The 144,179-nt window shown below is 41.5% G+C and overlaps 8 protein-coding genes across 17 annotated transcripts in view; 4 read left to right on the top strand and 4 right to left on the bottom strand.

Annotated features, from left to right (window-relative positions):
• Positions 1-48,696: 48,696 nt before the first annotated feature.
• On the bottom strand, positions 48,697-53,761 carry cdca8 (cell division cycle associated 8). Its single transcript, XM_049603067.1, has 11 exons — positions 53,643-53,761; positions 53,259-53,351; positions 51,854-51,982; positions 51,608-51,648; positions 51,372-51,447; positions 51,098-51,165; positions 50,861-50,943; positions 50,685-50,783; positions 50,003-50,132; positions 49,650-49,736; positions 48,697-49,402 (listed from the first exon to the last, which is right to left on the bottom strand). Exons 2-11 carry the CDS (start codon positions 53,347-53,349, stop codon positions 49,367-49,369), a joined length of 840 nt encoding a protein of 279 aa, XP_049459024.1. The 5' UTR covers positions 53,350-53,351; positions 53,643-53,761; the 3' UTR covers positions 48,697-49,366.
• A 57-nt stretch (positions 53,762-53,818) lies between these two features.
• c19h1orf109 (c19h1orf109 homolog (H. sapiens)) lies at positions 53,819-57,262 on the top strand. The gene is made up of 4 exons (XM_049603069.1): positions 53,819-54,301; positions 55,322-55,501; positions 55,578-55,696; positions 56,244-57,262. Exons 1-4 carry the CDS (start codon positions 54,030-54,032, stop codon positions 56,282-56,284), a joined length of 612 nt encoding a protein of 203 aa, XP_049459026.1. The 5' UTR covers positions 53,819-54,029; the 3' UTR covers positions 56,285-57,262.
• Positions 57,263-57,886: 624 nt separating this feature from the next.
• Positions 57,887-58,600, bottom strand: cldn35 (claudin 35). The gene has a single exon (XM_049603068.1). It carries the CDS (start codon positions 58,574-58,576, stop codon positions 57,887-57,889), a length of 690 nt encoding a protein of 229 aa, XP_049459025.1. The 5' UTR covers positions 58,577-58,600.
• A 7,000-nt stretch (positions 58,601-65,600) lies between these two features.
• ago4 (argonaute RISC component 4) lies at positions 65,601-93,532 on the bottom strand. 7 transcript variants are annotated; one of them, XM_049601940.1, is made up of 19 exons: positions 93,323-93,532; positions 83,686-83,857; positions 82,712-82,832; positions 81,195-81,376; positions 80,511-80,647; positions 79,071-79,205; positions 78,205-78,292; positions 77,888-78,035; positions 77,263-77,382; positions 76,863-77,024; positions 73,427-73,575; positions 72,072-72,256; positions 71,772-71,931; positions 71,290-71,461; positions 70,960-71,127; positions 69,680-69,814; positions 69,492-69,593; positions 68,483-68,682; positions 65,601-68,130 (listed from the first exon to the last, which is right to left on the bottom strand). In XM_049601940.1, the coding sequence occupies exons 1-19, from the start codon at positions 93,339-93,341 to the stop codon at positions 68,022-68,024; spliced, it is 2,664 nt and encodes an 887-aa protein (XP_049457897.1). In that variant the 5' UTR covers positions 93,342-93,532; the 3' UTR covers positions 65,601-68,021. The 7 variants fall into 7 exon arrangements, with proteins under 7 accessions (XP_049457897.1, XP_049457899.1, XP_049457898.1 ...); XM_049601942.1 differs by having other exon boundaries at positions 70,960-71,103; XM_049601941.1 differs by having other exon boundaries at positions 73,427-73,560.
• A 2,031-nt stretch (positions 93,533-95,563) lies between these two features.
• Positions 95,564-111,435, top strand: LOC125905277 (claspin). 2 transcript variants are annotated; one of them, XM_049603184.1, is made up of 24 exons: positions 95,564-95,815; positions 96,890-97,007; positions 97,407-97,846; positions 98,233-98,385; positions 98,576-98,638; positions 98,730-98,802; positions 98,988-99,090; positions 99,218-99,813; positions 99,912-100,100; positions 100,313-100,476; positions 100,587-100,783; positions 101,024-101,076; positions 101,198-101,391; positions 101,812-102,349; positions 102,713-102,746; positions 102,988-103,084; positions 103,198-103,355; positions 103,470-103,631; positions 103,808-103,929; positions 105,293-105,423; positions 105,610-105,730; positions 106,410-106,489; positions 108,858-109,019; positions 110,829-111,435. In XM_049603184.1, exons 1-24 carry the CDS (start codon positions 95,789-95,791, stop codon positions 110,952-110,954), a joined length of 4,101 nt encoding a protein of 1,366 aa, XP_049459141.1. In that variant the 5' UTR covers positions 95,564-95,788; the 3' UTR covers positions 110,955-111,435. The 2 variants fall into 2 exon arrangements, with proteins under 2 accessions (XP_049459141.1, XP_049459140.1); XM_049603183.1 differs by having other exon boundaries at positions 106,407-106,489.
• An 8,254-nt stretch (positions 111,436-119,689) lies between these two features.
• Positions 119,690-123,313, top strand: LOC125905290 (uncharacterized). 3 transcript variants are annotated; one of them, XM_049603200.1, is made up of 2 exons: positions 119,690-119,811; positions 121,691-123,312. In XM_049603200.1, exon 2 carries the CDS (start codon positions 121,713-121,715, stop codon positions 122,802-122,804), a length of 1,092 nt encoding a protein of 363 aa, XP_049459157.1. In that variant the 5' UTR covers positions 119,690-119,811; positions 121,691-121,712; the 3' UTR covers positions 122,805-123,312. The 3 variants fall into 3 exon arrangements, with proteins under 3 accessions (XP_049459157.1, XP_049459156.1, XP_049459155.1); XM_049603199.1 differs by lacking the exon at positions 119,690-119,811 and adding an exon at positions 119,822-119,951; XM_049603198.1 differs by lacking the exon at positions 119,690-119,811 and adding an exon at positions 120,018-120,230 and having other exon boundaries at positions 121,691-123,313.
• Positions 123,314-141,737: 18,424 nt separating this feature from the next.
• On the bottom strand, positions 141,738-143,421 carry cdca5 (cell division cycle associated 5). Its single transcript, XM_049603016.1, has one exon. It carries the CDS (start codon positions 143,291-143,293, stop codon positions 142,508-142,510), a length of 786 nt encoding a protein of 261 aa, XP_049458973.1. The 5' UTR covers positions 143,294-143,421; the 3' UTR covers positions 141,738-142,507.
• A 27-nt stretch (positions 143,422-143,448) lies between these two features.
• psmb2 (proteasome 20S subunit beta 2) overlaps positions 143,449-144,179 on the top strand; it is a 16,636-nt gene continuing 15,905 nt past the window's right edge. The window contains exon 1 of the mRNA XM_049603017.1: positions 143,449-143,659. Coding sequence (XP_049458974.1) covers positions 143,569-143,659 — 91 coding nt within the window. The 5' untranslated portion in view covers positions 143,449-143,568. The remainder of the gene's footprint in view (positions 143,660-144,179) is intronic.

The following is a 144,179-nucleotide window of genomic DNA, read 5'->3' as shown; positions in this document are numbered from 1 at the left end:
CCATCTGCCAGTTTGTCCTTTCAGTTAGTTAGCTAGCTAACTTATTTGGGTCTTCCTTTTTCTCTCTGCCTTAGCTTAGTGTGTTTTTTGGATTTTCTTTTTTGTTTAATTTTTTTATTGGGGCAAGGACTTGCTTTCCATCTGACACTTTACTCTCTTACATTTGTTTTTTTTTTATATAAACACAAAAAAACAAACAATCAACTGAAAAATATATTTACACACATACATACCCACATTAGAGCTTAGATTCTCTGCCTGAGCCCAAACCCAACCCGGACCTGTAATTTCCCGCCACTATCCTTGGGCTAGGACTCCTCATAATAGACCTCAGCCTATGGAACCAACTACTTATCACTCCCTTGATGGCGCCACTGGCTGCGCACATGTGAGCTCCTCCCTTTGCACGCATCACATTTGACCTGCTGCACATAGGCCTAATGAGTAAAATGGAGCCTTAGGGTCTCAAGAAAAAAATAGCCTCAAGGGAGTTTAAATTGGCCCGATCTCAAGGGAAGTCCGAGGTTTGGGACTGCTTTAAATTAGCTGTCGACGGTGACAACGTGTGTGTCGGCTTCATCGAGTGTACCAAGTGCAGCACGATGCTGGTATATGACAGCAAAAAAACGTGGACCTTTGTAATGGCCAAAAAACGGCCGGGCTCAGACAGAACATGCACGGGCTCGGGTGAGGTCAGGCTGGATTTTTTGGGCCCAATCTAAGCTCTAACCATTCATACTACATTCATATAGTAAAGGGTACTATACTATACTTCAATCCTTTACATCCACATGGGCATATCCTTACTTATTTGTTCTTTTGTGTATTCACAGATCCATGTCTACACTTACTCCTTATTCCTCTGTCTACCCCTCTTCCATCGGTCATTTTAGATAGAATAGCAAATAAAGAAAATGAAACAAAGAAAAAAAGATAAGTAAAAATAAGCTCATATAACTACAAAAACAGTTGCAAACAACTCTCACTTGTTCTCTTCTTTACCATCTTCCGGCCACAGCACACCACAGGAAAGAAAGACATGCTGCAAAAGTCCACCGGGTAATATGTAGTTTCGGGATGTTTTGAAAGTTCGCACAGTCCACTAGCACTGCTCTCTAACAGGTCTGCACGCTGGGAAGCTCACCACTTTTAGTGAAGAAGTCGAAAAGTCCCTTTGAGAAACAAAAAACATAAAATAAAATCACAGTGCTGGCCGATGCAGTGGCGGTGCTGAGAGCTGAGGCAAAAGTGGCCAGTGTTGGTGGACGGTGCACTTCCAAAAAGACCCATGACTCCATTTCTAACTGCGGACCTTGACAACATGTCTGTGCTTCCTTTGGTGTACTGTGGCCCGTGTGCGGTGTTGTGGCTCCTTGGTGCAGCAGTAGCCACTAAAACAACTCACAGTTGCAGCAGGAAAGGACGGTAAAATAGAGAGCGAAAGAGAGAGTCGGTGTGGTGTGCGAACTGTTGTCTCATTTGTGGTGTGATAAACAGTAAATTTATCTAATTAGGTGTCATATCGCTGTTTTGCAAGCTATTGTAGCTGCAGTTTAGTTGCTATGGTAATGGATTACATCTGACTTTCAACCACAACCCATTCTCTGTCTAAGACGAAACATTAAGCATAAAACAGGAAGCAACACTGCTGGAGGGGGGCTTTAAAGAGTGTGGAGGGTGGTGTCTTATTTCCACCTTACCAAAACCAGAAACACAGCAGCAAAAGTATAAGGGATGGATTAAACACAACACGTTTGCTTGTAAGAGTCTGATAAATGAGAAATAAACCTACTGTGGTATCACAAATCTAGTTTGAAATATTTCTGGAATTGAAGTGTGACCTTGGGTGACCCAGGTGGAAAACTGTCACCTGCCTCCCTCCCTCAGTGCCACTCATGAGCAGCCACAATCAATTTACGACTAGGCCCTCAGCACTTCTGCTCGCTGTTCCTGTGATACAAGAGGTATGTGAGGAGCGCTGGCAACCTGTCGCTTTTCTCTTCATCCCTTTCTCCCTCTTGACTTCTTCCTCATCAACCCTGATTCATACGAAATTGCTCATACCAGGGTAACCTATTGAAGCCTGTGATTATCAAGCTATTAGGCCTCCGGTCAGACAGAGAAAACAAGACAAGGGCAAAGAAAGAGTGAGACGAAAACACTATGGAGAATGCTGTTACATGCCTGCCTATAGCGCTCTTTGGTCAGTTTCTATAGAATGACCCTCTTGTAGCCGTATGGGGCCAAGACATCTGAGATGTAGCATTGCTTGCTACAAGGCGACTTCACAGCCAGATCTAAAAGGACACTGCAGGGCGACAATAAAACAGAACAGGAGAGAGAGAGAGAGAGAGAACTGTGCTGGAAAAGAGAGCGTACAAAATGAAAAACAACAGCGAGGCCCTCAAAAGACAGGGACAAAAGAGCTTTCCCCCCGCTGCCTGCTCCTCGGACATGACTAATAAATCACCTTCACACCATCAATCACCAGGCATCAAGTGCAAGACTCACGCGATCGATCCAGATGCCTTCACACCTGAAGAAAAACAGGGAGTAGATACAGAGACGGGGCTGTGTCATGTATGCAGGGGAGCACACTGGGGCAACCCATGGGAGCACATACAGAGCCTGCGTAGATACTCACATACTATAGGTACCTGTACGAAGAGCACATATCTGCCATTATTGTGTCCTGCAGCAGTGGTTCCCAACTGACGACCCCTGACATATTTAATGGATATTTTATATTACTAGTCCATACCCACTGAGTGCACAGTTGCCCACGTACAGTTTCACATGGTGTGTGTTTGGGATACAGGTCATAGGAAATTGCAGATTAAATAGTCAGCTGAACCCATTAAGAAGAGCAATGTATTCAGACAGAGTTTTTGAAAAACGTGGGACAGACAGAATGACACACTGACAGTTTCCATGATTATGTACAGCATACCATACCATGACTTAGTCATGCCAAAAAAAAACAAAAAAAAAAACATTCGGCCACAGGGGGAGCCACAGCAATCGGTCACATTTTAGCCATCTTTAAGCATTTTTCTGTTGTTATAGCGCCACCCAGTTGCCGATTAGAGTTAAATTTCTCCAGTCACCTTGAGGCGTCCTGTTTTCCAAAAATTCAAAATGGCGGAAAATCTATATAACCGGAAGTTATGGGTTCTTGAGGCAAATATGTTCCTCGTGAGGAGAGGCATCTCTGTGCAAAGTTTCATGTCTCTACGACATACGGGCCGTGAGATATGCCCATTCAAAGTTTGCAATTTCAATCGGTTGCTATAGTGCCCCCCTTTGGCTAATTGATGTAATATTGCTTCATTCGCATCCTCCCATGACCCTCTACCACTGTACCAAATTTCACATGGATTGACCAAGTCAGTGAGGAGAAAAACGTGGAACAGACACACAGACACACCCACAGAGAGAGTTTTCATCATTATATAGTAAGATAGTTAATAAGGAAACGTTAAAAATTGGTGCCTTTATTCTTCAGGTCAGTGTTCAATTTGTTCAATACAAGAATGCTGGAAATAATTTGTTTTCATTTTTTAATTCAACAAGCAACATGTTGTATTTTAGCAGTATACTGGAGACAGCAGAAAGGCAGAACTGAGTACACTTTAATATCTGCATATCTATCCCAAGTATTATTGGGAAATTCTACAATAGTGTCACAATATCGTATATTTTCCTCATACCGTGCAGCCCTACATCATAGCCCTCTTTCTCTCCACATTTCCTGTCTGGTTCTAAAGTTTAATGTGCACATAAATGCAGCACATAAGACGCAAAGTTGATCAGGGAGGTGATCTGCAACAGCAGTGACAGGGCTTTCCAGGGGGATACTTTGTGTTGTTTACCTGCAGTAAAACTCAAGGATAAGTGTTTGGGATTATTTCTGTACAATTTAAGACTTTTGGGAAGCAGTGGAAGGTTCAGGGTTCTTGCCTATAATGGAAGGAAACTGTGTTTGCCAAATCTCTGTAATAGAAATCTATTACAAAAATGAACTGTGTAACTTCCCAGATCCAAAAGTGACATCTTCAAATGGTACACACAGCTGAGATGCAGACGCTGACAGACACTTGTATACCAACAGGAACACCAGAACAACCCACATACACTCACCATGACCTCACACACACACACCAGGGGGACAAAAAAAACAAAAAATATATCACAGAAGAAGTAAAATGTCTCTCCCCTTGGAGGCGGGTTGCTGTTCGATATGATCAAAAGCCCTTTCCTCAGGACTGTACATCCTCGCTTCAAAACTTCCCACTGAAAAAGTGTGGACTTTTTGACCTCTGACCTCCTGTTTCTCTAAGGAAACCATCCAGAACATTCTCTGTGAAATGAAGTTTCTCTTTAGTGCCATTCTCCCCGCAGCAAGAGGAGAAGAGAGGGGTGAGCAGAAGGAGAGGACAGCACAGCACTTTGTTGGACCCCATGGATGTCGCCTTCAAACGCCTTATACCCATCGAGGCAAAAGTGCTGAGAAACATGAGAGACTTTTATTTTTAACACAGCCTTCCCTAATCTAATTACCTCAGCAATTAGACTGTGCTGTCATGAAAATGAACTTGCAGAAGGCAGTGCATGAGTTGTGACATGCTCTGTTTGCCTTGGCCAGCCCGAAGATGGAAAAAGCACTTCTGAGAGTTGGCATAAAATTTCATCAGTTTTTCTGCCTTTGGCAAGTGTGTGGCCAGTGCCTGTGTCCTTGCCAGTGTGTGTGTGTTAAGAAAGGATACTGTGCATATACATAAATCTGTGTCTCTGTATGTGTATGTGTACGTCTTCTCTCTGGCTGTGTATCTCAGTCAGGCAAAATCTCCATTAGGAGATCATGTGATCTGAAACAAGGCTTTCAGGAACACATCCATACCACCTTGGTGGTGTGAGTCACGTGTTTGGACGCCAGCCTGAGCTTGTTGGCAAAAGGTAGAGTCACACACAGACGGCGAGATGAGAGGCAGCACACGGCTTGGTTTAAGTACAGACGGGCATGGACAAACAAGGCAGAGCAGGGTGAGGAGACAGAAGAGGGAAGAGAGAAAAGAGAGAGGTGTGAAGACAAGGGTATATAGTCGGCTGACAGGTGCCAATGAGAGGGAGAGGAAATAATTCATACTTTACATCACTTGTCTGTATTTAGAACTCTGTTTGTGTGCATGTGTGTGTGTGTGTGTGTGTGTGTGTGTGTGTGTGTGTGTGTGTGTGTGTGTGTGTGTGTGTGCATCAGCTCATCTCTTTACTGCCCAGTCTCCCAGAACACTCCGTCTCACTACAAAGTCAAACCAAACCTGATTTATTATGTATTTCCCTTGACGGGACATTATGACTGCTGATTAGCATGCACTGGTGGGTGGAGGTCTAGATCACACACATTTATACTACACACACACACTCAGATACACAAAGGCATACACACGAGACAGCATGACCAATTTGTTGTTTGGTTGATAATATCTTTTGCCAGCACATTGCTCGGTGTACTCCTTGACAAAGCATTTGTTTATGTTATGCCTTCACACACAAACGGCATCAGAACTACAACACATGTAATAATAATACACAACAATACGCACACATTATGTATTGAAACAAAACATGAGAAATGCACACAATAGGCAAAGACATCACTATTGTCAGTTGCATCTGCGCCAGTTCTTGTACATCTGTTGTTCCTGGTGAATAAAGTGTTCCTGATTCTTATGACTCTCATCACTCACGAATACGCAGGCACGTCTCCGACATCTAAACCCACTGCCACCGACCACACGCGCACACACACGCACACACATACACACACACGTACGCACACACAAAAGTCTGTTTTCTGTCTCCAGTGGTAATTTTCAAGCTGTCAGTCAGAGCAGAGGAACCTTGAGATTAATGGAGACAGAGGAAAAACTGTGTGTGTGTGTGTGTGTGTGTGTGTGTGTGTGTGTGTGTGTGTGTGTGTGTGTGTGTGTGTGTGTGTTCGGCCATGGCAGCTTCTAAATTGTAGTTGATTGATCGACTGACTGTAATTGATAAACGTCTGACAGCACATTTGATTGAATGCAATTTCATAGTGATATTATTGACGTTACAAAACGTGAAGTACAACATGCAGTTTCTAGACACTATATCTAGATATACTAGATTTGAAACGCTAATGATGCTGCCATAAAAATAAATTAAGAGTAGACCAGGCATTGCCATTCAAATCAACATAGCAGGATGGTCAGAGTGGCGGCCATTTTCATGTGTACCGTTGCCATTTCAACCACTGTAGCAGACTAACTTCCACACAAACTTCCATATAAAAAAACAACTTGTGACAAGTCTTGGACCAATTTGCCATTAAAAACCATAGAAGCAGTGGAGTAACAACATTATGTTTTCAAATAAGCAGTCTTCTACCACTAAAACTTTGCTGTAACTGTTATTTCCCTGATTCTTTTGTTGCCATGAAATTCATATTTCTCGAAACATTATGTACTGTAGCTACATCCGAAGAAGAATGAGAGCTGCTGCGCAATGGACAGCTGAGAGCCAGAGAAACCGCAGGGATAAGCAGTATTTAGAGCCAGTACTTTTACACCTAACTCTGTGAGTTAAGGGTTTATTTGGACCAAACCAGAGATGGTGAGTGCTGGAACAGCAGACTAACTAACTAGATGACTAGCAAGAGACAGTATTGGTGAGTGGACTTTGTTTCTGTCAAGTTTGAATGAGGTGTGTTTTATCGTGACTTTACAAGGTAGTTAAGCTAACTTAAGTCTTGGTTTGGTGAAAGAGACAAACTTGGCTTGGTGTACGGTTGTATTTTTCTGTTTAAGGAAAATAAGGGACTAGGCCAAAACCGCGTTATGGAACTAGTCAGTGTGTCAAGACTGGTCTCACTCCGAAGTCATCAAAATCCGGTGCTTGGGCACTTCCGGCGTCAGAAACCAATGAAAAAAGGCGTCCTTTAACGTTGGCATGACACGTGGCCGGTTGCCGTTATAGTTTAAAGGAACTATATCTAAGAAATCTAAAGCAAATAGTCGTAAAATCATCCTAATATGTCACAGAGGCTATGGAATAATGTTCATATAACATACTGATCTCACCGACAACAATAGTACAGCCAGAATATCCGCGTTTAAAAAATATTTTACAGTCCGCAAATCATGTTTATGTTTTGAATTTGTGTTTTGGCCTGTTGCGCCACCCACCGCCGTCTACCAGTCACGCAGTCAGTAGAGTCTCAGCATCAGTTACAGTTACAACTGAGCTACAATGGCTCTGTCTCAGCTGCGGCACTCCGGAGCCCTCCGCAACAGATATGCAGGACTTCTATTTTTGCCAGACGCCGGAGCACAACGCAGCAATTCAGCACAGAGCAGCAACCTCGAATCTGTAGGGGAGGGGGGGGCAGACACAACTCGCGGCAGTATTTTGAATTTGAGTGCAGTAACCGTTTTGGCCACACTGTTACATACAGCGCCTTTAACAGTGCCCAGCAGTGCCAGGGGGACGGAGAGGGATGAAAGTTAAGGCGGCAAATGTCAATGGGGCGGGTGGGAAAGTTGGTAGATGGGTCCAAAGAAACACCGTTTTTCACCTGAGAGAGCGGTGCTCGTGTCCAGTAAGATTCTAAAGCCAAACCCTGTTCTTTTTACTAAACCCAACCATGTGTGTTTGTTGCTGAAGGAAAAAACGTCAATTTTCAGTGTTGAACCGACAGTGCGTTTATTTTGAAAGAGACGTTATGGAAAAGTAAAATTTCCTGTAAAAATGGTAGTGTATCGTGAAAGAAGACAATCCATGTAACATGCAGAACTTGACACAGCATCCCAGAACGTCAAACACCAACGCACTCAGGGTACCTTTCACGTCGTATGTAGACGTGGAAAGTCCATGACCAAGCATGTCAATATGTGACTAGGTCGGAGTAAGAATGTGTTGGTGTGACACACTTTAAAGGCCCACTGATTTGTGTTAGCACTCTAAAAACTTACAATAGTCGCCATTTTCTTTTGTACTTGTCAAATGACCACAGCAAATGGTTCAGTGTCCTTTCTACTCATTTCATTTCTATGGATGCCAAAAAGACATTATTGTAAATAAGAGAAGCAAAGCACACCACTGTTGCAAACTGCATGCAGACACATGAAGAATGTATCCATAAGTTATCTTTCTCTGACACTGGCAGAGTAAAATTCTCCAAAATCTGAACAGTCTCTTTCATTCTAGCAGCTGTCCAATCTCGTTCTAATGTTGGGGTAATTTTTTCATCAGCACTGAAGTCAATACATCCGGCCTGACTGTGCAGCAGTAAAAGGATGTTAAACTTGGATTCTCCTTTGGTCTCCATCATCAAACATGAGCAGACAAAAGATTAGACAACAAAACTTACATCAGGGCAATGAATCAATGGGGAAACTCCTTTTCCTGCCCTCTCTTAGCCTGAGGAACAAAAGTCCTCTGAAAACAACACTGTTGGCCTTGAATGCATTGTGATTTCTCTCGACATGTTGCTGCACCACAGCCCTGCGTGTAGTGGCTGTTTCATATTCAATGAGTCTGTTGTCAGCGGTGTATGACATGAGAAATAGAGGCATAGCACAGAGACTTTTCTGAAATGTATTCCTTCACCTCATTCACTGCTTCCTCCATCTCTTAATTAAATCAATTCCACCCTCCCTCTCTTTACCTCTGTCTTTCTTCTCCTCTTTCCCGCTCATTCTTTCCATCTCGCGCTCTCTCTCTCTCTCTCTCTCTCACACCCTCAATCTCTCTTGCCCGCTCTCTGCCCTGTGTGACTCCCCTGCTGCAGTTGATTGATGATGAGAGAAATCTCCCAAGGACAGGCGCCTTGTTAAAGACAGGCCAGTATGTTCTGTCGGTGGGAGCAAACGGGAATGGAGGGGGTGATTTGGGGGGATTACAAAGAAAGGAGCACCCTGATATTCCCCTGCTCCACTTCTGCTATTTTATCTGTTTTTTTTCTCCCTCCTTATTTCGTCTTCCCTTGCTCTTCTTGTCTCCTTATACTCCTGCTTCCTACTTTGCTTACCCTTTTCTCTTTTGTATTTCGTTCACCCTTTCTTCCTGTTTTCCTGCTCCCCAGCCTCACTACCGGGCCCTTTTTTAGCATCTCCGCCGAGGGAGAGCCTCGTCACCAGAGGGACTACAGGAAGGGGGTGATAGCTGTCAGGTGGCGGAGGGTAGAAGAGGAGGGAGATAAGAGGGAGCTCTGCGGTCTCTGCTGAGCCCCCTACAAGGCCCCTCCAGGGGGGGCTGGGGTGTTTTGGACAGGGGGCCATCCTAGAGAGAGACAAGCTGCAGTCTGATTAATGACAGGGAAGCCATCGTATTCATCACTGCCCCACATCAGCCTGGAGAGAAACGCTGTTTGTTGCCAAGACTGGTGGTTTTTCTGCCTCTGGATATGTTTTGTTTTTTTTTCCTCTTTGTTTCCCAGCAATTCATTTAGAATAATGACTGATGAGGCAAGCAGAGTCAGAATACATTAAGGTAAATATTAGATAAATTAAGAATGAGAACAAGGTAGATTCAGGAGGAATATTTTGTAGTGGCTGGGTATAAAAGAATTTGCTGCTTTTCTTTGTCTCTTGTGATAGAAAACTGAAAATCATTGTGTTGGTTGACACATTGGTTTTCCAACAATTTATCCAGAAATTAATTTGCAGATTGATCGATAATGAAGATAGTCACAATAGTTGCAGCCCTAGATGAGAGAATAAGCGTGGAAAGGATTACATTTGAAGCATGGGAGCAGGCAACGAGATGTTATTTCTGTCAAGACTTTGTTGGATTCCCAAAAAATATTCCACGATTTGCAAGCAGGTCTTCGTCCAAACACATTTCGAGGATTCTCCAAATATGTTACACTCGCAGGAAGAATAAAAACGACCACTCAGTACCAGGCTCTGAAGACCTGAACAAATTGTGATAAATTGATGCCCTCCATGGTTAAATCAGACAGCTTGTTGTGAAATCCATGAGCTGCTAGGAATTGTAAATGAATGTAAATAGCATTGTTTTAATTTACAAGCAGAACTTATTGAGCCTCTGAGTGCCTGATTAAACCTACAGCATGCAGTATACATGGCCATGCAAGGCAGATCATTACTTTGATGTCCTTTTTCACAACCATACACACACACACACACACACACACACAAACTCTCACATGTACACACAGAGTGAGCAAGGTTCCTTAATCTCAAACGCTCATTACAGCACTCCGAAGCTGATCAAAACGAAAATCCCTTTGATTCAGGAGGAGACACACTGTGACTCTCTCTCATCTCTGAGATGTTGCTAAACATTTCATTAATTTCTGAACTGGGGCCAAGATCACATCTTTTAATCCCAAAACAACACACACCACTGAAGTTACGGTATAGCAAACTCATGTACGCACATAAAAACTGCCTTATTAAAGATATTAAAGGAACACTGCATTCAGTCAAGCGTACTTCCTGGCCTTGAATCGGTCCAACAGAGTCTCTTCCCTTCTACTGCAGCCACCACTGACTAGTCACTCTTGTTCCCTCTCGCTCCCTCTTCCTTTCCTTCTCTTTCCTTCTCCTATGCTGTCCTCCTTTTCTCTACCTCCTCTCCTCCTCTCCCCAGGCCCTCCGCAGACTCATACAACATTTATGACTGTCTGGAACATACGCTTGCAGCAGGAAACTGAAGGGCATATCTTCGTATCCTAAAACCAGTACTAACAGTGTCTAACAGCTCATCTGATATCTGACAGGGAGAATCCCTGGTTTGTTTCTTTTGTACACTGGACACCACTACAGCAATTCTCTTGTGGCATTGCCCTCCTTAAAACTTCTGCTGGAGCACGCAGTCTGGAGTCTGAGATGAACTCCCCCACAGGGGCATCAAACTAATCTAGTCCATCTTAGCTCCCATGTGAATGTAAAACACAATACGCCTTGTCTGCTGTGTATCACAGATGCAGCACAGAGTCCGTGATGGAGGTTGGAGCAACAGTGCAGCAGCAGCAGCAGTGCGATAAGCTTGTAAAAAGTGGGACCTCTGGGACAGCTTCATCTGTACAGATAAATACACTTCACTTTTTATTTGTTTTCTCCATTGGCTTTTGCCTTGTGTGAGGCTTCCCAGCGTCACATTCACAAACTTTTACACCTGAGATCTGTCTAATATAATCACAGCGGTCCACGGAGCAGCTTCACCGCTTTGCTCAAGGGCACCCTGATGGTAGCTGCTGAGTCATTTCAGATTGAGATTTGCACCAGCAACTTTCCCGTCACAAGCCATTTCTCTGTTCTTTTTCTGCTCCACTTGCACCTCTCTCATTAGCAGCATGTTGCCTTGCTCTATGGCAACATTTCTACACCGATCAACCAAAATATTAAAACCACTGACAGGTAAAGTGAATAACATTGATCATCTCATTATAATGCAATGTTCTGCTTGGAAACCTTGGATGTGGATGCCACTTGACACACACCGCTCTCCCAAACACCACTGCAGACCAAGTACACCCCCTCATGTTAAGCAGTGGTCCTCCCAGCAGGACAATGCACCATGTCACACCACAAAAACTGCTCAGGAATGATCCGAGGAACGTGACAAAGAGCTCAAGGCGTCAACCTCACCTCCAAGCATCCCTGGGACTTGCCGGTACACCACCTTGCAAACCACAGTACTAAAAGGATTTGTTACCAATACCCTGGTGCCAGACGCCACAAGACATTCCCAGAGGTCCTGTGTCCATGCCTCGACAGGTCAGAGCCAAGTCTGATCCAAGCAGGCCCCGTCGTGGATCAGGTATATTGGCACATCCCATGAATGCTCAACAGGACTGGGATATAGGGAATTTGGAGGCCAGGTGGATGCCTTGAGGCTCTCTGTCACGTTCTGAACAGTTTTTGCAGTGTGGCACAGAGCGCTGCAGGAGAACCACTACCATTGGGGAGTGCTGTTGCCATGAGGGGGTGTACTCGGTCTGAAACAGTGTGTGGGTGGGTGATGTCAAGTGGGATCCACATGAATGCCAGAACCCAAGCTTTCCAGGCAATACACTGCATTGTACTGAGATGATCAGTGATATTCATTTCACCTGTTAGAGATTTTCACATTTTGGCTGATCAGTGTGTATCCGATCAGTGAGTGTAAATGTTACTTTGTAAGGTGTAGCACTGAGGGGTTATTTTAATCTAATGAATATTTTGCTTTAGGTTGAAAAAGATTAAGAGCAAACTTTTAGTAAAGAGCTTTGGATTTTGGTGGTTAGAGGATATAACTGAGAATTCATAGGGTTTCGAGGTACTGTGGAACTACTTATTTCAATATAAGCTACGGTAAGTGTCTGTAGATTTTAGGTGAACAAAGGACGGCCTGTGGGCTAAAAGCAGAAAATGGTAACTTTAAAAGTTATAGGCCTAATCCTAAAATTTCCATTCTGGTTGGTCTTGTAACACCTATGGTTACTTGTGACCTTCACCAGCAACTCTGTCAGTTATGAAACACAAGAAGAGCAATATTCAGTATCAGTTTACAGCACAGTTAAACAAGCCATAGTCTGAGAGGATACATTGCGTCATCTTGTTTTAATAAAAGAAGACTGAGACAGCCAACAACAACTTTCTTTTCCAAATGCCCAGTACCGGTTTTTGCCATTTGCATCACATCCAGAACATGCATGTATTGCTCTCTGTCAATTCTAAATCTAAATCCCACACGGGAAAGGCAGACTATGTTTGTGACAAGGAAAACTACTGCACAGAGAGGCAATTATAGAATGCAAATACATTGAATGGCTGCTCCTAAGTGTCGTCTACAGTACCAAAAATGGGGTTTGCAAGAATAAAAATCATAAGAAATATCACTGCAAAGAACACAGAGCTACTGTACCTTTGAGGGACCATAATGAGCAATAATGACCCAAAATAATCACCTCACGAGCATCAGGTTGTGCAAGAGGACGTACGGTGCTGTTTCAGAGCTCAGTGCAGCAGCGTGGAAAGATTGAAGCGAGTCACTACAATGGGCGATTTTTACAACGGCCATTTTATTGGACCTCACACTCTTTTTATGTGGTGCAGAGCAATAATAGACCGTCATTGAAGTCCTAAGCGGGCCCACTTTAAGGAGATTCCACCAGTTCATATTTCAGAGGTTCTTTGATTTCACGCCTTTACCCATTACTTTCAATCATCTGCCTTAATAATAAAATAGGTGGTTTTCTTTTGTTGCTAATCTATCTTATTTGCTATTCAGCCACTTAAGGCCATTTCACTAGAACTCATATTAGAATACTGGGCCCAGTGGGCATTAATATTGAATGAAGTGTGAATATAATAATGTGAGTTCCCCTAACTGGAGGCAAACCACTCTCAGTGCCTTTCTTTCTGGCTCTGCAGCAATATATATGGTGGAATATTAATTACTGTCGAGGCATTATGGTTATTATCATGATTTCACATTATGCAGCTTCAAGGGGCAATCGGTGGTGGGATGCTAAATAGATAGGAGCCACTTAAGATGATGAGGAGAAGGGGAAGAGGGTAAAATAAGGAGTGAAGCTTTCAAGAACCAGTAAAACATCTTTTTAAAAAATAAAGTTGGATTTAAGTTTGATATTTCTTGGTTGTATTTCTTTCTGTTTTCTCCTCCCATCCATTTGCTCCACTTGCTCTCCTCCATCTCTTTTTTTGCTCTCTATCCTGCTTTTTGGTAACTTTCCTCATTCCTTCTCAACCTCTGCCTACCTCCCACTCTCTGTCTACCACTCTCCCCCTCCCTCTCTCCCTCCCTCCCACAGGCACAGTGGATCAGAGGGTTTTAGGTGATAAATACCCTGGACCAAGGGCTCACCAGCCACCGATTCCTGCCACTTTACTGTGTCACATTGTGGCCGAGGCCTCATTAAAAAGGCATTAGCCTCCTCTTGGTCCCATGATGGAGGCCGTGTGTGGCTCAGTCACTGCCGCAGGGATCTATTTAAAAGTGGCGGCAGGAATGGATAAGGAAGAGAGAGATAGGGGAAACAGAGAGAGACACGGACAGAAAGAGATGGCCATGTAATGGAAGGGAAGATTTGGCTGGAGAGAGAGAGAGAGAGAGAGAGAGAGAGAGAGAGAGCAAGAGAGCGAGAGGCATCAATTCCATGTCTGAGGATGAACCGAGGTCCTGGAGTCCAAGGAGGCGCAGGAGGAGGAAGCAGAGATAACTAGCTGGAGCGAAGACCACTTACTTGTCCCCCGTGAGTCCATGCGCTCTCGGAATTTAATTGATACCGGCCAATTAAAGCCACTCAGGTTCCACCTTGAGGGGGTCAGGAGAGGTGGAGTCAGGGGTTGGGAACAGGATGAGGGGGCTGCTGGGGGATGAGGAAATGAAGCAAGGTGAAGAGGGGAGGTGGAGAGTGCAGCGTGAAAACACGAGAGTAAGCATTTGCAGCACATCATTAGTAAATAAGTAGTCTAGAGGTGATGAGTAAAAAGTGGGGGAAGGAAGGAGGAAGGAGAGAGGAGGAGGAAGGGCTTGACAGATAACAGGAATGTTTGGAGGCTGGGATAAAGGATGTAGAAAGAGTACTGTTACAGCAACATTTGACATCTTATAAAACAAATGATTCGTAGAGTGTGTGGGTTGAATCTGGAAGACTTTCTAAATCCGAACAAAAGACTGCTACAGGAAAGATATTATCGAGGAACAGATCAATATTGGGCAATTTGTCAGTGCTCTTTAGTGTCAAAGAAAATTGACTGTGCATCAAAAAATAGATACACAGAGCAATATTCTAATGTTCCAACTAAAGGTCAATAAACCACCAGAGGCACTGTGTTACATGGTGTATACGACATTTCAAGAAAACTGTGGACCTACTTTGTTCACCATGACTAGCAGGCCATAACTACAACAATGGCCAAACCCATAGACTGTATAAAGAGAATGGATATCGCCCCCTTAACATCACCCATTGGTTTATAGACTCCCGTTTTTGACTGTTTCAGACATTTGGAGCCAGAAGTGACCATATTATGATGAGAGGGTCGAGCTGGGGACAAGCGAGGGGTGGCTCTGACTGAAAACCCGAGGACACGTAACACACATAACTTTAAGCGTTGATAAAATTTAATTGGGTTAGTTATATAAAAATTCACCCACCGTACAGTGGTCATGAACTTTGAAATTAGCTATAGAGACCAAAACCATTTTTTGGACCAACTTTTTCACACTTTTGCCCTGGATTAATTTTTCAGTCTCGGCAGTTGTCACTTGCCCCAACCTCAACTTTAAACCTGCAATAACTGTTTTTTTCTTATTTTTTTTATTTTTTTGGCCACTTGGAGGCAGCAGAAACAAAGCGCGAACATAGCATCGACATATCATCACTTTTTATTTGCAAGACTTCTTAGCAAACAGTTGTGGCTTTATGTCCAACTGGACAAACAATATCAGTTACTACAAATTTAAGGAGGCTGTAAGCATGACACTACAAACTGGAGTTTACATCTAATCTCTTACTAGTAGTCATAATGTTTTTTCACCATGAAAAATGTTTTTTTCTTGCCAGGAACAAGTAGTTTGACTTGCCTAAACCATAGGTTTCAGAAGTGTTTCACTGCTGAAAAGAATGTTGTTTAGTAAAACTTGGTTCTCTATGTAGTTAAAAAGATGCAAATACTTTTGAAATTGGTGCTACATGACCAGAGAGATCTGAGAAAAAGGGCTGTGGCATTTGCTTTTACTCAAGAGGTAAAAAACCTACAACTAGCAGAATGCGCTGTGTCGCACCAAATCAACAAATACTCCCAAACAATACAGTAAAGCGTCCAGCTGGTTACAAATTATCTTGCATGACAGGTAAACTGTAACAGACTCTTGGTTCATATTTGATCAGCACTGCTTTCTGAAAATGCACCAGATGATACGAGCAGGTGGATCTTGGTACTGGTAGGATGGTGGGAAGTAGAGATGGGCATTTTAAGTAGCTTCACTATTTGAGTACTTGTATCAAATTATTCTGGAGTATTTGCAAAAGAAAAATCTAAGAATAAAAACGTATGTTGGTCATCGAGGGGAGACAAGTGCAATCTGAAATTCATTTATTGAACAACCAGGCATCAATAAGCCTGTCAAACCACATAGTATAGAGGTTTTTCTTTTTTCCAGACAAAGAGATTAGGAGATGTTGCTTTAGCAAAACATCTCCTAATTTTAGCCAAAGTTGGTTAAAACTGGCAAAGTATCTCCTTCACCTCACAAAGGTACAAAGACAAACTACTGATGTAAAAGCAGCATCTAACAGTTTACATACAGAAATAGAGACAAAGGAAAGACAGAGCTGTATAAATGCTGTGTCTGAGAGATGAACTGATAAAGTCAAGAAAAGCATGAAATATCTTGACAGGCAGATAAGTAGATACATATGTCCTCAGGTGGGCTCTGAGAGAGACAGAAAGACAAGCTGACAAGCTGCCTCCTTATTTATCAACACTGCAGATTCCAATGCAGCTGCCCTCTACCCTCTTTACTGTGATGGAAGGATGAAGAATAAACGAGCAGGTAGCTGTCACCTCCACCGCCTGTGTGTTCGTCCATCCTCTGACAGGCTGAAGAAGTGAGATGGCGAGAGTGTAGGCAGCTCAATGAAAGTGAACGGGGGTCAAGCAGGCAAGTGTTACACAGGTGCAGAGGAATGTATTAGCTAATAAGGATACCTGGGTAAAAGAGCCGCAGACAGACGGGAGGTTTTTCAGTGGTAAGTCAAGGCGCTGGAGAGAAGTTTGTCTAGTAGCCAGACAAACAGACAGAGCTCAGGGAGAGAAGACCAACACTGCTGAGGAAGGGGGAAGCTCTTGCACCGATGCTGATCAAAAGGCCGAGGTCAGACAGGCAGGCAGGACTCAGGTGGAAGGAAGTGGATTAGCTCTAGTGATTTTTTTTTTTAGTACAGTTCTCTTTTTTGGTACAGTAACAGACAGACAGCCGGCTGTCAGAGGTTATTTCACAGGAAATAAAGTCTTTGTTCAGGTGAAGACAGTGAGAATCTGAAGCGAGACGGGCTGTGCAGACTGCAGTTCGACCGGTGAGCGGTATGCTGTGAATGATTTAGAGGACAGACAGGCAGCAAAGTGAAAGGAATGATGCAACGCTGCAGTCAGACAGACAGACAGACAGGGAGCTGGTTTGCAATGATGCAAATCAATACAATGAGGAGACAAAACTTTATCTTTTCGTTTTTTTTCCCCTCTAAGGTCTTTCTGCTCTGTTAGGCAGTTTGTTTAGCTTGTTCCTATTGTAGTATGTATTATCTTGTTTTGTTTTTGGGGCACATTAATGAGACTTCAAACATTTGGTGTCTATTGTTTTTCCTGATATGGTCATAAAAGAGGCAAAATAAAAGATGCGACAGTTTATTCTTCTGTATCTGTGAACAGGGGAAACCCCTTGAGAAGACTACTTTCAACAAATCACATCTGTTGTTTACAGAGCCACATTAGTATAATGAAGTGAAAGTTCTATTATTGTAAAACAAAAATGTAACTATAGCTTTGAATCTTCACACTTTAGCTGCAAATTTCCACACAACGCCCACAATTTGCCATGGCTTCTGAAAGCAACTCATCCTCCCTGCACTTTACGCTTATATATTGTGTCTCTAACTGACTCATACTTTTGTTTCTGACTCACAGTTTGATCTAACAATATCATGTTTTTCTTTGGGCTGACGATGTTTATCAAGCCTGTTAATGCCAAGCAGTGCAACTGAACTCTGGGAGAATGCTGTTTACAAAATAGAAGATTTAGACTCATGTGCAAAATTATAACATGAAAAGAGGGGTGAAACAGCTGTGAGCCTGTCGCATTTAAAGCTTGGGTACCAGAAACACTTGTGCTTTTTATGATCATTTCACCGTGGGTCACTAAAAGATTCTGTGCCATTAAGCGTCAGTCCTTACCATAGTGGCCAGGTGGGATTCAATATATATTGCCCAGCCTTACTTGAAATCCACATATCTTTAGCAAGTATAATGTTATACAAAATATCAATTTATCAATATCTGAGATGGTGTCTTTACTCATTTTCTGCAGTACTGATATCAGCTGCACTTTCTCACTCTCCCTTATTGTTAATGTTTACTACAGCCATTCTGCTGTTGTGATCTTTGAATAAAATATATATATTCTTATATAATATAGCAATTCCAGTATTGTGACAACACTAAGCAAGATATCAAAACCCAAACTGCTCACAAGGAACTACAAAGAGACACAATATGACAACAAAGCGACACAAAACAACCAAAAAAAGACAAAAATTTATCTCTAACAGACACAGAATTACCTCTAAGAAGCCCAAATGATCACAAAGAGACACAAAACAACCACAAAGAGACACAAAATGACCACAAAATCACAAAAAGATGTGTAACCACAGACAATGAAGAGACACAAAACCACCACAAAGTCTTTGCATCTTGCCCCCATGTGGGCCCTTTTGCATTTCTGTGCCCAAGGGCCCATTGTCCCATAATCTCCCCATGGCCAGTTACATTCCACTGCTGTTTGCAGAGGTGTTGATTCAGCTTTACAATAATTATGAAAGCTGCATTTTGTGGTGCAACTGAATAGTGTTGTGCATTTTTTATGATTGCTCTATATGTTGACCGCCACATTTATTAAACTATACAGCAGAAGGCTTATTAAGGTTATCACAAGACACCAGTGTATGTTTTAATCAGCCAGGCCCCTCAGGAACTTTGAATGTAAATTGGCTAAAAAAAAAAGTCAAGAAAGATCTTCAAAACTTTCATATAACTTTTCTTGTTTAGGTGAAACATCCTTTTTACCTCCGCCAGTAAACTTCGGACAGTAGAAGAACAGGACAGAAACTTCCAGCATCTGGAGGAAGTTGCTGAAATAGCTGGACGGTAATGAGACGACAGGAATGCGGACATTTTGCTGATGCCTGTAAAATTCTGCAATCCAATTAATAATAAAATTCCCCCACATCCCTCCATATATCCACTCTCCTCCTTCCTATAGTGAAACTGCATTTAATTCATGCTCGGAGGGCGTTGAGTTCCCATGAGGATGCCTTTAAAACAACCCGCCCAAAAGAAAAGGTCACAGAAAGTTGAAAGGCCATCACTCCCCAACCTTATTCACTCACAGATGATTTACTCCCTGTGTGTGTGTGTGTGTGTGTGTAGGCACCACTCCAGGGATGTTTGTGAGGTGAACTGGGACGGGGGAAAGGATCATGACAGCTGGGTCAGGTTGGTTGTTTTTTAAAATAATAGATGGCCTGGGTCTGAGAGGGACCCTCATATTGTCGTATTGGGGTTAATGATATGATGCACTTGACTTGACTCTCTGTGTGGTTTTCATTTTAAGGAAATTTGAGATTACATATTTGTAACATTTTGTGTAATATTACCAATCTTATACATATATATATATATATATATATATATATATATATATAAACAAGATGTCTGCAGGGTGCAAAAAAAACAGTAGAACTTCCATCTGTCTTCATTCATGTATGCCACTTATCCATTTGTATAATTACAAAGCTACATTACAAAGTTATAGCTTTGTAATGTAGCTTACTAATTTAAATACTTCATAAAGGATTTGTAGGTTGTCACTAGTGGCTGTATTAATTGTTAGACATGATTTATTTAAGCTGTATACATCAGTCAGCCGTTGATAAGAATAACTTTTGGGTTGCCAGGTTTCAAGGTTGGGAAGTAACGAAGTACAAGTAAGAGCATTAGCTATGTGTCTTATTTAAAATATAAAATATGAGTAACTGTGGACTGTTACAATTACAGTTTAATTGGTGGTATTCTAACAGTAACTGTCTTTAAATTGAAGGGATTACTTAATTTGTTTTTGTTTTACTAGCTCTAAAATTGTTTATTTTTTGTGAACAATTTATTAAAAATCAAAGGCATTTTCCATAAATTGCATTTTTTCCATTTTTTGCATCAATTCCATTTTTTTTTAATGTGCAACAATTTGTGCACATACAGTGCACCTGCCACACGACAATGGCAGAGGAGATGCACAGCCAGGACCTCTGCCAAAATGTGTTTTGGACATGGAAATATAAGATCCAGACAAATGAGCTCAGCAAGATTTCAGTATTCCAAGAGTAATCCAAAGTAAATTAGTAATCTAATGGAATACACAACATATAACAAATACTTTGTCAGTGGACCTACTCGACAAAATCTGATGCACCTGGTACCCTCATGCATCAGTTTTGGTCATTCAGGTACTGCGTGTCAAATTACGCTTGCTACTTGCATGGCGTCTTTTCAAAGTTAATTTACATTTTCACAGGAAATGTACAGTTTCTGCTCATTACGTTCAAACTTACTATGTACAAAAAACACTTTTCTTTCCTTTTATAGTTTATTTCCTTACATTTAGGCAACAAAAGCCCGCCAATTCACGTGGTTAGGTTTGGAAAAAAGCATCATGGTATGGCTTAAAAAAGCTCTAATGTGGTTTCTAATGTCATGTAACATCACGTGAAAAACATCACTACTGTTGCATGCTACACATACTAGCACACTACGTTGTTATTAAAATAACTATTGACTTTTGGTGTCACAATGGAAACAATGGGTTTCTAGGTGAAAGTCCAGAGTTTGTTTGACCTATCCATCTCCCCTCTCACTCTCCCTATATGGATTTTCTCATTCTTTATACTACGGTAGTTGCCAGCAGCGTTAGAAACTGCCGCCACCTGGTACTTATCATACCACCACAAAAGGTGTTGCTGTGTGTTGGTGCCTGTCAACAAGATCACTGACAAAACATTTGACAATTTGGGAGTGAGAGTGGGCTGGAACATGTTACAAATTACATTTTATGGCATGTATTTAGTTTTCTGTAGTGGAATACATTTTCAAAAGTAATGCTCCTAACACTGCCAAGCTGTTAAAGGTTCTGTATGCAAAATTAATATAGCAACAAACCACTATTTGCTACGTAAAGATATAGTGGAGGAATGGCATCTTGAGCAAAGAATGAAGTCTGTGTGTGTGTGTTGTAATTTGAGCTTCTCTGTGGTTTGTTGTGGTAAACCAGTCCGGCTGCGCATGCATCTTATCACATGTGTGTATCCCGCTTATACAGTGGTTACTACTGATATCTGAACAGCATTGTCAATGAAGCGTAGCACCAACACTCCAACTCTCCCCTGGCTGGTTAACACTGTTAGCTCTGTCAGCACTGTTGCCCTTGTTTAGCACTGTTTATGGAGTTAGCGCAGTTAGCCGCCATCTCAGCCACCTCCATGCTGAAAACCGTGTCCAGACAACTCATACGCTCTGAATTTCACATAGAGCCCCTTTAAATATCCATTCAGTTGATGCATGTACTCCTCCACCAAAGACATATTAAAAGAGCTATATGATGCAGAAAAGTGAGGACATTTCATTGTGTTAATGTTCTGTGGTTGTTTAATTCACACGATGCCTCCAAAGGACAGTTAAGAGCACCTAGCTTTTGGCAAACAGCAGCAGGCCAAAATCCATTTTTAAAAACGTATTGTTAAATTATTTATAAAGATGTTTGTCGCAACTTTTCAGCTGTACTAGAAAATTTGCTCTTATCCTATACGGTCTCAACAGCTGAAACTGGCATAAAAGGTGCACCAGAAAGTCTTTATATGCAGATTAGAAGGCAGCTTAAAAATACAAAGTGTGTATCTTCCTCTTTGTTTGAACATCTTACTTTGCCAGCAATTTGTACTACACTATTTGTTATTACTAATGCTACAGACTGTCTGTAATATGTTAACTCACCATCAGTGCCACACTTTGTGGGAAGAATAAGCAGTGTGTGAGTGTGTATGCACAGTATGTGTGTGTGTAAAGGGTTTAGTGTGCAGGCATTTAAGGGCAGATAGAAATTGCTGAGGGGGTTGTAACATCAGGAGGTGAGGAAAGGTTACACAGCGAAGTGAGCAGTAGTTTTGAGTAATGGACAGTGAACTGGGTTAGGTCAAAGGTTACGAGCTGTAGGCAGAGTAACCTCTAACCTGTTCTCTGGCAGATTTGTGGGTTTGCAGAGCAGTAAAAGGCTCACCCCGACAAACCTTTAACACCTTCTGCCTCAAAGAATCAGACGCATGATGGATTGGGACAGCGTTGTGGTGGTGGCTGCCATCTGGGAGAGTGTGATACAGAGGCGAGTGATTGACTGGGATTTAGTGGAAACGGGTCTGACTGTGTGGCCTGACAGGGACTGATAGCCTCACCATCATCATTCTGGGTCACAGCAGGGGCGGTCTGCACGCTGTCTAGGGGGTCAAGAGGGAAGGACGGCAGCATACATCCAAAGGTATCGACAGCTATACTGAGTGCATATAGGACTTTTTATGAACTGTGTTTTATCAGTTTGCTCATATTGAGAGAGGGAAAGCAAATAAACTCACAGTTACAGCTGAAATCACAGCTCAGTTTAATTTGATTGATGAAAGAGATTACATTCTATCCCTTCCTTAAGTGACTGTACAAATGGTGTTAATATTAAGAACAACTCTTTACATGAAACTGTCACATGAAGCTGTTAAATCTTACATATCTTTTACTTCAGTCATAAAATGTAAAACTGAAGGAGAGAGTTTTAATAAAGGAAAAATTCCCTGTGTGGTAATAGAGCTGGCGGGTGTAGTTCAGTAGAAAGTTCGCACATGAAACTGCTCACAACAAGGTCTGTGGATCATCTTAAATAACCGGGTCATGATTTCTGGAAAGAGACATTGCTGTTGAGTTTTTCAAATGTATTTGTGGCACTTTCAGCACCACAAGCTGAGTGCCATCTTATTCCATTATATTCTACAGAACGCAGACATCTCTACAGGTGGCATCTCCAACACTCTGCAACTCACACCAAATCTATCTAGATTGATTAATTGCAGGTAAGAGGGAAAATGTAGATTTTTTTTTTATTTTGGGGTGAGCTGTACCTTTAAGGCAGCTATGAAAGCAAAAGGTGGTCAAACCTGATGCTATCAAGGTGTACCATGTAAATTCACGCAACAGTTCAACCAGTTTAAAAGTGTCAGGGTGCCCCCTGGCCTTCACTTGCCACTCAAATTAACACATACCAACCAGGAAGAGACTCAAAATGACCACAAAGAGATGCAAAGGAACTGCAAAGAGACACAAAATATCTACAAAAATGGGCAAAATAACTATAAAGAGACACAAAACAACAACAACCAAAACCAATCAAAATGACCTCAGACACTAAACAACCACAAGAAGACATAAAATGACCACAAAGAGACACAAAAAGATAGGTAACAACTACAAAGAGAAGCAAAACCACCACTAAGTCTCTGTGTCTTGCTCCTGTGTAGGAAAGGAGACAAGGCCCTTTGCATATCTTTACCCAGGGGCCCACTGTCTCATATTCCCCCCCATGCCTGTTAGCAGACATAAAAATAACCTCTCTCCCAAAAAACCAACTTGAAATGCAAAAGGTAACAGCCCTTCTCATTAACTCCTTATCACTGACCATGCACATCACGTCTAAATGAACAACACAGACAGATAATGTTATTCATTATAACCCCATTAGTGCATTTATCCTGATGTGCAATTAAAACTGCAACTGTTGTTGTAGTATAATAAAACTAATCAACCCACCATCACCAATTAAACTTTGTGAATATGATGCCCATATGGCGTTTCACCCACAGCAACATTAATTTACAGTTATGCCTTTTCCTTCAGTCTAAGATGTTGATCCATTTGTTATAAAGCTCGTCATCAGCAACACAATAATGTATGAGTGTTTGCTGTAGCCTCTGCCAGCGTGGGGATAAAGACTTTTAATTATTACTTCGACACTATGCATCTCTGTCTCTGTGTTTAATTTTACTCTACCCTTTTTATTTTTCATCGCCATCTTTCTCTTGTAGTCTTTTCCCACTTCTTCTGCCTCCATTCCTACTCACACTCCTTCACTTTCTCTCTCTCCACCTCTCGTACACCCCCACTCCGTAAAGCCTATAAATCACATGGTGATAGATTGGCCCCATTGGGAATGTCTCAACCCGAGGCTCGGAGCAAGGGTAGCTCACCAGATATGGCTCCTCTTTGTTCTGAAACCACGTCACGGGGGGATATTTACATGAAGGGCGCAGATCCCAGTCATCCTGGCTTGAAAGAGGGGAAGAAAGGGCTATATTCACAGAAACAGTCCAAGGACAATAAGAGGCTACAATAACAGATATTTTCAAGGGACCAAATTGCAGGTTATATTCGGACCTCTGCTGGGACTGAATACTACGATCCTCTCTATTTATATTGCAGCTTTGTGACTTCAAAGAGAATGGGCCAGCAAGGTAAAGTGTGTGTTTGAGTTCAAGAGGCGTAACCCAGAAAGTGAAGCATGTTGCAGCTGTGTGGAAGGCACGCTGCATGGATGAACATCAGCCTGGGGTGCTGTTCGCTTCCTGCAGCCTGAATCTTTGATAAGGGGTTTATACCACAGGCCACGACGCTCTGAGCACTTTTACATCGTCATTGCCATGTTGACAAGAGTTCAGTTTACCTCGTCGTCTTTCACACAGTAAATTAGACACTTCAGTTTCAAATGACCTTCATCCCAACATGCCGCCTCACCGTATCTCCTCGCCAGTGAGCCGCCATGGAAAGCTCGTGAAAAAGACATGCTGCGAGGGGCTCGCACCATCCATCACACCTCGCAGGAAACGCAGAGGTGGCTGTCACACATGTCTAGTGGCTTTTTCACTTTTAATGTATTTATCTCTGTACAGGAATGCCAAAAGCAACAAGGTCACCCCGCCTCATCACAATTTGCCAAAAGCTCCTTCTGCCGTAAATCACTCATCCCAGAATTTTAACCCCGGGCGTCTCTCACGGTAGGATTAAATATTTATGCAACGCAGTGAGAGCTCACAGTTAAAACAGCAGGAGTGGCACAGTTTAACACAATGCCAGGTGGAGTTATCACTTTATTGTTAATGACTATAGACATTATATACTCCAGGCTGTGGACAGGTGCTGCACACAGGCCACCCAGGGGACCGGAGGGTACAGCCCACTTTTCTTTGCAAAGCTGCCAGTCTGATCTTTCTGTAGTGGCCAGTAGCATCCTCACAGCTCACTGTGGGTATTTGGAAACTCAACTGTGCACTGTGTTCACAGAGATGTGGACTTGAGTCATTGTGACTTATACTCAAGTCGACTCAAGTTACAGTTTTGATGACATGACTTGGACCCGACTTGGATTTAAAGACTTTTGATTTGACTAGAGACATCATGACTCTGTTCTAAAATCAGTGAGTAGACTTTTAAAGCCACTATGCACAGTTTGAAGAGTTGGCTTCCTCCAGTGACAGTAATCAAAAATGCAACACACTGCGTGCTAGCCATGCTAGCTGCGGGGCTCTGTGGATGGTAATGTCGGTCAGTCAGTAGGTTCACCACTTTGGCACAGACTGAAATATTGAATGGATTGCCATAAAATTTAAATACAGACATTTGTGTTCCCTAGAGGATGGAGCCCACTGACTTTGGAGATTCCATTACATGTCTCAGGATGAACTATATTCGCTTTTGTGATCACCTCACTTTTCATCTAGCGGCATCATCATCAGGTCATATTTTTAATCTGTCCAATACTTTGGTTTGATAATGACACTCCCATCAGCCTCAGATATACTGTTTTGTGCTAATTATCAACTGCTAGCAGGCTAACACTGTAAACTTAGATCTGGCATCACTTTAATGAGAGTAAAAGCATCAGATGACTAAAAGACTTCAGTCATATTAGCAGCCCTCTGAGGCTCGACCAGCAACCATTTCCTTTGCACGTTTAGCATGTATTATGTTAAAGAGACATTTTGCCCTTACATCAGAACTACATATTTCTCTCTTACCTGTAGTGCTATTTATCAGTCTGGATTGTTTTGGTGTGAGTTACAGAGTGTTGGAGATATCAGCCATAGACATGTCTGCCTTCTCTCCAAAATAATGGAACTAAATGGCACTCAGCTTGTGGTGCTCAAAGCACTGAAAATACATTTGAAAAACTCAGCATTCATTGTCTCTTTCCAGGAATCATGACCGGGTTACTCAAAATATTCCACAGAAGTTGTTGTGAGCAGTTTCATGTAAGAATTACTTTCTGTCTGCCAAACTACACCCATCAACCGTGTCACCTTGCAGAAAGAAGCGTGCGTCTACTGCTTGTGACAGCCCAAGATGTAAACATTAATGGTCTCCTACAGCTCCTTGGCTGAGCTGTAGCCTCAGCTAGCTCAGTGATGCTAGGTGAGCTAACAGGAAATGTACCGCATCACTGCGCACAACGAAGCATATGTAACCGGCAGGTTAAGTTTCCCTTTTGCCCTGCCCCCTTACTACCTGCAGTCAGTGTCAATTAGTTCCCCCGGAAATAAATACCGGTGGGAAGCCATTTACTTCCGTTTTGCTGCTGCTGCATGGTCTCCCGTCTTCAGCTACCGCGACTTTCCCCCCTGGTCTCAGGTATGTGGCGTTAATAGTTTTACCAATCCCTTGGTGTTGAAACACGTGATTTTAATGTTGTATATATCCCCGACAGAAGCGTTGTCGTCTGTTGCTCCGGTGTGTGGTCATAAATCGTTCTTTGAAAGATCCGGCGTCGGGGTCCGCTGGCCGAGTGTTAGCCACCGCCACACGGTGTACAGCCAAGGTACCATTTCTGTTTGATTCCCATAAATAGCGCAATGTAAACGTGAAATGGCGTAACATAACATGTCCTTGTACCCTTGCAGACCAGAGATTGCCACTGCTGCTTTGTCTAGTCTAAAATTTGTATGTACTCACTCGGTTTTACTTGGTATTTTTAATTTGTTTCACACTTGTGTTGGTTTTATTTAACGACTGTTTGCGAACTTTTATTGAAGCGTTTTGCTTGTAGTTCTGTTTATTTATTAAGTTAGGAGGACGTTAACAGGTGTATAAACTGTAAACAAAAGCTAAAGGCAGATTCTTGATTGTGATAATTTTAGTGCTCTCGTGCATGGTTTTATTTTGTGTGTTTTATGTTTTATTTTCATATATTTATTGCTGTGTTTTAAATTGCATGCTGAGTGTTGCCACTGGATGCTGTAGAATCTGCTGCCTGTTTTAGTAGTTTACTCCGGTATTCTTTTTTTACTTTGTATAGTTCACTTGTTTATGGTCGTTTTATATTACTTTTACAACTGTGTTTTAGAAGAGTTTTTAGTTATATTTTTTTATTGGTTTAAGCATTAAATTATATTATTTTAATTCCCGTCTCTGACTTTTAACTGTGGATCGACTTGTGTTGGTGGAACCCCTTTCAAGAGTTTTTATATTAACCGAGAAAATTCCAATTTTTACTATTTGGGTGAAAGTCCCAAATTGGCGTTGTCAATGTTCAATCAGTAAGACCCTTAAAGTAACCCGGGCCCCCTTCTGGCCTGGTTACACATGCATCACACCTAGGTGGTCGTTCCATTATATTTGAGAAAAGGCGGACATTTCTGCACACTCTGGAAGTCACACCAAAACATTCTAGACTGATGAATAGCACAGCAAGTAAAAGGAAAAATATGCTAAACATGCAAAGGAAAAGGTTGCAAGTCCAGCCTCAGAGAGCTGCTAGCACAGCTGTAGACTCATAATCTCCTGAAATCAGAATGTTATTACTCTCATTACTCTCATTACTGAAATGATGAAAGATAGAAACACACATATTTTGTTAACAGACTAGTCAAACTAATTTCTGAGCCAAATATTGCAGCCTATAAACCAGACTGTGCATATGAATGTCCTTTTGAACTTTTTTTCAGATTCTCAGTGAGCAGATCTCTGGCTCACAACAGAGGAAACATCATAACTGCAGAAAGATACTTTGAAGAGGCCTGTGAAACCTGACACTGAAGTCACTGAAACTACAAAACAGAAAGCAAAGCTCAAAACTATTCTTGACAACGTGCATTAGTCATCCAGGACAACCAGGGTTCTTTGATAAATAAAAAAGAAAAGAAAACAAACTCCACTGCTCAGCCTGCCTGTAATTGGTTTTCATTATTAAGTGGTCGAAGGCAAGACCTGATTTAGCAACCTGAAGTTCCATTCCTCCTCTCCTCAATGCCTCCCCTCCATTAGCTCCACCAGCTCATGGGAGATGATTCCCTCCAAGAAATCTGCACGCAATAATGTACAATGCACAGTGACAAGAAATAACACTTTTTAATAAACGAAAATAAGAAGAAAATCCTGCCAGGAGACAGGACCGGGAAGCTTTTGTGGGCTGCCTGTTGAAAGTGTCTCGGTCTGTATTATACTGTGCAGTTTTTTGGGGGGTCTGCTCCAGATAAGGGTAAATAAAGCCTTTTATTGCTTTGATTCCTTCAAAGATAGACTCAGCTGTGTAATATAGCCACCAAGATATCAGGGGATTGGAGACAAATAAGGATCGGAGCAAGGTAAGGAATATAGCATATGAAAGATTCTTTAATTTAATATTATCTCCAGTATATTTTTAATTATCCTAAGGCCAAAAAGGCATCAGTCTTGTTAAGTGATCTGTAATTAAGAAATTCAAGATACACTAACCCCATTTGTCTTCCTGTGTGAAGATGATGTATTATCAGAACATTAAAAATGCATTTAATTTCCTAATAAAGGTGTATTTTGTGTAGTAATGGTGTCTATCCCCTGCGGGCTGTGCTACAGTTAATGATTACACCTTAACTCATAACCTGCGGACATGTTGACCTATCTAAAGTGGGCCTGGTAATAAGGTCATATCTGACAGCAAACAGTTTCCTTTCATTACCTCTATCTGACACTTAACGTTGCCCGTTCGCGTACAGTAGCCCTGACACGTATCGATTGAGTATTAAAACTGCCATCGGGCTCAGCCTCAAATCAATACACAAATACTTTACCAGCTCTCAGAAAATTCCTTTTCTGTAACATCAAGTCCTCAAGTGGTTTAAATAATTTCTGTCGGCACACATGGATGCTCCCCGAAATTACTTTTTTATTTGTGTCTTATTAGCAGTTATATGATAATATGGCAGTGATTTATTTCTCGACTTGGCCTTTATACTTGTTCACATTTTTTTTCTCTGATGCAGTGCTTTCATGCAGCAAGTGGAACGACCTGTCATTCACAAGCAAAGTCACTGAAAAGTCAAACTCGTCAGAGATTTTACTACTTTCTTTCCATCTCAGGGTGTGAGTCAGTCACATTCACTGAAGTCAATCCACACAAACATGCCAGTATCTCTCTCTCTCACTCTCCAGGTTTAATTTTACTTTTGCATTTTTTTGTTTTTCTTTCTTATTAGATTCTGAGTGGATGATCTATCCATATGTGAGCTGTCTGTGTCATTGTTTCAGTAACACTGAAGTCATACTGTTTCCTGCTTTTTGGCTCAGGAGAAAAAATAGATGCTCTTTGCTTTCTCAACTCAAACCTTTGCAACCTTCGTCTGTGGGGCAATGGTAAGGGGTGAGACAATGGGGGCAGCAGGTGTGAGGTCAAGTTAATTTTATTTATATAACACCAAAATTTAAAAAAAAAAAAATGGGGTTTTACTACCTGTACAGCAAAGAACACCCAGTAACCATGGGCATACATTTTGGGGGTGATGCAGGGAACATGTCCCCCTCAATTTTTCAAACGTGTGCATTTGCCCCCCACCCCCCAAAAAACATAAAAGTAGTAGAGGACTTTAATTTTGAAGAAATTTAAAGAATTGGTGTTAAAAAAAAAAGGGGTCATTGGAATGGGGAAGAACCCCCAATCTTCCCATTTCATATGTGCCCCTCTCCAAAACAAGGACAACAAAACAAAACCTACACCCTTCCCTGGATCATTAGGGCCCTTACATACCAAGCAGACAGTCAGCTGTTGGTCAGTGTCAGGCCAAAAGTGAACGTCTGATGGCGTACTTTCAGTGGTGTGTCCCACACTGTTGGCACTATTCGACCCTTGTCTGCACAAGAAGAGAAACCAAAGTGAGGAAAGTAAACAAATGACCAAAGTCAAGAAGGCATGAGATCCAAGCAAACTTGTTATATCAGATAAGATTTTTTATTTTTTTTAGCCACTGAGCTCTTTAGCAGAAACATTTTGTAATTGTTTGTGCAGGGTTTCCACAGTCATCGAAAACCTGGAGAAGTCGAGGAATTTCACAGTCTTGTTTTTCAAGCCTTGAAGACCCATGGAATTAGTACAGTTTTTGAAAGTTTTGGATAGGTCATGAAATTTTGTTGCGTGTAATGAAACTGTTAAAGTAGGGCCTAATCCTCTGTGGATAACCTTCTACATCTAACATAACGGTGAAGCAGCTCTAATATGCGTTGATATGTGACAACGTTTTGTTAACCATCACATATGTTTCCTTATTTTTTCCACACATTCCATCTCTCCCTCTATGTATGCCAGCTACCTGGAAGTATAGCATCATGTAGCAGTTCAAGGAGGACCCAAATGCAGACTAACAGGCAGGTTTAGGTTTTGATAAAAAGCGAGCTTTAAGAAAGCAGACAAAAAACATCCAGATACAGCAGGCAACCGAAAGTCAAATGAAAGCTGAACAAAAACCAAACCGAAACCCAAAAGGGAAAAACACGATGAACTCAGGCAAATCCAAACACAAGATATTAGGCAGGATATGGAGCATGGACCACATCAAGAACACAGGGTTGAGCACAGGAATAATGCAGGGATGAATGCAGGAGGAACACAGACAAAGTGTCAAAGAACAAAGGGAAACACACAGGTATATATACACAGAAAAATAATCACAAGAATGAGACACAGCTGGAGATTGGCTAATGACAAGAGTGGAGCAGACAAATACATAACAGGTGTGAAGGGAAGACTCTAGGAACAAGGAGGGACTAACGAGACAGGTGTGACAGAAAACAGGTGGGAAAACACATAAAGACAGGAAGTAAAACCAGACACGACACCTGAGGAGAGAAACTACAAAATAAAACAGGAAGCAGATTAAACAGGAATAAATAACATGAAACAAGGGGTACAACCACTGTTGTACTGCATTTTTGATGGAGCAATTAGAGGTAGGAGGTAGCCAAGGGCGCTCAATTGTCATTTGAGGCGCTGATTGGCATTTTAATTTTGTTTTAACTGCTCTAAAAGGAGAGCATGGAAGTTTGAAGGTACAGAGCATTCTTTTTTTTCTCAAATAAGTTAACCAACAGGCTCTAATGAGGAACTAAAAGGAAGAATCCCTCTTCCACAATACAGACAGGACCCTGACCACACAAGCAATACGGGGATGTTAAACTACAAGCCTTTGCTTTTCCAGGTTGAATCTAATTTCACGGCACATTTTGTTTGAGCATGTGACAGATAAAACTTCTCAATCTTTTCATCTTAAATCCTCAACTCATCCGAGAAAAGAAAGCAAGCAAGACTAACAGTCAAGGCAGTGAGTCGCAGCTTTAATTACTGCAAAAAGCAGCTGTCCAATAAAAAAACCCAACATGTTTCAGAGAAGGACAGACAGACAGAGAGGCGGGATGTTGCACTGAGACTTCTTTATTGGATAATATATTTGCAGACGGCCATATGACACTGCATATGGCAGCATGCCTCTCATTTAAAATCGCAGAAACAAGGAACTGTGAGGGAGCTTTTTTCTTAAGGTTTTCACCGTGGTGAGTGTCTTCTATGAGATTTGAGAGCATATGTACACTATAAATATAGACAGAGACACACAATGTATTTTAAAATGGTTTCAGCTGTAGTATCACAGTTTTTTCTTGATTGCAAAGACATGCTTAATAAAACAGGAATCCACTTGATCTTCATCAGCAGCAGCAGTCTTCACCTGCAAGTGTGTTAAGATTCAAGATTCAATAATTTATTGCCAAATCAACCTTTAAAGTTGATTTCGGAATTTGTTTCGGTGCACTCTACAACAAGACATACAACCATATGGCACCTGCTGCAAGGAGTGTCCACAAAAACACACTGCCACAACTACAATATGGCAACAATACAACAGTGCAACCACAAAGCTTCTGCCCTCAGAGTGACAAGTTAAAGTGCGTGTGCTTGTTTATACGACCAATGAAGCGTTTAGGATACAGATTGCTTATTAACACTTTTTCATTGGTTTCACACATTTTTCACAACCTCATTCAAAACAGTTCATACAGATCTTGGAGAAAGACCCCAAACTCTGTTGGCTTTACTGTGTTAAACGAAAACATCTATTCACAGCTGATAGAAATTATTTGCATAGTAATGAATCTCTGGTTCACCTGTGTGAAACTCGTTTGTACAACACTTAAATCAGCAAGCAGTCCTTATTCATCTAATAGAGAATTTATACTTCTGAATTCTGAAGTATAATTCTGTTGAATCGACGCCGTAGATTCAACGCAGAAGTATAAATTCAACATCTTGTGTGTGATTTATCCTTCAGGGATTTATACTTTGGGATTTATCCTGGCTTCATATAAGAAGAGGAAATCTCCGCTCGACGCTAGGCTATTTTATACAATGCCATAGGCTGGCGCTAATAATGTTAGTGTAGCAGGGAAACTCTCAGGCCAGAGGCTGCAGACTGCAGCCTCTCCAAAACTAGGTCAACTCCTCCCCTTTCCTAACCCCCCTAATTGGGCAGGGCCTATTTAATGCACCTGTGGCATGAAGGCTGCCTCTCTCTCTCCCTTTGTCTGTGCCTGGTCTCTGCCACATGGTCATGTCTGAGGTAGGTAGTGGGGCTGGAGGCTACTTTAGCCGATTTTAACATTAGTAGTGGCCGTGATTTTAACAGGAGCTGCATTGTCTGTTAGGTTCCTTTCCTGTACTGATGGCTGGTCGTTTTGATGTCCACGAACATTGAGTTGAGGTTTGTTAATTTTTCCAACCAACCCTTCACTTCCCCATCCCACAATTGTGTTAACATTGTACTTGCCCTTTTTAGCGGTGAACTGTGCGAAACGGGTTAAAGGACATTTGGGCAATTGCTGTACCGGCCAAGACAATCGGCTGCTGTTTTGTCTTTAGTGCTGTTTCGTTTATTTTTAGTTTACTTGAGTTAGCCACCAACTTTTAATCCTAGCATTTTATTGAAATTGTTATTAAAAATCACTTTTAGTTGAACCAACTAGTTTAATACATCTTACCTGTTTTCTTTGTTTAACATTTTCTTTCTTCTCCTTTACCGTGCAGTGGTTGCTGGCTAGTGGCGGAGGCTAGGCACTCTAGGTGGTCCCCCGCACCTTGTTTTGTTGTAGTGATAAGGGCACTGGGACACGATTTTCTGCACCTGTTTGCTGTGAGTTCACGAGTGGTGGGTAAGTGCACTCCTGGGACACATCCTCTGGTAGTTTGCCTCCCCCTTGCTAGCTTCCACTCAGTCCCCTCCCCCTTTTTTTTTTTTTGATAGTTTTAAATAATTTACACTGGAAGTGTGTTTACTAAAGTTATTGTTAAAGAATAAATTGTAATAAATTTTCTTATACATTCTTCCATAACTTGAACTTGCAATCATTTCCAGTTACTAATCTTTTCCCTTTACCTCCACAGACACTTCCAGTTTAACAGTCATTTCTTTTGCTCAAACAATTAATAAAATCTTGATTTACTTTGGAACCACGTCTCTGCCTGTAGTGTTTTGAACCTGTGTGTGCCTTATGGTTTAACATTGGGTAAAACTCCTTGGGTGAAAGTCCCTAGGTGGCGTTGTCTGGCTTACAATTGGTGTCATTTTTGATAATATAAAACAAACACCCCCCCCACTACGTTGCCACATTAGCATTTTGTATTTATTTGGAAAACGTGCTTAGTATAAGACAGTTGTTTTCTCTGTGAATCTTGTGAGTTGTAATGGAGCCAAATTGTGTGCCGTTACTTTTGTTAAATGTTGCTGTTGTCCCTGGTTTTATGTGAGAAGAAGGAAAGATCGCTGGCCGCTCGGCTAATTTATACAATGTAAAATGCCATAGGCTTGTGCTTAAAATGTTAGCATGTTGTATTTGTGGGGAAAATGTGTCCACATAAAGACAACTATTTGTCTGTGAATGCTGTAAGTTATAGTGAAGCTGATTTGTGTACTTGTGTTTGAAATTGTCTCTTAAGCCACGTTTAATGTGTGTTTTGAATCAACTAAACTTTACAGCACTTCACAGAAACCTTCGCCGCCAACTAGTGTTTTGGAGGTGTAACTGAGACAGAGTGACACAGACACACCACTGCACAAGTAAAAATAATCACAATGGCGTAAGTGACATGCGTAGGTCAATGCGTAGTCTGTGCACAACTGTAAATCCCGCTTAAGATGCCACTTGTGTGTTGCTATTTGCAAGCATGGATCAAACCGGCCAAAGACACGTAAGAATGAATAATCAATGAAATAAAATGAAACTTTCTTGGAAAATTTCTCTTGTTCTTTCTATTTAAAGGGCATCTCAAATGTGTAAGTGCAGAGTGCAGCACGGTTCTTTACCTCTATAAAATCATCTTTAAAGTCAATGTTATTCATGCTGTGATATACTATTACTATGTTACGTATCAACAAATGCACAGGCACATAGCACAAATTATGTAAAGTTTAACTGGCTCACACTGAAAGCTATATGTTGTATTTTGTTGACCATTGTGTAATGATTGATTGAAAGAACACAGTTATGCTTTTGTTGCACGTTTTTAATGTTTTGTGAGTGTAGGAACATTTTGCAAACAAAATGTGTCATTTCCATTTAGGCCTGTGTGTGAACCTAAGCCATAATTATGATATAAACTGGGGGAGACACTTCCACCCCAGTGTACAAACATGTTCAAAATCTCCCTCCCATACAGTATATTGGTAAAAAACATGTAAAGAAAAAAATTGCTACGCTACAAAAGACAACTATGCACTGCTGTCTGAAATAATAATTAGGAAATGTAGTCATAACTTTTAATAAACATAACAAATTGCCATTATTATTAACACTGGTTCTAGTGTTACGATGTACTGCATCTGGTTTGTGTAAGTGGTGCTGCCATACTCCAGCAGAAGCTGTTGCTCAAAAGCTGCGGGTGGAATTAATGGTAAACATTTCATTGTCTCTCTACATCATTACTTTCAAATGTATTAAAAAGTGGAAAACTAGACTGTAAACTTAAGAATGGGCAAATATGTTCAAGCAAATAAGAAAAACTTTAATTCACAGAGCCGAGGCAGATGGATGAGCAGCTTCAGAACAGGAGACACTTGAGACTCAACACTATCCTCCGTCAATTTAAATCACATCAGTGTTCTACACAGCCCAGTTAAATTGAAATGAAAAAAAAAAATTAAACTTTTTCCACAATGTTTTTATTCTTTTGGGCTCTGCTGCAGGAATATAAAGCTTGTTTTACATGTAGCAGACCATGTCAACTGTCGGTTCTTGTAAAAACAGAACAAGGGAAATAGAGAGAGGGTCTTTCAGCAGGATACCAACAATAATCTGTGTTAAACCTGCTGAGCTGCTGTATTACTGAAGCTCTTGGCAGGTGCAACCACACCGCAGCCTCGCTCAGTCAGTTTGAATAAACCCTGCATGGCTATGATCACCATGATACTTCAGATAAGCACAACTTGCAGTCAGAAATGCCAGGGGAACGCTGAATCTGCTCTCTTGCCGCTGTAATGTCAAAAGAAAACTAATCATGATGCAAATAATAAACATGTTTTTGCAGCACCAGAATCTGTAGATGTATTGTTTGTGAAAGAACAGCAGGCACATGTGGGAGTTGGGAATAATCTGAAGACACAAACAAGAGCAAAGCATGACTACAAATGTCATGCAAATGTTAAAATATCATCTTGAAGCTGGTTTTAAATTCTTTGTTTAATTCACTCAACTGGGATACCAGTAATCTGTTCCATCAGCAGTGCCTGTCCTTCTTCTTAGAGGCCACAAAGACGAAAATATGCACATTAATGCATTCAACCCATCACTGTTAATGCGATGTACTGATTATGCAGAAAGGGGAGAAAGCCGCAACTCAGCAACTTATTGTTACAGGCATGATGTGCTTCTCGGGGACTTAGCAGTTGTGTGTGTGTATGTGTTTTTTCCAGGAAAACAGGCAAGGAAAATGGGCACCTGCTACTAGAGACTTGAGGGCCAAGCACTTAAAAACACTTTGCACGTTTTTGCGACTGAGCGGACAGACACGGGAGTCTGGAGGTCGACAGCTCTGTGATGCATGACAGAGGAACAGGGTTTTCTGCTAACAGCACACCGGTGTTGCTTACCCGCGAGGTCAGCATTTTACTCACTTCTCTCTACACGCACTCCTCAACTCTGGATTTTTTTCTCAGAGACCGCAGACACATCAGGAGTGATGGACCAGAAGACTGCCTTGACTTGTGTGTCCGTGTAGGTCTGCAGGACGGTTATCTTACTTGAGGCACCAAGTGTAAAGACTCAGATGTGTTAAAGCTGCATTAATCAATATTTTTATATTACCAGCATCCCATGACTAAGGTGTCTCTTTTAGTGATGCACCCACAGACAATTATCACTCAACTCTGCAGCTCCCCTCAGCTCTATAAACAGTTGTAGCGTCTTTCAGCTCATTGTCTTGGGTTTCCAGCCTTCAACTCCACTCTCTTGCTTTGATAGACCTGCTGTGCGCTACCTGTCCAACACTAGATAGCGCACAGCAGAGCAGGCCCAACGCATCATCAACCTAAGCGGCCATGGGCGTGGGAAGGTGGGCACTGAGGGTGCTGCATTACCCCCGATGTCTGTCAGAAAATATATGAAAAAAAAAGATGTTAAAAAAATGTGAAAAATGAATTCCTCCGATCTGATGTGGCATCACTACGTCAGGTCAAAGTGCAAGGGTCAGGGTCAGCTGTTAAGTCAGCTAAACTCAGGGAGAGATTTGCAGTAGCGTGAGTTAATCAATAGCACAGACAGACTGAAAAGGTTGAGATAGATGCAGTATCTTTGATGCATGGGTATTACACTGCGGGGGCATATCCATCGGGATGGGATTTATGGCAGCTATTGATGAAGCAGCACATGAGCGGAAATAACGTTATGATCTGATCAGAAATTCTGAAGGAGAGAAATTGTGTCTGAGGCAAGGGGGCACACATTTCTTTGGACTGATGGAACCACTAATGAGCAATATTCCTGTGACTCTTCAACCCATTTGCCAGAATCAATCTTTGAATTGTATGACAAATATGTAAAATTTATAGGTTATTATGAAGCAGATATGTTAAAATGTTATGTTTCCGTATGTTTCAACAATACAGTGGTTAACGTATGGTTATGTTTAGGAACCAAACTACTTGGTTATGGTTGGAAAAATGTTTTATTCTGGCTTAAATACCCTCTTTTGCAGGTATAATAGTGTATACTGTTGTGTGCAATGGGCTGCACACTGCACAAGCAGGCTGTCAGTTATCTTGCCTAAGCATGTGCACATACATAATCATGTGTGCACATTCATGGCAGCACCCCTCAGCAAAAACATTCTCACACACGTACACGGCTGCTTAGGGCCGTTGTGGTCATAGAGCCACCAAAAGTCGAGGAACGGCAATGACAGAAAGACAGAGTATGCTACAACCTGGTAAACAAAGCATACCATTTAGCTCCCTCTTCCCTCATTTCCTGTCATTTCTCTCCTGTCCACTCTTTAAATGCATGAAATACCCTAAAAATAGTGAAAATGTTCAGCTTGCTTCAGTGGCAAAAAAAAAAAAATGTTGATACCACTTTAAAATATCACCTCACTCAAATTCCAAAAACCTGTGGAGAATATTAGTTTTATTTTTCCCCTTTTTGAGATATCTGTTTCTTATAATGTAAACTGACCCTTCAAGGGGCGCAGTGATTTGTTGTGTATTAAAATTCTGTCTCCTTCTCTCTCTTAGTGAAGCAACACCCGTTACGAAGGAAGAGACTGAATCAATAAGTGCACAATGTTCGGCTGAAAACTCCCAAAGTTAAAAAAGTCAAACATCTCCTTCGTTCATGGGGAGAGATTTATTTATTGACGGGTGACTCGTAGCACAAAACTACTTTCTGAAGGATGTTAATGGAGTTTTCAAAGTTGCCTGATGCAGTCCTTCAGCAGACATTCCTCCATCTTTGGCTCCATTTTGATCTCTTTCTCTGCAGTGTGATTGTTAAATGAAAAGACTCTGATGTTCCCTGTCTGTTACAAACACCATGTACTCCATCAGCACCCCATTCAAAAGCAAGGAATTTTTAGAAATATTCACTGCACATTAAAATAATTATGGAGCCGAAGATTAATTACTAACATTATGTCCTATTCTCTTCAGTAAAAAGAGAGACTTTTGTTTCCTGTGTTAAGATTTGTTATGTGTGAGAGTGTGTGTGCGTGTGTGTGTTATGTGAAGTGGCCATTGTGCAACAGCTCTTGAATCAGACCCCTCTAATCATATCACTCTCCACTGCATCTAATAAAAAGAGAGGCTGGAAATGAAGACAAATTGATCCCCAAACTTATTTTATCATGTAGGTCTGCTGCCGTGAATCCAAGAGAGACAGGTGTTTCTCAAATGATCCAAGAGCCACTGTGTGTGTGTGTGTGTGTGTGTGTGTGTGTGTGTGTGTGTGTGTGTGTGTGTGTGTGTAATCGGTGTCTCACAGCTCCAACATAATCACCACTAACTTCATATCTGCATTGTTTTGTGCCCAGAATTTCAAGTACACACCTGGACAGGCGCAGCTGCCACACCACGTCGGCACTCAGCGAGCAAACAGTTTAGAGAGGAAGCTTTCCTTTTAAACTGACCACAGTGACAGCAGGTAGTTTAAAAAGCAGGTGTCTTTGGAGAGTGTTAAAGAAAAAAATATATACACAACATGTGGGTTATATAGATGAGGCATATGGGCTGTAAGCACATCTTATAAAGTCACACATGAGGGAGCGGTGAAAGGAATACCAGCTGAACGGCAGTATCAAGGTCCACACTTTGAGTTAACTTTTAGATATTACATGTAATAATAACAGCAATGAAATCTGTGGACTCATTCCTGCAGCAAAGTGGAAAAAAACATCCTAACAGAGTGTCAGCTCAGTTCCTGTTGCTGGTCTGTTGCTGAAAATACCACCAAATGCTCAGTGACAAACTGTCAGCCTGGCTTTCACACTGACTGAAACACTTTTTCAACTGTTTCTCAAACTCAGAAAGTGAGCTAAGGTGGAGAAAGGTGGGACAACAACTTGACTACCGACTAAAGATGCAGCATGTTGTAGAGCCTGTACATTTAATTCCTTGTGTGTTTCAAAGAAAACCAGACTACAAAGTTTACAGTCATGTTAACAGCATAGAGGTGCCTTGGGGTTAATGGTTACATCACCATGCTAACATGCTCACAATAACATTTTTCCATGTTCACAAACATTTAAGAGAGTAACATACTAACACTCGGCACATGGGTGCAGTGATTAGCAGTGTCACCTCACAGCGAGAGGGTTCTTGAGTCGAATCCTCGGACAAAGGAGCCCTTCTGTGCAGAGTTTGCATGTTCACCCTGTTCAGCGTGGGTGTGTCAGAGCAGGTTTTCTCCAGGCACTCCGGATTCCTTCTACAGTCCAAAGACACGCAGCCTAATTGGTGGTAGATGTGAATGTGATTGTGAATGGTTGTCTGTCTGTATGTGTCAGCCCTGTGATAGTCTGGCAACCTGTCCAGGGTGTACCCTGCCTCTCAGCCAATGTCAATCGGGGTAGGCTCCAGCACCTCTGCGACCCCCAATAGGATAAGTATGGGGTGCCGTTTGTAAAGTGGCTCACGCTGAAAATAACATCAACATTTTGCCACATTTAGCTTCAAACAATGTTTAAAAAAGTGTTGTGAATTTTTTAACGTCAACTTTTACCACATTTACAGCAATATTTGTTAACTTAGAAATATATTAAATAGTTAAATCTAAATATTAAATGTGGCACCTAAATGTTAAATGTTAAATCTAAATATTAAATTTAAATCTGAATGTTAAATCTAAATGCTAAATTTAAATCTAGATTTAAATGTTAAATCTAAATGCTAAATGTTAAATCTAAATGCTAAATCTAAATCTAAATATTAAATCTAAATACTAAATGTTAAATCTAAATGTGAAATCTAAATCTAAATGTTAAATCTAAATGCTAAATCTAAATGTTAAATGTTAAATCTAAATGTTCTGGGTGAAACTAAATATTTAGCTAATATGCAAATTCACACTGCCGGGCACCGGAAGTACCAAAATAAAAGCTTGAGATGGTCAGACTGTGTTTATAGAATCAAATAACGAATTAAAACCAACTTATCGGGGGAAATGGACACTTGAACATACATTAGCGTGATAATAACCACCTAAAATAACAAAAAATATGTTTGGAGAAATTTTATTTGACATGTACTTTGAGTTGTTAGTGTCCCTTCGGAGGGAATCACCTTGTTGTTAACAAATACTTCCAGGTAGAAAACCAGCGGAGTTTAGCTACATTTAGATTTAGCATTTAGATTTAACATTTAGATTTAGCATTTAGATTTAATATTTAGATTTAACATTTAACATTTAGGTGCCACATTTAATATTTAGATTTAACTATTTAATATATTTCTAAGTTAACAAATATTGCTGTAAATGTGGTAAAAGGTGATGTTAAAAAATTCACAACACTTTTTTAAACATTGTTTGAAGCTAAATGTGGCAAAATGTTGATGTTATTTTCAGCATGAGCCCTTTACAAACGGCACCCCATAGATAAGCGTTTACAGAAAATGAATGAATAAATGAACATACTAATATTTGCTAATGAGCACTAAATACAAGCTCATGTCATCACTACAATTCAATGTGCCTGAAAAGCAGCTGGAAACACAGCAATGACTCACAAAATCACCACCAGTTTTGGCCATCCACCAACCCCTCCACCTCCAGATGACAAAGTCAGCTCATATGCTACATCACTTTAGAAAAGTTGATGTGATATATATGAAATGTGCACTTGTAAAGTAACCCTTTCCATAATTGCCAAAATATGTCACTCTGACCACATATGTCAACCTCGTGGTGGTATTATAGTAAATGTCAGGGATCCCCAAAGACATTAGGGTTCATCCTCTTGGGGCCATGAAAATATGTTCAGTCTAGTTTTACTACTTTTGTTGTGCACAGGTTACTGTGACTTTGAATAACTTTTAAGTCCTAACCTCTAAGCTGCTTATGAATATTTCACATTGTACTAATGTGGTAATTTAGTGAGCCTTCTGAGCTGTCCTCTCAGCAAGGCAATAAAAGGATACTTAAGCAAAGCGGAGACTCGCCAGTGTGGTGAACTTAACCCTGGTCATCCAGCCACCCAGTCATCCATACTGTCTCAGCTGTCAACAACATGTGCAGCACATTGCTCGTCATCACTGTCCTGTGATGACCTGTACTTCTTTTTTAGAGAAAAACACATTATGTGAAATGCTACAGCCTGCATGAGCTGTTCATAACTGGGGGATGTTATCCTTGCCTGTGATTAAGATTTGTCTGATTGGAAATTATAAAGCTTTAATAAGTGAGACTCCTGCTGTCCTCTTCACACGTCACCCATTATTGCAACCTGTAATTCAGCACATTATGTATCACATATGAGTCATGCTACGTGATAAGATCAGGCTTCAAACACAGCTTGTGGCAAGGTGAACAGTCAGGCATCAAAACTTAAAGTGGGATTTTCTGGTGGAGGACAGAAACGGACCCTTTGTCTCCTTCCTGGTCTCCTAATGAATTGGTTTTAGCCTGTTTTGGAGCAAATTATCCTTCCCTCTCCCCCTAATTTTCCAATTTGCTGTGTCATTTATACCTAATTGAGGACCGCAGTGGGCTGTATTACTCTCACAAATAGGGTGATATAGTTTATTGAAGGTCTGCTTTATACAGAGGGGCTGGTAAACCAAACATCAATTGTAGACCATACAGAAGATGGGGATTTTTCCCGGAGGCTGGGGAGCATTGCAAAGAGGCTTTAATTATTTCTCAAAGGCAATCCCGACCATTGCTCCAGCACTCATTTTATGGTCACTTTCCTTTTCTGTCTTTGATGGAGGTAATGAATGGGGTGAGAATTCACTTTATTTTATCCCTGCTCTGTCGCCCTTCCTGATATTTGCATCTCATATTCGTCTAACCAAATAAGAAAAGCTTGTTTTCAACCTGCCCAGGCCAGGTTCAGCATAGGAATGAATGACAGCACAAAGCTCAGGTTTGTGCCTCCACTATTTGTGCTTTCCACATTAAAACCCTCTGCATGCAGGCTTTGGTTCGCCCTGTTAGGAAAGTGTATGTTTGTGCCCTTGACTCACAAACTGTCTATGGCCTGAAAATGGCTCACAAAGAAAGTTCTATTGATTTACAAAATCAAAAACGTTGCTTGTTGGTGTGCACAGAGGCAGGGACAGATAATAAACTATACTGCCTCAATGTCCAATTAGATTTAGGAAAACAATAAACAAAAATGTGCTGTTAAATTCCTAAAAATTGACAATTTAACTGCTTAACCTTCAACCACAATTTAACCTGCTGTCACATGTTACAAACAGTACCAACTGGCGCATTTAGAGTGCACATAATTTCTGTTGCACTTCAACTGTAATCAAATGACAGTTTAACTTCTTTCATCTGTGATGCTTATACTGATTTATAGACACTTTTTTTTTTTAACTGTTTTTAGTTCTTACATGTCAGTGAGCAATTTGGTTGTTTTCATGGTATTGACACTGACTGATATTTTAGCAGCTTTTATCTTACTTACTTCAGCTGTCACTTCAACTGCTTTCAGCTCTTTCTCTTCAACTACTGATTCAACTACATGCAAGCTAGTCTTCATTGGATGTAGACTGTGGCTATTAGCATGTCATTGGCCTGTTTTTAGGCTGGCGTGCAAATGTTTCACTAAAACAAGTTCCCCCGACACTATTTTACAAGGGCACCATCACTGAGTCCTGGGCTTAGCTCTACTCAAGATGATTGTGATTGGTTTAAAGAAATACAAACAAGCCAGAACATTTTCCCCCTATAGCAGAATGGTAATAGTTGCCTGCAGACCTGTCTGTATGGCTGACACAGTGCTGTGGTGATAGGCATGGCTACGCAACACTATGCACTACACTGACATCTCAGCTTCCTACAGGGCTGAAACTGCAATTTTTACTTGTATTCAGCAAGTACACTCCATTCATTCATTCATTCATGTTCTGTAACCATTTATCCTGTTAGGGGTGGCGGAGGGGTCTGGAGCCTATCTCAGCTAACACCGGGCAAGAGGCGAGGTACGCCCAACACTTTAAGTTGTGTTCGTTGACACCTACGCTCCTTTCAGTGTCAACATATCAGCCCTGTCCATTTCTTTATTTTTCATACCCTTTCGGGATTAAATAAAGTATACCCTCTTCTTCTTAGTAATTTGCATGCAAAGAGTTACTTTTCTTTTTTAAAATTAACCCTTGTCTTAGTGCCTCTGCAGTTTTCAGCATAAGCCTGAGCCTTTTGTTTTTGGTTGGTTTCCCATAAACACACTGCACCACACTATCTGCACAAACCTGACAAAAGCACAAATCAAGAAATGCACACATGACCTATAAAGTACTCTCTTGGATTACAGAACTGGTGTCTGTAAATTATTTTGATACCTCAGTCCAAACAAATGCTGCTGGGTATCTCTCTCACACAAATGTCTAAATTTCAGAGTCACCAAGGGGCCTCTCAAGCAAAAGTTTGTGTCTGCGCAATCAGCAAATGTCAGCATTAAATCAGCATTAATCTCCTGCATCTCCTAAGAGTAGCCCAGTATTTTCAGAGCCTAATTTCCACAGGATTTTTTTTTTTGGCAGCAGATGTTCCTCTCCGCCCCGCCCATCGTCAGGGGTGCCTGAGCGACAGAGGGGCCGCCCATCAAAACGCCATCAGGACCCTGCTGGCCACCAGACGAACACATGCCCAGAATGCATCATGTGGGGGCCGTTCAGTCCCATTTAACTCTTCCTCCCGTCTGCCACTTTGCTTTACCATCAGCCTGTGCCCTCCTCACTCTCCATCACCAAAGCAGACAGAACAAAGCATTCAGTGACATTTTTCTCTTTTTGAATTTGTGCTGACAAACCAACTTAGCTAAAGATGAGTCTCGACCCCTGGCTGGCTCGGTATGAATTGAGTGAGAGACAGTGGCAGACGGAGGTGTGGGCACGTGAATAAATCAATTAGTGGGGCACTTGACGGATGGGATTCATAGGAGGCCTCGACGCACCAGAGAATTAATTTCGCTACGAGAACATGCTTCTGCCAGGTTCATTCGTCTTGGCAGCAAATTTGGCAGTTTCCCCAGGTCTGGGGGCTCAATTAACCAATGGCTCCAGCAGTTAGGGGAGGGAACAGCTTTGTTGAGAAATACGCCACATTCATATGTCAGACACATGTGATAATGATAACAGATTTCAGGAATACAAAATGAGACTGTGAGTGAGGGAGGGTGAGGTTAGGTGGTTAAAGGGTGGGGTTGTGAGCTGAGAGGTAGGACTGATGAGGGGTGGAAAAAGGTCCATGGAACACTAATGCAGCTTTACACAGTATAAATAGATTTTTTGGCCATGTGAAACAATCTGTGAGCACAAGTTTGAAATATTATTGCTGCTTCACACTTCACAGCCTGGTATCACTTTCGGGGTGTCAAAATACACTACATGGGCAGTGCTCAAGCATCCTTTACCATCTGTTTAAGATGCAGCAGGCTTTCAGTTCACTCCAATGTAAAACCATCTACGTCACTGTTAACCTCTATAAGCAACGGACATAGTTTAACCCACAAAGGGAGGGCGGGAGGAATAAAGGATGGGAGGGACGGTGGATGTGGATGTGTCCAACAAGCACAGGACTTTGACCCAGGAGACTAGTGTACAAGTCCCATGTGAAACTAAGTCACATGAGCGCATTGACTTAACTAACATCAACCACGACCACACTGTCAGCGCAATAGGAGGAACAGGAAAAGCTATTAATCCCACCAGGCACTGTTTCACCAACACACTCTCACTCTGACTTCATCGCATATTGAGATCTTGGTCATGGACTTTCCATGTCTACATACGACAGGCAAGGTACCCTGCGTGAGTTGGTTGTTGACGTTCTGGGACCATGTCAAGTTCTGCCTGTTACATGCATTGTCTTCTTTCAAGATACACTTCCGTTTTCACAGGAAATTTAACGTTTTTATACAGTCTCTTTCAAAAAAATAAACGCAGTATGTCATACACCACAAATTAACTTTTTTTTCCTTCAACAACAAACACACATGGTTAGGTTTAGGCAACACATACAAAAGGTTAGGTTTAGGAGAAGAAGAGCTTTTGGCTTTAGAATCTTACGGCATGAGAACACCACTCTCTGGGGTAAAGGTCTGTGCTCGTTGGACCCATCCACCATCCATCCCACTCGGACTTTCGCCGCCTTAACTTTCGTTGTTGTCCCGCCGTGTTTCCCCCTGACGCCACCGGGCACCATTAAACTATAACGGCAACGAGCCATGTATCATGCCAACATTAAAGATTTGCCTTTTATCATTGGTTTCTGACGCCAGATGTCACTGCCCAAGCACCGGATTTCGACGACTTCAGAGTGAGACCAGGCCTTTTTCACGCATAATTCCAAGATGGTTATGGACTTTGCACTCCAAGTTTGTATTTTTCATCCAGAGCTGTCAAATGTTTAAAAATGAATACAACATCATGTTGTGTCAACCACACTTACACACAAACTTAGAAACTTTTGTCTGGCATTAACATTTTCAAAACACATTTAAATTTCTGGGGGTGTTTTTTGCATCCGTCAAAAGGTGTTTGACCAAAAGCAGTGAAGACATTATGGCATAACCTGCAGGACACATACATCTTTAACAAGAGAATGGAACAAGGCAGAAGTGGGCAGAGGACGAACAACAAAAAAAGAAGTGGAAATATATGTAAGCTAAGTCCCTTAAATCTTCCACGTCAAGAGAAGAGAAGGTAATGTTAGTCTTTCCAGAACTGCACAACAACAATGATGAAGCTTACAGCAGAGTGCAATTTAATAGTAGCACAGTATCATTTCATATCTCAGGTAGCTGCAGTGCCAAATATAAGACACCAGCGAAGAGTGGTGAGAGCCAGGGAGGTACATCCAGTGGAAAGAAGCAAGGGAGGAAATGTGTCCTTACAATATGTATCGTATTGCGAATTTTTGGAAGGGAAAAAACAATTTAAAAAAAGCACCTGACTCAGTGTGCAAGGTTTCTGTGTGTAACAACACTTATCAGATGACAGATCAAGAAAGCACATACCAAAAAATGGACTCAGTGTGCAAAGGCCTTTACCCCAACTCCTGGATATATAAATAACCCAAACTGGAAGCAATTTGTTACCAAGTGACACAGGATACCCACAGTTTCTAGCTTCCATTATATTTGCTTAATTAATTGCTTTATTAGATTTTACTTAAGTGTAACTGCCAATTATGGTTGACCCTTACAGTTCATTTGCCAAGTGGGAGATATCGTAGCAGTCAGAAATACAAAAATCTTGATTCATGGAGCTTTAAAGAGTGCTTAATTAACTAATTTTGCATAAATGTGTTTAAATCTTTAATCGTCTTTAAATTCCATTAAAACTGCACAGAATGGACGGTACTACAGCGTCGCTTGTGTTGAAACATCTCTGTACTGTGTGTCTCCCTTCCACTATCTCAGCTTCCGGTCCCTCATCCCGAAGATCTCAGCGGATGATTTATGTAGCAGTGTTGCTCTGTGACCTTAAAATCCGCCCCATCCATACCGCACCTGTCACTGCGCCACTGCCTGCGTGCTTACTGAAAACCAAGCCATCCGTGCAAAATGGCAATTTTCCACCCACCTAGAGAATGAAAAAAAAAGGACCCAATCCATTCAGAGGCAAAAGTAGGAAATTCTATGATATGTAGAGCAGGTGTGCGAGGGCTCGGTGCTCCGCTAACGAGGGAGCTGAACTGCACGCACCGCTGACCACAACATCTGTCGTTTGTAGGGATGCAGAGTTTGGTTTTTACCTCTGCAACACAGTTTGCACAGCGAGAGACAGCGGATGATAAAGCGCTTAAGATGGATACAGATGGAAGGGACCAGGCCCGGTTTCAGCTGGGGGGCAAAGAGTTCCCATGCTGTGGCTTGGTAGCATATGATGCATGAGAATCCAGCGGGGAATAGCAAAAGACTTATGCTTGTCTGTCTGGACCCAAGGTGAGGCCCGGTCTGACCCACTTCACCATCCCAGGTGGAAACCCTAACGAGCTCATCAGGCCTAACGAAGCTTAACAAGCTTCTAATTGGCAGCGTTAAGATGTCCCCGAAGGTCAGAGTGCAGGTTTCTTTGCCAGCAGCAGGACAGGCAGCCACTTCCTGCCAACAGCATGTCACGTGATCCACTAATGTCCCTCTGTGTAAACAAAGTCATGAAAGGACAAGAGGAAGTTCTTACATAAGCAGAAGCAAGAGTTTGTTAAGCTAAAGAGGAAAATTACGCATAAATGCAGCGGAACCAACTCTGTAGAGACACTTTAATTTATCTGCCAGAACTAAAAGCTCAGCAGTGTAGCACAAGAAAGCAGTGATTTTGTTTACCTGTAAACATGTGATGATGTGCATCGGACTATTCAAATATAAAAACTACAATATAGGACTGCAGGTTGTTAAAGTGAAAACAAAGGTTGTGAATGATGCAAAGGAGGCAAAGTAATAAGACAGATTTTACATCAGCTTTTGATGTTATGCCCACAGCTTTAATACTGAGGACAGGTAATAACTGGGAAAAAGATAGCTCACGCTGAAGAGAGGTGCTCTGACGACACTGAAAAGGAAAAATTCTCTGGTGTAATGCTGTCACCTAGTGGTCACAGTGAAAAGGTACAGCTCTAAAAGCAAAACTTAAGCAGTAAATTCTACTAACACGTATTTATAGGATCATTTTGAATCATCACCTGGATTGATTTCTTGTGATCAGGCAGGATGTCTACAGGTATCAGACACTTTCATTTTAATTTAATACTTCTTATGACATTTTCAAGATGTTTTTAACACAATTTAAGACTGACTTTTGGACAAATCATCTTTCTTATTCAAGCATTGCAGGCAAGTAAAAGCAGTCCCATGCAGAGGAAGGTTTTATGTGGGAATATTATTAGACAATGGTAGATTTAAAAATTTGAATCCAAAATGTGGACTTTAATGCAAAAGAGCTTGACACATTTTGCCATAAATAAGGTAAAAGATGGATCAATTAGATAAAAGATTTGTGGCAATTATTAAGACCTCAAAACTTGGGAGGGTTGATGGTTCACCTTTGAGGGAAAAAATGTGAATTTAAACCGTGAAGATGGAGGGTGGATGAGTAGGTTTATAATGTAGTTTGTCTGCGGTGTGATTTTCTGTCATGATGCTCCTTTAAATAGTTGTGCTTTTAAAATTCCCAATAAAAGTCAAAAGGCCTCATATTTATGAAACTGAATTTTTTTAGACTTTTTTAAAAGGACCCGCAGACCCCTACCAACCTACCCATCCACAGCCTTATCAACCAACATATAGAAATTCCATATAAACCATATCAGACAAATTAAGAGCTGTGGTAGAAATCCTTTATCAGTCTTGCAGACAAAGAGTGACCTATGTACATGGAGCATTGTTGATTGAACAAGGACAAAGTAAAAGACACAAAAATATAAGGTTAGAGTGTACTTACAAATCAAAGAATGAACAGTAAAATCATATTTGCACAGTACAGATCTGTCAAGTAACTGTCTTACAAGGCTTATAGGACAACCTTACAAGTTTGACTCAACAATGGTAATAAATGCCCAGAAAAGCACTTGAATGAGACAAACATTAGGCAGAATTCCCACAAAGATTAAGCCTAATGCTCCAAAAGCAGGAGGTAATACCCACATAAAAGAGAAAGGTGAAGTAAGTAAGGCAGTTAACTAGACTCTCTCACAAAGATTAATGAATGAAGTAGTAGTAAATGGTATAAAAGCACATTTTAACCAACATTTATACCTTTGACAGCTTTCATTTACTGACTGAATTCCAGCAAATGTGTTGGATTTAAAGAAAACTATGATCTACTATGTAAAACAAAGTACTGACAAAACCCGTGTATGTCACACCTTTGAAAATCTCTCCTTTCAGCAAAAAAAGAAAAAAATCAAACCATGCCAGAGGAGAGGACGCAAAGCTTTGAAATAAAGATAAATGTTCTTAAAAGTAATTTACAAGTAAACAGCAGGCGGTCAGGTCACTCTGATGTTGCACACAGGGTTGTAAGGCGATTCTGTCAAGAAGAAGAAGGAAAAAAAACACAATTAAAAGAGTAAAAGCATATGCAAATATTTCACACCTAATGAAATGAATCAACTTTTCAACAATTTTTCTGTTTTCATCTGATTATTTTATAACAGAACTTGTGCAGACAGGAAGTTTTGTGAGAATGAAAGAGAGAGAACCCCTATTATCAAAAATATTCATTTATGTGAAAGCAAAACAGATCCACAGTGACACTCCAGCAGTGAGTAATATACCTGCAGCAGCCGAATGCTCTTCAGAGCGGTGTCATCAAGTAGAGACAGGTCCACTGAGTCCATCTGACTGGCCAGTAGCTGAATGCTCTGGATCAAAACATTACAAGACATTTGTTTGGTTAATTACCCACAGGTCAGAGGTCATATAATAACTTATTCACAGTGGTGTTAAAATAAATATAGGTCTAACAAACAGCGACAACACAGAAATACTTGAAGTTCCTTAGTACTATCATTTCATGGAGTAATATTACAGTAAGAATTAAGATTCTTACTGTAATAGATTTTGTTATTTGAATAAAACGCTGTCCTGTAGGCTCCAGAAGTCTGAGCCCAGCGGACCGAACACTCACCTCTCCATTTCCGATGGGGACATTGATGACAATATCCTCATTCCCTGCTGCAATGGGAGAGCCGTTGACTGAAATGCTATAAACCCTCTCTTTGTGGCGGGGAATCCTCACGGCAGGGGTCTTGGGAAGCCTGAGGAAATTTAGATTGAATGGTGAGTATTATGAACCCCCCACTGTGTGCAATGTCTTCTGATTTAAAAGAGGATCCAAGAGAGTAAAAACTGCACTAGGTGCTCCATTACAGCAGCGTTTCAAATGAGCGAGATAGCTGTGAGAACAAGTCTCCAGTGCCCACATAATGTATAACACATAACGATGCTAAATCCACTTGCAGATCAGATCTATAAAAGCAAAGGAGCAAGTGCTTTAAAGATCAATCTGAGATTTGATGTAATAAGTGTACAGGAATTTCTGCCTCAGTGTTAAATACTGAATATAGCACATAAAGGCACACACAGATGTAAGTAGTACACTGCTGGGTTAAACATTCTCTTGCTTGCAATTTAACAGTTTCACATGTTGCTGCCAGGTTCTTATTCACTCTATTTGGGTGGTGTAGTTTAACCTCAACAACTAGGCAACCCTTCTCCAGCCATCCTTTGCTCCACAAACAGGGAGAATGGTGGCTATATTTTAACAGAATAACTAGCATAGTGCCGCAGTGACTATAATGGCTACTCACCTTGGGTCAAAACGCGGAGTGATGAGGGGAGTGGGGCCCATCATCAAAGAAGAATCCAGCACACTCCTGGCAGGAGTGACCAGTGGCTTTCTGGTCGATCTGAATCCAGATAGAGACGCGTTAATACGACATTACTGGGCTACTGAACTTAAACGCTAAAGAAAAAAAGGTCGCACCGTCTGATGGAGGTGTTCTGCTTGTTGACTGCCAGCGCCTTTGCTCTTTTTGATGTCGTCGGGGGCTTCCTTGTTGCTTTCCCCTGAATTAGGATCAAGCAGTTAAACACCATAAAGTGAAAGTACATTAATGACATTACGTGGCAGTCATCTTCTCTGTTTATTCAATAATGCTCTCAAACTCTTCAGCTGTGTTTTCTTCCTCTAATGCATGTGTGAATTAAAATCAGCCATTACCTTCCTTGTTGTACTCGGGGTGTTTTCATCCTCTGGACTGGATTTGGCTCCACCTTTTGTCTTTGTTGCTATGAGAGACAAAATAAACAGGGATGAAATCCACTTCAAAAGTTGATTAATTTTGATAAATTTTAGCTTTCCAAAGCTAAAATTCTTGTCCAATTTGAAAAAATTTGTTCAGCCAATGCCACGTAGAATCGGCATTAGTGCTTCAATATACTTGTTTGGTTAAAAAATACTAAGAAAGAAAATACAAAAAGTAGTTTTAACATACTTTTCTTGACTGATTTCAGAAGGACTGCGTGGTCCTCAGCCACAACGCTGTCAACGATAGCAGCTTCCTCTTGTCTCTGTTAACAGACACGTCAGTCGAGAACTTAATGAGTGTTTAGTACAGCACAGTATGTGTGCCTGCACAAGCCAAGAGATTCTGACACTTGTGACACACTGTGAATCATGACAGACAACATGACATTATGCATGACATTATGAGAAAGATAATCAACTCACCTTTATATTATCCACCTCTGGTGACTTTGGTTTCTCAGACTCTACAGAAAGAGAGGGGGGATTTGATGATGTTTAAAAGGGATAAACAATACGCATAGGGCCAGTGCAGATCAACTGTTTTACAAGTAACAGACTCTGTGTAACAAGGAACAAGTCTCTGTGGCCCAATTGCAACATTTCTTCAAACAACCTTCACAGAATTGGGATTTGGGTTTCATTATTCTGAGAACGTTTGTGTTCACTCACTTAAATGTTCCAACCAGGCCATTTGCCTGACAGCCTTGGGGAGCTTAATTACTGCCATGTTGTAGCTGTTGTCAACATCTTTCAGCAACTGGTTGATCCTCTCTTTCAGCTGTCCAACTCTGGTCTTCACTGTCAAAACAGAGCAAGAGTTTTAGATCACACTACCCACTAGTTTATGGCCCTTTCATGATGATGCATTACTGGCAAGACTGGACAATATATTGACATTATGATATGAGACTAGATATTGTCTCAGATTTAACACAGGGAATAATATCTTAAGTGTTGCCTTTTCCTGGCAGCATTACAGTAACGTGATGTAATTTTCTGAACTTACCAAACTGTTCCAGCTGTTCTATTGTTATTTGTCTTTACTCACTTAGGCATTATATCCACAGTACTGATGATTATCTATTAAAAAAATCTCATTGTGTGAAGTTTTTGTAAAAGCAGCAATATTTAACCCTACATTGTCACGCAATATCAATATGTATCAAGGCATCTGGTCAAAAATATTGCAATATTTGATTTTATCCATGTTGCCCAGTCTTAATTAGTAATAATAATCCAATAAAAAATTAACTTGATACTATAACCTGATTTCTGCTGACTACAGATTTATCAGTTTGAGCATATGTTGACCAGTAAATTATAAAAAAAAATGCAGTACAAAAGGTCAGTGGAGACACTATTGCTATTACAGTTTGTCGAACAGAGGATACTGCTTTATTTGTCCGGCTCAGTACATATCTTGTCACAATTCATTGCTAACAATGCTAGAATGGTATATTGTGTTTGTGTATGTTCAACCAGTGTCTAGTGTCCAGTGTCAATATCTGTATCGCCCCATAAATTCTGTCAGACTCTGTAATAATATAACATTATGTAATCTGCATACCATAATATACAATATACAGTAAGCCTGCCTGGGATTGGTGGTCATTTCTACTCAAGTCAAACAAGCCATTTATGGATGGCCTTTCTTCTACTTCTATATCTGATCTCAGAGGTTTTGACTCAGATGAAAGTAGGACACTTGATCTTTTTCTCCAGATGTTGAAGGTTGGAATCTCTGGGAGCTAAATATAGTATGGATTTATTAATAACTGTGGACAACTGGGGACATTGGGCATGAATTGGATCCATGTATACAAGAAGTACCTTTTAATTTCATTATGATGCGTCTCTCATTGCCTAAGTGCAGTGCCTTATTTCATTTTGGTCATTTTTTTTATCCTTTAAGGACCTGTCCATTATGGTTTGTGTGGTTGCTTCAGAAAAATGAATACAATGAAACAAGAATAAACAACAACAAACATCTGTATACAGCACACTTTACTGGGCACTTCTTCACAAAGTGTAACCAGAGGGCACTGTAGCGAAAAAATAAGTGAACTCTATTCACCTTCGCTGTCGAAATCCTCCAGAAAAGCTTCCAGCTTGGCCGTCTTTGGGTTGTTTTTCCGTTGTTTCGTCGTCCTCTTCCTGGGAGCCATGTCTGCATGGATGGGCAGCGAGAAATAAGTCAGTTTATCCACGGCTGAACATACGAGACAGTTTGTTTTGTGTAGGATATAACTGCGTCCGACATTTTAAAAAGAAACTGCCGACATGCGATAAGCTAACTAACGTTAGCAGCTAGCAGCAGTTAATGCTAACGTCATTTGTTCGGTCGCAATTTGGCTGACGTGCTTCATTGTCAGTCTCCTTCACATGCACACACATTTAATAAAACAAAAAATAATTCGTTTGTACCACGGTGACACATATTTTATAAACAGTTACTTACCTAATTACGTTTTTCTCCGTCGGAGAGTCGACACTATTTCCCGTCTTCACAAAGCCGTTTTCAAATATCCGCGCGGGGAGGGACCAGACGCTGGCTCGACCAATTAGAACGCGCATTTGCTCTGCATCATAAAAAATAGTTCTCGACCAATCGTAGCACCAAACGTCAGTGTTTACATCAGGAGGACGGAAGTACGTTCAGGCAACATGGTAGAAATGTGATGTTGTTAGCACATGAAATTACTACACTTTAAAGGCTGACAGACATCGCATTGAAGGAGTCCGTTACACCAAAACGGATTGAAATAGTTTCACCTTAAAGATCCGTTTATCACACACACGCGGCTTTGAGTTTGTGGTCAACTAATGTCTAAAATCAACACCTGAAATGTCCAAACCTGCACCGGTTCTCTCACTTCACCAAGCCCTGAGGAAAAGCTTCCAGAGTCTTGAGAACAATCAGAAAGTATGGACGACTGTGTTGGCCGAGTGCAGCCCTCTCATGGTGTCTCTCGGGAACTTGGCGGAGCAGTTACGAGCGCTTTCCAATGTCCAAATCTCCATCACACCGCTTAGAGACTTCCCTGACCTGGAGAAGCGGCTGCGTTTCAAGCTCTCGCAAGCTATGGATACAGTGCTTGGCAAACTCAATGAGAAGATGTAAGTAGCTGGGTAAAGAGTTGCAACACAAAATAAGAATGCAGGGATGGAGCACAGGGAGTTAGACTTTTTGGCATGTAGCTGATATGGTAGATTAATAATCAGTTATTATAACAGCAGCAATGCAGGGCCAGCTCCACCTGTTAGAGGGGCTCAGGGCAAATATGAGCTATGGGCCTCAACTGATCCCCAGCATAATCCATGTGACCAAGATTGAAACATGCCTCTCTTTTATTGCTTTTCTCAAAACTTAAATTAGTTTAATTTGATGAGTTTTAAATACTTAACATTTGATTTAATGCAAGATAGTAAAGGGTACAAAGTCAGACATCCTGTTTTCAGTGGTATATGCTGACTCTGACTGATTATTCATATGCTGCTGCCATTTTACTGGTTTACAGCATTCACAAAAAACCTGTCACTCATGTTTTACATGCAGGTACCACTCTTCTGAAATTGTAAAAGTAGCAACCTGTCATGACCTTGTGTAGTTTATGTCAGTAAGAGTAAGTATATGCAAGGGTGTGGGTGTTTTCTGCACTAATTTGTGCCTTTCTTGGTCAAAATAAAAGTCCTCTGCTACTTTCATGTTTTTATTCTGGGGGTAAGTGTACATTTTAAATAGAAATGAGGGCGGTGCCAGTGGGAGGTTGTATCTATGACACAAAACATGAGCGACATAGCATTTGTAAGTGCCTCTGAATTGGCATATGCCACTAAAACAAGAGTGGCATACCATCAGCCACTTTTAGATATCTGCACTGCTGCTTATTCTTTACACTCTTTTTGACCTGTGACCAATCTTGTTGCCTTTCATTACCATGCCATGTGCAAGTTCAGTGCACGTGATGGACAAGGGTCTTCATGGCACCCTCTTTATATTCTGCCCAGAGCCCCATAAAAAACAGCACCCCTATGTGCCAGTTTTTTAAATTATTTTTATTAGATACATTTATTTGGAGTGAATTTACAACTAGATTTTGGATTTTGACAGTGGCGCCTATACTATCTATCTTTCAGGTGTTCTCTCCAGTCTGTCAGAGATTCTATCAGTAACCAGGTCTCTGCGGTCTTCCAGCTGTACGAGCAGAACGCAGACAGTCTGGATCTGCTCACTGTCACCGAGCGCTCGGCCACCACCCCCTCAGTCTCCGACATGCTGGAGTGGCTGCAGGATGCTGAGCGTCACTATCGACAACAGTATCTTTTCTGTTCATGTGTGCATTGGGTTATATTATGTTCTGGGGCTTTTTTTCCCTTTAACTCACTTGTTTAGATTTCTGAGGAGGAAGACTCTGCTGCAGACTCTGAGACCAGATGATCTCTCTCTTTTGGAATCTGCTCCCAAAAGATGGAAATCCTTGGAGTCTCCCAGTACAGAAGACCACATCACAGGTAAAGTGTCTTAATGTTGATGATGCCGGTGTAGTCTGCTCTGTGCATATAATAACTAATTAATCATGTATAGATGACTCTCATGTAAAGCTATGTATAGATATTTTTAAGCCGCAACATGAAGTTTGACAGCAACATCCTTTTGTTTAGAATCATAAATCTTTTTTTAGAAATGCCCAAAATAGCAGTTTTTGACATGTAAATATGAAGTCATGACTTTTAGGTAAGACCCTTTTCTGGTTACACTTTATTGAGTTTTCAGATTTTTTTTTTGTTAATATAACTTTTAATGACCGATAAGAGGACTCTGGGATCAGTAAATGTAAAAAATGTTTTAAAAAGAACAGGAAAACTTTTTTACCTACCCTGGGAAAGCCATGTGATTTGGTCTAATGTCAGTATACATAATTTATGCTTTAGTACAAGCTGACTCGAGACCAGCACTCAGCCAAATCTCTAATAGCTGTTGTTTTATTTACGGTCAGTGATAGTAGTGGGGGTGATGAAGATTTGCAGGTCAACTAATTATGTCTCTGTCTGCTTTCAGATATACTTTGCAAAGTGTCCTTCTTTATTGAGTGCCAATGACGAGAGCAGAAGCAACATGGAGGGACTCTGACCACCCTCTGAATCAGACGGTTTCCCAAACAGGCTGGAAGACAAGATTGGGATTGTGAAACAAGTACTGAGACAACATACATGTATACCTCAGATAGACCGTAATGGACTGGATCATATAAATGTACCTGGACATGTTCTTGCAGGCTAAAAAGTTTTTTTTTCAGTGCACTGATGTGTGTAACTTTTAAAATTACATGCACCAATTTTTTTTTTTTTTACCGGCACCCAATTTTTTCTTAGTGCACCACTGGGTGTATTAACCTTCTTTCCCAACACGTCTGCCATGGCACCTGCTGGATCCATAGAAAGAAATCCATTGTGGACTGCTGCAACATTTTCTTTTTTTGTGACAGTTCAAGTGTGACAATGTTTTATAATGTAATTTGAGCTGACTTAACCTTTTAATTTTCTCAAAACTGTACCGTAAAATAACTAACTATAAAATAAATACAATTTATACATGGTCATAGTCAGGGTCATCCTGAATAGGACTGCACTGAAAATTTCAGCAAACCTCTGAAGGAAGATTTATTCATTTAATTTATGAGAGTTTTAAAATTGAAAGAAATACAACAGTAGCTGGTTGACTGCAGTGTTTTATATGGTGCTGCTGTTGCACTGCAGCTCTTTCTTGTCTGTGTGTGCTGTCAGTGTCCTTTTTTTGCGTCACAGTATTGTCAGTTGTAAATTTGTTTTTCATTGCATGAGAAAATGAACGTGTGGCATGACAGCTTGTGAAAAGTGTCAGTTGCAAGAGTCTTACAGTAAGTGCCCTGTGCAACGTATTTTCTGAATCATGGTATGTGTACCAGTGCATGTAGAGCTGAGAATTACGTACACAGCTCACATTTGACATGCACTAATGTCCATATGCACGTGGTGTTTTGAGCCCTGTCTCGGATGAGAAGAGTGTGCACGGACCAGACTTTGTATGGTTATTAAAGATGAAGAGGAAATTACAATATTGACTTTTTTTCCACAAAAGGACCCTGTAGTGTCATATTATACTTGACTGACAGTATTGTTGTCTGTGATGTCAAAATGGCTCGAACAAATTGTATTTTTCAGAAACAAATCTGCACTCACACAAGGATAAAGACCACTGCAAAACATAGTGACATAGGGAAGCACGCTGTAAGAAGCTTGTTTTATTTCACACTTCCAGTGTAGGCACACTCAGTCAGAGGCTTTATGTGACAAATGGAGAGGTAATGACACTGTCAGAGAATAACTGCTTAAGAAATCACCGCAATCTTCACAACATGAGCCATCATTAAAGCCATCATAACAGTCATCCTTTTTGATTTGACAATATAGGCAATGGGCTTTTTTCAGGCACGACCATGAATCACAGTGCAGTAAAACTTCAAACAAAAGTCAAAGTACCAAAGACAAGTTAAACATTACAAAGAGATATACAAAAAATATATAAGGTGAATATATTAATAAATATATATTTAAATTTATAGCTTAAAATTCACAGACTTAAACCTTGAGAAGGTAAATGTAGGAAAGAACCAGAGTTTAACCTCCTTCGTCTCCACCTGCTGCTGTTCCTTCCTCCTCTTCCTACACATACTCCTTTAATGGTACACTGTTAGACGTGATAGGTTTTGGGGGATCTGGCGCTGAAGCGGGTGAATTAGCAAAGCTTCGGCCTATGTAGCCCCTGCGGTACCTGCCACCCCTCTCCATGAGGGGGCAGGTGCTGCTTAACACAGCTCCGCTGATCATGAGAATAACCGCAGACGCCCAGCCCAGATAAATAGCCTGCCCCAGCTCTCTTTTGTGCATCAGCGGCACATTGGGGTTGTAGAAATCCTGGACCACGGTGTTGGCAGTCCAGGAAACTGGAATCAGCACGCACAGACCTGTCAGAATGAAGAGAACCCCGCCTGAGAGTGCGATGCCTGCCTTGGCCCGGCGGTCGTCGCCGGCACAGGTGGTGCACTTCATGCCGCAGCAGGACACGGTGCAGGACAGCCAGCCCATGAAGATGGCCAGACACATGAGGGCGCGGGCCGCCTGGATGTCTGGAGGCAAGGCCAGCATGGAGTCGTATGTCTTACACTGCATGTGGCCAGTGGTCTGGTAGATACAGTTCATCCAGATGCCTTCCCACTTGATCTCTGAGGTCAGAATGTTGCTGCCGATGAAGGCTGAGACCTTCCACTGAGGCAAGGCCGTGACGGCGATCGCCATGATCCAGCCAGTCACTGCACAGGTGAAGCTGATCAGCTGCATGCCAGTGTTCACCATGATGACAGCACTGTTTTAGACCAATGTCTGATGGATTACTGGTTCACCTTTGTCTGTAAGAGTTTGTTTTCCTTGTTCGTTGCCTTAAAAGTCCTTCTGTTCACTTGTTCCCTTCCTGTCAGGCTTCCTACGGTCTTTGCCCCAATGCCACTTTATCAGCATCCATTTTCTTCTCTTTTTCTTTTCCTCTTCAACATCTGCTCACTTTTCACTTCCACGTGCCCTCAATTCGCCGTTGCCCAGAAGTAATCACTTGCTTTCCCTCGACAGTCATCCACCTTTTCAGAGGATCAGAGGCACTTTCTCCTTCTTTTCATTCCTCAGTTTGAGTCAATGCATTATTGAGCAGCCGATAGCTGTGCAGCCACCTGTGGCAGCCCGCAGTAGCAGGATCGATCAGGCTCCGCAGTCTCCAGGCCTTGTGGATGAAATGGATCTCAGCCAGGTCTTTTTTTTCCCTTTTTGGTTGAAGTGTTTCTTTGCCTTCAGCTCTGGTTCAAATCCAGAAAGCCAATTGTTGAGCTGCAGCGTATTTCAGTGTCACACTCCCGGTATGGTGTAGCCTTACCTAGATGGATCAGACTGATATAACCTGATACCTGGATTCAAGGCCACTGATGCTGCTTTGCGTGTATCCTATCACGACAAGGTTGAAAAGGGTGATGCTTGATTACACAGGAAAAGAATCGGTGTGGCTTTTTACCCTTTCTTGAACAGAAATTCAGTGTTCAGTCCTCTTGAAATAAATGGAGCAAACATCCTGTAGAGATGGACACCAAGCTGTTTAAGAGTCAGTCAAAAGAGGTTACTCCAGCCACCTTTTCAAGCAGGGTTTTCCAAGAATCCACATCAAACTTCGCACAAGACAGGCGTCAAATCTGTTCCTCTAAATCACAAAAAAGCAGCCAGCAGACCTCGTCATCAGACGCTGCTGCTGTTGCCAGCTGAAGTGTCTCCTTGTTGACAATAAACGGCACCAGGGTCCAAGCCTTGACGAGGCCACTTCAGCTCGGCTTCACCCTGCCCCCAACTGCTTCCTTCGGTAGCAACGTAGCCCAAATGGGTCAATCTGGGGTCCAGACAGGGTATAAATAACAAATCAGGGCCGTATAGTGAGACTTCTGGGTAAGTAGAGCATCTGTCCACTGCCTCCCATCTTCAGTACCGCTGTAGACGGTCCAACCTGCGAGAGCAACACTGAACCCTAGGCAGAAAAAAAAACAGCAATGCAGGAGGGAGGGCGGGAGGGAGAGGGCAAAAGAGGGTGAGACAACAAAAGGAGAGAGGGATGGATGGTCGAGGATGGAGCGCTGGCCATAGGTGGATCAGTTAACACAAAGACAACATGTGGGGGAGCCTCGACAATGAGGATTACACACTTTGTATTGCTTTGTGCAGCACAAACTCGTGTGTATTTTAAAGGAGCTTTCACAAAAATTAGCTTTTTGTCTGCAGTGAAAGAGAAAGCTTCACAAAAGGGTTTTTTCTCTAACAGCGACTGAGGTTAAAATGCTGAAAAGCTACAGGAGAAATACACAGGTTTTTTTTGTTTTTTTGTTTTTAAATGAGGTCTATTGTCTGATTGTGTCATCTGGACAAAGGAAGTTACAAAACCCTGAATTCTGACACCATTAATCTTTTTTTTTTCAGTCAAATATCACAAAATTGTAACTGACATATTAACAGACTGATGATATATCCAGTGACTTATTATTGTCATTATCAATATATTGTTAATTAAACAGCGAGAGGTTGAAACAAATAGACCCTGGCTGTAACAGAAGGATGTGACAGCACCTCTTTGTCCCCATATCCAGACATTTCCCTTCTACCCAAGACCGCTCTCGCTCCATCTGCATTACACTGAGCCTTGTTGTGCCATCGTGCCGATGAATTAAATATCATGGCATCAAGATCTGTGGTTCAGGTTTCCTTTCTTCTGTAGCCTCCGCTATCCTTGGTAACGGTGGCCATGACAACCAGCCGGGACACAGGAAACGGGAGAGTAGAGGGGATGATACACAAAGGGGAGAAAAGGAAGGTGACAAATACCAATGACGGCTGAATGAATAACAGACAAATGTAGATGTAGTGAAATTACACTACAGTTAATGCCATGCAGCCTTATAATCATCATAATAAAGAGAAATATTACCACATAGCGGGTACATTTTTCTCCTGCTTAATGAAATTTTACACACAAAAATACTGAAAATTCCTTGGATGCCTTTATTCCAGAGTGCATGACCTCTTTTACCCGAGGTACCAGGAGGGGAGGGAGGTGCAGCTGACACAACAGCCACAGCTACTTTGTACCCAGAGTCACAGGGAAAGTGGAAAATTGATTGACAAGTTATCTATAAATGTTTTTGTAAAGGGTAACCAAGTCAGGAATTGCGTATAAGTAGTGATGCATATTTGTGAAGAATATGAGATAAAATACTATTTTTAAAATGTATTCTGCCGAGGTCACCAGCTGCCAAACGCAGGTAAATTTCAGGCAGTGGTGTGTAAAATTGTCAGGCCATGTGCCATTTTGGTAGACAGAGGAAAAGACACATCATAACCGCTATATAAACACGTTATTGGCTGTAGAACCTTATTTGTTTTGACAGTCAAGGTTCACTGAATTCTAGCAAATAGCTATCAATGGAAAGATGAGCTATAGAGGCGGACATTAAATGACATCATTCTTCACATTAAATGTCTAAATGTTATTCTTTCATTTGGCGTATAGATTTTAAAAGTCTCAGATACAATTTCTGAGTGGGAAAAAAAAAGTTTATTAGAGCTGTCAATCAAATGCCCAATTTTAGCAGCTTGCTCTTTTATTTAACTGTTTCATATTACATTCTTGATATGCTGTGTGTAAATAATGGTTTTGGGTCCTTTTAAGCTGATTTGAACCACAGCTGCAGCTGCCAGGGTCTTTCTCAAATCTGTCTTTACTTTGAGGACACTGCTGTAGCTCTCTGGGTAGAGTGCATAAGTCCATACTGCAGCGGCCCATGTTTGAGTCCAGCCCAGGCCCTTTGCTGCATGTCCTCCCTCCTCTTTCCCCTGCTGTTCCCGTCTCTCTCCCTGTCCATAAAGCAGAAGTCCCCCTCCCCAAACTTTTTTTTTCTTCGTACATTTTTCCAGATTGAAACACCTATAAGCGGAGTGCTTGTAATCTCATCTAAATTAATTAATAAACTGACGGATGACACCATCGCTTCTAAAAACTGCACAGCTTTTATTCTTATTCAGATAAATGGTACTTATTTTTTTACAGTAGCTTTCTTATTTTTATTGAAATTTTCTTCATTTGATTTTTGCAGCACTTGCTTTTATTAATAATCTCATTTTGTCTTTAGTTTATGTTCTACCCCCAAAACTCTTGGTAATAAGCTGGATGCTGATTCTGAGGATGCTGAAGACATGTAATATTAAGGAACACAGGAGAGCCCATTCCTTTCTATATTTTGCCCTTGTACCTGTCAGGATGTTGATAAATGAATGGGCTAGGATTAGGGTTAAGCTAACCCTAACCCTAACCCGTACATTTTTTACAGTTAAAGCTACCAAACTACTTACCAGCTACATGAATACTTTTTTTTGATGTTCTACATGTTCAGGTTCACTATCCTGGTTCTATTTGATCTCAGTGCAGCCTTTGACACTGTTGATCACCACATCCTTTTAGACAGGCTGAGGGACAGGGTAGGAATCTCAGGGACCGCCCTTCATTGGTTTAAATCCTATCTGTCTGATCGATCCTTTTCTGCGGCTGTTGGCCCTCATAAATCAGAGTTTGCCCCCCTTTCTTGTGGGGTGCCCCAAGGTTCAGTGCTTGAGCCTATCCTCTTTACGCTATACATGCTCCCTCTCAGAGATGTCATCAGCAATTTTGAAGGTATCTCATACCATATGTATGCAGATGACCTCCAGTTATATTTTTCTTTTAACCCTGATAGGACCGATGGAATTGACTCACTGTACGATTGTATGAATGTAATTAAGGACTGGATGTCTTCTAACTCCCTTCAGTTGAACGCAGCTAAAACTGAGATTTTAATTATTGCAGCTGACGCCTCAGCATCTAAAGTGGCCAGCTGCTTAGGGTCCCTCAGTGCAAATGTGTGCCCCTATTTGAGAAACCTTGGGGTCACATTTGATCAGGCCATGCTCTTCGATGACCACATCAAAACTGTCACTCGCTCCTGCTTTTTCCACCTCAAAAACATTTCCAAACTCATATCCATGTTAACTTATTCCGAGCTCGAAATGATCATCCATGCCTTTATTTCCTCACGTCTGGATTACTGTAATTCTCTTTTCACCTGTCTAAATAAAACTTCATTGGACTGCCTCCAGCTGGTCCAGAACGCTGCCGCCAGGCTTCTGTCCAGATCACATAAGTTCACTCACATCACTCCAGTCCTGGCATCCCTGCACTGGCTCCCTGTTAATTTCAGGATCCAGCACAAGATTCTAACCAACACTTACAGAGCCCTCCATTGTCAAGCACCTGCATACTTGACGGATCTGGTGTCCTTTCACTGTCCTGTCAGGTCACTGCGGTCCGCTGAAGGCCACCTACTTACTGTCCCTCACACAAGATTAAAGACGAAAGGTCATAGAGTCTTTAAGGCTGTTGCACCTAAATGGTGGAATGCACTACCTCATGAGCTGAGAGCGGCCTCTTCTGTGGACACTTTTAAAAAGCAGTTAAAAACACATCTGTTTAGGCATGCGTTCCATTAATTGTCCATTTTATCATCTCTGTATTTCGCTGCACTTTACTTTTTATTTGTTTTTGTGTATTTTGCATTGTTTTTATTATTGTATGTTTTGTATTTTATCTTGTGAAGCACTTTGTGAGTCCTCTCTGTGAAAAGTGCTATATAAATAAATTTTACTTACTTACTTTACAGGTTAGATCCTGAGCTACAGTACATCAGTATTTTAGGGTAGTGTAGTAAAGGACATAGATCCTCAGGTCCATACACTGTCCCAGTAGCTGTTCTTTACACTTAAAAAGACTGGTTAAAAACATGGCAAGATCACAGGTTGTAAGAAAATAAGATATCTTCATTAAGCTGTTCTACAATGACCATCGAGGTAACAATGGATAGATCCTAAATGTTTCACTGTTCTCAGTAATCATGTTAACTCATTACCTTGGTAAAGAATGCCATCTAGTGACAAAATGCATGCACATAAACACCTTGGTGTTAACTAGCTCTGTAAATGATACTATAAAAACCCATTTTCAATAGCGCAACATGCCATCTGTCATTAATGATGAGAACACACCAGCTACATTATAGGCATAAAATACCAATTTATTACTTTGCACATTAACACAAGAATTCCCTGCAGGCTAAAAAAAAAAAAAAAAAAAAAAAAGTATTTGAACATGTCACAAAATAGCAATAACAGCGAGTGAATGGCCCTCTTCTATAGGGGCAGAGCCAGAACATGCCCCGCCCTCTCACATCTGGTCAGAAAGGGTTCCGTTCATTCACAGAATCGGAGCGTTCCATTCACAGAATTGGAATGTTCCAATTCTATGATTCTATTGCTATGAGACAATCACACACAGCTTCAGAGACCACTAGCAGAAAAAAAAGAGAAACAGAGCAGAGCTATAACAAACCCTGAAAAAAAGGAACCAAAAAAAAAAGGAAAAAACAAAAAAATAAAATTAAAATACGCAATACACAATGTCAAATTACAAATCCGTTAAGATATAACAATATATCAAAGTGAGAGGAATTTAAAAATAATTCATGCTCTCTATTGGGGCACGGACAGAGTTATGGATCGTTTTTTTTTTTTTAAAAAGGTTAAAAAGAGGTAATCCTGCTCCCTTGATGCCATGGGGACCCCTTCACAAAGAGGAAGTGCATTTGTGAGGGTCAGCAGAGTTGCCATGGAGACAGGAGAGCCCCCGCCAAGAGGCGTGGCCACAGGTACAAACCAGGAACGAGGAGACAAAACGGATGCTCGTTGAAGTAACCTGGTAAAGAGGAGAGGGGTTCGGTCTTTAACGGGTCCACGTTTGAAGAAAGTACCTCGTTTGAATTTGAACACGACGCAAAGAGCCGGGCCCCCTTGCCTCTGAAAACAGCTTGTACCTCCCGAATTACTGACGTTTGTGTAGGAATCTTTAAAATGCATCTTAAAGAGACTGGACAAATATTGCTAGCCTAAAACAGTCCCACTAAATCAATAAACATTTACCCCCAAAAAAGTGTTTATATTTTTTTTCTTTCTCATAATAAATATGATTCCAAAAAAGTTTTTCTTTTTTTTTTTTTTAAAAGGACAATACTCTGGCATGCAGGCGAGCAAAGTCTATATTTTGTTACTTTAAAGAAAATTGTCTAAAGCCTACATAACTATTCCACCAAATGCACATTCCCACTGATTGATACAAGCAAATAAAATAAACAAAAAAATAAAAAAATAAAAGTACAGATACACAATAGCGAGAGACCAACAACCACAATGAGTAGAATTATAGCTTTGTTTTTCCACATTTGAAAACTAGAACTGGGTTTATATTGCTTTGCAATGTCATGTTACAAACAGGGAGTGATCACTTGTCTGACTGGAGGTTACTGATCAAATATAGTCAAGGATTTAAAGCATCAAATCATTCCCCGTTACAGATGCCAGTTGAATATTCAATCACAGCCCACTTGGCTTGGTAAAACTAGTGCACGTTTTTAAAACCATTCTGCCCCGTTCAAACAAATAGTAAAACTTATTGCATGCAATGCCTGGACGACACCCTCCCAACCCCTCCCCCACGACCAGCCCTCCTCATTTCCTGCTTCTCTGCTCCTGGCTGACGCCAACGCCCACGCCTTCAACAGGCAGGTGCTCAAACTCATTCATAGTAAACCTGCTGCTTTAAGGGTGGTTTATTACAAAAGAGTTTTCGCTGAGCGGTCCCCTCCTGATGAGGCGTGCACGTCGGCTGTTTCTTCAAACTCTCCTGTCCTACATCTTAATCCAACCGCAACACCGGGGACACCACATGAGAAACTGTCACCACGGGCACACCACTGATGTCATTATAGTTCCCATGGTACCAGTCTGCCAAGTGTTTGTACGGGGGGTCCAAGGGCAGTGCTTATGCTTATTGTCAATTCATTTAATCCAGTGTTAAAAATGCATAAAAATATGAAACAAACACCGTCAAATAGCAGAGACTTTAAATTGGGTATACTTCAAATACACACAGAGTAATAGAAACCATTTTTAAAAAGTCTAAAAATTCAACTCATTGCCTATCGCAAACCGGTTTTTAAACAAATCCCTCAGCCTATGTTCATTCTGATTACATTCCCTGATTGTCTCCATCTGTCCCATCAAAACCAACCAACACCAGCTGAGCGATGTTTGCAGCGGCAGATCTGTTTTTAACCAGTCGGAGTGCTACACAATACCTCAAATCTGCCGCTAACTTTTACTCACATCAGAACCTACAGAGGAAGCATGAATTCATCCATCCTGGGGCCTACTTCTTCTCACCGTTAGCCAGAATGCTACAAAAGAATTTTCCAACCCAAAGCTCTATCCTCTAACCTGCAGCTCAACAACTGAAGTCTATTCCTGAAGTCGCACTAGTAACTATATAACTGGCTTTGCTGCCGACCATAAAATTTCATCACAATAGTAACAACATTGACAACAACAATAACAACAACAACAACATCAATGGTAAACTACTAATTCTAAACAAGAGTTGTTTTTTTTTTTAAGATAACCACAAAACATCTTATATTAAACTTTTACAAATCTGCTTTGTTGATTCGTATGTATAAATGCATAAAGGTAAAGAGAGATTGAGAGTGCCCTCTGTTGCTTGCCTAGCGTCCCGGGTCAGTGCAATGAATTGGCCAATATTAGCAAAGGAGACCTCAAAAACTATGTTGGTTTCCGGCCCTTGATACTAATTCTACGAAAAAAAAAGAAAAAAAGAAAAAAAAAGCAACGTCCAGCAGTGTCATCATATAATCTTTCAGATAATCAGGTCCAAAGAAAAATAAGATCCTGCTCTTCACACAGACAGCAAGGCTGATAAAGACCATACTCTGCGTTTAATGCCTTCAGCCATTCAACAGGTCCCAATGCTGAGCCAGTCACAGGCCAGACCACGGTTACCACTGCTACAGTCAGACCTGACTTCACTTGCTACTTGAAATGGAATAAGTTACCTTTCTTGGGATTCAGTGATGTTTAGCAGCACAAAAGGAGGAGCTGGCTCCACAAGGTGCAAATCCCACCCATCATGCACTAGCAGAACGCTAACACGCGTGGTGAAAATGCAACTCAAAGCACTTCAACTAACAAGTGACCCAGGGCTGCTACAAATACCCACACCAGCCTCGATGAGGCTTGTTTAAGTCATATGTCTCAAAGTTGCTCTATAGATGTAAATATATGCTTATATGTACTGTATGTGTGAATATAAAAACAACAAATCTGAGTCATTTACAGCAGTTATCTCCATGATTTCCCTTTACAATTCAGTGGCCTGCCATGATACACACATTCACACACAAACACACTCTCATACAGCAGTACATGTATATACAGAGATGCACACACAGACACACTCACACACAGACAGACTTGCGTATTCGTCGCTAAGATGGGAGGAAAATAGTAATGGGCATGGACACCCAGGTCACCTCGCTTGTTAAAGACCGTAAAGGAGAAAAAGTTAAAACACACGCTCATAAAAAGGAAAAAAATATATATATCATTCTCAAAAGGTCGACTCCCCCTCCATCTCTTTTCATGTAGAGTTCCCTCCCAACCACCCAATAAACCCAAGACCTTGTGACAGATTTTGCCCAAAGGGGCTTTGAGGTAAAAGTAGATAAGAGTCCTGCTTAGCTGGGAGAGCTAAAGAGCTGTGCTGACACAGATAGTGCCAGTCCACTCCCTTGCTCAGTGTATCTTACAAACACAAGAGTGCAGACATTCAAATAGAAAAAACAAAAACAAACGCAAAATAATGGCTCAACTTGTAGAATGTGTGTGTATGGTTTGTTTTTGTTTTTTCGTGTTTTTTTTTTTTTTTCTTTTCCTTTTGTGCATTGGAAACCCTCAGGGTTCGCAGTGCTGGATTGCTGGTTTGAGAGGCGGCTCGATTGGGAACGCTGGTTGGAGATTGTTCCTTGAAATAAAAACCTGCTGGACATTGAGACACAGCAGATTCCCCCTGTCCGAGAGCCGCTTTGGTGCAGATTCAGAAAATGTAGAGTGAGTGTGAAGAGGAAGAGACAGACTACAAAGAGAGAGAGATGTGGGAGAAGGAGAAGGAGAAGAAGAAGAAGAGAGAGAGAGAGAGAGAGAGAGAGAGAGAGAGACTGGCAAATAAGAGATAAAAAGACAGAAAGAAAGGGAATCCGCGGGTGGACTGGCTGACGTGCTCGCTAGCTCAGGCGAAGTACATGGTGTGCTGGGTATCATAGTGGATCTGAACTGCCTTGGCCAACGCCTGGGGGTCCCGGCCATTACTCTGGCCCGACACGTGGCTTCCTTCAGCACTGTAAGATAGAGAAAAAAGGCAGAGTTTACTTTGACTGTCAGGAATGATTTCACATCACAACTAGAATTACAGCCTTGCGGTTGTATGACTGTATGAACCAGTCAAGCTGCAGTTTACATTCATGTCTCTCCACATTCATATTCAATTTTTTTACAGCATTACATTGCTTGGCTTCCATGTCAGTACTTCTTCCCGGTTCTCCAAACTGGGGGTGTGCTCCACATCTGCTGTAGGTCATACACTGACTATGGATATGTACCTCATGCAACCCCACTTCAAAAAACCTGACCTGTCCCTATAATCAACTCTCTTTCTTCAACTAGGACCACAGATATCCACGGCTGCATCACCTGTCATGGTCTTTGTCCACCAGGTGGTAGCGGGCTCGGAAAGCCACTAGCCTGGCGTAGTAGGCTGGTGCTGGGATGGAGACGGAGCGCGTGCAGCGGACGTAGGTGTGGCACAGCTGGTAGGTGAGGAGCTGCAGTTCGTCAGCAGTGAAACAGTTGTCATCCCACAGGACGTGGTAGTGGGAGGGACGACTGGTTCCCTGAGGAGAGATGGGACGCAACACGTTACATTTTAATACTGTACTCATAATTTTATGTAATGTGATAAAGTGCGCTATGTTTATTTGGTGACATAGAAAAACTCCAGAATTAGACTCACGCTGTAGTTCTTCTCAGATACAGTGCAAGATTAAATGTTTTAATTTACACTTTCCAGTAAAACACACCAGTTAAATACACTGCTTCTGCCTCAAAACTTACAGTTGCATAAATCTTGTGAGCAGTTGAGATGGTTTGCACACTCTTCACTAGCTCACTCTTTGGCTAAACTGACAAACCAGCCTGAGGCATGTTTGTCAGTCTATTTGTATACAGGAAAACCTGTAGGTTAATAGAAGTGCAGCATCAGGCTCGCCAGTAAGTGAGCTAGGACAGAAGCAAAAGCTGCAATGTGCAATGTGCAGCCTCATCTTCCAGCTATCTTTCCGATGTACAGGGGACAAGTGTTCTAAATGAAGAGACGGTTTGTGGTGTGTCACTTTAAATAACAGCCAAATCATCTGATGGGTCAAAGAAGCATCTAAATCATGTCGTTCATTGTGATTAAGCATGATTACTGTTGCAACCACACAGCAAAATTGCTGTACCCTTGAAAACTACTTCCGCTGAAATAAGGAGCTGTAACTATAATTTAATTTTTTGTGAGTGAATGTGCCAAATCCATTTCAAAAACTGCAAGAGAGACTTGGAAAACTGATGCGACACAAAAGTTGCTTTAGATTTGTTATGAAATCTAGCACACAGCTTTTCTGTTGTGAAAATCTCAAGTGTGTGAGTGTTTATAATTCACCTGAATCCCAGCATGGCTGCACAAGTAGAAGTCGAACTCGGACGGGTGTGTGATGGTGCTGTCCACCGTGGTGCCTGCTGGGACATTACCGCTCTTCCCAACCTGCAGCAGGTGAGCAATTAAGGTTATAGTTAAGACTCACACAACAGTGTTGTACAATAGAAAGAGCAGGGTGAACTTCTACTGACCCTCTCAGCTTTGTCGGAGCAGAACAGACGAGTGTGGTGACGTTTCTGAACCACAATATAGGTAATGCCCGGCCTGTAATCCTCCTCCAGACTGATACAGGCCTTCCTGATTGCTATCAGCTCCGGCCATGCCACCTGGAAATAGAAAAAACGACACACGCACACTTAAAGGTATACTATGCAACTTGTTTTGCACATGCAGCACAGAACAAGACAGTCTATATCAGAAGCATTCTCACCTACTTAAAGTACTCTATTTGGTTTGGGCAAAGGGTGGCCCCTGTGTAGAGAGTGTGGATTACACCACAGTCACGTAGCCGATACGTAATTTGGTCATAAACAACCAAGTCTATTGCGGTTCCTTGAATTTGTCTAACTATTTTGGTTTCGGCTCTCATCGACCATTGCTCCCAAATCTCTCCAGTTAAAAATTCGTTGCCATCTTTATGTACAGGACCCCTTTTCTTCACCCTTGGAAGTTCGTTTTCTTCCAGTTTCGCACAATTGCATGAAAGAAACATCATCAACACCCCTACTCGCTTGCTGTGAGTTCTCCAGACAATTGCCAACACTATTCACACATGGGCGCTATCGGACATTACACAGACTTTGTTCTGGGGGAGCTGGCAGGATAAAGTCTGCTCAATGTCCCATCCAACTGATGCGGACATTTGTGTTCTCACATGCAGCTCCTCGGGGTAAGCACCGGTCTTGTATAGCAATGACATTTAGATGGCGAACAACATGACCACCAAAATATAATGATTGAAAGGCTACTCAAATCAAATAATGATGTTTAAGATTTCCCAGACCGTGTATTAATAGATGTATATATTCTGGTATATTGATATAACATTGTAATTGGTGCCTTTCAGCTGCTCCATAGATCAAGCATGACAGGATGAGTGCCGGCTGAAGAATCAAACTTACAGCTGCAGTTAGGATTTCTTAAGCTAAGATAAGCCTGAAGGTCTAAGACAGGACACAGCCATGAGTTTAGGGATCACGTCTGTAATTGGAGGATAGAATTTTGCCTATCATTGAAACTTAAGCTGAGATATGACAAGCAGTTAGAATATTTTTCTGTCATGAGGCCCCTGGTCACCATTTTTGGACTGAAGCAATGTGTCATCTTTATATTAAGATTTCGACAGCCTCCGCTCAAAATGAATCACAGCTACCATTCCTGCCTAGTAAATCACACTTGGGACCCGCATGACAAAAAAATGGCGGAAATAAACTAGAGACGAACGTGAAAATAGCTGGTGAAAATCTCTTACCTGTTTCATTTGTCCCTCAGACACACCACCACGATAATAAATGATTCGCGTGGGCTTGAAGCGCGTGGACTTGTAGAACTGGATGAGCAGTTCACGCACCATATTGGTTAAGTCTTGGATTACCTCCTGACTGAAGAGCTGCTCCTGGACAGGCGGAGGGGAGGGGCACTGTTAATAAAGTGTGAAACTTAAAAACAGAAACTGATTGTAACATGGTGGCACAGTGAACTCAAACTCAGATAAAACAGACTGATTTACAGGAATTACTCAATTAATATGAGAAGTTTGTCAATGACACGCAAATTAAAATGTCACTTTCACTATGATTACCTGGGACATGTCTTGTCTAGACGTCTGGACTCGCACTGTGGCACAGTATCGGCTGGGGTGGCCGTCCATGCTGCCCACCACCGCCGCGATGGACGGCTTTTTCCCATCACCTGCTGGAGGATGTGTGACATCCGCACCCAGGAAGATGACAGGCTGCTGGAACACAGAGGGCCTAAAGCAAAAACAGGACACACAAGAGAAACAAAACTTGGCATCATGTTGTTAAATTTCTTAACCATGAACAGCCTATGAAAAAAAAAGTCATTACATTCCTCAAGATTCTAGGAATTGAAGCACCAGATGAAATAATTGCTAAGAGCAGCTTAATTTCCATGAAAATGATTAACTTGGATTGCTCTTTACCGCATGATTACAGGAGGACTATTTGTATTCAGAAAGCATCTGAACAATCTAACGTTCAAAGCCAAAAAGCAGACTCCCATCTGGACTGCAATGAAGAAATGACTAAAATCAGTGCTTACCTCTGATGAGGCACCAGGACGTTGTTGATTCCTCCCAGCTTGGCGTTGATCTTGAGGCACAGGTTGGAGAGGGTCTGAGGGGACGTCTTCACTACGTTCTTCACTTGCACACACTGGGTTGCCATGCCCAGGAGGGTGTCGCCCACCCGCTTTACTTCAGCTGAACAGAAATAAATATCACAAAAAATGTTTTTAAAAACTGATCAATTGCCTTCGGAATATGAAAAAATAAAAGTGGGATTCCCTCATATGAAACCCTCCTTATATCTAAAAAAAAAAATCTGATCTTAAATTTCTCACCATAGACTGGTGTTTTGCCAGGCAGGATAACCACGATCAGCTGCAGACCTACATAAGACATCTTGAGGTGTTTGAACATGGGCTCCACACTGTCAGCTCCTTGGGCGTATTTACAGAAACATGGCTGCCCTTGAATGGGCATCCCAGCATCCTTTGAGATCTTTCGCAGCTGGTCAGTGAAGCTCCTATTGCAAAGCATAAAATGCTCATCAGAAATCAGCAGTATAAGCTGAAAACTTGTGACAAAATTCAATGTAGCAAGGAGAAATACATTTATTAAGTGTACACAAGAGCACTGTAAATGCAGGTTGGAACTTAAGAGTTACTCTCCATCAACTGACGTATTTGTTCACATAACTACTGTAACAGGATGCAAAACTACCTGCTTTAAATGAGATCAATAACTTGACTTCAAATTTGACATTTTTGCTGCTGTTAACTGCTGTCAACCCTCCCTGACCCCCTTCACTCGTGCTCCAAGAAAGTGAAAGCGGGAGACAGGGGAAGAAGCTGTGGCTGTCTGAAAGATGTCAGCCACAGCTTCGGTTAAAAAATCTGGCTACCTAAAATGACTCTTCATTTCTTTTCTGTGGGAATGGATCTTTCAGATTAATTTGAGGCATGCCTGTGGTTTGCATGTTCCACATTTTTATTTTAAGCATAACTCAGCGTGAGACTCGCACTGGTCTGGTTTTGGTCTTCACTTGGGCCTAGTCCACGCGGAAACAGGTATTTTTGAGAAAGGGGTTATTCCTCTTTACACACACACTGTTATAAAAAAAATTTCCATCCAAATGAAAACATTAAAACAACTGAAGCACTGTCAAGAGCATGTAAAACAGGCAGCAATAAAACCCTAAAGCCACACAAAGAAGACAATGATGTTGGCCAATCAGAAGCCTTTAAAAAGCTATTACCGGAAGGCTACCTGAACTCTGTTCCTCAATATAGTGGAGGACTAACTGTACAGTTCTGTGTAAACATATAAAAATTCCCTGTTTACAAGACTAAAGACAGCACTATTTTGGTCACATCTGCCATTGCATGAAATGTCACCCCATTTGTGATGCCTCACAAAGGAGATAACGGTACACTCTGATGTTAAAAGCCAAAACTAAAAACAGGGACACTGAGAATCTTCACTTTTTCATTTTAGTTATACAAAAAGTCAATTTTCAGTGACAAAAAAAGGCATTAGAAATTGCTACATTTTCAAATATTCTCCTGTACATGTGGACAAGAGGTCAGACCCTTAAAAATTTGGACTTGTCCATCTCGATACACTCTAATATTGGTGATGACTTCCTCTCATTTTAGGTGGTCTTGACTGACAAACAGTTGTCACCATGACTCACTTGAGCAGGTCCTCTCGACACTGTTTCTGTGGGGCGAAGCAGGCCACAGCCCAGACCTTGATCTCGATGCCTGCGTAGAACTGCTTCCCTCGCATGTCCCACACGCCCTGGTTGGGCGTGGCCACGGTTTTGTTCTGCGGAGAGAGTCCCTACTCTCTTAGTCAACCCCCCGGTTGGATGAGCCAATACAAAAGGTACCACAGTCCACACCCACACTTTGATTTACCTCTCATATTCAGACAGAATGCATTAAAAGCCCACTCAGCTGCCCCACAGACACTTTACATTGCTAGCTACACTTGACACAAATCAAAATATTATACACACATTGAAAGGCTTCAAACTGGTTTTACTTTAGGATGTCAAGCACTGTGAGACTTGTTTAGAGGAGAGAAATGTTCATTTCATCATTGCACATAAATATCCTGCTTTCCCCTATCAGGAGTCCTGACATGAACAAGAGCAGTGTATCTATTTGAAGACATGTCATTAGGTGAGTGCTCTTACTTTGAGTGTGGTTGTGAATACAAATTCAAAAGGGCAGTGGCTTTCAATTAAGTTAACAAGATTTGCCAAAGGCCATTAAGAGCTTTTATTCTCCAAAACAAGTGCCCACAATGAACTTCCTGAGTTGGGTGCCAAGAAAAGTTAAAAGCTTCTCCATCTCATTACACTGTCTCAAAAGTATAGTCGACATGAAGTTTCAGGATTTAAAAACTACATGAAATGATTACAGGTAAGTGCATGTTACACAGGAAAAAGACTGCTGCTTCTCCCATCTCTCACACTGTACATACAGTTGCTTCACAGAGTATTCATTTTTGTTTCTGTGAATACTTTGATGCAACTCTATGTCCGCCAACATCAGCATGCCATTTTAAAAAGAAAGATGTGTGTGTTTCATTCATACCAAGTGATCACAGAAATGGGAAAAGCTTTCAGTCTACATTTAAAGGCATTTCACTGGAAGCCGATTAGACTCGATATCCCAGTAGGCAAGTGGCCAAGCCTATAAAGAAGAGAGTGTGATAGGATCTTGGGTAAATTAACCAACGTATAGTTCAGGCTGCCAATAGTTGGATTTAAGCTTGGCACTGGAACATAAGCAACAATCTACTGTAATTTTGTAAAGAACAATAGTAAATGAAGCAGAGAGTAGAAGAGGAAAAAGCTGGCCCATACACTGAACCAATTTCCCCATGGGGATCATTAAATTTTCATCTTATCTTAGCAGAATCATTGAACGCTGCCTCTGAATGAGGGTTTATATTCCAGCACCTTTAGTTTTTATAGGAACCTTTTCATTTTCAGATGGGAGATAAAGTCAAGCAGGCTTAAAAGAGGAATCTTTCAGACTTCAATGCTGGGTGGTTACGAGTCTTATCGTCCTCCTGTTGGCAGCACATCCATTCTTCCCCCCTTACATACAATCCTTGAATCCCCATCAGCATCTCGTGTCTAACAACCAGGAAGTAAAGGCTGATTTCGTGCTTTCAGTTATATCTACTGTTGACAAGCTGGATTGGAAATGCTGATCTGAGATTCAGTGGGTGAGTCTCGGCAGTCTGCAGCAACCTCTCCTCATCATCTCCATCCCTTCACTTTCAAAGACACTACTGAATGCAACTGGTGAAAACCTGAGCCCTCGTCTCTGATTTACACATGTAGAAGCTCTGTCAGTGAAGGGAAAGAGCATTTAAAGAGATGCACTCGGCAGACTGCAGAGATGTGCCACAGGATTTTAACACAGGGCAAGTTCCAGGTCTTACAGGTCTCCATGTCTTTACATTGAATACTGTACTGCCGTGCAAAGGCACAAGGCCTTACCTTCAATTTTGGCAAAAATGAGTTATTGTCATTTTTGGAACAATAAACATCAGTTTTATCATGTGGACAAATATCTTGAGTCAATTTTGTTGTTTTCTGGAAAAAATAAGATGTTGTTTTTGCCGTAACTTCCAAAAGCCGGGGGAAAGCCAAGGCAGAAGCCCGTAACATCAGTTGCGGTTCTTTGCTTTTGTTCCGCAGCACTCTAGAATGCGCAAATTAAGTTATGGTACTCTGCCTTTGTTTTGCAAAGCACCAAAGTGAAGTTACTGCTTACCGCGCTGGAGTTACGGTGTTATGCCTATGTATATGTGATTGAAGCACTTCTGACACATACCTTCAATACTTCAATAAAGTGTACTTAACAAGTGTATTTAACAAAGGGCATTGCTACATATTACTGGCATAGCCAAATCAGCTGTAACTTTCAAATGTAAGGAATAGGAGGGAGGTTAAGTGTTATTTTATTTCAAATTAGTACAATGATGAGGTTTTAAAATGATCCAGTAATGTATTGTTGCAACCTTCAAATGCTCATTATTTTTTTATTTTTAATATTTTGTTTATGTAGTATTAAGCCTAACTAGACAAAAATTACTAAATTTTAGTTTAAAGGTTATCATTGTTATCACAGGAAAATATTATACAAAGTGATAAAAATCCAAATGGGCAATAAAATAGAAGTTAAGGTCTTTTGCCTTTGTATGATCCATTATTGTTCTGCAGACAATGCAAAGGCAGAATACAGTAACTTCCGAACAAGGGTCAAAGATCAAGTTTAAGCTTACAATTTTTTGGTGGATAAATAACTTCATTTATAAACAACAAAATGCCAAATGTCCAGTGTTGTACCTACAACTCATTTGGCGGGACAACAAAATAAATTTAAAGTCATTTTTCTCAGTTTCACACTCTGGTGGGTTACGGTCTTTTGCCTTTGTAGGGCAGTGTATCCATTCACTACCTGAATTATGAGCGGCAGTTAAAACTTGCAGGACCAATTCATTGACCGGTTTGTATATGGAGGTTGAAAATCAGGAGACGCTGGTTCTGTAGGTGCTTTTTACTATTCTGTAGGGGTGTGATCACTCGTATTATCATCTTTTTTTCTACTGCAGTTAATGTCACCAAGGTAAAACTTTGTCAACATCTGTTTTACAGCTAAAGAAACCAGATATTTTCTAAAACAATTCACAGCTGTAATTTGTACTGATGATTCAATCAGGGGAATCTGATGTCCACAAAAGCCGTAGAAGTGCTCCAACTATCAGTCACCTCATGGTGTCTATGAAGAAAATAAGAGTGACTTTGCCTCCAGAACCAAGGGCGTCTCTCCCAATTTGCAACTCTACTCTTTGAGGTAATGGTTTTTACAAAGATAATATGGCAATTTTTAGTTTTTAATAAGGTACTTTAATATTCAATCCACTGTTCAATTAAATTATCAAAATTAAATCACAATATAAATTCTCTCGCCCTTCCGATGAGCAACCTCAGCAGACCTGGATCTCCCCCCCTTATCCCACCATTCATTCTGTGATGCCCCCCCACCCCGTGCGATCCCCATCAGGCGTGCGCCCCCAGAGTGCAGCCCCTGCCCAGTACTCACCCTGCCACAGTCCCGCCCTGTGTCTGTACTCACCCGGCCCCCATACTGCAGCATGGGCGCTGGGAGGACACGCCCCGTAACTTCTGTCATGTCATTGTGCACAACAATGCCAAACTCCTTCAGGTAAGGGTCCGGACCCCCGACCATGCTGTTACTTTTGACCTGGGAAGGGAGGAGAAATAAAGGAGAAGAATGAGAAAGAACAAAACATAAAACAGTTGTAATGCAGATTTGTACTGTGGTTTATCTTATCGAATTTTCTCTTATTCAGCATTTACAAAAGACTGAGCTCAGATCAAAGGCTACAACTCAAAAACAACAAGTCCTTGGGGAAAAATCTAAGTACTAGCTGCTCCAGTTGCTTTTCTTACTGCTACCCCAAGAGGGAAACAGCACTCACCAGTCTGCTGATCTCTTCCTGTCTGTCAGGGGCTGAGCGAGCTGTAGCTTTGATCATGGTGGATGTCTGGTTGTCAGTCAGTTTCTTGATACAGCGCTGGCCTGCTACGATGTTACAGACCTACAGAGCACACAGAAACATTTCATTGATTTAACATGCTCAATCAACAACTGGAGGTGAAAGGCTTTTTTACTCAAACCTAAAATAATGATATTTAAAGGAGCAGTGTGTGAGACTTAGGGGGATTTGGTTGCATTTAGTGGTGAGGATTGCAGATTGCAACCAGCTGAAACTTCTCCAGGTCAGGATTCCTTCACTATTTCTTGTTCAAGAGGTTTTTAAAGGGAGCCAAATTATCAACACAGGTGTCTTCCTCTCCAAAACAAACTGAAAAGGTGATTAAAACCCGTAAAAACACTGAATAAAGCAGTGTCACGTTACAAATCATCGTTTCTCCAATGCTGTTTGGCATGTCTGAGACGGGCCACTAGCCCAGCACCTGCTAATGCGGGTGATTCAGGTGATTATACACCAAAGAAAACGTACTCATTACATTATATTCAATTTCTGCCAATATATCCCCCTAAATCCTACACACTGGGCATCAGCACAGCCTTGTTCTCACCTCCAGGGGAAGGTAGGTGTGCTTCTGTTCCTGTCCTACTTGCAGGCAGGGTAAATGTGGATATTTGAGCTGCAGATTGTACTTCTGCTTGAAATACTGAGCTACTGTGCACTCCATGGCTTGGCCGTTCTCGAGCTGTAAGGGGAACCTGTGAATAAATGGAAAATGTGAGCGAAGCAAATGCAGGTCCACGAGTATGTAAAACAATAAAAGGGAATATATGACTTAAGTTGCATTAATTGTATATTTACAAGGTCTTGGTACTTTACACCACACACACAATGTTGCCTTTGCTGACATACACTATGAGCTCTTACGTTTGGTGGCTGGCAGGTCGGCGTGTCACATTGCACACACGGTACTTCCTCTTCATTTGACCACAGTGGGTGACCTCAACTTTCAAACCTGTTTTCAAAAACGCATACAAGAAAGAATCATTACAGAGTCATGTTAAGAAGCAGCACAATTTTTCACTCAAATGCTATTTCGAATATTTTGATATCTTCAAATTTAGAGGTTGAAATTGTTCTCTTGTGTTCCCCTAAGGCCTTGATAAAAGACAAATGCTGACAAGGCAGCCAATTGCATACAGGGTGTTTCAGCTCTGCGCAGTTTCCCTTTACACATTGTCATAACTCAAAACACACAAATCAAAAAGGAGAAATCAGAGAGCTTACAAGTGTCTGCTGTGGAAAATATGCAGTTGAAATTCCACTGTCTGACATACCCCATTATCTCTCGCAAGGTTATTCAGTGGTTCAGTAGAATAGATGTGAAGGCAGACTGGAGCGGCTTAGAACTGCAGTATTTTCTTGCATTAATAAAAATGCATAAATGATGAATAAAAGGAGCAGATCAGTTATGAGTAAATCTCAAGGTCATATTTCCTGATTTGAGAGTGCCTACATTCTGTTCACAGGCAGAAGCACCATCATTTGTCACCCTGAGGTTAAGAATAAATGTGCAGCATTGGTGTAGCAGTGAGTGAGTATGTGCGAGTGGGTGTAGCTTCTTACACACTGCATGAAAACAAACATGCATGTGCCTTGCAGGTCCACACCTCTCTGTAATCTCTGTTGATACACAGTGAGTCATGGAAGTTGTGTATATAATGTGTCTGTTAAAGTTGGGCCTTTTTTAATTGTTGGTATAAGTCAACATATTGTGTGTATTTGTGCCTCACCTCTTATTTCCTTGGTGAATTTGACACGCTGCGAGTCCGTCAGTGGTTTGGTCTGTTCGTTGATGTTCTGAATATCGAGCACTTCGCACATGAACTCGATCACAGGCTGAGCGCGGTAGAAAGCTGTGGCTGACACTGAGGAGGAGTAACAGATATGACATTATTCAGAAAATCAGTCCCATAAATCATAACTACCAGCAAGTCACATGAGTCCATGATACTGTAAATCACAGGAAGAGTGTGGTCAGACTGTAGAATTGAAAGTGGGGATGCAGCAGCAACAAAGAGAGCTTTAAAGCACTATCCTGCGGCCGTAATCAATGAGCTGATCTAATCAGTAGCTGCTAAACATCTTTCTTTAGAATGACTTGGTCTCCTCAATAAAACCAAGTGAATATAAACCAGAAGGCGTACCATCTCAGTCAAGCAACAAATCAGGAGCCGTGTGTATAAAATAGGGCTGGGCAATGTGGACCAAAAAATAATCTTGATTTTTTTTTTTTTTTTAGGGCTGAGTGGTGGTTTTAGGGTAAAGTGGGGCCTGCTGTGTGCTGACAGTGAGCAAGAGAGATGTAAACACTGACACAGCTTTACAGAAGAAACAGGCAATATAACGCAACATCATATATCAACAGTGTTGTTAATCCTACAACTCGTTTGAAATAAGATGATAGATTATTAAGTATTTTAAGTGACAGCAACAAGTTTCTGTCTCAGTTTCACAGAGCAAGTGCAGAGCATTGTTTTTGGTCTTGGTGTTAAGCGGACATTTCAACTACCCCTTCACTCTGAATAAATTTAGGAACTGGCTTCAGTGCCAAAGAGCCTTGTGAAATACTGAATTTTACAATTTCAACTGACTTAACGGGTGTTCAGACTCAAAAAACCCCGTGATAAAAAACAAATGACGAGGTGATGCACTACTGAAGGAGAGAAAATGGAATAAATCCTGTGAAGTTTAATTTGAGTAACAGATACGAGTTTTAAGGCTTATCAAGAGGCAATAACACTGCATGGTTTGTTATATTATAGTGTGATGGATGAATTTGACAACTCTTGAAAGCTATTACGGAAGCAATCATTTTATCTTTCATCACGTAATCATGAGTTCGTAGTTAAGATAAGCTGAATTAAACTCAGGTATTTATTCATTTAAGCACCTGTCTTTTTCTCTTATGTAAGTTACTTTTATTTGAAGTTTTCTACCTGGTTTTCATGATGGTAGTAGCTGTACTAAGTGGGACTTACAGAACTGCTGATCATCAGTGATTGTGTGTGGACTAATACACTAAATCTTGCTGAGTAGAGCATTAAGACATGATGACATTCTTCATATCTCTCAGTTGACAACCAGATCAAATATCAGCCCAATACACAATGCACAGTGAAATGAATGTAGCTGAGGTAAAATTTAAATCACAGCTAAGACGATCAGCTTACCATCGATGTTGAGCATCATGTTCCACATTGCAGGGCGAACAGACTGATGGAAACCAAACCACACCTCCCTGCCTCCACCTAGAGGATGATAATAGCCCTCTGGAGGGGAGAAAAACGAACGTCCCACAGGAGTATACCTGTGTGCACAAAGACAGGGGGTAAATGATGGACCAAATTAATCAATACAGACTCAAACTACCTCGATCAATGAAATGTCAACAAGTATTTTAACATAATAAACCAGATTAAAAGGAAAACTCCCTGCAAAACTCCCCGCAAATTAACATTAAATGGTATTAAATCTGACAAGTACATCTGGAACTGTGTACTTAATTATCTGTGTGTGGTGAATCAATTTTCAATTTTCAATGCAGAAGTGTCACAAATTTTAGTCTGATGTGACATCTTAATCAAAGTCATCAGAAATTTGAAAACCCCTTCAGAGATGGACATTAATACATCAGGAGTGCAAGGCCCCTTGGTTCAGCTGTTTGTGAAACTCAACTCAATTTAATGAAAATCCCATGAAAATGTAATTTGACTATAATTTGATTTGATCAGGAAGAGACACAAGACAGCAGGAAATTAAAGTAATACAGACAAATAAAAGATGGAAAGCAATAACTCTGTCAACTGATGTGAAAAAGATGTGGGTGGTGTGTTTGAGGCGATGAGTGTCAGCACCTCATGGAGGGCAGATGCCGTGTGATGACATCCAAAGCCTGAACCGAATCTTCGGGAACCTCGTTAAGGTGACCTGACAGGGCTTCCAGCAGCATCTGAAGACTGACCACGGACACCCACTGCAAAGACACCTTGAACGTCTGATCTTTCCCCTCGCCCGGCAGGGTCACCTCCAGATCCACCTGATGGAGAGAGAGGAGGATGAATACAGAGGGAGGGGATAGAAACAGATGATGAGAGGAGGAAAATGGATTGGAGAACAGGTGACGAGAAGAGATAAAAGGCAATAAATACCAAAGGGCAAATTGGATTGAAATAAAGAGAGCAACACAAAAAGAATCCTTGATGACTTGGAGCCACATAGAGTCAACAGCTATATACAAGAAGCAAAAAACCTTGGAAAAATGTCCTAAATTCTGATGTTAATTTACTGTTCAACTCAAGTAGAACAAAAACTAAAAACTGTAGTTATAAACTTGACAGAGGTAACAGAACTCTACTTTTAGCTTCTCAAATAATCAATGAAGTTACGCTGCTCCTTGTATGTAAATGTGCACAGCGTCTCTCTTAATCAGGAATTATTTAGCAGCTCTGAGGCTCTGCTCCGCTCTCTGCTATGTTCACATTTTAGAGACTGTAATTCAAATTTTCCTCATTAATGATGCATTATTTCATCTACCCGCAACCAATCTGCATGTCTGTGTGTAACAAGCAGAGAGTATGCACCTCGTGAACTTGTGAAAAGATAGGAGCAAGTACAGTTCCTACTTACACAACATGTGTGCTGGCTGTGAAAATGACAACTGTGTCGGTCTAAGAGTAGAAATGACACTTGTGCTGCATCGTACTTCACTTTATTCACTTTGTGCCAGGTGTAAGATAGGGCCCTAACGCCCTTAAACACCTTTACACTGTTAAAACAGATATCAGTATTGATCTCTGCATTCATAATTAAATGATATTGTTTGAAGGTAAACTTCTGTTATTCCCAGAGACACTGACCAAACGCAGCCACAATGATTTCACATTCATTCAGACTGTTTTTTTTTTTGTCAAACATCAATACTAACTGTCAGGTTTTCTCTATAATGCATTGTACACATTTGCAAATAACTTCAATGGAGGTTAAAATACTATTAATAAAAGCCCAACTAGGCTGCAATAAACAGAAAAGGTAAGGAAATGTGAGAACATCCAAGAGACTGGGGTTCTATCTTCCATTACACAGGTCCCAGTACATCAGTACTGATCTCACATTCCTGGTCCAGACTGTCCAGACTGATCCAGCTGGCAAACTTCCACTTACAAACCTACAAACACTCTCTCTAATCCACTGGACCATTTACATGCCTGCCACCTCCCACCTTCAATATGAACAAATCACTGGGTTAAGTGCTTAAATGCAAACAATTTGTCCTTTAATCAATCCTTTTGATTTTCTTTTTAACAAAATTTACTACACCAATTAATTTGTGCTCATGCTTAAGATACAAAGGTCATGTTTGTGAAATACCAACCCTGTCTCTCCCAATTGGCAGTGGATGTGCTGTGTACATGTTCCTCTTCCCGTCGTAGCCAGGCTGTCGGTCTCCGAAGATTTGCATCTTGAAGTGCCGCACCATGGTGTCAACCACTTCCCTAGCAGAGACAGACAACAGGATGATGAGCCAAAAACACAGGCAGACCAGAGACTGAACATCTCTGTTTCAGTTCATACAACAGTTGACCATCAACAGTAGAAATTATGTACAACTAAATACTGCTGAAATATATTGACATTTAGATGGACTGAATTATGTCCTACAACAAAAATCTCCACAGTTAGGGGGTCTGTACTCTGATATCAATGTGCAGTAGTATCTGGCATCAATTGATGCCCAAACAGACTTACAAGGCAAATTATTGTAATTCCATGTGCATAGGCTTGAGACCAAATATATAGAAATTAGAGGAAAATGAATAGTTTATGGTTTATATATTCTGTAAGCCTTCATGCTTGTGTATTATTCAGTCTAGTTTGCCTAATATTCCAAGCTTCAGAAATAAAACTAACCAATACTTTGCCATGCAGTCCACCTTCTCATTCTCATCAAACCAAAATAAGTCCTGTTTATTCTGCATTTATACAAGGGTGCATGCAGGTCATCATATAAAGTCTAAACATGTACTCAGAGCAAGGGGCTGAGATAGTCACAGAGCTCGCCGAGGCATGCACTGCTGCTTCTGGCAAACAATGCCCATCCAGGTGAAATATCAAGTTTTTAGGGAGTCCCATTTTCAAACTGCAATAAAAGAAAACACTTCTTTTTCCCACAATACCCCATTTATTTGTATCTAAAACCTCTTGCCCCAAGGAGACAAGTTTCACCTTGAGCAGTCTATGGTTATAGTAGCTACAGATGCAAGTGTCATCTCAAAATTATTTTTATCTAAGACACAACTTTCCCATCCTCGTGCATATTTTCTGCTTAAACCCGCCAGTAGGATTTACCTGTTGACCCTCCGAGGCCGTTTCTCAGGCTTGATGTCGATATCATAGTGATAGACATCAATCTTGGGAATCTGCACCTGGAAGTGGTTAGCCAGGAGCCGGATGGGTTTCCCCACCGTGCCGAGGCCGGGACGCCGCGGAGGCTGAAACAGAGAGGGAGGGGCGGGCGGGCCTGCAGAGAGAGAGAATAGTGATTGTGAATTCCTGCCATCTTAAAGATTAAAAGGGCTTTTTATTGACTTTGCTTCAGGTCACTACTTTGCACAATTTCTTCATTTTAAATAAATTCAAAGAACACTGTCACTTCCCTACTCTCAGTGAGGGCTTAATCTACCAGACTCTTAAAGAAATGAATGGATTCCTCCCTACAAAAGAACTAAGCTTCACATAAAGCATGTTTGGCATTTATTTTGAATGTGAACAAAGGTGGCGACAGTGAAAGCGTGTGCTATTATCTATGCATTAAATGTCAGATTTTTAAAGATGAATGTGCGCGGCGTAACGCCAAGCTTGCTGCAAGCGGTCTCATCAGTGACACCTGCTTGAATGCACTGAAATGGCCCCATAGACACAGAGGCGCACATACACGGCTTGATTGATCCGTAACTCTGGCCCCTGACCTACATGGGTCAACAAGGGGCTGGCGAAACAATGACCTCCAATTATCCTTCAGCCCGCCCCCAGCTCCACCCAGACACACAGGGCGCCCACCCCTCATGCCGAGACAAAGACCGAGCTCCTCTCAGACAGACAGCAGCAGGACCATATGGAGGGGGTGCCATGCAGAGAGTCTGGGATTACCGTTACACGCAATACATGCCACACACATCCATGTCACTCACACATTACAAACATTAGATACGCAGGTACATAACACAGGTGTGGTGCCCATGAGTCTTGTGTTGTAGCATAAAAAGCTGCAGGCAACGGAGGAACAAAATGACTTGAACGCTTTAGTCATCAGTTAAAAACAGCACATATATGCTCAAGACCTCATCTCGCTACAAATGAACCTGATAATAACACATCTATCTCACACATCAACACTAACGTTACATGAGTGTCTGCCAAATGCTCAAACAGGAAATACATAAAGGCACCTTTGCTCTGAATTTAGTTGCGATAAAAGAGAAAAAGATTACTTAAAAGGCAGAAAATATATATATATATATGAATGGTATTAAAATAACATTGTGTTGGTGGTATTGAGGGGAGGTTGGAGGAGGCTGCTTACAGCTTTTGTTAACTGACAGCTAAGGGACTGCGGGGGTCCTCCTGAACTCCATGCACCCACACGCTCCAGTTAGCAAGTGAAGCGCGAGAGCACGGACAATTGGGACCCTCCCCATCGCTTCCTGAAAACATGCTTCCTAACATGCCCTCATCTAGCCTGGGCCCCAAATCACCTTCCCTGTCCCCACTACTCACTCCTCCCTCTCCCTCTCCACCTCCTCCTCCACATCCATCACACAAACAAACCATTAGCCTGATTATTTTATTATTCAGATTTTCTACATCATTATTATGCTTTTGATACAGTTTCAAATAAGAAGCTATTTGTCTGTTTTGTCTTTGTCACGACTTGGATTAAAACCATGTGATGATTCACTCTACTTTGTCCTACTGGCCTTGTTACCGATGGCAACAAAGGGCCTACCAAGTGCTATGTGTGTGTAATTCTGCATTATGTGTCACAAACAAAGCATTTCACTTGTATAGAAATTCAATAGTAGTTCAGGTTTATTGCTTTATGCCTCCATGCTGGTGCGTTGTGTTGACAGTGTCTACAGAAAGCTTTACAAGCAGGAAAGTGTGTTTGTATAACTTTCTGTCTTCAGTTTCATGTACATGGGTGGAGGGTGGAGAAAACAATTTGGATAAAATGCAGATTGATACAACACCGCAACTGCAAATTATGACCACAGAGATGGGTCAAAACCTCTTTTATACAAGTTTGATCTTTTACAAAGCTAATGCATATATCAGGACTACTGTGCTCAAGAGTTTCTGCAGTGATTAAGACCCGTTTAATATCACATAGAATGCAGTTTATCCACATATTGATCTGACATGTTTGATCAATCCTTTAGTCTATAAAATGTCAGAAAATATTGAAATTTGTCCAATCAATAGGCCAAAACATATTTACAAGAATGTAAAAAGCATACATGAGCAGCAAATCCTCATGGTGGAGAATAAAATAAGAAACCAGAGAACAAAACACCTAACTTCTACAATGCTCCCACTGTGGTATGACGCAGTGCAGCGTACAGAACATAACCGGGTCGCAGCTGCGCCTGGTGGAATTGTCCCTCCCAGCTCATGTACAGTAACCACAGAGGTGAAGATAGCAAAACCGGTTGAGTTATTCATCTCGTAACGTGCCTAACTTTAGTTGATCATAACATATCAGGTGTGGAATCAATCTTCGGATTCTCTGGCTAAAAATGAAACCTAACTTTTCCAGGGATGTCGGTTTCTGAGAGACAACGAAAGCCAAAATATGGCCTGCAACAGACAGTAAGGGTTGTTGCTCTTAGCCAAAACCATTTTCAGAAAACTCGCACCCCAAGTTTTCCAACAACTGAGAAATCACTGCAACTATGAGAGATCCTTGAGCATACAGCCATATATGTACACAAATAATTAGGCTGATTGGTCGAGTAGTTTGCAAGATTAGCTACAGACAGATGTATATACACACACTCAAACACACACAAATGCATGATCCCCTCCAGATAATTATCAAAACTTTCTGGAGATCGACTAATCTCCACAGCTCTAGATAATACCATGCTAAGTATTTAAGTATGATGGAAAGCCAGTATGTATATGGCCTAAAATTATTTACCACGTAGCCCTCAATCAGTTACTACAACTAACATTACTGCCTCTACCAGACAAAAGACTTTGGTCAATTACAGTTCAAACTTTTATTATTTTCTACGGCCTTTAAGGAAACAAAATGAAACACCTTTTAAGATTGTAGAACCTGCAGATACCCTGGGTATTGAACTGTACGACACTGTACATGTGCTTCTATTTTTCTTTGCACATTGGGTAAATGTACAGGTACTACAAAAAGGGTTTTACTGTGTATGAGCAGCACAGCAAGTTCGAGGTCTTCCTCTTCCACTTCCAGCAAAACCAGAGTTGTACCTATATTTAGCCTCCTCAGCTGCCACACTACTACACTAGATATGCGTGTCTCAACATGAAATGCCTGAACCCATCCTTCCTACACAACTCGTCTACTTACCACAGCCAACACGACCAACCCTAACTCTATGTTTTATATAACAGCTCATGACTGAAACTGACAATTATATAGTAGTAGTTTAGTATATAAACTGTCAGTTTGGTCCAAGTAGATATCTTCAAATTGTTTGTTTGTGTGATCAACAATCCACAACCCTAATATACCCTGTTTACTATCACATACTACAAAGAAAAGCAAGACATTCTCACAGCTGAGCAGCTGGAATAAGGAAGTGGTTTTTTTTTTGGTTTTTTTTTTAATGAAATGTTTCATTTGATTATCAAAACAGTCGCAGATAAATTTTCCTTCAGTCAACTAGCAGATAATTAAAACCAGTCGTCTCAGCTCTAAATTGTTCTCTAGCTGGGATGATTTTAATTAATTGGATTTGTTGTTTTTCTTCATTCAGCAACACCGTCTCAGGTTTGTTTACGAGCACAAACAAGCAAGTAAAAATAGGTAATAGACAGAATATATATATGTTCTGACCTTTTCTCTACAATCACTGTTTAGCAATTTCTTACAATTTAATTCCCAAATTCATTCATATAAAACAAGACACGTTGATCAGCTTCACCTTCCTGTTTAACAAAATGACACATGGCCAGTATTGCCTCAGATATCATGGTGTATGATTACTGAACATCAAAATACATGTTGTCAAGAGCTCGTTATCCTTAGAACATTTATTTGACACATGTATATATTTTTTATTTTATTCTTCTTTTCTCTGTATTGTTTTTATTTTATGCATTTCTTTGTTTTTATTGGATTATTGTGCACTGATTGGTTAGTTTTTCTGCTCAGTGTCCTTCCTGTTGTCATTTATCTTTTATTTCTGAATTATGTTAGTTTAGTTCTTTTTTTTTTTACTAACCATATGTTGTTCTCCTGAAGTTAAGGGTAGGTCCGTTGTTTAAGCCTGTAGTTTCTTTTCTCTCCTGACACATATCTTATTTTTTCAGTACCTGGATCTTATGCAGGTTTATGCTTGTGCAAATAACAGTAGAAAAGATACCAAATGTAGGGTTGCAATTTAGGATTATTGATTAATCTGCTGATTATTTTTTACAATTAACGTTGAGTCTATGAAACCTGGACTGACCCAAATGCTTCAAAGCTTCAACTGTTGCCATGATAATCGAAGTCCAAATCAGTATTTGATGCTCCATTATTCTGTACCTGTACCACGCCCAAATATTCCAAATAGCCCAAAATTAATAAGTAGTAATCCAACATAAATCATTGTGCATCAGCATTAGGTATTAGTAATTGTTAGACAAGGACATTTAAGTTAGTGATAGGCCTAGTTTCAGTTTGACCACACGAGACAGGCTTAGAGTTATGCTAGCGAAGGGTCGAAAAAGTCAGCGTTTGGAATGGTTTCAAAATTATCAAAAGGTAACTACTAAAAAATCCAGTGTTGGATAAGTCGGAGGATACTCGCATATCAGAAACCTACAACGAGCTTGGCAAATCATGAAACTGTAAGTAACAGCTTAACTTGCAATGTATTTTTTTTATTTATTAACATTACTGCAACCTACATGTCAACCAAGTGGCTAACTGTCACGTTATTTTAGGTGTAACAACTGGAAACTGGGCGTTTCAAACAATGCCTTGTCATCCGTCTTAACTCATGCGAAGCTTCAGTTAATTGCTGATATTTCTCACTGAAGCTTCAAAGCCCCAAACTGGTATTCAAGACAGCCTCATATGAAACATTAAAAATTAGTGGAAAATTGCCGATCATGAGCCCAAGATGACTTCCTCAAATGTCTTGTTTTGTCCGCCCAACAGTAATCCAAAGATATTCGGTTTACTGTCCTATATGACAAAGAAACTGCAGATCCTCTCATGTGAGAAGCCGATCATATAAAATTTGGCTTTTTGTCACTATTTTTGCTTGAAAAATGACCATTTTTCTGTCCATCAACTAATAATTCCAGCTCAAACTAAATGACGTCAAAACAAAAATCAAGAAGCAAAAACAAGCATCGATATGTTGCATCAAAATAACTCGACAACTCGAGTAAAGCTTTGGGGTAAACGTGGGGTCACTTCAATATTTTGTACTGCTGCTACACTGAGAGGAAAAAACACAACTTGGCCTACATTCACATAACAGAATATTTTAGTGCTCCAAACTGTCATGGGGGAAAACATGGGCACCAGCAAGCGAACATTAAAAATTCAGAAACAGCTTCTGATATGAAAAATTTCAGGAGGAGCATCACATGCCCATGCAGACCGTCCAACACAGTACAGAGTGGAACTTGAACAGAAATTAAACTAAAGCCAAAAATATGCAGGACAACATTAAGTCCATCTAGAATACGCCCTCTCTTAAGTGATTTCTTTTCTGACTACGCCCTTCCTTTTTTTGTCTCAAGCATATTTGGATAAAAATGTACATTTTTCATGCCAATTGTGTTTTATACATCCCTTTAGGAGCCATGTCATGCATTATTAAAGAACAATGAAATGATCTTAGCAGGTCTTTTTCTGTTTGACAGAATCACTATCAATAAAACATTTTAAATAGAGCTAGACATCACATAAAGAGACCCAAAGGTGGTATTTGGGCCTTGATTTAAGCAACTTGTTAAGCAAACTCCCTCTATAATTTTAAGCGTCTGCTCAGAGTGAGACAGAGCTGCAGCTTTGAGTCACAGAGGAAGTGAAATTAGCTCTTCCTGGCGCAGAAAATGACAGATCATGCACTGGAGCCAAACAAGTTTCTCTGCTCCTTATGTTGTCTGAGTGCATCTTTCATCTTGGCTCTAAAATTGACCACCAACATCCTCAAGGAGCAACACAACACAGTACAAAGATTATCGCTTCCCGGTCCAATAACGCTGTTTTTTTTCCTCTTCGCTGATCTAATGTTTAAAAACCAGCAGACTGTGTGTGGTTTACTCACATCTGATGAGAGAGGTTTACTACTCGTGCACTGTGGAGCCTACTAATGCTACGTGTGTCCCTGGTAACCACAGTGTGATCAAGCAGAGAGACAGCTGGGCTTAAACTAAGCATGAGGATGATGGCTTGGCCTGGTGATGAGTCAGAGACTAACAGCGCTGAGCATGGAGCGCGCTGAGACACCCACACCTGCAAATCACCTGGATTAAGGTAATACACGTAGGACTGTGGAAAAGACAGGAGGTACTGAGAAAGACCATTCACAAGAAGGGAATACCCAGCCCTCAGTGTAGAGAACTTTAACTCAAGGCTGTTGCTTCTGGAGCAACTGATTTTGACTTTAACTAATGGGTTTAGATCGGCAAAGCAATATTCACTTTTTTACATAAATGTCGCCTCTGCAGTCAGTGTTCATCAGCCATAAACAGCCAATGGATGCATTTCACACACATAACACACACATCAGGTCTATGTGTAATAGCTCATGCTGAGATTATCCAAAATTCCCAAATTCTACCGGGAATAGCAGTCCGTTGCCTTTTTACACCCATTTTTGTAGATTCTCGCAGTGTGGAGTCATATATTTTGGGGTAATCATGAATTTCTCTCTAAAAAGTTGAAACATTTTCCACTTGAGTGGCCTCATCTTTGTGTCAAATCACGTCACTTACAGTAAATTGTTGCCTGTCTGCCCCTATTGACATCTTTTCTGTGATGCATTTAGTCTGAACTCTTGATGATTCTAATGACTTAATTCCATGACATTTAAATGGAAGTTTAAACTTAGATTTGTCAACAAGTCTAAAAGTAAAGGAACACTCATAAAATCATCAAAGTTTAGCACAATTAAATTTTTCCAGGTAAGATCTTGCATATGTTATAAGACCTTTTAAAATCCTTAATCCTTTATACTGCATATTATGAACATTGCACATCATCCTACAAAACATGACAACAACACACTAAATGCAAACTAAAATAACATTTGGTGAAATCCATGTTCTGTAGAAAAATTACTCTTGAAGAAAAGTACCTGATTATTACAACATTTACGCCGGGTGAACAAAATGAAGAAACATCCTTCAACTAATGCGCTTTGTGAATTAGATTTTGCAATGTGAACACTGTGTTCTTCAGTGGGAGATTCTATGCAGCGCTGGATATTGACAGTTTGTCCTTAAAGCTTTAAAGGAATACTTCACCCACAAAACGACAATTTATATATTATTTAGTCGTGCTGTGTTACCTTGAATTAACGAAGAAGACTTTGTTTTTCTCGCATTCCTCCACGGAAAACAGCGAACATATTGATTTATTGATTGGGGACCACTTAAACAGTAAAACCATATGAAAACATCCATTTACAAAACCTCACACAACTCCAGCAGTATAATCTAGGGCTCATTTATCCAGTCGAACACTCAGTGCTTCCTACACACATGCAGTTTTCACTAAAACCTTACTATTTAAAACAAAACTTATCAATGCTCTTTTCAAAGCCAGACTCCAATACTAAGTTTTTTAATAAAAATGCATGTGTTTGGGAAGTACTGGGTATATGACTGGATAAATGAGACTTTGATTTTACTGAATGAGTTGTGTGAGAGTTTGCTGTGCTGGTTTGAGTTTGTTTTGATCCAGTTGTGCTGTTGTTAAACACGGTCCCCAATTTATCAATGTGTTTGCGGTTTTCCATGGAGGCATGTTAGAAGAACAGTTTTCTTCATAAATTTAAGATTACATAGCATGACTGATTAATACACAAATAAGCATTTTGTGGGTGAAATATTCCTTTACAAAGCAATACAGAATTGTTCTTTTATCACTTTGCAGCTTGCAGAATTGAAACTGTGAAAAAAAATTAGTGTATAAGTTAGGCATTCTGACAAGTTTAAATTGTTTTGCACATTATTTTCTACTAAGACTCTTAGATATAGAGGCATCCTAGTATCGGCCAACATGAGCGTAAAAGATCTGACACTGATACTGGGCTCTACAACCACACTGCTGCACCCCCATTTATCATTATTAATGTGAGTAAATAATGTCTGGAATGGCAAACCTTCATACACACTCCACTTTGCAAAGATAAACATGTATTAAGTACAAGTCCTCCCTGAGAAATGGAGCTGGCTCCTGGAAACCCTGGGAGTACCTGGTGAATTTTGCAAAGTAGCAGCTGCTGTTGGAATAGATAACAGTTTGATCGCTTTCACTGATTATGTGTGGCTCACACACCTGTAGATGGCTGCACAATATTTTGGTTTCTTAAACATTCCTCTGAAAACTCACACAGCACCATGCATCATGCAACATGTAAGCAAATGTCCTCCTTGGATAATGCACCTTAATGCCACCACCTTTCTTCTAGAGCATGTGGGCAATGTGTGGACATGCAGCAATTAGAATAAAAAAAAAAAACATTTTTGCACTTAATACTGCAAGCTGCACTCAATCCCTCAGCAGTATGTAAGGGCGCATTTCTCAAACAAAATGAGGAACAGTTTGTCTAAGTAGGAAAAAAATGGAGGTAAACACACACTTTGCATGTTCTGACAATAAAAATGCATTGTATGGTCGAGTGTACAGGTGTGCGGCTGATTTCTCGTCGCATGCTTCATCATTAGATCACTGCATCGCTGCAAAAAAGTGCCTTTGTTATCATATAGCAGAATAATATGGAGCTGGCCTGCAGATCTGATCGATAAAAGCGCCATCCATTCCTGCTGTGCTCTCACACAGACGCATGGCGCGTGAACCAATGACAGACTCGCATAAAAGCAGTAAATTGGGAGTCACAAAACACGCACGTCTGCTCATTTAACGCCTGTAACGTGTTTTAGCGGCGTTTGTGTTGTTTTCAAGCCATCGCTGTCATCTTGGACGGAGGGCAGCCCGAAGAGACGTACTGTTCCCGATGGCGATGGTACGAATTTAGATGGTTTAGCAGCAAAGATTTAACACAGGTGGGATATTTTGTCAAATTTCGACGGGATTGTGTGGTCTCGGTGTAGGAATTGGGTCGAATTGTGCGGTCAAAGAGAAACACATCGTGTACAAACAACGTAAACACACCACGACGCGGAAGGAAGGAGGAAGGAAGGTCCTAGTTAAATCCCCACTCACACAATGCCAGCCCCGACACGACGGGCTGTGCGTGCTTCAGATAAATAAAACCGCGCAGACATTACTGGATAACCCGTTTAAACACCAACCCTCCTCGTACAGACACAAAACGTGGCTTCCGCTCGGTGTAAATAAATCCCCTCACACACACATACACACACACATACACACACACGGGCTGGGCCTCGGTTTGTTTTCCCGTCAGAGCGTCGAGGCCTCGCTGCAGCCGCGGCCCCCAGTGATGCGACGCATTTGCGCACACGCGCCCCACACACGGCTCGCTCCCTCCGCTGCTCGCTCGGTTTTTTTCTATTTTCTTAAATGTCTTACCGGGTCCGAGCGCTTCCATGGCCGAGGCCTCTCTCTCCGTCTCTGTCCCGGCCTGGCGGCTCCGTACCGACGCTGAAATTGGGGGCGGTATCGCGAAGCTTAAAGTGGCTAATTTAAGAAAAGGGAATATAGATAGATGCGCGGATGACTGCTGACTGAACTAACTGACCTGAGCTACCGCCGCTGCTGCTGGTTCTGGGGATTTGTAAGTGCGCATGCGTCAGTCAGAAGCCGTGGAGTCCGCTTTGCGCATGCGTAATTTGTTTGTTGTACCGCACTGGCAGATCAAACTTTAATGATCCCAGTCAATGGACGGGCGGGGGTAGAAGCTGGGGAGCTGCGGAATAGTAACTGGATACAGTAAAACTTATCATAAATTTAAGACTATATACAATATAATATAATATATATAGTTTAAGTCGAGAAAATATGAGATGGAAATGTAAAAATACACAAGTTACCAAACCAACACCAGGTGAAAGGGAGCAAAAATATTCAAATGAAGCAGGCCAACACTGACTGAAATAACACTCAAATACTGTACTTTGGTCCTGGACTCAGCAACTTAATCCTGAAGACAGTTCCAACAGCACTCAAATAGGCTACCATTGGTGCATGAGTACAACCACTTATTGGAAAAAATAATCAGTACTAACTACTGAATTACTCACTCAAGTAAAGAGTAATTAGGCATGGAATTACTTGAGTAATTAATTTTTTGTAAAATAAACTATGATGCATTATTATAGATTTAGATAAATAACTAAAGTTAGCCCCACCTTTACCAGCCGAAACATTAAAGTGATGCATAATCAATGCCTATATCCAATAATATGTAGCACTATTCTCATTCTCCATGACTCCTTTCACTGTTGGTACCTTAAGTCTGTTTTTCAGTTTTACTTGCAATATAGTATTTCTACACTGTGGTACTGCTGCTTTTACCCAAGTAACAGATCTGAATATTTATTTTGCCACTTAATCAGATTTTTACATCAGTAGCAATACAATACTGTAAAGATACTCCATTACAAGTAAAGGTCCTGCATTTCAAATATATTTTAAGTAGAAGCATGTAAGTAATTTCGGCAAAATGTACCTCAAGTATAAAAGTAAAAGTCCTCATAGCAAAAGAAAATGACACAAAAGTGTGTGTTGCATTATTGTCTTTATTATATTATTGAGTTATTATTTCTGATGCATAGATGTCTAAGAAGCATTTTACTGTTGTAGTTGGTTGAGATGGAGCTATTTTGAAATACTTTCTGTTCATGGGTAAATCTATAACAATGAATGTATTGCGTGTATTTTAAGTCTGCAATGTGTTTTGTATGTAAAATCTTGATCTGAAAGGTGACTATTGTTGTAAAATTCATACATTAATATTGCATCACCCAGCAGGCACACTGGAGTACAGAGAGTCCATACTGTACATAAATATCATGTCAGTAGGCCTATATTTACTTTGATGCAAGATGCAGATAACACATTGAATGTGCACAATGTTAATCTGCTTAGGGGCAAACTGTAACATGTAGTGCGGCCTGTGTAATATATTGTATTCTAACACTAGAATACACATGCACAGAGAAAAACGTATTTCATTAATTTCAAATTGAAACCAAGCACTAAAACCATGCATTATGGTTTTATGATTCACAAGGAGAATCTCTTTGTCCCTTAGTAGCATTCAGCCTACATACTGTTCATCCTAAACTGACTCGCTTTTATTATGTGATCACCCAAAATGCTTTTGTTTGAAGAAGAACATTCAGAACATGATCATTACCAACAGGTGTTAAGTGTATTGATGATCAATACATGGAAGCTTCCATTACCATGTGGTTTATTTCCAGTAACAATTACAGTGAATGTCTCTCAACTCAGTTATATGGGATGATACACAGGGAATGTTTGTTACGTAAACACACACCGGTTGAGAATCACCTCGGGGGAAATAAATGGAAACAAATGCACCAATCATTAAACATGTTATTTCAGTAGATTTTGCATCATGAAGCGGGACAAATGAGAAACTTCTTTCAACAAAGCCTCAAATCAGCCTCATTTACGCATTAACACCCTCGACCCCGTCCGCCGGAGCGGTTCCGGTGTTTAAAACCAGCTCCCTCCAAGCTGTGTCGTTAAACTGGGCGGATACAAATGTCCCCTACTGACCAATAGGAGAGCTGGAACCGGGCGATTGACACTCCGATGACGAAAAACTGCGGGCCAGCTGTCACGGCGCGCGAAAGATCAAAATTTCTATTCGGTGTGTCGGCATCAGGCGGGAGGAAGAGAAACAGCCCGGCTAAACACTTTCTAAATGTGCTTTAAAAGTCTTAAATAGCCTTTGTCGCGCAGACATTTGCTTATCGACGTCTGTTGTGGCTGCCGAGAGTCGACGAAGCGTCGTCTCCGCTGGAGTGTTTTACAAAAAGAGCGTAAAGTAACCGGCGGACAAAGATGAGCCTGGTCGTTTCTCAACAACAGGTGAGGAAATGATTTCAGATATCACTCGGTAGTTACGACAGCTACCTAACGTGAAAGTGTCAGACTAACATAAATGTCCCCCTTATTGTAAGTTGGGTAGAAAGACTTAAATTGTTCCTTAAAGCGGAGTTAGCAGGTATAGTTAGCGCTAGCCAGTTAGCTAGCTCGCTAGGTCAGGGTTAGCTAGCTGAAATGGTGGTTGTCGTCCTGGCCTGGTCACATCGATTAAATGCATGTTGGCCTTGTTAACCACTGTTAAAAACTTATATATATGCAGACTGTGATCTTGGGGGCTACTCACAGAGATAATATGTAACTTTTAATGTATGTTACATGTAACATTAGCTAAGTTAACTGCAAATGTAGGAAGCGAGCGATGTGGCTAGGTAATGTAGCTACGTGCTCATTGTTTGGTTTATTGCGAGGCGCTACTGATGTAATTTAACAGCCATTTGCCTGCTTAAACTCGTATAATGGACCCTAATGCTTCATATTAACTTTGCCAAGAAGTTACCTTTACTTGAGTGTTATTTGACAAATACAGACACGGTGTAACTTTGGCATCCCAGGAAAAGTTTAACAGTGAATTGGACGACTATCAATAGTTGTATTTGTACCCTAACCATAAAATTGGTACCTTGTATCTTAAGGTTTCATTAAAGTATTTCTACAGCATACAGAACACAACATGTAACCACAGGCACACACAACTAATAGTGTGGGTCTTAGATTCAGGCTGTGTTGCATTGAATCTGCAGCCTTATGTTTTTTTCCCCCAGTAAACACACTGCAGTTCCCCATACTATAAAACTGGTTCTTCTCAACCAGCGGTCCTTGTGGGATTGGTTTATTATGACCTTGTAATTTACTGTAGAAGTGAACTCAGTGTAAGTAAGACTCATAAGAATTGACTATTTTGATCATAGGTTTAACTTCCTGAACTGTGGTTGTCAACTTAAGAAACAACCAAAAATCTTATCAAATATGGGTCCTGGACAAAAAAAGGTTGGGACCCACTGCTATAGAAAATGCATTTTATGATGGCTAAATTCTGTTTTGGGTCATTGTGCCCAGGCCGAGGGGCTCCCAGCTGTGGTCCAAACAGCAACAGAGAGTGATTCAGACAGCGGGATGGGCTCTCCAGCAGAGGAGATGGTCACAGAGACAGCCAACAAAAGAGAGGAGCTTCCAGGTGAAGTAACACAACAATAGATGATAATCCAGCCTGAGAGAAGTGAGCAGGAGCCACTTTGGCTGTGTGTGCTTATGTTAATGTCTGTGAAATTGCATTTAACTTGTTACATTTACATCATATGGTTTAGGTATTTTGTGGATACTTAACTACGAATAATAATTACAACAGTCAAATTACTACTCGCACCACATCCCATGATGTACAAGACTCACCTACAAAGAAATTTGCCCTGTGCATGTAGTTGTATCAATCATAGAGTAATATTGGAGCACATAAAATTGACATACAAGCAGCACAGCAATACACAGGATAAACAGCAGCAACAACAAACTTTTAGCACCACTGCATGTGTGCGGATATATTTGATTGTTTCTAAATTGTAAATTTGTTTTTTAGATTCTGATGATGATGATGAAGATATCACAGTACACAGAAAGCCTCATCGTAACGCCATCAGAGACAGTGACAGCGAGGAAGAGGGGGCAGCTGCGGAGAACAGTGTACACATGGCCGAAGCACTGTTCTTATCTGCTTCCAGCGGAGAGGAGATGGAGACCGGAGAGGCAGAGGAGAAGGATAAGAGGAAAGAGGGAGGGCCGCAGAAGAGCAAGAGAATAAGCCGTGCTCCCATTGACAGCGACGACAGCGAGCCCGAGCAAGAGAAATGTGGAGAAATGGAGGAGCAGCAGCAGGAGGAGGTGAGCAAGGAAGGGAAATCAAAGAAGGACGGAAAGAAGAGAGAGAAGAGCCAGAGGCACCGGGAGAAAAAGGAGAAGCGTAGCAAAGCAGTGGAAAAAGTGAAGAAGAAGAAGGAGAGTGTCTCTGAAATGAATGAGGTCAGTGGAGTTTGGACTTTTCTCACAGTGGTGTGCTGTTTTGTTTTTCTTATCCTAATGAACTCTTTGCATCAACGCTCTGGTACATCAGGGATCTAGTCTTGTTTGGAAACTGCACATTGAAAACTATGTTGTATATACAAAGTGCATATTGCTGTATATATATCTGAATATTTAGATCATTGTTTCACATTCTAATGTTTGCAGCCATTAGGAATAATTATGTAAATTGTGATATGTAATGTCTGTTTAAAATCAAGTTGTAAACATTTACACAAAGTACCAGATTTTGGAAATACATTAAAATATTAAACTAAGCAGAAACAGAATCCTTGATGTGGATTTGATTGTATCATTTAAAGACAACTTTGTACTCATTTCCCCAGAACGCGCCGCTCTCTCGGGGTCTGAATGACAGTGGATGTCCGCTGGGTGACACAGATCTGTTTGACACTGGTCTGGATGAAGAGGAAGAGGAGGAAGAAGAGTCTCTGGAGGCCATCCGTGCCGCTGTCAAGCAAAAGATGAAAAAGCATAAGGTAAAAAAAAAATATATATATGACTGTTTGCCCTTGGAATTAATTATTAAAGCAAGCACAGTCTTTATTTGTAAAAAGTGTTAGCAGGAATTTAAGCTGTTGCCTCTTACTGTCACTGATTACTGAATATGTCTACACAAATTGTTGTCTACACAGACTTTTGTATCAGTAGTGTTAAATATTGTTGCAGGATCCTCTCCTGGATGAGGAGGAGGATGAGGATGAGGAGGCACCAGAGAAACCCCAGCGTGTGGTATGCAGTGCCAAAATGTTTGACTTCATTCTACATGTGATAAAATTAATATTAAAAGTGGTTTCATTTCTAACATGTGTGATGTTTTCAGGAGAGGAAAGCTGCACGCGCCAGCAAAGACGCAATGAAGCAGCTCCACAGTGAATCTCAGAGGCTGATCAGAGGTCAGTCTACAAGAAACACTTCTGTTGTCCTTTTATCTATTGTGGCAATGTGGTTAACAGTGATAATCACTCCTTATTTTGTTTTGCCAGCTAAATCCCAGGCTGGTGTGGTTTCGGATCGGAATATAAAATGTGTAGTTCAGACCTTTTTCAAGGAACTACTCCATGTTCTTCTGTCTCTGTAGAGTCGACACTTGGTCTGCCCTACCACATCCCTGAACCGAAGACCATCGACCAGTTCTTTAAGAAGAGAGCCAGGCCAGAGGGTCCTGCCATGGCGTTGTTGAAGTAAAGAAAAACAAAATGGATAACTCATATTTGTCAGGGCAACAAAAATGACTATATGTCATCACAATTCAGTCAAAAGTTTCAAGGATGCCGTTATAAACTCACAAATAAATCTTACTCTCTTCAGATCTACAAAGTATTCAGCCATGATGTTGGAGACGCCAGCAGCTCCTCCTCCTCCTCCTCCCACCACCAACCCACCCAGCGAGCCTCTGCAGCCGTCCACAGAGCAGGACTCCTCTCCCTCTCTAGATCTGTCGTCCACTCAGATGCAGCCCATACCTCATCCTGCCGCCACCTCGTCCCCACAGCAGGAGAGCCTCAACCAGAGTATGGAGACAACAGCAATCCAAGATCCCGACCAGGAATCTGGACCGATGCTTTACCTCTCTGAGAGCCTGCAGGAGTCACTCACAACGGATGAAGCAGTAAGACCTGCTTCTGACTCTGGAGAAAACGCTGCTCCTGCATCCCTGAAGCAAAGCCAGGCTGCAGTCGTGTCTGAATCTGACACCCTGCAGAAAGAAGCTGGATCTGGGGCTTCAGTAGAGCCTTTAGCCGCTCAGGGTGGGAGCACTGAGTCGTCAGCACAGCAACCTGCCAAACCCAAGAAGGACAAATTGGCCAGACTGAAGGAGCTTGGACTGGACCCCCCGCCTGTTGCCAAATTGTGTCCAGACGATGGAGCCTTCATTCAGCTCGAGCCTCCACAGCTCAACCCTGGTGAGTTTAGGTTTTCAGTAAAGAAAGAATTTGGCATAAATTAGAACAAACCTTTTCAATATTACATTTACGTTTATTAACCTCTCTTCTCCAACTAGGTCTGGAGGCCCTGAAGGAGCGCTACCTGCGTCACGTCAAGGCGCCCGTACGCCCTCAAGGAGAGCGCACTATGCAGCTCAACATCATCCGCAAAGACAGCACCCCATCTGGCCAGGAAGAGTTGCACACTGAGTCCGTCACTGTCACTGTTAAAGAGGGAGCAGAGGAGCCTGTTGTTGCCAAACCAGGTGTGGCTAGACGTGTGATGTGCACACAGAGGCAGCAGAAAATTAGAGAACTTGACGCATGTGTTTCAGATTGTTTACATCCTTTTAGAAACATCAACAAACAAAGAGGAAATGACCTTGGCCATGGTTCAGAGATGCACATATACTGACTTGGAGATTTGGTTTTTACCCCTGACATGACTACCCTCCTCCTCTGTCCCCTCCATTCATAGGAGAGAAACTGCTGACTCTGAAGCAGCGCCTGCAACATGCCATGGCCCAAAAGAGACAGGAGGAGAGGGCACGGAAGGCCGAGCTGAATCGCCTTGACAATGAAGACTGCGGGGAGGAGGAAGAGGAGGAGGAAGAGATGACTGATGAGTCTGAGGATGAAGAGGTAAAGAGGATGTTTGTTTCTTGCTGCTTTGCAACGATCAATGTACTTGCCACACATTTGTGCGTTAATCCCTTCGTACTCACGTCAGGCCTGATCTTCTCTTTTACTAGAATGTAGATGACTTACTGGGAGGTGGTGATGATGGGGAGGAAGAAGAGAAGGAGCATGAAGATGAGGAAAGCAGCATTGCCCAGAGTATCAGGAGCCCCTCTCCTGTGGCACTGAACAGAGCCTCGCTAACTCCTGACCTAATAAACACAGAAGGGACACTCATGCTGTTTCCCGGCAACTCATGCTCTCGCACCGGGTAAGTGTGTTTGGGGTTTCTGGTTTTATCTGTGTGTGTGTGTGTGTGTGTGTGTGTGTCTTAATGTTGGTAACAATGTAGCGTTGTAAGTGACTCAGAAGCATGCACCTTAAAAAATGAAAAGACAAAACTGCCTTAAATGAATTGATGAATTGTGTCTCACTTATGTAATCGTTATGTGGTTGTTCTATTTAGGCAAAAACAGCTTGTAAGTTTGACATGCATTGTTCTCCTTCTTAGTGATGGTGTAAGAAGGCCTGTTCCTGCTGGACAAGACAGCAGCAATAAGATGGGTGGGTAGAGTGAAAGACCTCTGTTCAGTTTGTCCTTTATACCCTCCCTCTTGAAAGTTTGGCTAACATTTTGTAAATTTTGTACATTCTTTTCTCACTCTCTCATCCCTCTCGTCTCCAGAAGAGGACGACTCTCTGTCCCTAGTGAAGGACAACAGCCACAACAGCAGCTTTGAGCTCGCAGGATCTATGATAACCTCCTACCAGCCCATCAATAATCAGCGCTCTGCAGGAAGAAGTGTCTCCAACTCCTCCATTTTCCGCTCCCCTTCTCCCTGCCTCTTCAGGCCCAGCTTCCTCGGCTCGGCCTCCAAGGTAAGATGAGAAGTTTAATATGAAGAGTATTAAAATGTCACATCATAGGGTGTTTGAATTCTCCCACCCACATTGTTTGCAGATGTTTTGGTCAAGTGAAATGATGTATCCTACAGAAAGACCCACATATGTGCACAAATTTAGTCTCATAAAAATACACAGATGCACTTGCACCTACATATATAATCACATTCATGTGAATTTAAAATAAACAAGCCTGTGCCGGAGTGGTATGAAGCTATAAGTTCATACAAAGACTTCTCACCAGAACTCAAGGTAATATAAACTGGATGACATTTAGAAAAATAGAAAAAACCAAGTACAAAACAAAGAAAAAGAAAGACAGAGAGAATTGTTTCAGCATGTATGTTATGTTGTTATACAATGAAGTGGTTTAATTTGTCATCTTTCACCCCTCAGAGTTCAGGCAAACTCTCCGAGCCCTCTCTCTGCCTCCCTGTTGAGGACTCCCAAGACTTGTATGCACCGCCGTCCCCAGGAGCAGATTCAGGGCCCCTGGGTGGAACAGCTTCCGGCCCCGGTCTTGGAGGAGACTCCCAGGGTCGCTTCTCCCTGGAGGACGACACCCATTCCCAGTTACTCGATGCGGATGGCTTCTTAAACGTCGGGCCTCGGCCCGGCGCCCCTCGCTCCCACAAGAGACAGTTGATCCTGGACAGCATGGATGAAAATGCGATGGATGCCAACATGGGGGAGCTGTTGGGGCTGTGCTCAGGTGTCTTTGGGACAGCAGAGAGCAGCTCAGGTAGGGCAGGAAGCCTCGGAGCAACACAGGAGGACGAGCTGCTCGGGTTGTGCTCTGGGGCGTTTCCACAAACACAGACAGGAGAGGAGCAGGTGGAAATGGAGAAGAGTAAGGAGAGAGGACAGGATGAAGAATCTGACAATACCATGGATACTCTGCTGGGGCTGTGTTCAGGGAAATTTTCCAGTCCAGGTAAGGAAGTGTGTGTTGTCCCCCTTTCGTCTATGAGAACACGTGTACAGTGAGTTTTATTTCAAAGTACCTACGTTTGAAATAGAGCTGAAACACATCCCAAAGATGTTTACTGTCCTAGAGGAGTAAACATACCAGAAAATATTCATATTTAAGAAGCTGGAATCAAAGAATTTGGACTTCTTTTTTCTTCTTAAAAAAATTACTCTAACCGATTAATCGATTATCAGATTAGTTGGCTATTTATTAAATAGTTGACAGCTTATCAAGGAACCTCAAGGATTGGTAATCTGAAAATGTTTTGACTTGTTTTCCTTCCAGTTACACAACTTTTAGATTTGTCTCCTTTGCTGCCTATTTTAGGTTCTGCTCACATGGCTTCACCAGCACAAGACAGGTACAGTACAAAGACCTGAAATAATAAATAATCATTAATCATAAAGAAGTTAATTGGCACGTAACAGTTAATCACCTGAAAAGGTGATTACTTTTTGTGATTCTTTACAAAACTTCTTTCCTTGTGTCCCTATTTCCACCTTTTTTAATCTTTAATAACTTTTGGTAAAGGATTAAGAGGATATTAATTGGAGTATTTAAAAGGCAATATAAGATTCTCATTGTGATTTCTCTGTGTAAAGTAAAAAGAAGCCAGAGGAGGAAGAGCAGCATGAGGAGGAGGAAGAAGAGGACTGTGAGTTTCGTCTTCTGTCAGATGTGGAAAGTCACAGTGAGCAGGTAATAATGTCTCTGTTGTGACTTTAGCTACAGAAGTTCCACTTCATGTGTTAATAAAGTACTGTATGTTTGTCTTTTGTGATGCAATTAACAAGTGAATTGTGGGTTTATAGGAGGACAGTGATGAGGATGGCAAAGAGGAAAACGAGGAGGAGGATGGAGGTGGAGAGGATGACGAGGCAGATGCCGGTGAGGAAGAGGACAATGAAGTAGAGGAGGAGGAGATGCAGGGTGTCTTTGCACCACACCGGGTCAAGAAGAAGAAGAAAATGTAAGTGTAGAATCAAATAAATCCATTTATGTTGCACCATAAGCATATATAACTAATGTTAGATAATTCACGCTATAGCACAGGTTTTAATAGTCTCTTGCTTCCTGTTCTCAGGCGTTTGACCGACTATCTGGAGTCAGAGGCCGAGCTGTCCGGCAGTGATGTGGGCAGCGATGATGAGGACGGCGACAGAGGAAGCGAATACGAGGAAGAGGAGCTTCTTGAAGACCTTCCCTCTGATGAAGAGCTGCAGGACCAGGTCAACAAGATCCACATGTGAGTAATGTCCCGACTTAAGCTGCTCAGTACAGAGAGTTTTCTCCAATATTGCTTTAATCACTATAGGAATGTCCTGCCGTAGTGATGCAAGGTGGATATCTTGTATCAGAATTTTAGGGGTTAAACTGAGAGATGTAAATATAAAAATTCAATCAACCCCGTTGTTTCTACAGGAAACAGGTCATGGATGATGACAAGCGTCGTCTGAGGCTCTACCAGGAGCGCTACCTTGCTGACGGAGACCTGCACTCTGATGGCCCGGGACGAGCTCGCCAATTCCGTTGGAAAAATATGGGTGAGTTTGCAATGTAAGGAAGTGAAGGAAGGAGGGAATACTTTTAGATGTTTTGGGAATAACTTTATCTTTTCCAGGATCTAGTCTTAATTTTAAGGGGAAATTCCTAGAAAACATCTTAATTATGATAATTTTCTTACTCACTATTATAATTATATTATAAAGGGTATAAAGGACAAACTGAACAGAGGTCTTTCACTCTACCCACCCATCTTATTGCTGCTGTCTTGTCCAGCAGGAACAGGCCTTCTTACACCATCACTAAGAAGGAGAACAATGCATGTCAAACTTACAAGCTGTTTTTGCCTAAATAGAACAAAAAAAATCACTGGGTCAGTCTACCACCATCACAATACTGTCTTCATTTTAGACTGTACTTGAGACAGTGGGCTGTTTTGATACAGTTTTAAAGTTTATTTTTTTCGTATGACATTTGAGTTATTTTCCCAGAGTTAAATGTTTTGGTTGCAAACCATTATAATCTACTCCTGCTCTTTTAAAACTCACATTATTCACAGTATTTGTTACAGTTAGTTAACTACTTTGTAAATGTGTGTGTTTTGCATGCACATCATTTTGTAGAAATAAGCAACTTTAAGTCAAAAATCGAGCTTGTATCTAACACTGGTCATAAATATTTTAGTTTTGGTTAATAACCTAAAACTAACTTTAATGAAGGGTTAAAACAACCAATTTGTGCTCTGTAGAGTAAACCCAGTATTCACCCAAAGTGGGTCCATTTTCTTTTACCCAGTGATTTTTAGTGTGTAGAATTTTCTCACTAGGAGCAATTTTGTAGTAGGCCTCTTTGTGAATATGCCCCCTAGATTCATTGCTATGTATTTAAAGTTTTACATATGTTTTGCTTGATATTACGCTTATTCAGTACATCTTAATTTTTTCTGGAAAGACAATTGTACTCAGCAGATCACCACCCAGACCAACAGAAACAGACACACACAAGAGATTTATGAAGCTAAAAACAATCAAGCTACAAGCTTATAAACTATGTGGAACTGGCAATTTAAACATTAATGATTAAGCATAAATGTGGAAATAAAAATTTAACAGTCCTACGTCCTCTTTTAGCCAGTTGGCATGGACACGAACACACTCCTTCACACACATTTGACCTCCATGCCAAATGTCATACTCTAAGAGTGAAAACTGTGGCTGCCAAAGAGTGGGGAAATCTTTGCTGACCAATAGAGCAAGCTGCAGCGCTGCTGGCCACACCTAAAAAGTGGATGATTGATCCTTGAGTTCTTTAAATCATCTGTTTAGATTCTGCAAACTTAATCTCACGTCCCTCAAACTTGCTCCAACGAGACAGTCATAGTTTCTTTTTGAATTCTTCCTCCAGATAATGGTTTCGACACAGGCAGGACGGGAGCAGAGGACGAAGAAGACGAGGACGAAGATGATGACGTGGACCTGTCTGAGGTCCAGAGGAGGAAAGAGAGACTAGAGAGAGAACAGTGGCTCAGAGAACAGGTAGGTCGTCGGGTTAATGAAAAATAAAATTGCAGTATTGACGGTGCAGGCTTAAAAGAGAGTTATATCTATAAACATACAAAGAAAAGCCAAATGCTTGCATTCATGTGGTTGAGTCATCCCCCTCCTCTGCAAGCGGGTGTTGTTATTTCGTCCTCATTCCTTTCTCTGCGTCTCTTCTCACAGTCTGAGCAGAAAGCCAAGAAGGGGGAAGATTTGGACGCGGATGATGAGAAGATTGGAGATGAAGACAGTCAGTTCATGAAGCTGGCCAAGAAACTGACTGCCAAGACTCTGCAGAGAAAAGGTCGGTTTGATATGAGGACTCACAACACAAATGATCCCATGACCTTAAAGGCACTTGGACACGTTTTAATCCAATAATAATCACACTAATAGGCTCAAATAGGAAGCAATTAGAAAACATAATCTCCAGACAGGTAATTCCAGCAGTCTAATCTTGGAGTCTCAGTTCCTAAGGTATACTCTCTCTGATCCACTTTGCGTTCAATTGAGAAGACTGTGAGTAACTTCACGTGATGTGCGTTTTAGCTTTTGAGATAAAGCAGAGAGGCACACACGCTGATTTCAGCAAAATGCTGGCATGTATCCCAGCAAACTAAACTAAACATGACAAAGAGGGGAAACTACTGCCAGTGCTGTCACTGCTAAATGGCGAGTTACTTCAGAGCGTTCATTTCCAGACAGTTGTGACATTTTGTGTTCTGGGAAAAAGAAAATGTGAAAAAAAAACTGAGTGGCTGCAAATAATATTCATGCGTTTTTGTTACTTAAATCCAAAAATGACAAAGTGGGCAGGACATTAGTCCAATTTAAAGGGCATTATTTTAACTATTTGTACAGTGTATCAAGATGAAAACATTTCAGGACCACAAATGCACCATGATGAAACCCGATAATTTCATTTTTAGGTGTTGAAGTTTTCTGAGGAGCATTTATTTTTGCTATTTCATTATCCAAAGCAGAGCCCCCTGTGGCACCGCAACCAGAGAAGAAGACGACAGCAGCTCTCAACCCCTTCCAGAGGCCCTTGCAGCCTTTACAGGTACATCGCTGCCAACACCTATAATCGGTTAACATGGTGAACCTGGTCTCCTGATTGTTTTTCTTTGTTTTTCCTGTGTTTCATTTGGTGTATATCGTATGTGTTCAACTACTTGAAGGACTTTCTTATTTCATTTCATCCGTTTGAGCTTGATTCCAGCATTAGACAAAAAACATTAGTTGTGCACTTTGTTTCAAAGTCTATAAGGTATTTTGAGTCTAAAACAGGTAGCATCTGACTTTACAAAAACAGCGTTACTTAGACCAGGCCTGTTCAATCAGCAGCCCGTGGGCCACATCCAGCTCAGATGCAAACTCTGAGCGGCCCGGCTAGGGATTGTTACCGAGACCCGGTATTAAACAGCCCGGGGCAAAATTAATCAAGACTGTAGTAATAAGCTCTGCCGTTATCTGCTCTTTCATCATAACTTTTCAGTTTGGTTTATGTATCATCATGCTGCAGATTCTCTTCCTCCACATACACGCAGACACACACAAACACAACAGAGTGAAGTCAGACAACAGCAGAGAGGCCGCAGTGCAGATGAAGGGAGTATAACTTCAAGATTACTCCAGCTGTCAACAAATATGCTTGTTACTATAAATCTGCCCTGTCCGCAGTCTGTCATTCACTGCCGTTATGGTCTACAATCACGGTTCACTCAGCACATCATGCTAGTGGGACCAATAGCGAGTTGTTAAAAACAAAGTAAAATGAAAGCTGTCTGTGTGTAGTCTGTTTAACTTAGTTTACCACTCATCTTAAAATGTACCTGAGGCAGCCGACCTGCGGACAGTGAGTCTCCTCAGTAGAGGAGGAGACAGAGAGCAGGATGAATGACTGATACTGATGTCTGTGTTCTTCATGCTTGCATAACATAACCCTGTATTGTGATGTCAGAAGGAATGTGTTGTTTTTTTTTAATTGACATGTAAGGTTTTTTTCCAGTGAGATATTATTGAGTTTATAAAGTGGCTTTGATGTCATGTAAACATGACCGCTGCTGCCATGGACTGTATAAAACTATGTTCTGTGTATTTTCCTAAACACTTAAAGGAAAGGAGGATGTCAGGAAGTGACGCGTGTGTGTGTGTGTGTGGGAGAGAGAGAGGAGGGAGAGGAAGAGAGGGAGATGTTGGTAGAGATAGTGTGGTATTAGTTACTGTTAACACCACTTGTTTTGCTTCTGTGCGCTGATGGCTCTTTTTCTGTTCTGTTTCTGCACTATGTGATGTTCCTCGGTCAGATATGTGACTAAAAAGTTTTTTATTTCAAATGTGACAAGATAAACATTGCTACTTTTACTACAATAATTTGCACTTTAGAAACTTGTCATTACCAAAAGCAAAAAAAAAAAAAAAGTATTCAATAGGTTGCCTGCTGCTGAAAAATGTCTGGACCGTCTGCTTTTTTTTTTTGGTTTAAAAACCTGGCCCAATCAAATTTAATTTAATTTAATTTAACCAGCACAGGAACTGTAGCACTGGTTTAGCAACCAGGAAACTCACAGGCCTATTGCATGTGTTAAATCGTCTCACATGCTGATACTCAGTCAATGAAATCTGTGTATCCGATATGCATTCCGACATGAGTGAGTGAGATACACATGAAACAGGAGAGGGACGATGTTAGAGACAACAGTGTGAGAAATAAATGAGTCGGAGGAAAAGTAATTTCACACAACATGTTCTAAAGAGAGAAAAGCAGACAGCAAAAACAGAGGTTTTAATGAAGAATAGACACTGTTACATGTTTATTCTTCCCACAGGCAGTTCAAAACCAGGATGTCTCATCACCATATGTTCAGAGACTGTGGCCATTATTAAAAGCGGCACTACGTGACAAAGCACAGAACAAACATACCCACTCACATCTGAACTGAGAGCACAGAAGATGAAATATTTTATACGGCACAGAATAACTGGGGGTTTGTTCCCCCTGTTCAAAATCACCTACTAGCTAAGACCATATCTCACTGAACTAAAGCCTTTTTTAGTATGATTCTGAGTTGATTTCATGTGTCATTTAGACTACCTGTCCATGTGGCAACATTCCCAGCAGCCAAATGCTCTAAATTAGAGGTTTGTTTGCTTTTCCAGACAATCTGGCAGACAGGCAGCCATTAAGTGTAATGATCTAGTTGGTTAATGACTTTTGGGAACCAGCTAGTGCAGCCAGTGGAGAGTTAAGATCAGTTTCCTGCCTTGTTCTTAATTTACTAAACAAAAACATCACTGGAAAAAGAAGAGTCCATGATGAGATGTGTTAGTGGATGTCAGCTTGAAATGTTTTCCCATCAAAGTTCATTATGTATTCCCTGTGATCTATACAAGGTCAATGTAAGACTTACGTTTTATTATTCCTCCAGGTGAGGAGAGGGTCACTGCTGAGTCAGCCTCACTCCGTCCTTCAGAAGCTGGCGTCGATCTCGGAGGGGAATCCTCTGGCGCCCAGAAACAGCAGAGGATTCCTGTTTCAGACTCTGTCTCCTGAGAAGGACAAGTCCACCTCAGACGCTCCGCAGAAACAGGTGAGTGAGAGAAATGTCTCTAAACAAATATGTGATAGTCAGTCAGGTGTAGGAGCTGGGACAGAGGGGGCTTGATAGCTTCCTGTTTGCTTAAAACCACAATTAACAACGAAACCATTCACTCCCATGTTGCACCCATGCTCAGAAAAATACTCACTGAGCTGAACATACAAAACATCTGCATTTCACGTTTCAGGGCAGTACTGCTATGAAAAAAAAAAAACACATTGCAAAATCATCTCATGTCCAACTCTGGTCATTAAGTCAATATGACATCATGTAGTTAAATGGTAAGCACTTAACGATCGTCGGTAAAGAGCGTCCCACCGATTATCCTGGGACCCTGTTTCACAAAAACAGTTTGCAAGCACTGCTTAAACACGGATTGCAAACAATGGCAGCATCGAGTTTTACACATTGCAGAACAATTTGAGAGTCCTCTGGTGTCCTCATGCATGAATGTTAGTTTTGATTAGATAAATGTTTCAAAATGAATAAAAAAGGGGGGGAAATTATCTCATGGTTCAAATCCCAGACTTGAGTATTAAAGAATTGTCAAAACAGACCCCGATCATTTGATTGACTTCACACTTGTGAGTGCAGTGTCAAGTGCAATCTCTAGAGATCTACGGGGCATTTTTATTAGTAGTGCATTATGTGTAGAAAGTGTAGTGTCTTGATAGGAGACACAAATTAACTGTTACACCGCCGAACAGCATGTGGGTACAACTCGCTCTGCATCGCTTTCAAAATCAGATGACCAAAGACAGACTGGAAATGTTGCATCCTAGCAAACTCAGTCATGTCTGGCTTCGGCGATGTAACTTTCCGAATCAACACTTTTGTTCCCAGACCCAAGGAAACGCTGTGCTGAGTGTGAAGTTGTTGTCTGCATGAGCGGTATTCGAAAAAACCTGAAATCAGCCCGTTCCGAACTGGCACGTTTGAAGGGGCACTGCGCTAGTTGAGTTAACATCTTAAATCAGTCAACACTCTTTAAATGTCAATATGATGACTTTGACCACTTCTTATTGGCTCTCTTGCATGACATGCTTTAGTGATGATTGGATCTTCCTGTGCTTAAAAATGTGGACATTAAATTCAACCAGGTTAAGCACCACACCTATTGCCTTTACATCTTGTCCCAGGGATAATGACAGTAAATTTGAGTAAAATACAGACTTCTCACCCTGGACGAATGCACCACATGAAGCACAGACATCAGGGGGTAATCTTTAAATCACACAATGTCCCCAGGTAATACTAATCCTGTGCAAGTGGGGCTTTTAGCCCAGAGAAATGCTCAGTCACATTTTCCAGCTGTTTTGAATAATAGGCTGATTCTGTCTTGACCTCCACCCAGTTTCATTTTCCCAATCCTGTCTGCTTGTGTATCTTTTGAAAGGATCTCGCCGTTCTAAAAATAATCACAAAAACAAAATACTTTCCAAAGAGAGAGAGAGAGCCAGCTCAGTGTGATTGTCATGTGAGCATGATGGCTGAATTTGTTGACGCTGATGTCTTCTGGATTTATGACACTAGGTGGAGCCAAAGCCCATCCCTCCTATTGGACACTATTAATGCAGAAATGACTGCAGTTGTTTCCCAGCATGTTCTATCACAAGATTCTCAATTACATAACATGTAATTTGTTTTTTTTTAGCTACATTAAAACATGTTCATTATGTATTCTTTAACCACACTAATACTTAACTGCCTGTAGTCATTTTGTCAGTATGCATCAAGGTAGTGCTGTTTTGTACAAGAGTCTCAATGTTCTGACAAAACTCTGCATGTGTTTGACCTCAGATGATGAAGAAGAGGGGGTCAGTGGAAGCAGTGAACCCAGCAGCGAAGAGGGTCTGCAGGGAGAACAGACCTGCAGCACAGACTAAAGGCCCCCAGAGGAGCATCTTCAACTTCCTGGACCACTGATCTGTCACAATACACTAACTGAATGATGATCATCAGCATGCTGGGAAGCAAACTGATAAAGGGCAGACATTACCAGCCACGTCCAGTATTTCACCAGCCAGTAAGACTTCAGACATGAAGGAGGTGGTAAAATGATGATTACGTACCAATGTGGCTGGTAGACGTCCTCTGTGTCACTTCTGAAACACAGATGCTTGTATGTGTGTTTGCGTGTTTACATTGCCTTATAATGGCAAACTAAAGCACACCACTCAGGCATCTCTTTCTCTTGTTTGGCTTTTGTGTGTAAATTTTAAATCCGTGATGTCATCAGAAGCATTGATCTGTCACACCATACTTGACCTTAATTTGGACTTTCTGACAGAAGTCCATGTTTTATCATGTAAATAGGATTGATTTTGTTTTTTATGGTTAGGGAAGATTTGTATGATGATTTAAATGTATTTGTTTTACGTTGTAAATAAAAGTGTATTTTAAGACATCTCTCGTCTTCTGTCGTCAGACCAGATGTGAGCTGTCACTCCTTTAGCTGGTCAGGTGCAACAGGTGTATGTATTCCTCCCCTGACTTGTCCTCTAGCGCCACCAACAGGTAGATAATTTTGCTTTTACACAAATATTTTTGGTCTCCAGAGGATAAATCTTACTGACTTTTCCCCTAGCACCACCATGACGTTTATCCCATTATTTGTGTGTTGTTGTTTTTTTAGTTTTGTAAACGAGCAACGCAACTAAAAAAGAGAGCAACAACAAAATGAAAATAAAATAAAAGAAACATGCTTTTATAGGTTAGCCACACGATTAGCAGAATATTCCTCACCAGCCCCTGGGTAGATGTCTACAAAATGTTTCAAGGATTGAAAGAAATATACACATAGTGCATGTACACACATCCTTTTTATACACACATATATGCAAACGCTTTAGGCCAGTAGATATGCTATACTCACTTGCGGCTAAAGACAAAACAAAATGGCATGATAGCTGCAAAAATGAATATTTAACCCTTTGGAAAAATTAAGATGGGCCTTCTTTTTAGACCTGGCCAGCAGAAATGACCAATTTATTACATACGGAGAGGGTTTGATAGTGTTTCCCTCAGCTCTGCAACCTTTGCTAAAACGTGGCAACCATATAGGTGTTTAGATGTAACTTTTGATGTAGCACCACTGGTTTGAAATTGTAATTTATCAAACACTTGAGTTTATAACTAAATACTTGCAAAACTAATGACTGTTTCTGGTCAGCCTCAGCTGTACTTTGCTAATTAGCAAATGTTAGCATGCTAAACCAAGATGTTTTAGCATTTCGCTCAAAACACCACTGTGAAGTACTGAAGTGCAGCCTCAAATCCCCTAATATGGCTGTTTTTCATTCTCTCCTGTGTATTGAGTTACAAGGTAACATCTGCATTTTTCCACCTGGACCGGGTTTATTTTTGTCTCAGGAACTAATGGGAACAACAGTTTTTTAAATTTGCCCAGTATTGAGAGAGAGGCTGCAATGTAATCCCTAGGGGCATTTGTGCGCCGTCAATTTACATCCACTAAATTGCTTGTTTTTGCCACTGACAGGCTCAGATTGTTGTTACAGTGTCTGGCAACATTATGGAAAGGATCCCTAAAGAGACAGACCTTTTTGTTAGACTAACACCCTTTTTGTTTAACAAGAAACAGCCCCGAAATTGTTTTCACCAAACACCCCAGACACAAAATGAGACTCAAAATTCATCTATCTTTCCACTGTTCCAGTTTCTTTGAGATAAACCCTCAATTCACCCAGTTAAATTGACCAGTTTTAAAATTTGTTGTTCTCATTATGCACTCACAAAAATCATGGGAAAATAAGGTCCGGGTTGAAAAATACCAAAGTTACCCTTTAATACGGTTTTCTACTACCTATACTACAAATGTGGTCTATCTGTAAAGACATTTTTGCTCTTAAAGGTGAATATTTGGGGCTGGATAAATTTTTCAGTCATATATAGTATATAGGATTGGCCTTATATCAAAAGTTTTCTTGAAAAAGAAAAAATGTATTATTTGTGTAGGACAGGAAAGCCCTCTGAGACCTCTGCGTCATTGCTTGTTGCTCCCTGGGATCGAGACGTTGCATTTAAATAAAAAACTTGCATTAATGAGAATATTAGATTCATTAAACTTGATGGCTGTTTGCCCACACCACTCTTGGACACCACCTTACCTCAAATACACTGCACATAGTTATGGATATGTAATGTACTCGTCTAATCATTTAACACTCAGCAACAGAGACTCAGTGTCACCACTTGACTTTTAAAGGAAGAAGTGAGTCATCTATAGTCATCTCATGACTGCTCACATCAAAGGTCACTGGAAACCAGTAGAAAAGACTATTCAAGATCATAATACATGGAAGAAAACAGAGGATTTAACCAGTGTTTCGCAGCTTTAATTCCTGGTTGTTTGTGGGAGAACACTGAGGTTTTGACAGAGCGAGAGAGCTCCACTCCTCCACCTGTCCTTCGCTGTAAATCTCCACACTTTGAGACTCCTTTGACTCTTTATTTCACTTTTCCTCCCTGCTTTAAAGCATAATTGCAGTTTAGAGACTAATGATTTGGTAAGTGGCTAATAATAGGCCAGCATTAAAGGGAGGGTCTTCTAACGAGCCCTTTCATGTCTCTCCATCTCATTAGTAGCCACGGTGATTAGGAGGAGGTCCTGGGGTTAGGAACGGGCGCAGGAGGCCCCATTACACATCATTATGGGCCAACGCCAGGAGGGTCTGGAATGAACCCCATGGTGGGCCCCGCCTATAGCGAGCTGCTGTACCTGCAGGCAGGCCGGCTTAATCCTGGTGTTGTTAAAGCAGCGATTACATTTTTACCTTTGTCAGAGCAGCAACATTTCCGCCTCAGTTTTGCTTCTTTGTCTAGGAGTCTCAAAACAAGAGCCAAGAGGCTTTGGGCAAAGGAATGATATGATTTTGGTGCAGAGCTGCTTCTATCGTTATTTCTGAGCCATCACAATGCAATTAATCGAGATAAAGACTTGATTCCAGCTCCTAAGGGTCTCTTTGCAGGGTCAAGGAATCGATTCTAATTAGAATTTAATAGGAATGATGTATTTGCAAATCGGAGAGCTTTTTATTCCCTCTTCTCTTTCTCTGCATCAACACCACACCAGCTTCTCCAAACTGAATTTCACAACTTTGTTTAACCCCCGAGAGGGAATTACGAGGTCAGCGCAGTAAAGCCAACCCCCCCCTGAACTCCCAATTCACTCCACACTTGAAAGAGGAGGAAGGTTACATGTTTTGGCACCGAGGCCCAGCTTCTAAATATCTAGAGGACACGGATCTGGCTTTATTCAGATTATGAGGAGGAGAGAGGGCAGAGGGTGGAATAATTGAAGAGAAACATGAGCTGTAGCACCCAAGGGTGTGTGTGCAGCACTCGTGTCATGACGTATGCACTGTATGTGTGTGTCTACTCACATCTATGCCTAAAATAAAAGTGTATAATTAGTGTGCAAAGCAAAACCCCGTGTTGGATTAGTGGTTCAATTTAGCACGTCTTGGCTGATTTGAATGATTTTTTAAGAGCGCTGGCCGTGAGCTGGAGGTCCAGCAGGCCTCTCTTTACAGTCTCGGTGCATCTCGGCACCGGGGATCTGACAGTGTAGCCCGTGGGTGCTGCTGGCCGCCCTCGGCCACTGTCACAGCCGAGACTGGTGCTGGAGCAGATGTGGAGCTGAACTGAGGGAAGTGGGTCAGGACGCTGCAGGCTGTGTACAATGCAAACAAGGTCTTATTATGCACAAGGTAAGTCATGCTCCTTTTTTTTTAACTCTTTCCTGTGTATGTGTGTGTGTGAAAGGGGGGAGAGGGCAGTTGGTGTTAACATTACAATAATCTGTCTACCCCCAGGAGGCCTCACAGACGACCCTCAGTCGTCTGAGTTCAGTCTATCTCTCCTTCTATCAGTGTCCTCTGTAGTTGTCTTTTGTAACTTGGGTTTTTCTTTTTTAGAGAGAGGGAGAGAGAGATGGAGGGAGAGATGATTTTGCGTGTGACGAGGCCTTGGGCGGACGGCTGTGTTTGATGTATTTTTTATGTGCTTAGGCTACTAGTGAACGATGGGGAGGGGGAGGAAGGGGAGGGAGGGAGGAAGGACGCCTGGAGCTGATGCACTTGAATGGGGATGTTGTTGAAGGAGAAAAAGGGGGGTAGATAGGGATAGAAATGTGTGTGTGTGTGTGTGTGTGTGTGTGTGTGTGTGTGTGTGTGTGTGTGTGTGTGTGCAGAAGAAGGAGGAGGACGCAAGTTTTTTTGTGCCGCCAGCGACGACATGTCAGGGGGATGAGAGCAGGGTGGAGAGAGACAGTGAACACTTGTTAAGTCTGTCTGATGTAGTCTCTCTATACCACACACACCTCTAGAAAAACACACTTGCATGCATGCACACACACTCTCTCTCTCTCTCACACACACACACACACACACACACCCACACCCACACGGTGAACTGACGTACCCTTAGATCCGAGACTGACAATCACAAAAGCAGTCAGTCACCAGTTTGGAGAAATATCACAGTGCAACAAATCCTGCAGTCTTCCCTCCTCCTCCAGCAGAGGACCAGAGAGATGACGCTGCCTGTGAGTGGTGCATTGTGGGTAACAGTTCTGATGCTTTTAACACACCTGTAAGTGTAGGTCAGGGTTGCCAGATCTCGCAAGAGAAACAAGCAATCAGGTCTGTGGAGGCAAGCCCAAAAGAAGGGATTTGGCTCTCCTGCACACTGCCTTTGAAACGTCCCGAACTTCAGGCTGAATCTGGTCTTTCAATCCACTCTCCATCTTTTTTTTCTGTATTTCACCCACTTAGTTTCTGTTAGCAAATTAGCTGAAGAAACTCCATCAATTATGCCATTTTGAATTGAAAAAATGCCTCACTCACTGCCTGTCAGTCTGCAATGTGTATGAGGAAACAGGGTTGTGGACGGATCCTGCAACAGAAAAAACTTGACAGGTATAGTGGACAGAGTTGGGAGGCAGATAGGGAGCAGGCCCAACGTCCGGGGCTCAGCCCAAACCCAGAGGGTTCATAGGTCATGCTTCCCAAAGGATTTCTTCCATTTACAGCCGCTGTATGCACAACTTTTTGAGCCACTTGAGATCATCAAATGCCTCAAAATCTGTACATCATTTGAGAAAAGTTGATAGTTGCCAAGGGAAAACAATCATCCCATAGAGCCTACATCTTATTTTGTATTTTATTGTTCTCCAGCTGTTCACCATTCTGAAATCATAACACAATAGATTAATAGGATGATTTATTTTCACTCCTGCCACCTAGAAAGAGGCAAAAAAAAAATGTCTGATGTTACTATTGTAACTTACATAACATAGGTAAGGCAGGACTTTGGCATAAACACCATTAATGATCTTAAAACCAATGTTTTCATGCTACACTGGATTTCACAGGATGAATGTTTAGTTGACAAATCTGCTTCATTTGAATCCATTCAATAATAGTCTGGGCTGCTCTAATTGAAAATCAAAGATTTCCAACAATGCCAAGTAAGTGTCATCTTCAATTCTCCACTGCTGAATTGAATTCTGGGCCAACACAAGAACATTTACTCAATTGGTGTAGATTTCTTAAGGGAATAGTGTAATAGGACAAACACCACATGCATATTATATTTCCTGAATGATACAAAGTTTAACGTACTTTTAAAAATCTGAAAGATTCAGGGCTTTTGAGAAAACATTTGGTGCTGGAGCCCCAGGAGCCACCTCCTTGTTTTGCCTCTGATGTCGACATGTTCAAAGCCTATCAGAAAGTTAAGGCATTTACTGTTGTGATCCGGGGTGGTACAGTGGTGTGGTGGTTAGCACTGTTGCCTCACAGCAAGAGGATTTCTGGTTCTATTCCAAGAGTGAGCCCATCTGTGAGGAGTTTGCTTCCTTCCACAGTCCAAAGACATGCAGGTTAACTGATGACTCTAAATTGGCCGTAGGTGTGAATGTGAGTGTGGATGGTTGTCTGTCTCTATGTGTCAGCCCTGTGATAGTCTGGTGACCTGTCCAGGGTGTACCCTGCCTCTTGCCCCATGTCTGCTGGGATAGGCTCCAGCCCCCCGCGACCCTCAAGAAGAAAAGCGGTTACAAAAATGGATGGATGGATGGATGTTGTGATTCATCTGCTTTAAATTCACTTTGTGGGGCGTCGGTGGCTTAGTGGTAGAGCAGGCGCCCCATGTACAAGGCTGTTGCCGCAGCAGCCCAGGTTCAAATCCAGCCTGTGGCCCTTTGCTGCATGTCATCCCCCTCTCTCTCTCTCCCCCTTTCACGCTTACCTGTCCTGTCCATTAAAGGCAAAATGCCCAAAAAAAAAATTCACTTTGTGATTTCCTCTATTTCCCAGAGCGCCGTTTGACAACCACCAGAGGACGGGCATGACCTTCATCATTGAGCTCAAGAAGAAGAGGGTAGAGAGAGAAACAGTAATGGTAACAGTAAAACCAACAGATGATGTTTCTTTTTAGTGTGTTTTGTCCCTACACGTCTAGGATCGCACACTATCATTCTGCTATAGTGTAAAAATGCTCCGGCTTGTTTGTATTTCATTAAACCAATTGCAGTCATCTTGGACAGTGCTAAACCCAGGATGCAGTGATGGGGCACTTGCAAAACAGTATCAGGGGGGAAATTCTTTGGGGGAACATTTGCATGTGGTGAGGCAAGCACAAGAACTACACCCACCAACAGTATCAAGGAAGCATTCGTCTACCGCTAGCTCAACCAGCACCACTTAGCTAGCTAACTAATTTTACAGCTCAGCAGTGGAGGATGCTATGAATATTTACATCTCTTGCTGCCATGAGCACGAGCCTCTCGTCCATGAGTAGATGCACACTTACTTCTACAAGGTCATACTGTTAGAGGGTGTAATTCAGTAGAAAGAAAATAGTGCCTACACGAAACTACTCGTCTGTGGATTATCTTGAGTAAGCGGGTCATGAATTCTGAAAAGAAACATTGCTGTTGATTCTTCAAATCTAAACTAAGCACAGACAGTAAGGAGATTTGTGTTTGGTAGATTATTTCTTTGTTGTAACAATGCTTCTTGTCAATAAATATTATACCATTGGAAAGCCTTTTTATTTCCCTTTTAAATTGTGCCACATTTGTAAGGAACATGCATTTGTGGGATGAGCAGCAGAGCTGAGTATGTGGGTTGCACCCATGAAAAATTTGCCAAATCTTTGTCAAATGCCAAACCGCTTTTTTGCTGCAGACTCTTGTTTGGTGGATTGGATGATTGAAGTCTTCAGAAACAAGAAATATTGGCAATTTAACAATTTATTTATTTAACAAACAGGAGCTTCAGAAGCATGTGGAAGAACCATACAGAGCCACAACAGCCCGGCACCTCCTCCTCATGCTGGTCACCAGCCTGGTCACACACTGCTATGGGATGTAATCCCATTCTTCAACCAGCATTTATCGCAAGTCAGCCAGCTTGGTTGTGTTGGTCACTCTGGCAGGAACAGTGCACCCAAGCTGATCCCACAGGTGTTCAATGTTGTTGAGTCAGGACTGCTGGCAGGCCAATTCCATCCTCTCCACTCCCAAATTCTGGAGGTAGTCTCTGATAAACCCCGCTCTGTGGGGGCGAGCGTTGTCATCTTGGAGGATAGAGTTCGGTCCCAGACTGTGGAGATATGGGATTGCCACTGGTGGCAGAATTTCATCTAGATATCTCTTTGCACTGAGATTGCCTTCAGTGAGGTGCCAATCAGGCACTGCATTGTCAGCACCAGAGGGGTACCAGAAGGTTAAAACAAGAACAGCAAAAAAAAAAAAAAAAAAAAAAAAAAAGCTGTTTGGCATTGGCAGAGAAGATTTGGCAAATTTTTCATGGGCGCAACCCACATACTCAGCTCTGCTGCTCATCCCACAAATGCATGTTCCTTACAAATGTGGCACCATTTAAAAGGGAAATAAAGAGGCTTTCCAATGGTATAAGATTTATTGCCAATAAGCATTGTTACAACAAAAAAAAAAATCTACCAAGCACAAATTTCCTTACTTTTTGTGCTTTGTTTATTTTTTGGTGCTCTAAACACTACGAGCTGGGTGCCATCTAGCTTCATTATATTGGAGAGAAGGCAGACATCTCTATGGCTGATATCTCCAACACTCTGCAACTCACACCAAAACAATCTAGACTGATAAGTAGCACTACAGGTGAGAGGGAAATACTGGGGTGAACTGTCCCTATAATAAACACATAAAGGTGTCCTGACAGCTGAGTACAACTACTTTCTAGTGTGTCATTAACTGTTTATAAAATGTTTGTTCACTGCTTATAAAAGCTTGATGGTTATAACACACAGGTTATTGATACTATAAGTCTTATTATGAAAGTATTAGAAAACTGTGTCTGTGATCTGTGAGGGCTGAAGTAACTGTAACTGCCCAGAACTGTATCCTTGTAATCAGGTTAAGACCATGGCATCATGTGGTTGTTAGGGTTGTGATAAATATAGGCCTGTTGCTGCTGTACATTCAAACCTACATAACAGCTACACAGTAACATGACAGCCATCTCTGTCCTCACGTTGTTCCTGTTCATTCTCCACAGTTTCCCTTTTCCTGCAGTCCCAGCCCAGTTTAGGAAGTGCTATTAGTCAGCCAGTGCTTTTCCCAGAACCACAGTGGCAGTGAGAGGATGGGAGGAGGAGGGAGGGAGGGGAGGAAGAGGGAAATAAACATCACATAGGAGGGTCGGAGGAGGAGGAGGGGAAAAAATTGGGAGGGCACAGAGTCCAGCTTCTCCCCGACCAGCTAACCGGCTAAAAAAAGGTAAGAACAAACTAGAACATGATGCAAATGTATTCACACGCGGCTGTGTCAGTCATTTGACATATTCAGGCGGCAAATAGGAGATGAAAGGAAGGGTCTGAGGTTGTTTTTACCGAGAGAGGACACAGCACAGATATGGGGTGAGCGTTACATAACGCCCAACGTACATGACATATTCCTGTTTTTCTGCTTTTTTTTATCACGCTAACAGGACACGTCGAGGCTTTTTTAACCTCACCGGCTCGCTGTAGACGGATTAAGATTTAAAACCGTCGTGTTTTATGTTTTTTTCAACCTTATATTCATCACTAAGCCGTAAACATGCTGCCTCTGAGCGCCATTGGTCGCCTTTTCTGTGTCTTCTGCCGTCGTCGGTGCAGTAATATGAGAAACATCCAGCCGGCAGCAGCACTGTTTTGGTATTATTTCTCTTTTTATCATCGCCTGCTGTTGTGTTTGCTTGTGTTAAACACAGATATATCAACATAAATCTATTCCTGCGCATTATTTCAACACATTATAGATTAGTTCATGTTTTAAATCCAGCTTTGGGGCGTTAAACGTCGATTTTACAGGGAGAAACTGTCTCTTTTCCTCCGCGTGATCGTCAAGCATCAGTCTGTGCCTGCTGCTGCACGCGCGCTCCCGACACAGCCACAGTCGCTGTCCTTCAGCACCACGTGAACGCGCGTGCATAGGAGAGGAGAGGAGAGGAGAGGAGAGGGGGATTGATTGACAGCAGCCTGAAGTCAGGATTAGAGAAATTTCCATTCTGAGGAGACATGTAAATATTTGATGCTAATAGAAGTGGAGTGTGCAGACCAGCCTGTAGTTCTAGACATAATCTAGTTATAAACAAGGAGTTTGGTGCGACCTACGAGTGTGTGTGTGTGTGTGTGTGTGTGTGTGTGTGTGAGGTGGTGAACTAGATTTGATTTTCCACTTCATCAGTTTTATTGCAGCTTTGGCTCATCCATGTATACCCAACTGTTATTACACTTTGTTGCTTTTAATTCAGCTCAGTTAGCGGATACTTTTGGATGAACGTTTTCCAAAGTGTACCATGGCTTTTTAGGCTGCTGATGACTCTATGTATCTTCTACGCAGCTGCTTGTACACAAAATCAACTTGCAGAGTGACTGGAACAATGCGGTCAAAGTCCCTTTATGGTTGGCTGATAACGCAGTTGAAAGCTTGGCTTGTTTTGAGATCTTGAGCTTCGGGGGAAATTGGAGAGCTTGCTATGGAACGGCATCCAATTAATATGCTATGTTTTGTCTGGAAATTAACAAGAAATGGGAAAATAGAGCTATTGTTTAGAGGACAGTGTGAATTTGATAAGATGTCGAAGTCTCTCCACTAAAAACTTCAGCACACCAACACAGACAAGGTCTAGAAACACTCTTTGTGCTTTTGATCGGTTGATATATTTGTTTTCTGGGTAACGTTTGAATTTTTTGGATGCTTTTGCCAGTAAAGTACCTGAGTAACCTGGTACAAGTTGCCAAATTGCTGGTGTTTTGCTAACGTCACACTATTTATCAGAAATCAGTTCTTCATCAGTGCTATAGGACAGTATTTGCCAGCAGCTGCACAGCACAACTTGCTTTGTGTGGCTGCTGTTTTAGAGCAGCAAAAAAAGGGTTGATTTCCAGGAAAATTGCTGTTTTATCTAAGTGTGAAACTACTTCTAATATTTATTAATAAATTACGTGATATCAGATCAGTTTATAGACTTGTGTTCTTGCTGATACTTGATCTGATACTGGTATCAATATGGGAATGACTCTAAACACAAGCTGACATACAGGAACTTTGTTGATGAATCTGAGGTTGAGGTTCTTTCAGCGCTTTAAAGTTCTGTCTCTTGTCATTTCAGTGAGGCTCAGTCGAGGTCAGTGATGCTCCGCCATCAGGACCAACCTCTGAACTCGGCCTACCGAGGGCAGGGAGGCTCCAACAATGGCTCTTCCTCCTCACTGCGAAACAGGAAGGGTGACAAAGATGGTAACTTTAACTTCCTGCCGGGTAAAGACAACGAGGGCTTCAACGGAGGAGGAGGTGGAGGAGGAGGAGGAGATGAGAACCGAAACCAGGTGCGTCCCCGCAGCTTGGGTCGCGACCCTGCAAACTCCTCCTCGTCTCCCGGGTATCACCACAACTCAGGGGTCCTGTCACCGCGCTCCCGCCTGCCCTGCTGGAGCCCACTTGAGCCCCTGCCTGAAATCGAGAGCGGGGACGATGGTTACGGCCGGGTGCCACCTGATGGAGCGGAGGAAGGTAGGATGCAGGAAGAGGAGAGGAGGGTAATGATGAGCCAGAATGAGGAGAAGCAGAGAGAGAAACGGGAGCAGCAGAGGAGGAAAAGCAGCTTGGGTTTCAGAGGAAAGGAAGAGGACGACGAGGCGTTGGAGGAAGACAATGACGAATGGGGTGACAGTGGCTCTGAGTCTGAGTCAAGCTACCGGTCCGGCGGCAGCATGTCCTCCCTCAATATGGACAGTGGAGGTGAAGGGGCGCTCATGGGAGGCTGGGATCGCATCGGTGTTGGGGAACCAAAATCTAACCAGGAAAGTGACCCAACCAGAAACAGCAACAGGGAACCAGCTGCAAGACACAAAAACTTTAGCCGCAAGTCGCTGACAGGAAGCAACCTGGGAAATGTTCTGGAAGAAGGAGCCGAAGACAATGACGATCAGTCTTCAGACTCAGATGGCGAGATGCCAGAGCTGATGGATGCGGTGTGGACGCTGCGAGACCGTGAGCGCTTCAAGGCCCAGGAGATGGAGAAGCACCAGGTGCAGCTGACCATGTACCGCCGCCTGGCGCTGATCCGCTGGGTCCGCACCCTGCAGGGCCGCATTCAGGAGCAGCAGAACCGCCTGCAGTCCAGCTTCGACATCATCCTCACACAGAGGAAGGAACTGCTGCGTATGGGCGCTGCTGCCGCCGTAGCCAACACCACACCCCCTGCCGCTGTCAGCCAGTCGTAAAAAGAGCAAAATGGGAGGAACTGAAACAGGAAGTAGTTGAATTTGTTCTGTTTGTTTCTATCCTGGAGCCATTTCTCCTGAAAAGACGATCTCCCATCGTCCTGTCTGATGTTTTTAAGCTTCACACTCATGTTGCTGATTGTAATGACACCAAAACTTGTGTTTTTGTTGAGTTTCCTTCTGGTGTCCCACCCAGAGCATCCATAAATGTATCTGACTCATCTTCAACTGGACTTCACTGCTGCATCTATACCAAACCAAATGATTTTAGGATGTATTCTGCTCAAAGCAATGAGATCGTCAACTTTGTTGTAAGATTAATATGTTTATATATTTAAAAAAATAAATAAAATCAGTGTTGGGTGTACTTGTTTGTCTTGACTTGTGCGTAAAAACAACACCTGCTGTATCAAAAGAGTATTTGGAGATATGTAGATTTATTGTTAGAGATGATTTATACCCTGAGATCATGCTGTACATAAAGAGAGATAATACGTAAATTAAAAGAATAAATCTTCTATCAATCTGATTTGTTTGTGTTGTCCGTTTGTTTGCAGCAGATCTAATGCAATTTGAGGTTTTGTAATCAAATCTTTTTATAGATAAATGTGAGGGGAAAGTCCGCAGAGTTGAAAAGCCCAGAGCCCTCATTTCATTCCAGATCAGCATGTTGATTTCAAGGAGCAGGTTTATCAAAGCTCCCTCAGTGCAGATATGACTAAAAAAAAGGGCAGCTTTTTTTATCTTCTCTAGCTGTACTTGCTGTGCTGCAGCCCTCGGGCAAATGACCTTTCAGCTAACAATTGCCTCTTTGTCAGCTGAACAAAGTTGGTTTGTATCGGCTCATCACACGGGGCTGTGGAGTGTGTGTTCTGCGGGGAGTGTGATAGCCGTGTGAGGCTCAGGCGTCAATCTCCATGGGCATGGCTGCTGCCGCGGGCACTCCGAGATCATCTCACCTCCCTCTATGTGTATGTATGTGTGAGTGTTCAGAGAGATACCAGCCGCACTGCCACCCTATAATCTCCATCCTGAGCGAGTCATGGAGGGGTGGGCCCCCGGGGAGGCTGTCAGTCTGCGCCCCGGGGCCCTGCAGGTCCTATCCGGCCGCGGCGAACAGACGCCGGTCCGGTTGCGCGCAGGAGCGCCAAACCCCGGGGCAAGTTTGGGATAATCCCCGGCTATGCCTCCTAACTAACTCCGGTTTATTTTTGCAGCTTATCGCCTCTCCTGGACGCAGACATCGCACAGAAAGTCTCAGTCGATTTACATATTGATCCCTTGTTCGCTGGCTGAAGGTTGGAGGTTTGAGAGGCATCAAAGCGCGTGGATAACATGTTTACACCGGAATAGTGACTTGTAAGCAACATGCGAGCAGCCACCTCTAAAAAAAAGGACATAAGGGAGGAACAAACGCGCCTTTGACGGTGATTTTGTAACCACCGAGACGTGATTTCAGGGTAGTTAGGAGAGGTTAGAAATTCATCCAGACAAAGCGCACGAAACAAGGAGATGAATGAGCCTGATTTCTGATCAGTTTCACCTCAGGAAAAAGTGTTTCAGTATCATACAATCCCCTGGTAGGGTATAAAAGGCCTCAAGGGCCTAAGTTTCGTTTCAATTGTTAGAATAATTTAAAATAATAATGCTTGTGTGAACAGAAATAAAGAAAAGAGATAAAAACGTTCAGCAAATGATTAAAAACACACAGTTTCTTTATGTGTCACAGGTTTTGTTTCAACACTGGGGGGATCCCAAGTGAAATGGAGGGTTTGGGGCCCCTCCGCCAGAAAATTTTGAGTATCAAACCCTTAATTTTCTGCATTCAGGTCCATTTTTATGCACCAGTTTGTGTCTTTCCTGCATTAATTAATGGTGTAAATGTCTGAAAAAGTGTTCTGCTACTTTCGTATTTTCATCTGAAGACGGGGGGGAACAAATTCACATATTCTGCCCCCCACCCCCAAATTCACGCCTATGTTAGGCCTTACTATTTCCTCCAGCTGATTAAAAAAAATAGGGGGCCACTTTCTAATAAGACACTCTTTATAAAGAGAGTCACTGAGTTGTTGTGAAAAAAATCTTTCACGGCATTTATAGGCAAGTCATTAATAAAAACAGAATTAAATATTTCTAAAACAGTCATAAAATCTGCAGCAATAAATGTCAATAAGTACTTAATAATAAGGGTCACGTGTTTTTTACTTTCTAGTAAGCCGACAGCAAAAGTTGGTCATCTGTATCCAATTATTATAAGATATTTTAAATGTTCATCTCAGCACCCACCCGTGTGTCCGCCCCCAAATGTTGAAACAAAACCCACACCCTTGAATGTTAAAACTTACATAAATAAATGGTTTGTTATCAAGATGGTCTTTTGCAGTGGTTTTGCAAAAGGTCAGAGGTCAAACGGTCCCATGATCAGATTTCCATGATGAACCAGAAACACATAGAAAGTGTCCACACTTGAGCATAAACACCATGCAGCGAGACAGATCACCCACAACCTGGAAAACCAGCATTAGTTCCACATTATGGCTGATCTGTAAAGCATTATTAATCAACACAAGACATTAGTTATAAAGTATAAAGGGTGCTTTACGAGACAGTGGTGCAGAAAGACTGCTCCATAATATTAATATCCTTATGACATCAGGGAACTGGATGTAAACTGTTCAGGATTTATAGTCTGCTCACCAAGAACATGTTCGTCTGTGTCGGTGTGATCGCTGGGACTGCTGCTGCTGGGAGCACTGACACAGACACATGGCTGCTCCTCTGCCTTTTCCTTCTCGTTCAGTTTGTCATTTAAAATAAGGGAATGGAAACAGCACATGAACTGGTATGGTATTAGATGTGTTAGGTTTTTTTTTTTTAAATCAATACTTCCTGGAGAGCTGGGAGGTGTGCACAGCTGGGCCCTGTGGCTCCCCCATGGCGACAGCAGCTATGGATGGATATCAAGTATCACTAAAGAAATGATATGACATTCACAAGGGGCATGTCCCCCTCAGTATTTACAATATGGGCATTTGTCCCCCACAATGAAAACATTAAAGTAGCAAAAGCTTTTTATTCTGACAAAATTAAAGACATTTATAACATAAATTGATGCAGAAAAGGTGAGACTTGGTGCATAAAATAAGTGTTAGATGCTCAAAAATTTCATATGTGTCACCCCTAATGACGAAACCTAACCCCTTGCATACAGACAGTAGTGGAGCGTCAAAGCTTTCATGTCTGCTCAAAATATAAATCAGGCTACATATCAGTGAAAAGCATCTTTTCAAGGCCATTGCGAAGATGCTCTCTGATGTGTTTGACTAATGGTTGGAAGGAACATTACGCCACTGTACTTCAGGGATACCACAGGGATATGTAACAAGCTCTTAATGGAGTATTTTTTAATTTCTCTAGGTTCACCTCAGATTGCCTGACCTGTGACCTGACTCCGCTGATCTCACACTTTACACGCTGTCAACAACAAAACATTTCCAAGCTTCTTTCTAAACATTTACTCCTTTTAAAAAAGCATCCATTATAAACTCGGTTCCTCCACACCTCATGGTGGGACACACACATTCCTCTCTGACCCAGAGGACACACACAGGAGCGTCTTTGTGAGGACAACAGCAGTGAGCAGTGTCCACTAGGGGGAGACACTCCATCACAGACACTCTCAGCTCTGACCGACACCTGCTGTTGTTTCTCTGCTGTGACACCAGGGGGCAGCAGCGTGCATGTGGATCATGTAGCAGTGGTGCACCTAACGGGGGGGACCACCTGGGATCTGTGAGAGGGCTCCCACTGGGATGCAATACATTGTTTTTCATTACATGCTGAATGATATAATACAGTGTTTACTGACCTGCAGGACCGAGATGAATGGGAGAGGTTGTTGGATGATCAACAGGATAGGAAACCAGAAAAAAATACATACCAATGACACAAAATTTTCCCAGACGTTCATTTAATAGTTGCTACATTCTCTTGTGAAAAAATGAAACAGTGAAAAATCTGTAGATTTAAAATGCAATGATGAAGGGGTCGCAAGTTGACATGTCTTTATTTTAATGGGTCACAAGCTGAAACTATAGTTGGGAAAGTGACAGAATGCACCTGGATGGCTGCTTTATATTTATAGTTAGTTAAACAGTTACCTTTTTTTAGGTTTTGGGCAGCTGACCCTCCTTTCCTCACATTATGCAGACATTTTTTTGAGTCTGAACTTGCTTAAAAAGAAAGTGAGAAAGGTCAAATTAGTGGCAACCTTATGGTTTTCTTTAAAATCACTTTATTCTATTTACACATCTTGCAGGATAGATAGAAAGAAAGAAAGAAAGAAAGAAAGAAAGAAAGAAAGAACACATCACAAACATTTGGAAATGAAATGTCCATATTAAATTATATTACATCATTGAATGTTTACTTATCTTTAACACCAAAAATTGATTCCTTTTGGAGACAGTCTGCAGTCTGATGTGGATCCACACTGAAAAGTTTTCTAAAACAACTGTGACATCTTCCTGACTTTGAGTTGCTGCCCCTCTATGAACCCCTTTACATGCAGTTTTCCTCTTTTAATTCCCCTTAAGTATCTTTAAGGTTTGAAACATATGATGTTTATACTCAAAGGCACAGGTTTTGTTTTGACATCAGGGGGAACACATATGAAATTGCTGATTTGGGGTCCTCTACATGAAAACTTTGAGCATCAAGCGCTTTATTTCCTGCATTCTGGCGGATTTTCATGCACCAATTTTTCCCTTTTCTGCATCAATTTATGGTGTAAGTGTCTTTAATTTTTTTAATATACAAATGTCCTTAAAATTCAGACATGTTTTGTGTCTTTGGAAATGTTGGGCTGTCAACTTGAATTTGTGAAACAAAAAAAAAAGTTCTGTGTCTGAGCTATATTTGGCTGCACACACACTAAAAGTCACTGGGTCAGAATTGACCCTGAACACAACACAGGGTTAACATTACAAGAAAAATGCCTGAATCAATGGGATTGAATTTGCTGGTTTAGTTTTTCTTTTTATTACTTTTATTAGTTGTGCTATTTAGCCAAACTAGCTCATTTTAACTGTTTTGTTACTGAATGTTATTAATATGTTTGTCTTTTGCAGTTTTAAATGTCATGTTCACATTGTTTTGTGAAGCTAACGATACATTTGTGACAATTTTAAGGTAAAACTTGAGTTTGTTGTGTCTGCAGCAGCCAAACTAGGTTATTTTAACCACTTTCAATAGGTTAAAACAACCTACTGGTACTAGTTAAATGTGCAGTAATGTTTGTTAGCATCAGCTTCTTCTCACTTCGTACTTTGTATCAGCAAAAATGAACAAAACTTAACGTCCTTTGCCTAAATTCACCCCATCTCTGCCCTGTAATGAGAGCAGCTGGTGATATTTTTGCACATTCATATTTGTGTAAAGCTTTAATTCCTCCTGCTGTGTCATTTACCACTGTGTCTATAGTTTTATCTAAAAGTCCGCTCACATTAAGATTCCTCAGGACACAAGCGGAGGTCGATCTGTGGTCTTGTATTTGGATGCCCTTGACATGAAAAAAGTTTGGGACTCCCCGCTGAAAGCCTCGGCTTTAGCTGTTGTGTGGAGCTTTTGAACACAGATATACATATATACCCTATCATGCTCTCTCTCTCCCCTTCTTGCCTCTGCCTGATGTAGTGTGACAGTGTGCTCGCCCGCAGCACTCTGCTGGCGTGGAAACAATCAGCTTTGACAGAAAGGGGGTGGTGGTGGTGGAGGATAGAGAGAGAGGTAGAGGAGTAGGGAGGGATGAAGGGAGCGAGGAGGGGCGGAGGGTGGGTGGAGGGTGGGGGAGGCTGCGGCCCCGAGGCCTGTGTATGATGAACTGGATAGAAAGACCTGTCGTCAGAGGAGAAACAACACAACCAACACATAGATAGATAGATAGATAGATAGATAGATAGATAGATAGATAGATAGATAGATAGATAGATAGATAGATAGAAAAGTAGCCTAATGTTATAAAAATTCCTGAAAATAATCTTTCTTTGGGAAAATTTGTGTAGATAAAGGCTACATTTACTTCAGCACAACCAGCTCTGTTTCCACCTACAAACCCTCACAGACACTAGTTACTTCAATCAAATTTAAAGTCATGGGCATTTTTATGGTCGAAATAGACACGTGTGTAGGCATAGATTTCAGGGGGGATGTGGGGACACATTTACACCATAAATTGATGCAGTAACGGCACAAATTGCTGCATAAAAACTCTCCAGAATGCAGGAAATTAAGTGCTCAAAATGTTTTGCCCCCCCCCCCCAGTGTTAAAAATAAAACATGCACTTGTGTGTGTGTGTGTGTGTGTGTGTGTGTGTGTGTGTGTGTGTGTGTGTGTGTGTGTGTTTTAATGTATAGAAAGTGTGTGATTTATATTATTATAAATTAAAGTTGTTTTTTTTCTGTTTTCTAAATTTCTGTTCACTAGAAAACTCACACCTGCACTTATGTTAAAATATTCTAAACTGAAAGTGAGAAGTGTTTTAATGCTTGAAATGGACAAGAGTGGGTGTCTTTATGTGTAGAGGTTTTAAATTATTTTTTTGTTTTCTTCATTCCTTTTTTTTGGTAAATGTTGTTACTGTTGTTACAATAATTTTTTAAGATTTTGACCAACCCTAAGTTCAAGCGTGCCATCAAATATGTTATTGCATTGTTTCTACCAATGTCCTTTACATGAAACAATCATTTTTTATCGGTCTGAGATATCTACTATGGGCAGAGCAAAGATTAAAAAAAATCACTGATCTTAGAGCTTGTAAAGAAAGCCATTTGGAATGTTAGATTTATAATCAATTTCACTTATTTTTTCACAATACACTTTACTTTTTAGTAAATCGTTTTGAATGAGTATTTTCGGTAAAATGTGACAAAAGAAATTAAGCTAAATTGGGACATTTTTCAAAAGTGAAACCAGCAGGTTTTTAGCTTACCAGGTGCCATAAAATCATGAAGTATGCTAATATGTGCCACCCTGTAATAAAGACATTTTAGTGTTTTTGTCTCTTAAGAATATTAAGGATGATAAGTCCATGACAGCCCCAATAATCCAAAATTAGCCATCAGTGTTACACACGAATGTCCATTGTAAACAGTATGGCACAGAGGAAACAGACAGAAAATGGCAGAAAAGTTGCATGATCTTTTTAGATTAATAGTTAGGCTACAATAATAACTTAATGAATGAATGACATTGGTACATTGGTTTAACCATTTAAAAAAACAAACATATCTGAATGTGTTATCAGAGTGAGGCAGGGGTCTGAAGGTCCAAATTTTCAAAAGTATTTTACTCTGCAACATACTTTTTCAATCAAAACATAGCCGAGATATATAACAAGTTCTCAAAGTAACACTCGAGGCAGTCTGCAATATTTTAGGTTGTTTTCTTGGTAATCCAAAGTGTCCCAGATTATCTGGCTTCACCCTGTAATTCAAAGAGAAAGAAGGAAGTTCCAATATGGATTACACAGAAGGAAAATGTACGGGTTTAATTAAATTTCCCATTGAATTCAATTATGAATTATCATTTTTGCATTATTTTGCTCATTCCTGCAGACACCAGTTATTGAATTTAAATAATTAGTCATCTCTTCAACAGCAGCTTTAGAAAATGTTCTGGTCACCCATTGTGCTCTCAATTGGCTTAATACGAGCTTCAGTTGAAAACTATGGACACAAACAAGCTTTAATTGACACACAAGACAAAAACAGGTCAAACTCTCCTTCAACATGTGAAGTTTATGAACCAAAACACATAATTATGTGTTCTAACAACCTGTTGAGGGAAACAGAGAACCACTCAGCATTTAAGGCCTCCATGACCTCAGTGTCAGTCGCCCACTTGACTCTCTTGACTAATTCAGTTAAAGCAATCAGCTCCATTATGAGGGCCCCTCTCAAGACGCAGCGTTAGTGTTTGATTCCAGGACTTGAAGCTTGTGTCTGTGTGTGTGTGTGTGTGAGGAAGAGAAGGAGGGGTGTGTGTGTGAGCTGACGGTTCAGCTGCCTCGTCTGCTATAACCAGCTAATAAATATGAAAACAGCAGGTTAAAACTTTTTTATTCGTCCCGTGCCTGAAAGGATTATACCCTTCTATAGAGTCCCGTGAAAAATCCCCCAAACCTCATAATGCCCAATGTTGTCCCATAAAACGGTGTTGGACAAAAGGCAGAGAAAGGGGGCTTTTTCACGCATAAGGGGTTTTCTCAAGAGCACATTGATGGGAGCCCCGGCCTGGACCCGCCCATAGATTATCTGGCTGTCGGTGAAAGCGCGGCTGGGAGCGGCAGGTGCGTGTGCCAGGCACGGGGGGTCGCAGGGGGGCCCCAGTGACCGTGCAAGGGGTGATGAACTATGGAGAATGCTAACGCAGCTGCCGGCAGGAATGTTTGCAGATTGTCACTTCCATTTAACTTGCTCTTTTTCTTTTCTGCCTCCTCCCACCCCCACCCAGAGATGGAGCCGGTCTCCCCAGGTTTCCCCTCCCACTTCCAAACCACGGAGAGATAGGGCTAAACGGTGACACCCTGTCCACAAAAGCGACAAGCGGCTCGGGTCGTCCCCGCCTCGCCGCCGTGAAATTGTGGATTAAACTGATAAGCAGCGAGATTGATACAGATCCCACATTTTTCTGAGCGAGTTTTACGGGACTAAGTGAATGCGGAGCAACTCATAAGGCAGGGTTAACACACTCTTTACCTCCGTCTCACTCTCGCTCCCCAGAGGCCTCTTTCATACAGGTTATTGGATTTCAGGTTCCTGAAGCGCTCACATCAACATATGGCAGTCTGTAGATGAAGCTGAGGCTGCTTAATAATGCAGCTCATGAATTTATCTCTGCAACTTTGCCAAAAAATTAATCAAATAACACAAAGAATGCAAATTGTGTCACGTTGGCCTCTGAGGGAAGCATCACCTCTTATCTTAATTTTCATGCATTTTAAATAAAGTGTGTATTATCACCAGAATTCTTTTATCAAAGGAGATCGTCGTACCCCGTGTTGACCCACGTAGGCTGTGTCTCTGCCTGGAAATGGCCTCTTTGCACCATACCTTGGTGTCTAATCTCTGCCGTCCAAACTGTGTCCCCTTTCCAAACTGTGGCCTAAGGCTATGTGTTGGGTCTGCAACATAATCCCCCTCAAAACTCTGCAGTCCCTGTAATTCCACTGGGGTTTGGCAAAAGTGCAGCACAACGCTGCTTCTTTCACACCATCTTTTCGCAAAAAAGGGATTAATGTCGCCACCATTATGAATAATGAGAATGAATAACAAACAGCCGTCTGTTTATCCCGCACGATTAAATAAAGGAAAGAGTGTCCTTGTGCTTTTTATTGAACGCTCTTCAGGGTGTTTGTGGAGGTGACAGAATGGGATGAAATCGGCGAGTTAAGTTACCATCTGTAGTATTGGCACTGCGTTTATCTCTTAATTATTGTAATCAAACGTATAAATTTAGCTTATGTTTTTGTGTGCGAAGAAGGCAACAAAAGATCAGATTTATACCACAATAAAAATTTAAGAAATTAGCTAATCATGTTCACATGCATAATCGTCGTTGCCCCCCCCACCCCCCACCCCCATGACACTAAGGTGAGGTCCTCTGTATTCTTAAATTAATCTTATTTTATTTTTTGTGAATTTGGGAACCTGGCATTAATTAGGGAGTTACAGCCTGCTAATAAAAGTGTACAAATGTTGGTTCCTTTATATGTTGATTCCAGTATTTTTAGACTCCATATCCAAATCTGAGTACTTCCAGCACTCAAATTTTATTCCTGGCAGAGTGGTGAAGGATTTGATACACCGTTTAAACCTTCATGTTGGGTAATAACATTTACAGCAAGTATAAATGAAGAGTTAACTGAATAAATAAAAAGAGGAAAATACAAAAAATAGACATCATCTTTTGTTTTTTGTTTTTTATCTTTAAGTGGTGCAGGGAGCATTGGAGGACTCATGACTTTAGTATTTCCAAAAATCCTAGTTACGGCCCTGCTCATGAGACAACATACATATATGTTCTTACAATAAATAATTAAACTGAGACAATTTCAATCTAAATAACACACAAAAGTGTTGGTCTTAAGTGCTCAAACTTTCTCTTTAAAGCAACATAGTGGTGAGAATTGCAGATTGCAACCAGCTGAAACTTCTCCTGGTTAGAATTCCTCGACTGTTAATTGTTCAGGAGGTGTTTGTTACCTGCAGCTGAATTATCTGCAGAGGTCTCTTCCCCTCCAAAACACAGCGACGTTTTTTAAAGTAATAAAAACTGAATAAAGCAGTTCCACGTTTAAAAAAAAACAAAAACGGCCCTACACAGAGAGCCTGATGCGAAAAACATAAATGGCCCTATCTAGAGCCAGTGTTTGGTTTGTCCAGTCATACTAGCAACATGGAGGTGCAACATGGTGGACTCTGTTGACGAGGACCTACTCTCTAATGGCTCATTCTAAAGTAATGAAAACACAACAGGTCTTATTTTCAAGAGATTATACACTAATGAGAACATACTTATTTTACTATATTCCATGTCTGCCAGTATATCCCCCTAAATCCTACATGTTGGACCTTTAATTAAATTGAGACCATGTAACTTTGCCTCATGTAGTGGAGCAAGCACCCCATGACCGTTTTCCCCTTTCTTGTCTATCTTATTAAGTAAAAGTAAAGCCTATAAATTGCTCTTAAAAAAAACACAAAAACAAAATGTCTGAGCAATAAAACACAGCTGCTCGATTCCAAAACATTTAGAGGTTTTGCTGCTACTGTCATACATGGTCTGGTATGACCAGTAGATTATGGCAGCTAATGTCAGCTAATTTTAGCTCACATTAGACACATTACCGAGTCAGTCTGCTGGCTGTATGACTGTCTCTACTCATGCTGCCGTTAAACTACATGTACACTGTATATTTTAACATTTGGTATCTTGTAATTGCTATTTATGGCCACAGTGGCTGCTGTTCTGCAAGAGTTACAACATCTCGCTTTAAAGGGTCTTCTCCATATAACTGCTTTAACATTTAACATTCAGTCCACAGCTGTAAATAAGTATCTAGTATCACAACAACAATATATGCAACAATGTGTGTGAGTGCCATTGTTCTTAGCAGAAAAGCTTTATGGTTAACCCTTTGTGGTCAAGGGTATACTTGACCATTTTTTGGACTACTTTTGATTTTACCTTTAAATTTCACCTTAAAAACTGTTTACCTTGCCTTGTTTGGTGTCGGGTTTTTTCAGCACAACCTCATCTGTGTGACTTTACAGTTATTTTTTCATTTTGACATACTGCATTAACACATCGGACCTAAAATCACACAAAGAACACCACCAATAGGAAAGGGGGTGTCATTTTTTTTTTTCTTGCAAGCACTTTTGTTAGAATAGCCAGTTTTTACCGTTTCTTCCCACACCAAACGCGACAACAATATTCAGGAAAAAGCAGGGCGTAGATTGTTTATCATAAGTCTGGTTTTACTTGCCCTATCAACACAATTTAAACTGGTGTATAGTTTGCAGTTCGCACTTTCATCACAAGTTGAAACGGACACTCAGCGAGGCCGCGTCTTGCTGCTATGTCATCTTAAATCGGTCATGTGATTTGGATGCACCGGCGTGCCCGTGGACTCCAGAGGGTTAATGTGACTAAATAAACGTGAAAAAAAATAAATAGAAATGAAAGACACTTTGGTCCTAAGTGTTGACAAAATGTTGTGTTCTCATCTACTGAATTTGCCGCCTCTGTAGCCTTAACATTTCATTTCTGTGCATCTTTTCACACTTTTTGCCATGTTATTCCAGCTAACACCTGACTATAACTGCCAAAATCTACAATGTATCCATAGAACAAGAATCTAGCCTCATGAAAACCACTTATGGGGCAATGTATGAGAGAATGCCCCTAAGAGCAAAGGAGGTGATTATTGTGACCAAATCCATCTAAATAACACAAAAAGTGAATGATTAAAGACAAATGTTGGCCCTGAGTTGACATGTTTCTCTCCTGTATTGTGGCCTGAACATTTCTCCTCAGTATTTTTCCAGCATTAACTGGACGATAATAACTCAGTGCACAGCTGCCAAAATGGACAATTCGCCCAGCAACAACAGTAGCCTCATGACAACAATTTATGGGACAATGTATGAACGGAGAGAAACATTGCTCTTTGACGAAAAAGATGATTATTGTGAGCAAATACACCTAAATAACACAAAGAGGTGAGAAATTAAAGGCCTATTTGGCCCCGAGTGTTGACAAAGTCTGTCATCAGGATATTTTTTTCCCTTGCTTAATGTTTTCCAATATTAACTGGATCATAAGTCAGTCCACAGCTGCCAAACTGGACAATTCACCCAGCAACAGGAGAAGCCTCATGACAAGAATTTAATGACTGATAAGACCTAAAAAAAAAAAAAACCCACACAAACAAAGACACATTTGGTCCAAAGTGTGGACATAATGTCCTTTCAGCATCTTGTTTTTTTCTACACAAAAGACATATTATCTGTCTTATGTGTATCTTTTCCCCTTTTTACCCAGTATTTTCAAACATGCACTGGATCACAACTGGTAATAGGGGATAATTTAAATAAGATGCATTGCTCTAAGCAGAAATAACCTCTGCTCAGTGTGACTACCTCCCATAAAATATGAGGAAAAAGTGTTGACATGAAGTCCTATCTTTATCTCCTCAAAGTCTCTCCTGTGTATCATGACCTGAACATGTCTCCTCTTCACATCTCCTCCTCCTCGCTCAGTATTTTCCCAACACAGACTCCGTAACCACGCAGCTGCCAAAACGGACAACGCAGCTCGGAACGAGGATATGAAAATGAAATATGAAACAGTGGTGTGATAAACTGGTAGATAATCATCTTTTCATTAAACTTTCATCCCCAGTGACTTAAATATTCAAGAGCCCAATTACAGAGCTTGTATCTCTCTCTCTCATTCTCCCTTTACTCTCGCTTTTCTTAACAAGAGCAGTCAGGGGGGAGAGAAGGAGAGAGGAGGCTGAGTGGCTTAAGGGGTGAGCGAGAGCATCATTATGGAGCGGTCACACGGGGGAGAAAGAGGATGACCCCCCCCCCACCACCACCACCACCACCACCACCACTGTCGTCCCTCATGGAGGACAGGGAGCAGCAGGCCTGACGCGAGGCCTGTCCAAACACCGGGAAAGAGGAGGCAGAGATGGAGAGAGACAGACAGGCAGCAGATAGACATGTATGAGTGTGCACCCATGCAGGTCTGATAGATGGATGGATGGATGGAGGGATGGTGGGAGACAGAGAAAGAGACAGACAGAGCTGAGAGGAGTATAGATTTTCCAGGCAGATAGTGGAAAGATGTGTGCATCCTGATGAGTGCCACAAACAGGGCACATGACTCTCTCTTGTCTGCCTGTTTCTGTGTGTGTGTGTGTGTGTGTGTGTGTGTGTGTGTGTGTGTGTGTAAGTGTGTGTCAGTGTATTAGCAGTCAGAGCACTGAAGCCCACGGGCGATTCCTGTGTGTGCTTGCGATAAAGGGAAAAAAGGGAGGAAGTATAACGGGGGGAAGCGGGGCGTGGAGGAGGGGGAGCGAGGGGTGGGTGAGAGAAGAGATGAGGAAGTTGGTTGTGGGGTGGGGGTGGGGGGGGGGTGTATGTAGAGAGTGAGAAAGAGGGAGAAAAAAGAAGAGGAGAGAGGAAAGAGCATCCAGCAGAGCAGGGAGCTTCCTCTGTGCTGTCAAAGCCTCTGGATCATGTCCCCATTGGTCTTTCTCTCTCTCTCTCTCTCTCTCTCTCTCTCTCTCACACACACACACACACACACACACACATGTTCCCTCACCCAATTGCTCCCTTCTCCCTCAAACCAACCCCTCTCCTCCCTCCCTCCCCTCCCCTCCCTCTCATGAAAAGAGTGTCTTGGCAGGGTAATTAAGAATGGCCTCTAAACACAGGAGAATGGCAAGAACGCTCCAGATGAAAGTAAATGATTAAAATAATTACAGGCTGAGAGCTGACGAGCCGGAGTGTGGGGTGGCCGCCGGACATTTGTCGGTAATTAGATAATTAATCTGAATGCAAATGATGAGCCCTAACGAAGCAGTCAAGCTGAACCAGCGACAACTGCCGTGAGTGAAATGTGGGGAGGGAGGAGGGGAGAGGAGAGGAAAAAGCAAGAGGAGAAGAGAGGGGTAAAAAAAAACACATGAATATGAGTGTAAAATATCCAACCTCCCCAAAAAATCAGCATGAACAGACTCAAAAGCAAAAGCCAGCACAAGCAGCAGCAGCAGCAGCAGCAGCAGCAGCAGCATTGTAAATCAATAACTGTTCCTGGCAGCTCATAAACACTCCTCCTACTTCACTCCTGTTTGTAACTTTCAGTCGTAGTGACAAGCAGACATGAATGCCTTGTTAAAAATATACAAAAAGGCAAGCCACCATGTGTTGTGCTCTGCAAAAAAAAAAAAAAAAAAAAGTTGAAAAATGTCTCCTCTCCCAGGGAGCTGAGATGCCAAGTGAAGGGTATGAACATGAAATGGCACCTGAGGAGGAGAAACACAGCACGCTTTGCACACCCTAAAATGCGTGAGCAAATTGTGGATTTACTCGCTCGCTGCTGCACACTTATTATTCCTCTATGTCTCTCTTCCTCACGCACACACTCACAAATACTATCAGCGTGTGTACGTGCTCACAGCAGATGTAAATAACCAACTTCATAGTTTATTCAGAGATGTTTTTTTCATGGTTGGTATAACAGGTGGAGATATACTTGTCAGCATCCTCAAACTACTGTGGATCACTTTAAATTTAAGTAAAGATCTTCAGGGTGTATTTATTCCAACTAATGTTACATTGGTTCGAGAGCTGTTCTGTCTGTATTTTAATTTGGCACTATAAATACAGCAATGATTATAAGGGCTTGAGTAAAGAGCATCTAGAAATAAACTTAAACATCATAATGAACCAACCCAACTGGCACAAGACATCAGTATGAGACATTGGACTCTTATGACAATATTTTAAATGTCTAACAACGTTAGAATTTCACATTGTATGCATGTTAACATTATGATGCTTTGCTAATGTTGGGTTTTGCTCCCCAGACCTTCCATTTTTATTATACGTCAAGATGGCATTGGCATCAGAGGCTCGATAGATACTGGATTTGGTTACTTAACACCTTGACACCAACAAAATAGCAATGTCATCTGTCTTATTCTACGTCAAATTGACGCTGGTGTTAAACCTGAGACGTATAGCTGCAGACATATTATGTTGGTAGCATACACGCCACGTCACTCCCTACAAACCACGCCCACCAGTAGTACAAGCCAAACCAACCATTACAATGGTTATCTGAACCCTGTTATAACACGACACTGTAGTGAATAGACATACAAACAACAGTAGCAATAAATCACTTTGATGTAACTAGAGATGTACCAATACCACTTTTTCCTTCCCGATACCGATTCCGATCCCTGAACCTTAGGTATCTGCCGATACCAAGTACTGATCCGATACCAGCGCGTAAAATAAAAATGGATGGGACATAAATTGTTGTATGTCTCAACTCCTAAAACTCTATGTAAAATATTAAGAAATAAATACATAATAGTATGCCATAAAACTTTTTATTATTATTATTATTATCATTATTATTATCCAGTGTTGACACAGATCAAGACACAAGTTAAAGTGCAGCCACACAATTTGGTAAAAAAAGACATTTTAAAGGCTACAGTAGAATGCTTTTTAAACTCCGCTCCGTTTCCGTTTCGTTTGCCTGTAGCGTGCGTATGCGTAATGACATGAGGCATTACGTGGTATCGGATTGGTCATTGGCTGTACCCGCCGATGCCCGATACCGCATTTTAGGCAGTAATCGGAGGCATTTCCGATACTGATATTGGTATCGGTACAACTCTAGATGTAACCCTTACCTTTAATTAACAGTCTCTCTTTTAACCTGATATTTTAAGTCGCTAATCGCTAACTCAACATTTTTGCTAGGTCTTCCGCTCCTAGGCCAAAGGGCGAAGGGGGCAGATCGTGGATTGACGTATGGTGAGCAGGTCAGGTAGCTGCTCTGGCTGCAGTTATACCTACTTTTTATTCCCATTTCTGACACTGAATTCTGGTCACCCGATGTCACAACGTCAACTCAACCAAATATCAACGTCTCACAAAGTTGGTGACCAGCTGAGAAGTGTCCCCCAGATGTTGTCCCAAGACAGCTGTGAATCTTACAGTGGTATCAAGAAAATAAAATCCTTAATCTAATCTATTGATTGTAAATGGATTAGCAAGTCTGTGTCTACAAGGGCTGGGTATCTTATTGAGTTTTATTACAGATAAAACAATATTGTTTTGGCTTACTTTGTCGAATATCAATGTTTTTCTGCAAAAACCTGTTTCTCATGTAGCAAAAGAAGCCAGACAAGATATTTTCCTAGGTAAATTTAAAAAGACAATTCACTCCAAAATCAAAAATACATCTCTTTCCTCTTACCTGTAGTGCTATTTATCAATCTAGATTGCTCTGGTGTGAGTTGCAGAGTGTTGGAGATATCAGACAGTCATAGAGATGTCTGCCTTCTCTCCGATATAATGGAATTAGATGACACTCAGCTTGTGGTGCTCAAAGTGCCAAAAAAAATAGTTTCGCAAAATCAACAGCAATGTCTCTTTACAGAAATCATGACGCAGTTGCTCAAGATAATCCACAGACCTTGTTGTAAGTAGTTTCATGCAGGACCTATTTTCTTTCTATGCCCACCAACCATATCACCGCGCACAAGGAAGCGTGCATCTACTCATGGAGGAGAGGCTCATGATGATGCAACCGCTGTTGTCACCTCATCATTCTTTATTAAAGGTACAGTCACAGAATGAGGGGACAGAGCTGACTTGACCCTAAGCTGGCAGTGAAGGTAGTAACAGCGCCGAATCAGTGTTTGTGTAAAAGGGACAGCTGGCAGGACGGGACCATGGACAGGACTGATGTGATGTTTAAAAGAATTAATTAAAAGAACAACTGACAGCAGTTACCAGCTAACTCAAAGAAGAACTGCAAATGTCCGCAAACTGGGAAAACAACGAGGTCCTTACCCTCCAAGCAGAGGGTGAGATAAGCCGCCATGTAACAGGGATGGTATTGTTTAGAAAGTACTGCTGATACATGTTGTATGTTCCACAAGAGGCCAATGCCGTTGTTACATGTCACACCCATCATGCCTCTTTTGCTTCCAGGATGCTAGCAAGGACTTCCTAGTGGCCCTATAGTGCAATCTCTGTGTAAAAAGGACTACTAATAGTGATCTCCTCGGCTGAGCTATAACATTAGCTAGCTCAGTGTTGCTAGGTGAGCTAGTAGTAGATGCACACTTCCTTCTGCACTGTAATTCAGGTGGTAGGTGTAGTTTGGCAGACAGAAAATACATGAACATGAAACTGCTCACAACAAGGTCTGTGGATTATCTTGAGTAACTGAGTCATGATTTCTGGAAAGGGACATTGCTGTAGAGTTTTTCAATTCTATTTGTTGGCACTTTGAGCACCACAAGCTGAGTGCCATCTAGTTCCATTATACTGGAGATAACACAGACATCTCTATGGCCGATATCGCTAACACTCTGCAACTCACACTAAAACAATGTAGACTGATAATTCACACTATAGGTAAGTAGAAAAATATTTATTTTTGATTTGGGGGTAAAGTGTCCGTTTAAGTCTAAATATTATCAGATATTGTCAGATTATAAGTGAGAAGAATACAAATCTGAGCACATTGTATTTGTATCAGTTTTCAATAAAATCAAAATAAAATCAAAAGTAGTAGTGCTACAAAGTGCCCCAAAATGTGAAGGTTCAAAACCCCACCCTAGTTGGTGCTTTGATAATACTTTAAATGGAAAATAAGACTAGGTCATTACTGTTTTGATTACACTTTTACATCTTTGAAAAACTCTGTACTCTTAAATAGAAATCATATTAATTACTTCTGTAATCATGTTGAAATTCTCAGAACTCTATTACCATATGTTCCAGGAACAAATAATGAATCAATCAAACTACCAGAGGACCATGTTGGATCTGTAAGACTCCATTCAGACACAGTTAACAAGAGAGAAGGCTGCACATTCAGAGGCAGACATGACGGTTGATAACATCCCCCCTTGTTAGTGCAAATTATGCAACACATCCACTTACACCTTTAAGAGACTCTAGAGGAAAATGTTGTACCTGTCCACCATTCTCATTAAATCCAGACAGATCGCCGGCTCACTCATTCAGTCTGCCTCATCATAATCACCAGAGACCAATGCTGTGTGTAGGAATGTTTGTTTGTCAGCATGCTTGGTGAGCACCTTATTAGGGCCCTGTGCAGGTTATCAGTAATAAGGGGTGCCAGTTCCCCATAAATCTCAGCCATACATATGCAACAGTGACACTTCATAGCTCAGGATACTTTTGGCTGATTATATGAAGATTTTTAATGGCATTGTCTCTGAACTAGTGTGTCATAAGTTAAGCTTGGGCATTACTTGTACGACACAAGCATGTTACTGAGCCCAGATTTAGAGGGTAATTTACTGTTTTGGGCTCCATTCATAAAGGCTGTGTGAAATTTTAAATACTGCAAGTATGTTTTGTGGTTTTATTAAATCTGATGTTACTAAAATTCTCACTGACAAAATCTCAAAATGTGCTGTTTTGGCAGACTAAAGGATTTCTCCTCTAGGAGACCTCTAGGTGTACTTGCAATTCTGGTGATTAAAATTGTATGAATATTTATTTACATACAGGCAAGCAAAAATAAAAGGTGTGTTTTATGTTTAAGAAAGGACAAGTGTAGCATAAAATGAATAATCTAAGAACATTTATTTTCTGACAGTCTTACTCTGAAATTTTACGCCAATTAAATGTGGATGTAAAACAATATTAAAATGGTGATATCCTGGTTACAGACCTCTGAACTGCTGCTCACATTTCTGTTGTTTTTCAATGATAAAAATATTATGAAGAAATACAAAATGCCAAATCAGTCTAGTCAGTTTTCTCCTGATAGATAACAATCCCGTTATAGCTCTCAGATCCCATCATTCAGTCAAATAATGTTTCAAAGTTTACAAGCTACACCTTCCACCTGTGATTACAATAATCATTTTAAACTCACATATTTCACCTTTATGTAACTTGTGTACAACCATCCAGTCTGTGACTTAAAAGTCAATTAAAACAGTCAAAGCCCAATTAAAAACAAACTTAGAAAATGCATGTTTTATCATTCCAAGCTGAATGTTTAACGTGACAAATATAAGATATCTGATCACTGTAAAAAAAAAAATCTGTATACATGCATTGATAATAACAAAAACAAAAATGATGCTTTTGGTTTTACTTGTCTTTCTACTGATCATTTGACCACCTAGTAATGTCCTAACGACCACATTAAGATCATTTAAATGAAGAATCAAACATATGAAACACCATTAATTCACAAAATATAGAGCTGGGAATGTACATAAGGGTGAATGTTTTGAGTATGAGGCACACAGGTAAGTGTTGTCAGAGTTCTTCAGCATGTTAGGAGAACAAAATAACATGCTGCTTCAGTCTTTCCTTCAGTCTCATTATTACTCCACGATCAGCTCAAAATCCTCTGCCTCCTCAAACTCTGCATTCATCTGTGCAGCCAGTGCCTCCAGCTCCGTGCTGCCAATCTCCTGCACCTTCTTCTTCCTCCTCCTCTTCTCCTTCACCACAGCCACTCCGGGGATGTTTAGGTCCGGCTCGGGGAAAGCTGAACCACAGTCTTCCCCTTCCAGCAAAGACGTGAATGAGTTCAGACCAGACAAGGATCCAGACACCTCCAGACCCGTCTTGGATTGATCGACTCTCCGGACAACCTCGGGGGTTTTCAGCATCTCAAAGCCGAACATGGTCTCCCTGGTGTCGGGGCCATTGAAGGACTTGTCGCTGAGCCTGCTGTAGGAGCGGCGCACTTTCTGCGACCACACCGCGTCCTCTGGGTCTGCCGCCGGCTGCTGGGGTTGTGAAGCCGGCGGTGAAGAGGGGAGGATCGGTGACAGAATAGCAGCCTTCTTCTTCTTCTTAGCCGAGGAGGAGCCCCTGCGACTCGGGACAGGATCCGGGGTGGAGACCTTTGGCTTCTTCTGCTGGCTGCTTTCCGATCCGGACCGTCTCGGCGTGTTCTCCTTGTTTTGCTCTGATGGTGCGACTGTTTTTCTGGGTGCTATTTTCCTCACAACGATGGAGCGTTTAACAGCAACAGAGGCCGCCGCCATGTTGTTGTCAGTTTTAGCCACAGGAGGAGAACTCAACCGCGATGACCGTCTTCTCTGAGAACCGTTAAGATTACCAGATTCCGCCATTATGTTTTTAGGCGTCCCTTCGTTCATACTGACCGCCTTCCTTGTACAATAACCGAGTATCCTTGTATTTACTTGACAGTAGGTAGAGTAGTATCGCCACACGGGTGACACAAACAACAGTAGTCCGCTCAAATTGCCCGCCCGAGTCGCGTAGATAGGAGGGAAGCCTGTTTTCCGCTGACGACATCAACCTGCGTCACCTATCTCAAACTTTTGCTGTGTAATCTGTACAGCGGAGGCAAGGAGACGTCTGCTATTTCAGAGTTTTAATAAAATATTGTAGCTCATACCTGCTCCACAGAATGGAATATTTAATTGGGATACAAGGACCTGATTTCGTCCTCGTCGCTGCCGATAATGTTGCAGCCAGCAGCATCATTCAGATGAAACACGGTATGACAACGCGTTAGCTTAGCGTTAGCCATTCAGCCGGTTGGTTTAGCTACACCTGCCAACAGTCTTTTATAGTTATTCTTCACATTTAATCCGGCTTGTGCTACTGAAAATTTGCCTTTAAAGCCTTTTCGTCTTACATTATATTGGCTTGTAATGTGTTACTTCCCTTAAACCACAATGTGACCACATATTCTGAATATAAGTGGAGCTAGCAAAGCTAACCGTAGCCATGCTAAGTTTAAGTCTCGGTTAAATCTTACACGTTCTGTTTTTGCTCACACAGTTTGAACATTTTTACTTCCAGTAACATATAATAATGTGTGTAGAATACCTGTCATGCGCTGCACTGAGTTAAATCTGTTTTATACTTTAGAAAATCAGACTAATGTTAACAGGATTAGGATAAACTCCCCGAGCAGGCTTTCGATATTGAAAGTGAAAGAGGTGCTGATCTGACACTGCTCTCTCTGGGAGTTAGTTAATTCCACGTGAATAATCTATGAAAACACTGATACAA

The sequence above is a fragment of the Epinephelus fuscoguttatus genome, linkage group LG17, assembly GCF_011397635.1.
Source record: "Epinephelus fuscoguttatus linkage group LG17, E.fuscoguttatus.final_Chr_v1".
Classification (NCBI taxonomy): Eukaryota; Metazoa; Chordata; class Actinopteri; order Perciformes; family Serranidae; genus Epinephelus; species Epinephelus fuscoguttatus.
The sequence above is the reverse complement of the archived record's forward strand: the minus strand, read 5'-3'. Positions and strand labels throughout refer to the sequence as shown.

Coding starts and splice junctions, on each gene's coding strand:
- cdca8 (XM_049603067.1), bottom strand. CDS start 53,349: ATGGCTCCCAGGAAGAGGACGACGAAACAACGGAAAAACAACCCAAAG. Junction 51,649..51,853: donor GGCCTGGTTGGAACATTTAA/GTGAGTGAACAC, acceptor CTCTTTCTGTAG/AGTCTGAGAAACCAAAGTCA. Junction 50,944..51,097: donor CCCCGAGTACAACAAGGAAG/GTAATGGCTGAT, acceptor ATCCTAATTCAG/GGGAAAGCAACAAGGAAGCC.
- c19h1orf109 (XM_049603069.1), top strand. CDS start 54,030: ATGTCCAAACCTGCACCGGTTCTCTCACTTCACCAAGCCCTGAGGAAA. Junction 54,302..55,321: donor GGCAAACTCAATGAGAAGAT/GTAAGTAGCTGG, acceptor TCTATCTTTCAG/GTGTTCTCTCCAGTCTGTCA. Junction 55,502..55,577: donor GAGCGTCACTATCGACAACA/GTATCTTTTCTG, acceptor TCACTTGTTTAG/ATTTCTGAGGAGGAAGACTC.
- cldn35 (XM_049603068.1), bottom strand. CDS start 58,576: ATGGTGAACACTGGCATGCAGCTGATCAGCTTCACCTGTGCAGTGACT.
- ago4 (XM_049601940.1), bottom strand. Junction 78,036..78,204: donor CGACCTGCCAGCCACCAAAC/GTAAGAGCTCAT, acceptor ATTTATTCACAG/GTTCCCCTTACAGCTCGAGA. Junction 77,025..77,262: donor AGGAAGAGATCAGCAGACTG/GTGAGTGCTGTT, acceptor CTCCCTTCCCAG/GTCAAAAGTAACAGCATGGT.
- LOC125905277 (XM_049603183.1), top strand. CDS start 95,789: ATGAGCCTGGTCGTTTCTCAACAACAG. Junction 100,784..101,023: donor AACTCATGCTCTCGCACCGG/GTAAGTGTGTTT, acceptor TCTCCTTCTTAG/TGATGGTGTAAGAAGGCCTG. Junction 103,930..105,292: donor ATTCCGTTGGAAAAATATGG/GTGAGTTTGCAA, acceptor TTCTTCCTCCAG/ATAATGGTTTCGACACAGGC.
- LOC125905290 (XM_049603198.1), top strand. CDS start 120,133: ATGCTGCCTCTGAGCGCCATTGGTCGCCTTTTCTGTGTCTTCTGCCGT. Junction 120,231..121,690: donor CCGGCAGCAGCACTGTTTTG/GTATTATTTCTC, acceptor TTGTCATTTCAG/TGAGGCTCAGTCGAGGTCAG.
- cdca5 (XM_049603016.1), bottom strand. CDS start 143,293: ATGAACGAAGGGACGCCTAAAAACATAATGGCGGAATCTGGTAATCTT.